Source organism: Trachinotus anak, unplaced genomic scaffold (assembly GCF_046630095.1).
Source record: "Trachinotus anak isolate AG129_WGS33_773 ecotype Australia unplaced genomic scaffold, CSIRO_AGI_Tana_v1 ptg000004l, whole genome shotgun sequence".
Lineage (NCBI taxonomy): Eukaryota > Metazoa > Chordata > Actinopteri > Carangiformes > Carangidae > Trachinotus > Trachinotus anak.
This window is the reverse complement of record NW_027273855.1, coordinates 17,398,953-17,532,567: the sequence shown is the minus strand read 5'-3', so window position 1 is coordinate 17,532,567 and position 133,615 is coordinate 17,398,953. Positions and strand designations below refer to the sequence as shown.

At 42.9% G+C, this 133,615-nt stretch overlaps 4 protein-coding genes and 1 long non-coding RNA gene across 11 annotated transcripts; 2 read left to right on the top strand and 3 right to left on the bottom strand.

Moving 5' to 3' along the window:
* Window positions 1-15,109: 15,109 nt before the first annotated feature.
* LOC139619936 (uncharacterized) lies at window positions 15,110-17,975 on the bottom strand. The gene is made up of 3 exons (XR_011690698.1): window positions 17,736-17,975; window positions 16,243-16,274; window positions 15,110-15,187 (listed from the first exon to the last, which is right to left on the bottom strand). It is a non-coding gene; the product is annotated as an uncharacterized lncRNA (long non-coding RNA).
* Window positions 17,976-26,270: 8,295 nt separating this feature from the next.
* Window positions 26,271-34,739, bottom strand: LOC139620697 (YTH domain-containing family protein 1-like). Of its 3 annotated transcripts, none has more exons than XM_071476492.1 (6): window positions 34,277-34,739; window positions 33,418-33,445; window positions 31,480-31,559; window positions 29,440-31,092; window positions 29,197-29,241; window positions 26,271-28,938 (listed from the first exon to the last, which is right to left on the bottom strand). In XM_071476492.1, exons 1-6 carry the CDS (start codon window positions 34,301-34,303, stop codon window positions 28,912-28,914), a joined length of 1,860 nt encoding a protein of 619 aa, XP_071332593.1. In that variant the 5' UTR covers window positions 34,304-34,739; the 3' UTR covers window positions 26,271-28,911. The 3 variants fall into 3 exon arrangements, with proteins under 3 accessions (XP_071332593.1, XP_071332594.1, XP_071332592.1); XM_071476493.1 differs by having other exon boundaries at window positions 33,418-33,442; window positions 34,277-34,738; XM_071476491.1 differs by lacking the exon at window positions 34,277-34,739 and adding an exon at window positions 33,980-34,270 and having other exon boundaries at window positions 33,418-33,442.
* On the top strand, window positions 33,814-40,162 carry birc7 (baculoviral IAP repeat containing 7). 2 transcript variants are annotated; one of them, XM_071476495.1, is made up of 9 exons: window positions 33,814-34,019; window positions 35,735-35,776; window positions 36,260-36,853; window positions 37,369-37,468; window positions 37,605-37,686; window positions 37,843-37,888; window positions 38,654-38,863; window positions 39,527-39,592; window positions 39,802-40,162. In XM_071476495.1, exons 3-9 carry the CDS (start codon window positions 36,313-36,315, stop codon window positions 39,999-40,001), a joined length of 1,245 nt encoding a protein of 414 aa, XP_071332596.1. In that variant the 5' UTR covers window positions 33,814-34,019; window positions 35,735-35,776; window positions 36,260-36,312; the 3' UTR covers window positions 40,002-40,162. The 2 variants fall into 2 exon arrangements, with proteins under 2 accessions (XP_071332596.1, XP_071332595.1); XM_071476494.1 differs by lacking the exons at window positions 33,814-34,019; window positions 35,735-35,776 and having other exon boundaries at window positions 35,788-36,853.
* A 65-nt stretch (window positions 40,163-40,227) lies between these two features.
* Window positions 40,228-89,251, bottom strand: nkain4 (sodium/potassium transporting ATPase interacting 4). 2 transcript variants are annotated; one of them, XM_071476496.1, is made up of 7 exons: window positions 88,255-89,248; window positions 69,164-69,301; window positions 67,828-67,908; window positions 61,052-61,252; window positions 51,669-51,729; window positions 43,689-43,773; window positions 40,228-42,810 (listed from the first exon to the last, which is right to left on the bottom strand). In XM_071476496.1, exons 1-7 carry the CDS (start codon window positions 88,306-88,308, stop codon window positions 42,801-42,803), a joined length of 630 nt encoding a protein of 209 aa, XP_071332597.1. In that variant the 5' UTR covers window positions 88,309-89,248; the 3' UTR covers window positions 40,228-42,800. The 2 variants fall into 2 exon arrangements, with proteins under 2 accessions (XP_071332597.1, XP_071332598.1); XM_071476497.1 differs by lacking the exon at window positions 43,689-43,773 and having other exon boundaries at window positions 88,255-89,251.
* A 3,945-nt stretch (window positions 89,252-93,196) lies between these two features.
* LOC139620695 (uncharacterized) lies at window positions 93,197-131,444 on the top strand. 3 transcript variants are annotated; one of them, XM_071476487.1, is made up of 9 exons: window positions 93,197-93,568; window positions 117,805-118,002; window positions 119,645-119,699; window positions 119,864-119,951; window positions 120,069-120,493; window positions 120,881-121,045; window positions 121,867-122,028; window positions 124,297-124,431; window positions 127,685-131,444. In XM_071476487.1, the coding sequence occupies exons 2-9, from the start codon at window positions 117,875-117,877 to the stop codon at window positions 128,231-128,233; spliced, it is 1,707 nt and encodes a 568-aa protein (XP_071332588.1). In that variant the 5' UTR covers window positions 93,197-93,568; window positions 117,805-117,874; the 3' UTR covers window positions 128,234-131,444. The 3 variants fall into 3 exon arrangements, with proteins under 3 accessions (XP_071332588.1, XP_071332586.1, XP_071332587.1); XM_071476485.1 differs by having other exon boundaries at window positions 93,198-93,568; window positions 119,861-119,951; XM_071476486.1 differs by lacking the exon at window positions 93,197-93,568 and adding an exon at window positions 109,746-110,374 and having other exon boundaries at window positions 119,861-119,951.
* Window positions 131,445-133,615: the final 2,171 nt, after the last annotated feature.

Genomic DNA, 133,615 nt, shown 5'->3' with positions numbered 1-133,615 from the left:
ATGTGAAGTAAATGTCTGGCCCCTGCACTGCCTGTGCGTCTGTAACAGATGGTGTGTGTGTGTGTGTGTCCTACAAAGTCTGGCAGAAACACCTTATCGCTCTGTGGTGCATCATGCCAACTGCTATCGGACAACGACACAGCACCTTCCAATCTACCGTGTTCCTCCTCTCATTTTCAGACTTCTAGTATCATTATCTTCCTGCTTGTCCACCAAGAGAGAGCTGCAACTAGATCAAACTAGATAAATAGATACAATATGGTGAATTTAATATTATGTGTGCAAATTAAGGGTTTGTACTTTCAGGGCATAATAATGAATTATGTTGAGCTTTTTCTCTTATTTCTCATACCTCTCTTTCTACACACGCCTGCCATCAAAACTCTCTCAAGTAACATTTATATTCTAGAATTCCACTTTAAGTGCTCCCGTCAGACGACAGATATACATCTGCACCGAACATATCTGAAAGATACCAACCTGTCAGTGTCATGGATGCTGCAGCTCAGTGTGTAATGACAGGGATAATGATATTGTCTGATCCTTTGCTGCACTTGTTCTGTGATATTTAATAACTGTCCCTACCAGGCTTTTAGATATGACTCCATAAGAGGTTTGACATTTTCAGATCATTTTTCACATGGAGCTGCGCAGAGAGATTATAGAAGGAATGACGACGAAGAAAGGATAGATAGATAGATAGATAGATAGATAGATAGATAGATTACATAAAACAAACAAATCAACAAAGGGAGGAAGAGACATAAATTCCCTGACGCTCACATTCCTCTGTTAATCCAGAGCACACTGGGCTTCAAAGTTATCTCAGCAAACTTCGTGGATTCATTGAAAATGTGATTGAAATGACAAAAAGGGAATGAAGGCGATGAGTAGGGAGCGTGCAAGAGAGACCCTCTGAAAATCTGTCAAAGTAGTTTGGAATTCATGAGCATTTCTTGGGAAAGACGCGCACGTAGATCCCATTTCATAAAAGCAGAAAATGCAATACCCAGCTGACGAGCCCCAGCGCTACAGAATTCTCTTTGGCAACGCTTTGGTACCATCAAGAGCTGACTACAAACAGCATAGCAACACTGATTTGACACATGTCATGGGTGTTTTGTAAATACTTTGGATATTTTCCTCCCCCAACATTAGACTATGGCTGCCTCCTGTCAAAGTGCTGCTCATATGACAAATACTCCAAAGGACCCTTCCTCAAAGGTCAAGCAGAAAACATTTTTTGGGTTTTATGTGGGTGGATGAATTTTACATTGTTTAATAAAGGCACGATGGGTGTGCAAATAATTATCTGCGGTGTGTATGAAGCAATAAAAGTATTCAGCATGGAGTTGGAGTCGGTGTGAAAACGAGCAGGCGTGTGAACTTGCGAACATCTTAGTGGATGTGAGTACAGCTCCCAGCCGCTCCCTCTCGTCTGTATGCAGACTCTGTCTCATGCCGTCCTGCTGCTGCTGCCTCTGCTGCTCAGGGAGGCAAAGGTAGGCTTAAGGTGGGAGCAGCGGGGTGGGTGACAGGGCAGCATCCATGCCCAGACAGACACAGCCTCTCCCTGAGCCGATGCTACCCAACACTCTTTGCTTCTGGAGACACGCACAGATGAGCCCTGTCTGGAACCGCTGCAGCAACCACAGTGTCAATGTCATTGTGTGTGTGTGTGTGTGTGTGTGTGTGTACTCTCTGGTGTGCTCCTGCAAGTGGCAGAAAGTAACCAAGTACATTCACTCATATACAGTACTTAAAGTGGCTATGATCCTACGTAAAGCTCTTTGTTTTATTATAAATAATTATTTAATTATTATCAATGTAGATACATAATCATATCAATCCATCAAATGATGGTGAGAACAAGGTTGCTCACAGAGACTGAACCTGTGGCATTATCAACCAAACCTGCAACTCCCTTTCAGAGTTTCACAGTGAGTTTCAGCTCATCGTTCATGTGTCCATCTCATCGTTGCTGCAGCAGGCAGCTGTTTAGACAGACAGACACAGTTAGCCACTAGCCGGCGAACACAGTAGAGACTTTGGCAGCTGCAGAGCCAGATATTTCCCTCAGGAGTTGTTGGAGACCAAAAGCAGAGCTAAAAGGGAGTGAATATAGGAGTCACTTTCACCAGGTTCCAAATGGGGGATAATGTTGCTTCTCAACTGCAGGATTTTTGCAAACATGATGGCCACATCTATATAATTTATGTGTTGGCCAAATATGTGTCCAAAGTTTGTTTTCTCTGCCCTTATGTGTGAAAAAAGAGAAGAAAAATTTTTTTTTAAAAAAGGAAAATAGAAAAAATCAGTTATAGCAAATTTAAGAATGTGGAACTGCATTCACATCAATTCATAAGAAAAAAAAAACATTATTGGACACCTTATCTCATAATTATGACTCCTGTATCTCATAATTACGAAAAAATAATTCAGCACTACCAGATCAGGATCTCATAATTACAGGATCCTGTTCTCGTAACTATGAGAAAAGGTTCAAGTTCCAACAAAATATTTTGAAAAGCGTTGCATTAAATGTTAAAGTCTCTTCATTTGTGTGAACAGATGTAAACCTTTACAAAAAACAGGAAGTGTTGCCATGGATTTATTTTTTACAGTTACATTACAGCATTTACAGTTTCCTTTTTCCTATATAACATTGGACTAGCAACGGTAAATTACTTTGATACTGAAGAAATCCTAAAAACCTAGAAAAAAACACAAAACCTATGAGATAGTTTCCTCATAATTAGAGATTAGGATCTGGTAAAAGATTTTGTCTCATAATTATGGGATCGGAGCTCGTAATTATTAGATCTTTTCTCTTAATCGTAGGATAGCAAGTCACAACTTTGGGATACATTATGTAAGTCATAATTACGAGGTCTCCAATTCTTTTTCTTTTGTGGATACAGTGCACTTCCATATAGAACCATTTTGAGGTACTGGTGTTTTACCTATTTCTATTTTGCTTCTATCACATTTCAGAGTAAAATACTGTACATGTTACTCCTCTGCATTTATTTAAGCACTATAATTGTAATCATTTCATTGATTGAGATTGCACGATCAGTGACTAAAATATGATGTACAGTGCCTATGAAGAAATCCTCACCCTGCTGGATGTTTTCAAGTTCTCATGTTTAATTTTACAAAATTGAATCAAAGTCGATTTAAATGGCTTTTTTACACTGATCAACAGAAAAAGATCATTTAATGTCAAAATGAAAACAGATGTGTACGAAGTAATCTAATACATTCCAAATAATAAAACAAAATAAAAAAATATGTGCTTGCATAAGTATTCACCTCCATTTATAGAACACACATAAAACATCACTGGTTTTAGAAGTCACATAATTTGTTAAAAGATCATCTGTGTGGGTTTCAGCCGACTGTGGCAGCCTATAAATTTATCAGTACAGTATCTGTAAGGCCCAACCTTTGCTACGTCGTTACTGTGACAGAACGTACACAACAAAATCCAAAGAAACACTCTTAGCAGTTCTTAACTCCTCATTCAACTCAAGTTGAATGAGATTCTTCTTTGTCAAGAAGAATGGGGAAAAGATGTCGTGTCCAGACTCAAGGCTATAATAGCTGTCAGAGGTGCATCTACTAAATGTATAAATCTACTAATTAAATAAATTGGAGGCAATCAGTTATTCAGACAAGTAGGCTATTTTATATTTCTTATTCATTTGGACCACTTTGTAGAGATCTGTTTTCACTTTGTGTCTGTTTGTGTTGATCATGCTGAGGCAAAGAAAAAAACACATAAGATTAACTTATAGGCACTGTGTTATTGTAACTATATCAAGTATACTTACAATATCTCGACCAGCTATAATATAATACATCAATAATAATAATAATAATAATAATCCAATGATATAACATATACAGTTTATGAAGACATCTGCATGATGAGTACTTTTGGTACTTAATATTCATTTTGCTAATAACACCGATACAGGACTTTTACTTTGTATTTCAACAACAGGGTTTTACTACTTTTACTTCAGTAAAACATCTGAGTATTACTTCCATCCCTTGCCCGTAGTTTCAGATTTTAAATTCAATTCAACAGCAACACAAACTACATCCTCCAAAATGATCATACAGTTGAATCAGCACCTCTCCAACAGAGTTTCAGCAAAAACTGAACATCATAACCTTCAGGACTGCTGCATTAGATGGGTGTACCTAATAAACTGCCAAGTGAGTGTGTATTCAGGTTAAGTAAAGGAACTGAATTCCCTCTCCAGTACGTGCTGCTGTAGCTTCCATGTCCACACAGCAGCAGCGCCCAAACTCCACAGAGCACTCAGTCCAAAACAGGCTGTTCATAAAGATAATCAACCTCCACTGTACATCTCCAGTGAGTGACTGGTGGAGCTGCACAGTATAGGTGAGGCGAGATGAGGTGTCAGGGGTGAGTGGCAAAGAGGGGAGGAGAGTGGGGGGGGTGGGGGTCTCTGAGAGTAAAGGAACGATGGATACAATGCCGCGGGGTCCTGGCATTGCCTCCTTATAACGACATTACAGTGAAAAGAACAAGCAGCAATGAGCGACGCCATCATTAACCTCTGGCTGGGCAATAAATCAACAGCAGTTCACACAAATTAGACCAATTCCCCTCGATCTGCCTCCGAAGGCCCTCACTAGGACTATGCTATTATAAATCACATACAGGAGGGGGAGGAAGGAGGACACACACAACCATGCACCCACACACACACACACACACACACACCTACAGATACAGGGAGAGAGCATGCAGACACTTTTATTGGTGGTGTTTTACAGGGAGTCATATAAACTAAAAGAATTAAATCTCTCAGGCTTGCCCTTTGTGATTCATACATATTTTCATCATGGCTGCTTATTAGAGATAGCTCTTGATTCTGTCTCGGGGCTCAAAGAAATTAACGTTACTTGTGCCCATGTTACAAGAGAGGAGAGGAGAGGAGAGGAGAAGTAAGCAGGGGAGAGGAGAGGAGATACTTTCAGAATAAAGATGACGTAGGTTATGCAATTTCAGATTATTATTCTGCGCAGTGCAGCCGTGGGGACTGATTTGATGTAACTATGAAAGCATACAGCACCACTTTTTTCCTGAAACAACAATCAGAAACCAAAAAATAAGATTGGCTACGAATACAATACACTAATTGAGCACAAATATGTTCAAATTCCCCATTTCACAAAAGTGAGAGAGCAAGAAATGATAGTAATATGTTTTGATTCATGACATTGTCTATTAGTATTGTAGCCTGATTATTCTCCATGGAAATGTTTAGCCACATTTGGTCTGGGCTGTTTGGTGAACTGTGCGCTTGTGTCCTTGCAGGGCGGTGTGGGGAGAGGCATGGACAGCTGCCGTCTCTCCACGGTCGTCTGTACGAAAGAGTACATATTGCACGTCACTCGGAAAGGTAACAGATATGGCAGTATGCCCCTGCCATCTGTCCCTGGAGCTTCACACGTCCACACAGACAAAGGAGAGCCAGGCCGCCGAGACGGCAACAAGGCCCCATCCTGCTATTGTCCTTTAGGCTTGTGGGTGGACGTAGGGCCCCTTATCATCCGGCACTGCTGGAGCGATGCAGTCTGGCTAACAGCAGCATTGTCCACCACACGCGAACTCAGACTAAGGACATGCAGATTTTATCTTACAGTTAATCTCAAATCGCAAAAATATTTCAATTAGTGCTCCAAATCCGAGATGTTATGATACATAATAGAAAGTTTTGTCCAGTTAGATTTCTTGTCCCTGATTTCAACACTTGTCTTTGCCCTTTTTATCTCTTGAATAACCCCTGAGACGCAGATGCACACACTCACACCATCCAGTGCAGACTCCCACAGATAAGGTCGCGGGCTTAGTGGACAGGGTCGATTTTCCATTATGGAATTTTATAATAAAGATAAACTGTCACAGCAATCAAAGTATCACTTAAGGCTATCTTAAAGCAAAGCCAGGACCTCTGTTTTCATCCACCAACTACCCCCCATCCCCAAAAATAATCATCCTCAATCCTCCCAAATACTGCAGACCCTCCAAGAGCCCCATCCTTTCCTTTATCTCTCCCTCAGAAGAGAGAGAAAAAAAAGGAAAGATGAGTAAGGTCAACGATCTGTCAACAGCAGATAAAGAAGGATGGACGAAAGAAAAGATCGATGGAGAAATCTCGAAAACTTCAGTTTTATGTATTTATGTTCTGAAAAGAAAACAGGAAGATAAAGTGCCACCAGACTCTCTACATTCTCAGGTTTCTGGTTGTCTCAGTTGGAGTTGGAGTGGTCTGTTTTCACTGTTGAAAATGCTCGTCTTTTCAAGGAAATTGTGTCAGCGGTACAATCGAGTATGCATACAATGCATGTGCTTCTCTGTGCAAAGTTCTCTCTTTGTGTCTGAGTGCAAAAACTGAAGAAAAACAAGCTTTGCTTACTCCTTTTTTGGACAGCATTGCAGAGCAACATGTGAGATTACACCACTTAATCCCTGTGTAATCTCTGTGTCCCTGCTGGGGAAGCTGCCTCAGCATGAAGGTCCAATGGCCTTGCAAATCAGTTCTTAATACAGTAATATAGACTGCGACAGAATCAGGACTAAGCCAAAATGGAGACAAATTGAGAGTTTTCAGGAGAAGTCTTTGTTGTTGCAAGAAACTTAAAGCCCCTTTTTTAATAACTTTAAATATTCTTGACTGAACAAGAAACAATCAAAGTCAGATATCTGCAAAAAAAAAACATCCTTATCAAGAGGTTAACACACAAAACCTCAGCTAATCTGCTTTATCGGGGCTGTGTGAATATGGTCTGATAAGATTTGATTGAGAGTGCTGGCAAAAAAAAGAAAATAGAAGAAAACAAAGCCACAACTGTCATCAGAGGCTGATTGAGGAAATATGTTTTCTTAATACTTAAAAAATATCACTGTGAATACACAGCGATCCCTGTGCCGCTGAAGGGAACCAGCACACTGTGGAGGTCAAGGTATGACCCCGTAGACCCCAGCTCCCTGTGTGCGAGGGCGGTTCCTCCTTGTTTTAATCTTGGGGTTTCCAATCAGACAGATTGGTGTAGGGGCCACATTTGACACAAGGGGGCCAGGGGTTGCTTCAAATCCTGGTGGGCCAACTGGCAGCCTCTCCAGAAATGTATTTTAATTACCATAAGAGCCTTGGCATGTTTCCCTCCATCCTATATTCTTTAATGGGCTGTGCATGTAGCATTTCATGCAAATGACCTATAGCAAGGTCCTTTCCTTTAGTGGTGTTGTTTGTCAGAGTGTATACTTGGTATGAGTTTGTGTCTCTGAATATGTTTCCTGTCTCTGTATATACCCTGTGGCTAAAATGTTTTGTTTTTTTTTTGATAAGTTGATGAAAACAAACAAAAACACATAATTGCAGAGGCAGTCTGTGTTGACGTTACATGAACAGGAGCAATATCTATGAAGCAACCAGAGCGTGCATCAGAAGCTGGAGATCAGACACAAGTCATATCTGCTTTTTCTTCTGAGGCAGGGAGGGAGAGACCCAGAGAGAATGACAGCAGCAAGACAGAGGAAGAGCTCGGAGGAGGGTGTGTGAGTAATACAAAGTCAGTCAGAGGAGCAGAGAGGGGAAAAAGTTGTACTTCAAAGAATAATTTGAGGAGTGCTTGCTGATATCAGTGTGTACGTGTTTGTCAGATAGTCTGACACCGGAATACAATGAGTCTGGCCGTTTTCAGACGTGTCTCCGCTTGTTTTATAATATTGCTCCTTGCGATGCTCTGTCTTTCTAAACCAGAGCCAGTATAAATAGGAATAGTAATAAAGTCTTTTACTTTTGTTTCGGGAGTAAAGTTGAAACATATTAATGCCTGATAGAGAATTAACTTTGATAGAACTGCTCAGCTCTATGATTGAGGGAGAGGAGGCAAAAAAATGAAAGAAAGCACTTTTTTCACATTAATAACATTAATGTTGGCTTTGATCTGTTCAAGTGTCTCGGTAAGACATGACAGTGTGACAGTGAGTCAGCAGGCACGTACCAGGACCCTGAAACCAAAACAAAGCCATGTTTGCAGCTCCATGAAGCTGTAGCCTACTTTAGCACTATGAGCTAAACGCTAACAACAGCATAACAACATGCTCACGCTGATAATGCTAACCTGTAGTAGTGTGTAGTGTTTATCGTGTTCACTGTTTTAGTAAGTGTCGGCATGCTAACATTTGCTAGTTAGCACTAAACATAGAGTGCAGTTGACCGATGGGAATGTTAGCTTTGCAGGTAGCCTACTGAAGATCTGACCTGCTGCAGGTGGTAGATGAAAAGTTAGAAGATCAGAGTAGCGCTCATTTATAATGAATTATTTAATTATTCAGCCACTGATCAGACACAGAATAAAATCTGCTTGTTTATCTATATCAATGAATTAGCAAAAATTATTACTGAATATGGAAAAATACGACATAATTTTCACACCCCTGAAATCAGCAACTGTTGCATTTCAGGTTTGTTCATCATAGTTCATCATAGTAATTAACCCCAAGGCAAAGATTCTTGATGAAGTCTCCTGCAAATGCTGGTAATTCCCTCTTGTTATATATTTATGGGAGCAGGTTATAAAATGATCACTAAAAGAGCTAGATCACTCTTACCCTGCTCCCCAAGTGCAATTTTCTCAAATGGTGACTTTGAACTTGAATTTAAACATGTCTCTGAGAAACTTATGGCAACCAGCATCCACTGCAGCAAAAAGGTGAGGAACTAGATGGAAACCTCCACATTCACTTCTGCTCTATCACTGGTGTGGTACATTTATAAATATATTTCAGTCTGGACAAAAGTGCTGCACTGACTGACCAACACAACTCAACTGACATTTCCATCCTGAGAGCATGGCTAAAACTAAATAGTAAATATACACAGTGGTGACAAATTAAAAGAAACAACTGAGTGGAGAAAGGGACACCAGTGAGTATTAAAATCATGTGAATCATATGCTATGGGCTTCAACATTGAAAATGAGGAAATAACATGGAAAAATGCTGTTTTATCCCTGCAGTGGAGCTCCAGAGGCTTGGAGATTCTGTGCTGTAGCTGCTGTAGAGGTTCATGGGGGCCAAACATCTTACCAAGACACTAGACGTTGGCTTTTCTTTAATTTGTGACAAATTTTTAAGTCTATAGTGGTAATTCTCCAGCATAAATGTAGAATTTATCGCTGCTCATTTATAACTATGATCTATGTTTGCTAATGTTTCAGCTGCTCACATTAATTAGTAAGTCAGGCTAAATCCTCCATGGAGGTAATGAAGGCAGCTGAATGTACATTTAAATAAACTCATAATTAATCACCTGTATGTCGTCACGAAAAATACATGATGGCATTGCCCTGAATACATACACTCCTTCCATGTGTTGTACAGAAACAGCACACCAGAGGCTTGGTATAGGTGTTTAATCTTTCTGAAGTGAGAGCAAACCCGACAACAACTTTGGACTTGTATGAGATCCAATTATGAGAGGTGGAGGGGAGCTTCCTGCTGCTCTCCCCAGGATAAGAGTTCATCTGCTGGGGATGAGCTGTGGGATTACCTGGACATGGGACTGGTTCCCAGGCTGCAAGGAAAGTCTATTAGCAACTTGGTAATCTTACCTGGTGGAAATAGGTGGATAAATGCATGCCAGAACAGAGTGCCTACTCAACCCATTTAGGTGTTTATACGTGTGCGTGTGTGTGTGTGTCCCCATCTATCCAGTGTTTCTGATTAGTATGCTTGGGCCATGAGGCTACACTGACAGTGGGGCCTCTGAGAGCAGCAGCGCCATGAATTCTTTAGCATGAGCCTGCATGTACCCTTGCTCTCATCACGCCTGAGAGGACAAGTCCAGTCAACAGGAGACAAGGAGACCAACACACACACACACACACACACACACACACACACACACACACACACACACACACACACAAACCATCATTTGGCGCATACATCTATGCCTGCCAACCTACTCTGAGTTAACTGAAGGTCCCTCTGGCCTACATGCAAACACACTCTGCATTTAACCATCTCATCAGCACACTCAACACATTTCCTTCTGACTCACAGAAGTGGAGCCAAACATACTCACGTCTGCGCGCGCACACACACACACACACACACACACACACACACACACACACACACACACACTCTCTCTCTCTGTCACACACACACACAAAAATCTGAGGGAATTTTCAATCTCTTCTTCTCCCTTTCTCTCTCTCTCTGCCTGTGGAGAACACTGGCAGGAATCAGGGAGAAGAGCAGGGTTGCTAGGCGACAGGTTGTGGTTGCCATGGTGAATTTAAGTGGAACAGCTGGTCCAATCAGCATAAAGTGCGGGCAGGCGGGGGCAGAGCCAGGGGGGCTCATGCCAACACAGACAGACAGGAAGGAGAGGCTGCTGAGGCATGCAGGATAGAGGAGAGGAGAGGAGAGGAGAGGAGAGGAGAGGAGAGGAGAGGAGAGGAGGATAAAGTAGGCTAATGAGTGAAAAAGACAGAATGATAAGAGGACACTAAAAAAAAAGGAGGGATGAGAAAGAAGAGGTAGGAGGTCAGACAGACAGGAATAAGCTCAATGAGAAAAATCCTGGCTTGTTAAATGAACAGATATGAACCACAACTAGGAGAAAAGATGACAATAATATTGTTCTGCAAACTATTGACTGATAGACTCAGTCAGGGATCACTCAGAGATTATTCTTCCCATCAGAACAACAACAAGCACTGCATCAAATCTATCTCATGAAATGTATGTAAGGACTGTGACACACAGCGGCACTGCACCTACAGCGGCAGCCGCTATGATCAAAACCTGATAGAAATATTTAAAGGCACAACACAGACTGGAATACAGGAAAACAACACTGGCACCATCACGTTTAAATGCAGCTAATGATAACATGGTGATAACATGGTGATAATGATAACGCAGTGGGAAAATGTGTGGGTGTGGGGATCGGGGGATTTCACAGTCCCATCAATGGCTGTGTGTGATGGGGCATTTAAAAAAAAAAAAAAAATCTCAAACGTGGCTTAGAGGGGAGTGAGTGAGAAGTCAGGGTCTGTTTGGTGTTAAAGTTTTCAGTCAAGTGCAATCAACAGCTATGAAAGACTGGAAGGGTATGTTGGGGTGACGGAGGGGAGATGGAGAAATACAGGTGAGATTATAATGATGCAATCAAAAGAGGCCTGCAGACTGATGTTCAAACAGATGTTCAAACAGAAATAATGAATATTGGATGTGCAGATATGATCTCGATTATCGCTTATTGGTTTATAAGGTCATTAAATGTGGAAATATGTCAGATGCCATTGTTGTTTATTTCATTTTTTGGTGTCACCTTGTGTCCATTGATGAATGCGGGGAGAAGCACTGCACTGTGAGCTTTGCATGAGCATATTTAAAGCTATAAATACAAAGCAACAGCTCCACACAAACTGAAACTACACCGGGAGTCAAACTATATATCAGTAAGAGCTGACAGGTGCTCCCAGGAGTCAGTTATTTCTGATTTTGCTTATCTGGTCAGTGTCCAGGAAAAGGTCTGTTTCCAGGTTCACCACTGGACAGCACTGCCTGCTGTCTGATACTTTATCAGTTATTGGTTTCACACTTTATCTGGCTTGTGAGATTGAACCCTGCACAGATACACAGACACATACTTATACACACACGCACACGCACACACACACTAGATTCAAAATTTAGGAGTTGATTGCATTGACATCAGCACAGACACATCAATCCAACTCTCATATACAAATGCATGCACTTATTGCACACTGCAAAGTACTGTGCACATTGTCTTTTAATAAACACACACACACAAAACATGCAATGCACAGACACACAGCATGATATAAAGCTACTTTCAAGTTCTGCACTTATTCGGTAGAGAGAGAGCAGACTTACATTCTGTGGACACATACACCGGGACATGCGTGTCTTCTCCAAGGAGGACACACTCTCGGAGCGTCTTGCATGAGCGAGCACAGAGGGGAACGAAATGAACACAGGCTGCCACTGCTGTAACCAATCATGGCAGCCACTTATCCTGCTCATTCCCCTCAACGGCAAAATTATTTTGCAGCTATAGTCACAGAAAATTTGCACTTCTTTTCCCTGAGAATAAGAATTGGAACATGAGAGGAACAAGATAATTACAGCATATCTTTAGGTCTTTCCATTCAGTTTGGACAGAGCCACTGTGCAGAACTGACAGCATAAACTATCTTAATAATGATAATATTGTTCTCAGAACGTGACAACACGTGAGGGAAACAGTAGTAGATTAAAACACTGTTGATGAATAGAAAAAGCTTTAGAGCTTGTCCAGCTCGCAAGATGTCCATTCACACAACGCTCTCACTCTGTCACACCTTCCTCCTGTCACTCACACAAAGCATGCTGGGAGGCATGGTTTCCAGGGCGACCGAGAGGCACCTTTCCTTGACGACGGTTCAGAATGCGGAGATGGAGGACATTAGCTTGCACCTCAGGTGTGGCAATATTGGTGCCTATAGCTCGACCACAAGCAGAACAAAGCAACCGTGACCACTTTGGTGGGGAAGAAACACACAGAGTTTGATGTGAAGCAGCAGAAAAATGCAGTTGAATAAAAACGACAGTGGAGCATACATATGGATGAAACAGCAGATGAAGTGGGAACTGACATTACCAACAAGCAATTGTTCCTCAATGAACTTTGTAGTTTTTTGTTTTGCAGCTAGTTAGGATCCTGCAGAGTTTGGTGTGACAGAGGACCTACTGGGAGTTGAAACAGCTCTCTGGGTACCTCTTCTCAGTGATAAATGAACTAAGCAGCTTCACACTTATAGTGTGAATTAAAATTTCACACACACATACTCTCTCAAAAGACCCTCACACACTGTCCTAAATATGCAATAACACACTCCTGAATCCCCCTCAAGGCTCCAAAATACATCTTCAAAGAAACCCTCAATCTACTTAACACATTTTACACACTGCCCACACACACACACACATGGCCATAGCTGCACACATGTGCACAGAAGAACACATTCAGACCCAGAGCACATAGATCAATGCAAGAAATGGGCAGACTGTGTGATATCGTGTTACTTTCAGTAAAGGCTAAACCCATGAAATTCATGAAGAGGAGACAGAGGCTGGGTGTGTCATGAGCACCAAAAACACTGGATACACAGGGAAGACAACGCACAGTCGCTCAAACATCTCAAGAGAAACACACGGCACCGGGAGAGCAAGAGGGAGAAGAATATGGGAGTGTGTGTGTTTGTAGGTGTGTGTGCCTGTGTGAGGGAGTGAGAAGGAGACTGAGTGCATAGAGAATTGAGTGCAGTTAGTAGTGTTTCCCCCTCGGCTGAGGCATTAACAAGCCTATAATGGACCCTCTTAAAAAGCCGACTAGGATCTCCTCCAAAACTAACTGATTTAGAGTGGCCAGGGCCCCCATGGGCAGTGGCCAAGTCCCCCTCTGTCCCTCCCCAGCACAGCCACAGCCAGCCCCGGTGGCAGGCGGCACAGAAACACATTGTGTTTGTCTACTGAACCACAAGCAATAGCAGTTTATAACACAATAAAACACCATGAGGAGGCATTAATTGGATATAATAGCCAGGGAATGATTTAGATGATTTAACACCTTTTTTCCAAGACGAGTACATAAAAGAGGGAGAAAAGGAAGAGAGGAACAAAAAGGAATTAGAAATTGACTTACACACCGTTTCCGACTTTGATTTCAAATGTTAGCCTGAGATAAGTCCACACACACACACACATTGAACACAGACAACGTAGATTTAAACACACTCACACATTAGTGCGCAGCAAGCAGCTGTTTATTTTATGATGTTGTGGAGCCTATGTGGTGCATGTAATATCAAATATATGCAGTTCACATTTATGATCAGACATATCTACAGTAAGTTCCTACAGTTCATATATTTTATCAAATGACGCTATTGTCATGGATGAATATTGGAGGCAGGGTACAGTGAATAATCAGTAAATCTAACAAGTAAAATAAAATCATCTGATCTGTGCAGCATTAAAATGAAAGCAGTGTGATATCCATGTTTTCTGTGATCTAGGAATCCTTGAATTGATGAAAATAATCAGCCCATCACAGATGCAGCTGATGCTGATAAGATATGACAGGCTAGCTGGTGGAAAAACACACCCACATAACCTCCTTATCACTCATCAGTGTCTCAGTGGTAGCATTTTATTGACAATATAAGGATCAGGAAAATAACAGTCTCCAGATTCTTGCAGCAAATTATCCTCTAGACCCGCTCGCTAACCCTTCAAGATATTTCCTCGCCTTATCTCTCCTCCCCTCTCTTCCTCACCTCCCTGTCTTTTCACTCCACATAGAGCTGAAAGGGAGCAGGGCCTTGCATGTATGTACATAATTGGCACTTTACTGTCATATCAAATTCATATCAGCGGCAGGGTCTCGGGCTGGGAAGAACAATGAGGGCCAGACAAAAGCGTGGCTCTGTGCTCTGAGAGCCGCCCTGATAACCGCAGCATAGGCCGGTCAATAAAACCAATCATCTCTAATCTCCTTATGGGGGACTAAACAGTTCCCCCATGCCCACTAGACACAATGTGTACCACACTGTACCACTATATGGACTCCCCCAACAGGAGGGAAAAACAATGGCTGCAACGTAACCTCAGCGTACGACCCCATCAACCTTATCTGCAGCTGTATTATCACCGAAACATACAAAGTTCTTTAGGGTATGAAACTAAGCAAGGTTTATGGGATTTATTGCAACATTTATAAAGAAAAAGGTTTGTTAAATGCAGGTTGTTTTATGCCTCTGTGAAGTGAAGATTTTATTTTTATAAATGCAATGACTCAAGTAAATTAAGTGAGCAATGCATTTAAACAATAAATATTGCTGTTATAGCTGGGATATTTTGGACCGAGTAAGTGTATGGTAGACTTGAAAAAACACTGATAATGCTTTAAATATATTTTCAGAATAGAGCAGAGGTGTCTTGGGATGAAATCCTTTACTGCATTTTGTATATATCCCCACATTCTTTGCCCTGAGTTACCATGAACACCTTCATCTCCTGGACTCCATTCTTCTGTTTGTCTGGAAGCAACTCCTGCAGCACACAACAGAGATGATTAAAGGTCAGCACCGTCTTCCTTTAGCATTTAGCTTCCACCATCTCACTCAGGAGCACCCCTCTCATTTTCAGTGTTACAGCAAAATCTAAACTGCCTGTTATTTCACCATAAAACCTAAATACATTTAAAAAAAAAAGTGCACTTAATAATAGAACATTTTGCCACATATTTCAGTATTTCCAAATCACTCCTCCATCAGCCTGTCAGGCGATTTGCCCCAGACTTGAATACAGCTGTATGCAAAACCTCTCTGACGCTCCAACGCCCAGACCTCTTGACTGGGGCCTACTCAATCTGCCAAAAAGTGTGGGGGATGGGAGAGGTCACAGGGGTGATGCTATATGGTTAGTGTAGCTTAATCATTCACAATCCAATTTTTTATAAAGATATATATGATGTCATATATCCAGCAAAAACACAGAATACATGTCAGGCAGAGAAAAACATTCACACACCAGTAGATTTACAACATAAAACAAGTGAGGAAAAAAAAAGATGTGCATGTGAACAATATGAATGAGGCAAAATTATAAATAGAATTATAAAACTTTCTTTGGTTATTTGCAGTTTTTCATGTTTAAATTTCCCATTTATGCGTGACAAGATCACCATTTCCCGCTCTCTCCATTTATCTGTCTCTCGCCTTTCTCAATCTTCCTCTCTCTCCTCCTCTCGCTCCCTAATGATGTTTGGCTGAGGTGCGGGTTAATTGCGGGGTTAACTGACAGCGCAGAGGAGCAGTGTGCTGTGAATATGAGACGAAAGCCAGGTTTAGTCACAGTGTGTGGATGTCGGACAAGCTGGGCATAAGTTTATTGAATTGTTGCAGGTTTGCATTCTGTGTTTGTGACGGAGGCAGGAGGAGAAAACGAAGGACTTGTGTGTCTTTGTGCCACTACACATGCACTTATAGAACAGCATCAGCTGGGCCTGAATGAGCATCAGTAAGAGCAATGCTTTGAAGGGAGGTTAAACGTGCGCCTTTGTTTTCGTGTGAACGGCTGACATGCAGGATTTGTGTAAAACTCACCTCAGCAGCAGTGTCACCTCTGCTCTCTGTCTCTGTGGAATAAAAAAAAAAAAAGAAAAAAGTGTCTTTGCTGCCACAGTATTACGCTCATTGGAATCTGACTTGTTTTACAACAGCTAGTAATGAATATCTATGCAGTTGATGCTCCAGGTTATTCAGTGTGTCCTGTTTCCTCTCCAGCCTCCTGACTGCAGAGCCTGGAGTACATGACTGAGGAGCAGCTTCAATAATGTACAAGCTAATGACAGCATGTATGCGCTGAGAGAATGCATGTATGAAAGACTAGATAGACATATGAAAATATACAAAATACACACTCAAGTGAATTTTGCACCACTTATATATCAATCTGTGCAGGGTGTTCACTGCCATCAGCACCACCAGTACAAATTCAAGCTTTTTATATAATCCTTCATTCTTGTATCTATCGATTCAAGGCGTCACTATCCCGTCAGTTAATACACACATACATATGTATTCAGATGCAGACTTAAGCGTGTACACATACACACACACTCGGGGAGAGTTCACAGAGGATGTGAGATGCAGCAGCCATTCAAATGTACAATAAACATAAAGAAATAGGCAGGATAATGACCATTTTCCTATGGCTGTGTCCCAAACAGATCAATGCAAACAGCTCACGACATTTATCAGATAAAGTCAAGGACCTCCACATTAGTAGTGATGCTCACCTCACTGGTCAAGTGGCTCACCATTATTGATATGGAGCGCACAAAAGCAAAAGGACAAATGTAATTCAGTCATTTATACAACATCCCAATTGAGGAAGTGCTAAAGGCAGAGTGTATCAAATAATTATTTCAGAAACTGCGCTCTGATGTTTACAACCTGCCAACGTGTGTGTGTATGTGTGGACACGTCATTGTTCTGAGACACACAAGTGACAGTCCATCTCTCAGCACTCAACAAACGTGCAGTCCAATTTTTCTCATTGTGAAATGATGAACAGTGACATCTGGGATTGTTGGTCTCTCTGCTCCTGAACACTCAAAAATAAGTTTGAGTACAACTTTGAACAGATAACACTCAAACATTTCTTTTTTTGAATTTTATCTAATTGGGTGTGGGTATGTCTTTGTTGACGTGTGTATAAAATGGCTGGGGTTTTATTGTTTGAATGCAGATTGTTACAATGAGTAAAAAATAAAAGAAAATAGATTAAAACTAAATAAAATGAAATGAAACCAGAATTTCTAACTGCACAAAAAATGTTCAAGGGTTAAAACTACTTTAAAATAATTAATATTCAAAAAAAGCCTGGCATAACAATGAACTTTCGGGTGAGGTACAGTGTAAGCTAAGCCTTAATCAGCTCTCATCAGATTTCATTATATGTCAAATGACCAGAAGGCTATAATTTATATAAATTTAGACTTTATTTTCTAGGAAAACAAATAAGATGTATGGCAGAATTAAAAAAAAACAAACAGACTTTAAGGTAGTATTTCTGCATTAATATGATAGCTTACCTGTGACCACGATGACCACATGCTTTACTCTGGCTCTGAAAAATAAAGTCTGGAGCAGGTGTAACACATTGTATCCAGAGTACAGTAAAGTTTTCCTCTAACTCCCAGCTTCCAACCTCTCCCTCTGCCTGTCCTCTGTGTGCATGTGTGTGTATGTGTGTGTGTGTGTGTGTGTGCGTACAGGACTTGGTAATAGACTACTTGCACGGTTTGATATAGGCTGGTGTTTGTTATATCTTGCCATATATTACCATTTCTCCTTGGAGGGGCCCCTTGCATTCAAATCAGCGGCCGGCTGCCTGATCGTAGAGGACAGCTTACTAGGCCCCTTGAATTGTTCACCAGGAACAATGGATTCCTTTGTCAACGTGTTTCTCTTTCTCTCCCTGGACAATACTAGAGGGTCCTTCTGGCTCTCTGCACTTAAGAAATGTTTGCAAAATTACACCTCTTTATATGCCTCTCAAAACAAGTAGCAGTGCCAGTATAAAAGTGTGGGAGGTTTAAGGGAAAAATGCACCGGAGATTCATTTCTTTTCTCTTTGATAAACTTCAGTCACTGTTTTAAAGGAAATTTCCTGCGTTTAAGAGCAGCTTACACCGTCAACTTTTTTTGTTTTTTTTTTTGTTTTTTTTCCTGGAGCCCCTCGCTGAGTTGAAATGTTCCAGCCTGCTAACCTGTAAGCACTGCTGAAAAAATAAGAAGGAAAGAAAAAAAAAATGCAAAGGCAACACAATTTTTTTTTTTTTTTTTTTTTTTTTTAAATGGATACAGGAAAATACAACTAGCCTAATAAAAACAACAGAACTTGAACCGCATGAAAATGAAAAAAAAAAACAAAAAAAACTAAGAAATGAACGCCACAGTTCTCGGAGATGTTCCTGCTCACCTGGCAGAGGTGAGTTGTTTTGACTCGGAGTGTCTCCCTGCTGCCTTGGAGCAGAGTCCGGTTCAAAAGTATAAACTGTGTATCTGCATAACGAGCTTATGGTGCGGAGCTGCCCACCGGGCCGCAGCGCTGACCTCTCCCTCCTCCCGATGAATAGGCCCATAAGCAGATGCCCAGCTGTGCCTATTCGGGCCTTCAACAGCATTTCGGAAATCGGTATGATTTCCCTGGGAAAGTTGGCTCTCCACACCGGGACAATTTCTCCAACAATGTCCACTTTCTCAATCTGGCATCGATATTGAACGCTTTACTTATTAATGTATTATTATTATCATCATTATTATTATTATTATTATTATTAGTGATCAATATTTGAAATAAATTCAGAAATTATTTCTCACAGGTGAATATATAAATATGAGACAAAGACAAAGCGATGAGTTGTTTGTTTGCTTGCATTGTGTTTACAGGCGAAAGGAGCAACACCAAGGTGACAGATGTAGGTTTTTTTTTGTTTTGTTTTGGGTTTTTTTAAATCACAATTTTTATGACACCTTTAAATCCCTCTTTCTTGAGCTATAGCTATTGCTTCAAGGTTTTATGTGTAAACTAATTTTTAAAAGCACATAATCCGCAGTGTTTACAAATGCATTGCTTTAAATTAAACTGTAGCCTACTCTGTATCTATGGTGTGACTTTTGCGCAGAGAGAATAAACTGCCTAACTTCCCTGGCATATGCGTGGTTGTGCATATTCTGGTTTGATGCCCTGCAGCCTCCCTCTGGACGTGTTTGCGCCAACTTGGCAGTTTCCAAGAGTGTGGGAGCGCATTTGTTTTTGCCTTTGCGCGCAGAGCGCAGTCAAATAAGTTTTGCTGGTTACACTGCACTTGATTTGAACCTTTATTTTGAATGGCTAACCAGGCTTCACCTGCTGCAGAGAGGGTCCGCAGCTCATAGACACAAGCAGGGAGGGATTAAAAGCAGCACACATATTTATTTTGAAATGCTTTTGGTGATAACTCAACATTAAACCCCGCCGCGGCACGTTCCTTAATGAATTCAGATGCACAGGAATATTTTCCCAGCGTACCTCAGAAGCAGCTCGCACAACTGGGGCCGACTCTCCTCTCTCTTTTGTTGGGGCTATTGTGGGGGGCTGCGTGTTGGGATTGGGGGTGTAATGAGGGGGCTGCGACCCCCCGATGGGGTTGCATTTGCTGTCCAAAGACCGTTAGACAGTGGCTGAATGAATGGGGCCTGAATGTCATTGTAATGCACAGGGACAACTCCCCCTTCATTCAGCTTAAGATGTGGAGGCCGCTCAGCTCGGCAGAGGGAGAGATGTGGGGAGAAAAAGCGACTGCAATTCAACTCACAGTCTCGCTCCCTCTTTGCTTCGTCGTGCATGTGGAGAAACACGGAGGCGGCTTTCACTAGAGTTAGGCGTCGTGCGGCTGCACTTGCGTGCGTTTCCTGCGCGGATGGAGGCCTGCGGCTGCACAAAATGGAGAGAGGATGTGATAGAGCCGCAGTAAGGAGCATAGCTGGAGGATACCCGCAACGACGAGAGTAAGACACCGAACAAAGGATTGTGAGTCCAGGTCGTCGTGGATTTATCAGTATAGGCTCTGTCTGGACAGAGGACGCTTCTCCTGTAGCAGGCCGCCGCTGTGCAGGCTGGGTTCTTATATTTTCTCATTTTCGGCAACGGGGAGCCAATAGAGCTGTAAGGCCTTACAAATGACCTGCATTAGTCAATTGACTTGCATTAATGTAAATGCAGGAAGCGCGTTTTGAGATGTAGATTGCGACGGAGGCTGAGATGAGACAATAGGCGTGCCTGCTGAAATAGTTAATAATTGCATTTGTTTGAAAAAAGGCCACATTTGCGATTCTATAGGCTCCGTTATGAGTGGAAAGGGCAGCGGTTTCATCCTATACACCGCTGACGGTTCCTCCTCACTGTCTCTTTGTTCAGCCAACAGTGGGAGGGAGACACAAGCTACAGAAGGAGGGAGAAACATTTGAAAATCCAGTGACATTTTCTTCCGGGACAGAAATCAATATATTCCTGTAGGATTTTATATTGGAACGGCGTTTAAATGCATTATATGAACACACGTAGAGCTGCGGCCGTGCTAACAACAGGACTCACTCCTTCGAGGGGGGAAAAAAGAATCATTTGAGAAATACAGTTTCTGAGCTGCAGACAAGGGGACCGCGCTTTTGGGTCAACTTGCAAAAAATAATGAAATAATTAAATAGCCTCTACCCTGGAAAAACAGACACCAGGCCTCTTAGTGGACACACCAGTCTGTTGAAGAATATTATGCTATTATAATATAATTCTTCTTGAAGCAACAAGCAAATGATCTCCTTTGCACATTTCTGAAAGAAAACCACAGGCATGCATTTAGGTGAGCTGACAAATATTTAGGCCTAACATAGCCTAGGCGATAACACCAAAATGGCAGACGAACCTATGAGGTCAACATCTCTATCAAAATCTTTTTTTTTTGTGCAAACTCAGAGGACTACTATATCATATAATGTATCACATGAATCAGTTATGTTATAGGAAATTTCCTTTGGCAGTGGCGCAGAGCATCCAATACACAACGTGTAGCCTGTGTCTTATAATATGCACCATAATGGCTACAAATAAGTATTTTTCTATCTTTACCTTTTATGCAAAATATAAAAGTGATGCACACTGCTGCATCTGGGATAAACAGGTCACAGGACTCTCTGTTGCAGAGTTGGAGAGGAGACAGTTCTGTATGGTTGTTGCATTAAACGTGTGCTCCCAAAAGGAAAGGATGGCATCCTGGCCTGTTTGCAAAGCAGAATTAATCCACCCTTTGCAAACAAATACATCTCGGTGTAATGGAGGCCAACAGGCCGTGCGTTTGGATTTTTGGGACGTGAGAAAAACTTCATTTTGGTGCGTTTTGCACATTAGGTTTGCCTCACAGTGATCACAAAGTGCAGATCACGGTGGAGCCTCACATCGTTTTTATGCACACAAGTCTGCAACAGTGGTGTGAAGCAGCTGGACATGCACCCGTCTGGGTAAAACCTGCAAGGTGTTGGTATTCAGGTGCACACTGGCGACAGGGGACCTGCCATGATATTTTGGGTTCTTCTGCGTGCCGTGTAAACAGCACGCCAACCGTGGGCTGCAGCTATTATCTGTAAGACTAAACAGTAGTCTGCCCCGACGTATGCATGCATGACGCGCTGCAGAAAGTCAGGCCGGTGGTTTCAAGGACATTTGGGGCTGATGAGGATTTGGTTTTAATGGGGGGAGGTGAGGGTGGTTGGAGGGGAAGGGGGGGGGGGTTTGACTTGGGCCCCGGGCCATGACGTCATTGTGCGCCCATGTAATCCTCTTGCGCTGAAGTCCAATCAGCAGAGACTCGCAATTGTCTAGGATGGGAAGAGAGGGGCGCTCTAATCCGGGAGACAGTGGATCACACAGCCCGAAAGAGAGAGAGAGAGAGAGAGAGAGAGAGAGAAGAGCGAGAGAGGGGGCATGCTTCCAGGGCTGGATTGTGCCTGAAATGGGTCAGATTAAAACGACACGAACCGAAAGGGACCGACTGACTCTTGGGTGGAGAGAGGACCTTTCTGAAGACGAAGAAGCCATTTTTTTTCTCCACCTCAAACACGTGAAATTCCGCCTGCCGACTACACCAGCTTTAGGGATATGCTAGAGTGCTGTGTGGCGCACAGCAGAACGACCTGCTGTTTTCCATACAGTAGACAAAAGTCCAGTGTAAAAGTAGCCTTCTGTAGTTTGTCAGCTGCATGAGAGGAGAGAGGAGGCATCGCGCGTTTTTTGTCCGAGGGCGTTGATCGTGGACAAGTCGGGGAGCTGCATTCAAGCCAAGTTAAATGGAACATACAGTACTCTTCGCAGTGGGATGTATGACTTCAAACAAATAGCCTTGTGATGTGCTGCCATCGTTGCCTTCTCCTGTTTTCCACTCTTGTCTTTGCGTTTCTGGGGTCAGGCTAATGTTGTAATTCGAGTGTTTTTGCGGAAGGACAAAGCGAGAGCCTGTGTAGCTTCAGCTGTCACTCTGCGTGAGGTAACCGGCCAAGAGATGCGTAAAGACGCACATCCACACAATCCGGGGGTAGAAGTGTTTGCAAATGCTGTGCTAATGACAGCGTTTTTGCAGGCGCAAGATCGGCTTCACATCCTTTGATTATGTGCTGTGTGCTGATGGGGGGTGGGGGGGGGGGGTGTTTAAAGCTGAGCTGTGGCGCAGTGATATCGATATTTCTTTGCGTGGAATCCAAAGAGGCGCAGAAGAGTGTGTGGCGGCGCGCATTATTGCTGGTGTGGGCTGGAAATCGGCTTTAAATCTGAGTGTCTACGTGCGCGCGTGTGTTGCAAAATCGGCTTTAGATTTGTGTGTGTGTGTGTGTGTGTGTGTGTGCGCGTGTGTGTGTGTGTGTGTGCGCGCGCGCGCGCGTGCGTGCGTGTGTGTGCATGCCCGAGAGCGCGCACGGAAACGGGAACTGCTAGGCTACTTAAATCGCAGTCTCGCAGCTCTGCGTCCTCCTTGGCGGCAGATGCTGGAGGTTTGAGCGAGTGGAAGTCAGACTGTTGGGGGAGTTAGAGGTGCCGGCTCGGCTTCATTCAGCCCCCCACACCAAACCACCCCCCCTCCCTCCTTCCCTCCCTCGCCTGTCAGCAGGGTGGGGAAGGCGACTTCTTGAAGGGTTGTCACTCTGCGTGTTCACAGCGGACCTTGATTTAATGTCCATACAATTAAGGCACGCGGTGAATGCCAAGAGAGGAATCTCCACAGCGTCACGCTTCACCTCTGCCCCTCCGCACCGGTCTCACCAGGCCGCAGGCTGCAGGTCGCCGCTCTGACCCCCAGCGTTACAGACACAGGGGCCTGGCCGCCGAGCGCAGCAGCAGCAGCAACAGCAGGATAAAAGCTGACTGCTGTACTGTCACTCAGCTGCCCCTGCGTGTGTTGCTTGTTCTATGTTGCCTGTGTGTGTGTGTGTGTGTGTGTGTGTGTTGCTTTAACTGGGTGGGCGCAATGCGTACTTTAATAGGCTGCTGTAGCATTCAATTAGGTTACCGCCGGTTAACTTTTATATCGCGTCTTTAGTTTAAAAAAAAAAAAAAAAAAAAAAAAAAATCGTCGGTTTGAAGCGTCTGTGTTGTCTGAGTTATTTGGAAAATGTCAAAGCCAACACACGCAGATAAGACGCAGGTTTACTGAAACGGTTGGACTTTCGCCAAGTGAGGTCAGTGGCCTACCTCTGGCTTTAACAAACAAAAAACATATTGGGGGAAACGCTGAATTTGTGGAAGACTATCCGTCATTGCATCTTAACTTTGTTTTTCATTTAGGACCTGGCAAAAAGGTTTAGCCATACTTCATTTTCAAGTGCGCCATTTTTATCTCCTCACAGTTAAAAAAAATAATTAAAAAAAAAAAAAAAACCAAAACAGTTCCTTGTCAGACATAAGGTCAGCAGCCTGCATTTAAAAGTAGGAGAGTTGACCTAAATATAAAATGTGAAAATAGTCCGTATTTCTATTGGAAATGTACTCTACATCTACAGGCGCGACTTAAAACATGAGCGAACGCTTCTGACGCACCGGCCGCAGCCTGCAGCCGAAACAAACCCTGTGCGTCTCATAATGGACACATCCACCGCTCTGACTGCACCCATGCCAAATCCTTATCTGTAGGAGGTGGTGCCGCAGACTCCACAGTCTATTATTCCTTTTTTTTTATGTTATGAAGGCCATCGCCAAGGCTCTGTAAGCTTCAGCTTCAATTGAAATTGGTCTATGATATATAATGTAATAAGCGAAACTAGGCCTGCGGGTCCAGTCCACCACACCTTCAGTGTGTGGCTCAAAAGCTCAGGCCCACGACAGAGGCTGAGGAGCTCTGCGGGAACACAGACTGACGATGGCTGTAGAGTTTATTCAGATGGAGTCAACATATAGAAATATGAGTTATTCAACGCCACCTACCGGCGACCTACTGACAATGCATCGTCGAAGCAGTGGCTGTAGGATTTCATACTAAAGACAAGACTAAGATAAACTCAAATAATAACAAACAGTTACTCTTTACACCAGCTACAAAAGATTTCACTCTACAATAGTTTTAAACATGCCATCACCAAAGCAGAATTTGGACCTGACAACTAGATGTTCTGTTTTACGCCCACTGGATATTTCCTTGCAGCTAATTTAAATTCATCTCAGAGGAATGTGGTTTTAACGACAAGATCTTCAACAATTTTTTTTTTTTTTTGTTGAATAAACCTCACATTTTACAATGAAACACATGACCAACTTAACCACAAACAGGAACATCTGGAAAAGTTTCTTTCTCTGGCATACTCTACAGCACAGGTTGATTATCAGTTCCCTTTCATGTAACCACAACATGCAGGCTCTTGGAAATGTTCCCATATTTGAATGATATGGTTCTTGATTGCAAGCAACCACTATGTGAATATAAATACCATAAATATATGAGCATGAGGCCAAATAAATAATGTCATTGTGGATCTGTGTGTCAGGAACATTCTGTAATAATGCTACACAGTGTTTGCTATGCCGAGTTCCACATCGATACTTTGAGCATACACAGCAGAGAGCCTGAGTGTGATATTGTCTGTTTTGTCTCAGTTGGATGCATACTTTGTAATGATATGAGAACAAATAAAGCCTGAGCTGCACTGAGTTTTCTGTTTGGTCTTATTATTATTACTACTTATTTTATGATGAATTGTACTCGGTAGACATGCCATTTTTTTCATCATGTAAGCAGCCTTTACAGAAGTATATCTGCTCTAAATTATTTTCTTTTAAATGGAGAATTCAAAAGCTTTTCTTTACATTTTCAGTGAAGTACATTTGTACCAGAGAGCTGCCCTGCTAATCTGAGGACACTTGTGCAGGATAAAATGTTATTATATTGAACAATCATAAATATCTAAAACACAATAATATCTCAATCTCCATTTTGTGTAAGATCACTTACTGTTTTCACTCAAGACAGTGTTCTTTACTTGATTATGTGACTCAAACATCCCACCAGCAGCTCCTCCAGATCAGGAAATCAGCACCACGGAGAGCTCCTGTCAAGCAAAGGCAAGAGGATATTTTGACAACTGTGGACAAATATATTTTATTGTAAACCTGTACAGGTGATCCCAGGCTGAAGAACTAGATTACCAAAAAAAATAAAAATTAAAGGTTTGGAAACATGTACATGGTTTTAAAACTAAAGCTTCTGTCTTTAAATTTTCACAGCTAAATTAGCCACTAAAATGTTTTTTTTTAATCTTCATAAATTTTAAATACCATATTCTTTTACCCCAGACTGCCGCACTCCCACTTGGGTGCTCAAATTCTGTTGTGGACCACTTGAGAGTGTGGAAACAGAGGCCTGCTTTGAAAACAGTATTTCCAGATACCGTAGCACCATGATGAAATAAGACAACAGACAGAAACAATTCCAGCCTGGAAAACCTTTCAGTGACATTTAAGCACAGGGGCTGCCCTACAGAGCTTCGTCTCTTTGGATAAGGTCACTACAAGGTGGCTGTTTATTTACTGGAGAATTCACGAGATCAAGACAAAGTAATTTCTGAATGGACAGTTTATTAAGGCTTGATTTCTTCTATAAAGAAAAACCAAGATAGCTCTTTTGAACAAGTTATTATACCCACTACAACTGTGGTCTATAAGATAATCAATGTTTATTTAATATTTCATGTCATTAATCCTTTTGTAGTGTTGATACATATACTTTGATGGCTAGCCTGACATCCGTCTATTGCAGCAAACATCTTCTGACAGTTGTCATTAACGTGCATGTAAGCCCTGTTCTATAATCACGACCAGCTCATGCTTCCTGAGGCAAAGACGGCTGTGGCTGCGACATCGGTGGCATCCTTTAGCTTCTCACCTCCCCCTGACTCTAACGCTGGATGGAGAGAGCGGTGTCGGTGAAGGCGAAGGCAAACATGTGAAGGGCGTTCACTGTATTGCTTGGATCAACCTAGCTATTGATTAGTGCAGGTAAAAAGGAGAAGGGATGGAGAAGAAAGGATCCTGTTAGAGGTCTGGTCTCTAGATTACAAGGGGATACACTGGCCAGGTTTAAAAAACAAAAACAAACCAAAAAAAAAAAAAACAAACATACAATGCAGCTTCACACATCTCGAAATACAGTTGTGAAGCACACGGTTCATACTCACACTCAAGTGACCCCAACAAAGTGCAGTACTTCTGCCATCTCAATGTTATAAAGGGGATAAAGTCCTGACAGAATCAAGATATATCATATAGCACATACACAATCTAACATACTCTGAAAAAGACCAAACAGCTTCATGAGTCCAGGCCACATCACCTAAACAGGTACAAGTGTCAATATTATCCGTTTCGACTGAAATATTCAAACACAAAATTGTGAATTGGGTTCTGAATATTTGATTTGGTTACCCTGAAGCTACATCAAATTTAAACTTGTACACAAATAAAGCAAAAATGTCAAAATGAGAGAAGACACCTTAATATGAAAGAGACACCCATGTCTATTAGCAGCATTCCTCTCTGCAACATGGTAACCCCACAATCCACAAAATACTGAAGTCACAATCTCAAACTAATCAAGAGACACCCTGCTGATCTCAAAACCTCATTAACAAATAAACTGCATTCTGGCTTTGAATGCCCTGAAACGACTGACACGACAACAGGGGGACACTGTCCTTTAACGGACTGAACAACATCACCACTCTCACCTCACAGAGAAGCTGCAGGATGGATATTAGTTTCAACATTTCCAGCAGACTTAACTATATTGCAGCTTGCCATGCATGGCACACACATCTATTAGTGACTTTGTTCTTTTAATAACCAATCTTTTTTTTCCATGAACATACCTGAAAGTACTTTTCTGTATCATAATCAATGGATTCAGTCTAGAGCAAACTATTTTTTTTTTTGCAACAACAACCAAAAAACACACAGAAACCACATTTCATTCTTATTTTTTTCTTACTCGATAGTAAATCAGTTACATTAATTTTTAGGTTATACATTTTTAGGCTTTCTCCATGAATATATAGGCTCCTACGTTAAAGCTTAGCATTACGACCAACATGATAGACTTAGCAAAACCAAATTCAAGGAAAAAAACGAAACAAAAACAGAGGATTAAGACAGAATGATGGTGAATGGACAAATATGTGAACCCTCCCCCCGTTTTGTGGAACAAAAATGCACAAGCAACATTTCATTCTGAACTGATTATAAAACAATTTAAAATGGTGGATGCGACAGTTCTCTCAGACTGGGTTGCGTACACAAGCAGAATCTCCTGATGAAACATACAAAAGACCCCTTCAGGACAAACATCAAAAGAAAGCAAAGCAGAGGGGTGTGAAGGATGTCAATAGTACAATTTTTGATTTAAATGGTGAGAGTTCTGGTTGTGGAGGACACATCCGTTATTTCTTTCCCAGAGGCCTTTGCAATTCCTCCTCTGAAATGTCTCAAGTCCCGTGTGACTTCACACTATCCCTGATTTCTCCAGCAGTGTCACTGTTTGAGCAGTTCTTTTGAGAAGTCACCAATAATTAGAAAAAAAAACGTTAAGGCTCCAGAAAACAGACTTCTGAAATGAAAATTGTCAGTAGTAAGCCAAAAAATAGAGATTTTGTCGATCTGAATGAAAAATAGATAAACCATTGAAGTTTTATTATCGCACAGTTCCAAGTCCAACATTGCCTTTGGGATCCTCCAACCCTGTTGGCACAGTTAAAACTCTGAAGCATGGCAATGTTGCCCCCAAATGGACAAATAGGGGCAGGACACATCTGTTCCTGATTGTACTGAAATATAAAGTGGCAGATTTTTTTCTCCATGATGCAGTCAAACCCTGATTCAATTGGAAAGAAGAGGTGGGGGCAGGAGAGAGAAACCAGTCTGGTGAGAGAAGAGTACAAGATGGAACGGGAAGAAAAATACTTAAAAAAAAAACCTGAACTAAAGATTGTGGTGGTGGCTAGGTAATACATTAAATCAGCTTGTTATCCCTGCACAAGAAGTGGGTGGTATATGGGGCAAAAAAAGCACAAGTCTCGACAATGGCAGAGATTCACCAGGATTAAATAGAAAAAAAAATGAAGGGCTTGGTTGCATTTTTATTTTCTTCTGTCTCTTAAATCAAAAGTCCTAGTGTAACTGTTGATCAAGCCAAGGATAAATGTCCTCTATTGTTTATTCCTGTTTTGGCGCTCCTGTTTGAAAAAATAGAACAAAAAAACATCATCAGACAAACAAACATTACATAACAGCACAGTAAACTGCAGGACATTTTGATGAACAGAGGTCTGCATTTATCTATTTAAAGCAGTGATCAAGTATCAAATTATGTAAAATGTCATCCTCACAGTGTGAACAACATAATCAAGAGCAATCATCAATGACCATCAGAAAAATCCTTAATACTATGTCTAAGTCTATGACACCAACAAGAAAGTATGACAGTTCTTTACCTGATCCAACCGAGAGCGGCTCTGTATCTGAGCAGGTTCAAAAGTCTGTCAAAAGGAGCAAGTGAGGGGAAACAGACAAAAACAAGAATTAGTCTTTCATAAATGAGGCACAAATCAACAGTGAAACAGTCGATCGAGAGAGAGAGAGAGAGACTAGAAGAAACAAGCTTGGATACACTTATTCTAGTCAAAGATGCCAAAAACATATTTTTGGTGTACTTAAAGGGGGATGACTGTACCCACCTTGCGCACCTCCTCCTCTTCTTCCTGCCTCTTCTCGTAATGGGAGAAGTCATCAAAGATGGAGGTGGTGTGTTTGTAGGTGGCGATGATCTTGAGCACCTGCTTGGCCTTCTCCAGAGGAACCTCCTGGGTGTCGCGGGAGTTGGTCACTGGCTTGTTGTCGTTGTTCTCCAGGCGGATGTGGCGCAGCTGGCTATTAGGCACATCCTTAACAAACAACCAGTCCACATCAAATTTGCCCTTCCACTTGTCCTGTGCCCAAACACCAGCACTGGTGCCATAGTCCACTGGTGAACGCATCTCTGCCACGCCACAGAAATGGCCACTGCCATTGACACTGAACAACAGGTACACAGGACCTTTACCATTCATGGCCCGGAAAGCTGAGTCCAGCCGCTTATTGCCATGCTCCGTGCTGCACCAGATCGAGTACTTGATGGAGCGATGGATATCGTCCTCAGAGTAGCTCTTAATGATGAAAACACGACCGTTCTTCAGGTTCCATTCAAAGTCCTTGGGATTGTAGCTGTGGGAGGCACGCAGCTTCTCCAGAACTGGGTGGGACTCTCCACCAGGTCCCTGGTTGGCAGACAGCTGGGGGCCCACGTTCCCACCACCAACCATACCCATCATACAACTACCATCTTGGCCGAGCCCACCCTGACCATAGCCTTGGTTGCGGTTGCGTGGGGCAACCCAACGGTTCTGGGGTTGTGGGGGCTGGGTGTGGTTTTGATAGGGCTGAGGTGGTGGCTGATGGTGCTGGTGATGGGGGGGTTGGGGCTGTAAGGCCATAGGTTGCATCTGGGGCTGCACCAAAGACTGGGGAGGAGGGGGCTGCATGGGTCCTTGCTGCATGGGGGCTTGAGGTGGCATGGCATGAGGCAGGCCAAGAGGCTGCTGCTGCTGCTGCAGTGGAGCTGTGGCTACTTTAGTCACTGGGCCCTTGTCCCAGGTCCCAATGTTCATGTTGTGTTTGATGGGTGGCGGTGGCAGAGCTCCCCCTGGATTTGGCATCCCTGGCTTTACCTTAGCTTTCAGCTGCTGCAGTTTGGCGGGCTTGCTGGCAATGGCTGCCCAGGAGGTCGGTTTGGGCGGGGGCATGCCAATAGGCGTGGCTCCATTTCCCGTGGCTGCCACCGCTGGGCCACCAATCACGGATCCCACAGCCTTGACCCCTGACCCCTGGCCAGTGACATCCCCTCCAATCTTCAAGCCAACCATACCCTGCTCCAGGCTGTTCATACCAGGGGCTTTGTTGAGGGTGTCACTGTGAAAGCCCGTCTGACCATCAGGCACCAGGGTGCCCCCTAGGGAGCTGGGAGGATAGCTGTAGCTGCCACCATAGGCTGAACTTTGAGTCTGCTGGCCCTGGGAGCCACTTGTGCCCCAAGCAGAGAAGGCAGGATTTTCAGGAAAAAAGTTAAACCTGTGTGGGTAGATGCTGCTTCCAAGGCCCCCCGGCTGGCCAAACACCGTGTCATGCATGAAGTGATGGTCTCCATTACTCAAGGGTCCGTAAGGGGTGAGGTATGGAATAGGGGGGTCCCCTCCTGTGGACCAGGGAGCCTCACTAAGGGGGTATGGAAAACCAATGGAGGGGGCGTAGTAGCTGGACAGGTAGGGGTCGGTGATGGACTGGTAGCTGTTGTTCTGCATGAATGAAAGTCAGCAGAGCCACAACATTAGCAAATGACTTACAGTTTGATTTAAACCCTCTCTATATGGAGCTAGCTAAAATATTTTTTTTTTTAATGGTTTCTAATGATGAAACCATGTCATACTTCTGCAAATTTCTGTTGCTCAATTTAAAAGTTTGTTTTGTTTTATACACAACATTTCAGGTATTTTGAACATCAGTGTAATTATTATGTGTGTGATTGTGCACACATTTGCCTTTTTGCAACATACATCAATCCTAGAAAATATCCTTAAAAATAATATGACATTGATGTTAACCATACTTCATATTCCTGGTCCATCGGCACTTATTTAGAAATTTTCCTAATAATTGTCAGAAGATGGAGATTTGAGTTTTACCTGAGTTGATTGACCAGTGAGGTATGGCTCAAAGTCATTGTCATGGACAGTCTCCTTCTGATGTAGTGAACCATTTTGCACTGTAACAAAACAAAATTACATTAATGAAAAATTAAACATACATGTAGGGGTGACAGAGTTTGTTTAAGGGACAGACTGCAACAGCAGTTTTAGTTATAAAGTTACACTGAGCTTCCAAAGCAGCACACCACAGACCTAAGGACAAAATTCTGATTACCTCATGACATTAAAATATTTTCATCACATTAGTTCATGCTGAGATTAATTTGTTTGGCTTCACCATCATATTAGTGGTATATAAAGAGATACTAATCAATCAAATCATAGAAATCAACTCACAATTTTAGTCCTTAAATCTGTCCCTATTGCCAAGTGCTCTTCTAAAAAACAATCAAAAATCTGTGAGCCATAAGACAGCCCCATGACCCATGAGACAGCCCTACCCTGGAGGTGAATCAGCCTGTGGCCTGCTGCCAGCCAGACCTGCAGGTACAGAGTGAGTCAAGACCTGCCTGTCACTCACCCTTCTTCAACAACTGCAGTAAATCAAGGATGACTTGAACATCATAAAAAAACACAATTACAAGGCCAAACCACCACCATCGCCAGAATTAATGGTAGTGAGTAAGTGACAACAATAAATTACCAGTAAATCATATTGTACAACTGGAGTTAGTGGTGAGAGAAGAGTGAGACTGGAACAGCCCCCTACAAATCCCAGCTGTTGATGATTTGAGTATGAACCACTCAGTACCTGTAGGAATTAATGGTTTGCAGCCTGCTTGCTTAATCATTATTAGCTGCAGCCCTATTGTCGTTCATTGTAGGGACCAAGGAATAAAAATATTAACTGATGTTTCTCAAACCACTCAAAACTGCCAAAATATGCATCTAAAAGCTGTGCCCTCAAGGCATATTTTGGCAAAACAATATGACTTGAGGACATTGCCTTTAGAGCATCCACCTGCCATTCTTCCATGGTCAGGAGAACTATTACTGATCACTTGACTAATGTAGAAACAGGAGGTGAACGATTAATCCTTTACTTATCCAAATTTCAGAATACGATTGGAACATTGAATGCGGATAGAAAGCAGCAAGGTGGATTGTGCTGCTAGTGTGATTTGATGAATTTCTACTTGAATTCAAGCTAACCACAACTTCCATTCTCTGTGAAATTGTACTTACACGTATTTTAAAGACACCTTTCATGGATAGATGTGTCCTTATGTGTTATACTCAAAAGACAGATTTGGATGGAATATAACCAGAAACCAAAAATGCAAAGGCCAGTCCATTGGAGACTGCACCACCACTGGGCAGGGAAAACCTTGCATAAGCATCATGTACATCTTCTCATCATGGATACTATCAATCATTGTAAATACTCTTTATCAATTAACAAAGCAATAGAAAAATACACATCCCCCCCAAGCCACAGTGTTGGAAATATTATTCAATGTTCCCCACAGTGACTAGAGTTCTGAAATTAATCTACCCTTTTAATAACATGGTCAATGTTCTACTTCAATATGTCTCTGCAAACTTTTTCACATGTTTACCTCTGGTGGCCCAGCTCAGTATTGTTTGAGCTAAGTATTCCTACTCCACACCCTCAGTATGTATTTATGACACAGTCAGCCAAATTATTAAATGAAAAGATACTCCCTTCATGGCTTGTTATCTGCGATAAAATAAAGTTAACTCAACCATATTACAACATTTTGAAGCCTTTGATCACCCAACATATTATATTACACAAGAATATACAGAATATTGTGTAGTCTGACAGCAGTGTCTGCCAGGGCCAGAATATCAGTCTATGAAAGGCTGGTATATCTAGTCAGAGGCAGTAGGCCCAGACTAGATATACAAACAAATTATCTTGAGTCAGTCTTCTGTGATGCCGCAACTCACCTTTAGATGCTTGTCCCTTTGATCTCTGCTTCCAGGTTGGACCATGAAAAGAAAAAAAAGGACGAAATGGTTATTTTAACTCGGTCTGAGATTTCACACATAGGTTGGGACTGAGTACAGTCTCAAGTGTTGTCTGTTTATTGGTCAGAAGCTCAACGTAAGACTACTTCCTGAAGAGAGACAATGCAAAACATTTAGCAAATGTTACTCTACAGTGAAAGCTATATATACGAACACTTGGTTACATATGTTACTGTCATTTATTTTGTGTATTACACCATATAGTGTAGAACTTATTGTTAGTTAATCAACCAGCTAACGGTAGCGTTAATTCACGGACAACTTTGCTAACACACGTAGCCCCCTTTAAAATAGCTGTGTAAATGCTAATGGCGTCAATGTAGCTTGTAATGTAGTTTACCACAACAGGCTGCAAACATTTGGAGCGGTCTAAACATCCTACAGATATTTATGATACCTTTCCTTTAAAAGTTGTGATTCGCAGAGTAAGTTAGCTCCAGCCTCTGTAATTCTTGTACAGTTAGCTTTAGATTTCACGTACTGAGCCACAGGAGCGGAGTTTTTTTCCTGCTACGTCGGAGGTAGTAACATATAGTTTCACACAAAAATGCATTTGACGACGGGTTGCAGTCTAACTTGTTGGTGTGATTTTTCTGAATTATCCATGAACACACATTTAACCGTTTCGCGGTATCTTTCTAACTTGCTAGCTGCATGCACCGGCCAACGCTAGTGGCTAGCTAGCACTTCCGAGGAATAGCCATAGCCCAGTAAATCGTTAGTTAGCAGGTAGCTAGCTCCCAAGCTCTCTACAGGCGAGATACATCGTCCTTCCTACCTGAGGGTCAATGCTTGTGGCAGACATAATTCATTAAGCAAGTCCCTGGATTCTCACAGAGCCTGAGCTTGTGACTGGATTTCAAGCCCCGTGATTTGAAAGCAAGTTCACAGCTCAGTTACAGCTAGCTATGTGGCTAATTGTGCCGCTTAGCGTGTGGCTAGCTCAGCTGTATATTTTCCGCTGTGGGCACGTATCCCAACTTCCACAGTTCAAGTCTGTCGCCTCGGATACTGTGTCCGAGAGCAGCCGGGTCCTGGTACAGGTTTTCAAGTTAATGTTACGTCTCGCCGACTGGACCTTTCGTATCTTGATTATATTTCTATCCTCGCTCGCCTTTCACTTTGTATTTTTTTTTTATTCCACAGAGAGAGAAAGAGAGCCCTCCTCAGTTACGTTAAAGCTCTGTACACTTCCCCAATGGCTGCTCCATCCGGGCTTTGAGCTGCCGCTGCAGTTCACGTCGTTCCCTGCGGGGGGTGGGGGTGGGGGCTAAAGTTTGAAGCATCCTTTCCAGTAAAAAGACACTGATATTAGCTGCTATTAGATATTAGCCTCTATAGCTAACATCCGCGATTCAGACAAGACAATAAAAATAACAAATACACTCGACTCAAGCGCTGATAGGAAGAGAAGTTAGGATGTTGACTCGTATGTTTACTGGCATTTGGTGCTATTTTCTGCAACCTCTGTGGGTATAAACAGCGCCAGGGGGCTATCAGCAGACTGAGTGTGGTTTTCTGTTGGGGCGATTTGATCTGATACAGTTTAGTTCAGTACAGTGCTCATGTGAGACCTACTGGATTGCAAAAAAAAAAAAAAAAAAAAAAAAAAAAAAATACATCTAGCACAATAAGTCAACAGTAAACTTGGGTTAAGGCATCAGTCCAATATCTCATGTAGTTGCAGTGAACCCTGCATCTTGTGTCTTTGGCAGGCGAGCCCCACTAACAAACACAGAAAATATAGATAGAAATGTAAGCGATTTCTTATAGGATTTGGAAATCTGACTGTAATGACAACCGTGCATAGTCAGGGTGTGAATTTGTCTACAGCTGAATAACTCTGATGAAGTGGTAATAATTTGGGTATATCTTAGGCTCTGGACTTCAAATAAATTACAGTAGTTATTACTCCCTCTTGCCACCAGGAGGTAGCAACAATATATCCACAATCCCCTAAACTCTGCCAAAGGTCAAATTTATAACTTAACTGTATAGCTGCTGTATGCATGGATGTTTGTAATACATCCACGGCTGTATGTATGAGAATTTTAATTTCCTTATCTTCTTTTGTTTTGCCCTGTTACTGCTTGCATCCTTATTACCTGTCACCGACCCGCACATTGAACCTCTAAGTACTGCATTATATTTCCCAGGGAAGGGTAAAATTACGCAGCTTAATATTTTGTGTGTTTATTGAGTCACTCATCTTCACTCTTAATCTTATTACTTCAAGCACAGAGGGAAGATAAATACTGGACACCCAACAGAGAAAAAGGTCAGTGTCAACACAAGTAGGGATAAGCAGGAGAAAAAGCCACATCTGAGCTTCTAATACACTGAAAGGTCAAGTTTCCTTTTCTCTATGAGATGAAGTCTGTGAGCATTTGTTGAAACCCAGCAAACCTCTCACAGAAAAGCACCACAGTTCTCGGCCCATTAATGTAAGGAATCATAGGTTAGGTTAGTTGGTTTTCTGTTATTCAGTTGTGGGCTTATTCTGTTCTTACTGATTTTTTTTTTTTTTTATATTAGTGTAATACCCCTTTAATAGTCCTTACAGTTGTTAGGCCGCAGTTTGCGTATAAAATTATTTACATGGTGGGGCTTTTTCCCTAAGAGGCAGAGTAACATGGCATGTTCAGGCTGTCATTCATTCAAGCATCAATGAGCATACATTCTGGCATTTGGTGGCTTTTCTGGAAAGCTGTCTCCTGTAGGCCAATGTGCAGGCCCCCCACAGCTGATCATATTATTTCAGTCGGTGTGCTGCACTCACCTTCAGTGTGTGCTCCACTATGGACCGCAAAAGGGATGACTGGCACGAGACAGACAGAGAAAGGAAAACCTACATGCCACAGAATGACGGATGACAGGAGCACTATGCTGCACATTCTTGAGGAGCCTCAGATGCGAAGAGAAGGGGAGAGACTTCGAACTTTTCTGAGCTGGCCAGCAGATGCACCTGTCACATCTGGAGAGCTGGCCAAAGCAGGCTTCTTCTTTCTTGGCCCCGGGGATAAAGTCCAGTGTTTTTGCTGTGGAGGGATTTTAAGATGTTGGGTGCACGGGGACAGCCCAGCCGCAGAGCACAAGAGGCATTTCCCCACTTGCCGTTTCATACAGGGTCGAGCTGTGGGAAATATCCCTCTCCAAGTTGGATCCTCAGACTCCGTTGATGGCCAGTTATTGAGTCAACTCCAGAGGATGACTATGGATGATCAGGGGACAGCAGGACAAGCAGTCTACCCGGAGATGGAGGAGGAGGATTCCCGGCTCACCACTTTCCACAACTGGCCCACTGAGGCCTCAGTCCAGCCAGATGTTCTCGCCAGAGCAGGATTTTTCTACACAGGTGCTCACTGTCTCACTAAAAATATATATATATCCTAAATATGTACTTCCTTTAATATCTTATGAGCAATATTTCAGTATCCATGAGTATATTTCAGTGAAATATTCAGCACTGACCCAGTCACTGCTAGAGCGACCTCTCTTTGTGAGAGAGTTAATGGTACAATGGTCCTGCTGAGTCATGATGTTGTTGACAGAACAACCTGGACAAAGCTGGGGCTGCTAAAGAAGTAGGATTCCACAGCTTCAGGCAATACACAGCGTGTGGACACAATATCATGAAAACCTGTACAAAGTCATGCAATCAGATCAAGTAACCCTACAGTAACCAAAGCAAAATTCACCTTTGTTGTATAGTTTGCATATGTGATAGATTCCCAGTAAAATCACACATATATAGACAAGTTGTGTTCATGTTTTTTTTGTTAATTTAGGACAGAAATGGAGCGTAAGGATCTTTTCTGTGTCCAGCCTGTCATTAGCCTCTCCTCTCAGTGATCTCGTTCATTCTGACAGGTCACGGTGACAATGTCAAATGCTTCTACTGTGATGGAGGGCTGAGAAACTGGGAACCAGGAGACGACCCGTGGCAGGAACATGCCAAGTGGTTTCCAAGGTAACAGCAGGACCTGTCACTGGCACATACAAGGACAACTGTTGAACGAATAATTTGCCCTTTTTTCATGCACTGGCAAATGAAACTGTTCTGCATTCATGCTTTGTCAGATTCTAAAATAGCATATATTTCTCAGGTGTGAGTTTTTAATCCAGTCGAGAGGGCAGGAGTACATCAGCAATATACAGGATACTCATTTCCACCTGGGTGACACTGTGGTGAGAACCTCTATCCCTCTTCTTATCTAGATAAAACACATTTGTCATACTGCAGACATGAGAATAATTCCACATCAATAAATGACAGTTTGCCATTCCTGCATTTAAATCATTCATCACTTTCATTGTGAATTTCAAATATGATTACTTTTCAAGGGTGGATCACAGACCTCCACAGGCAGAGATATCAGTTCCAGAAATGGTAAGTCATATAAAATAAAATAAAAAAAGAAAGAAAAAAGGCAGAGAATGAAGGATATGTACTAAAAACATAAAAAACCCTTCATTTCTACTGTGTAGACTGGGATAACAAGATAGGAGCCTCCTCCTTTGATGCAAATCATCAAAGTGTCAACATCCACTCCTGCTTGCTCACACAAAAGGGGAAAGGTAGAGCAAACATTTTTGAGTTGCACTGCAGGTGGTGGAAATGGAGAAAAGAGAGGCTGCAGCTGGTTGATTGAATTATTCTTAGATCATCCTGTGAGTACCACCTTGGTTGAAGCGCGGCTTTGGAGGATAAAAGAAGGCCTTGCACTAGCACTACTTAAAACCCCAAATGAGACTCTGAACGCACTCACTAGGTTCATTACTTTTTTTGCGAGGCTGCTGAAAATGAAATAACTGGATGTTCAATTACCTGAGCTAATGTTTGCTCTGGGGTTGCAGTAATTAGGGAGCGCTATGGAAACCATTTGACTGTTGCTCATGGTTGCAGGGCAGTCATGAGAAGGCAATTATTCCATACAATGACGGAATCACAATTAGAATCCATTTCAGCAGATATACAGAAGAGGTTTGTGATTTGAAATATTAATACATTCGCAGACCAAGGTAAGCTGCACAGTCTGTCATTTATTTTCTCACTTATCTAGTGGATTGTATTGTATATGGTGCTAAACTGCACCTAACGTCCTGGTGGCTGGTCACTGGTCTTCCTCACCTCAACCTTCCTCTCATCTCCCAGATATGGTCGGAGGTCTAAGCGCTTCGTCAGCGATGCTTTCTCCTGTGGTGCAGACCGTGCTTCAGATGGGCTTCGAGGCCAGCCTGGTGGAGAGTCTGGTCCAGACCAAGTATCTTCTGACCGGCCAGCACTACACTTCTGTGTCTGACCTGGTCACTGATGTACTGCAGGCAGAGCAGGAGGACAGACAGAGGGGGTCACAGAACAGAGGTAACAGCCAGCGGTGGACAGTAACTAAGTACCTTTCTTTTTTTTGGTATAGTTTTGAGGTACTTGTACTTTATTTAAGTTTTTCCATTTTCTGCCTCAACTCCACTACAATTCAGTAGGAAATATTATACTTTCCACTCCACCACATTTACAGCTACAGTTACTTTTCAGATTAATATTTTACATCAAAGCTCACATACAGTAAACTTATAAAATACAATACATAGTCTGGTTGGAGGCCCGTGTCACATTTCAGATTCTCAGACTATTGTTCTCTGAACTTCTTAAATTTCATTTAAATGACAGTTTGAGGCCCAGAGAGGAAATTATCCCCATTAATCATCTCATGGCCACTCAGACTTATGTTGTGACCCATCAGAGGAGGCCTTACCTCATAACTGGGAACCACTGGACATGACCATCAAGTAGTGAAAACTATCTCCACCTATTATGTAATGAATCATAACATGCCAGGGCCATTTTTTCTGTAGGACCAGTACTTTTACTTTTGATACTTTTGAAGTATCATCAATCATGTTTTGACTATTTAAAATACAGTTTTAGTTAAGCAGTGTAACTTCCATTTGTTAGTATGTTCGATTGTTATGGATATGTGAGTTCATTTTGTTTTTGACTGGCTTTTTTCATCTTTGTGCGCCTCAGAGCCAGAGATGAGGCAGGGCTCCAGTGCTGGAAACGTGAGGACACAAACACCCGTCAGAGAGAAAGGTCAGAGGTCAACGTCTCCACAACTAGCACAAAAAACAACCACTTTTGTACTTGCAATGCTTTTCATAATGAATTAGACCATTGAACCGCTGACATATAATTGCTCTAGCCTGCAGCAATCAGGCTTTAGACACAGCAGTCAGCTTGTATATACGCTCTGCGTATGTGTGTTCATCTGTTTGTTTTTCTGTATGTGGTTTGTCAAACAGTGAAGGACCCCAGTCCAGAGGAGCTGCTGAGGCAACTGCAGGAGGAGAGGACCTGCAAGGTGTGCATGGACAAGCTGGTGTCCATCGTCTTCATCCCCTGCGGTCATCTGGTGGTGTGTGGTGATTGTGCTGCCAGCCTGCGTCACTGCCCCATCTGCAGAGCTGTCATCAGAGGCAGTGTTCGTGCTTTCATGTCCTAAAGCTGTAGTGAAAAGCTGCTGCTATCCAGGTGTTAACATGAGTGGCCTTGAGTTTTCCTCTGTACTCATTTTCTCCTTGTACTCATAAAAATTTAGAGTGCTGGTTGCTTGTTTTGTCAGAGTTCACAGATTATTTTCTATAATAAACATTTTAAGCTGTTTTTTCTTTTTTTTCCCATTTGCACACAAACAAAATGTTTGCTAAATAAATGACACGCAAGATCAGTAAAAGAGCACATTCTTTTATTAACAAACACCTATTTACATGAACACAAAGCACAGTTCTGGATAAATAGGATTACACAGTCAAGGTCACATGGATAGGGGGAAACACAGGACACAAAATAGAAGAGAAAAACACAAAAAAATGTTTCCACTTTCTATGCAAAGAAAAAGAATGATCTACAAAGAGGTGGAATCTTTTTTCAGTGGAGACTAACACACATAAACAACCATAACAGGTTTCAACTAATTCCAGTCACTGGGTTTCAGGAAGAGGCTGTATTGCACTGAGAGGAAGACTCATTTTTACATAACGATTTTAGTAGCATTTTACTACTAATACTGATTATGTTACAATATGAGGTGCTTTGTGTTTTCACTAACCCACACACCAGTTAGCATAACGGGGGTGTGTAAACTTTAAATTATAAAGACAATAATGACTTATAAATTATTATTGCATCTTTCCAATAGAGAGGAGACCAAAACAGATCACTCACATTTTTCTGAAATGAGTCAGGAGGAAGTGGCCAGATCATTTTCAGAGTCATAACAGTTTGTAGACTGTCTATCTGGCAGTGAAAGTACATCTAATATCACAGAGGAATCTGATGCCCAGTGGGATATTTTCAGGCGCTAACAACAGATGAAATGGAGTAAAAAACAAAATGAACAAAAATCAGCTTGTTCGTTTACAACTTTTTTTGATTCAAGAAAAAAATTTGCTTTGCTGTCAATTTCAAGAATTTGCATCAAGAATTATGGGCAATCACACAAATGATGTACTGAAAGTATTCTGTATCCAGATTCAGTGGCTAAGAAAACATCTTAACTGAAATGATCAAGAGAAGAACTGAATGTAACAATGAAACAACCAGGGCAACTTGCTGACTCCTCTTAGGTGACGAATACTCAGTATCATCATGCTACTTTAAGATCTACTGTTATCTGCAAACAAAAAATGAGTCTGAGCTAAAACATTGAAATTTGTGCAGGAGCAGGCAAGTGGCAGAAACTCAGCCGCCTTGCAACTTGTACTTGAACACCGTGAACACCAGAGGGCAGTAGTGATTCAGACAATCAGCAAGGCAACAGGGGCTCTCACTATGGCTGACTTTTGTCCTGATGGATCACACATTAGGTGAAGAAAAGTGCTACCACTCAGTTTGGGGTAGATGACACTAGTGTGTGTACTTTTGCCTAAATCAAGTTCTAATGTTACCGGGTCAGAATTAAAGAAATCTGTGGAATTAACTACTCCAGTTTATCCAGCTTATATAGTGTGAAGACATCAGTTTTGCTATTTTGTCTTTACTTAATATGCTATACACATAATTACAATACAAACCCTGTAAAAAACATGCTATAAAACAATCACAACTGAGACTATCACCAATGAGAATCTAAACTGTTAAAGTGACAGGAGACAAAGCTCTGATCCACATAGCCATGCTACTTCTACACTGAAGACCAAACCCATAAGACTCAACACTGTTGTGTGGAATATGAACAGTAAAACAATTTCAATCGTTTTCTCGAAGTTAAATATATGCTGTGTAACCTTTGTGGGAGTGCGTGTAATGATCCCCCCCCTGCCAGCAGCCTGATGTGTCAGTAGTTAGGAGGAGAAGAACTGAGGTGAGAACAAAGCTTTCAACACGTCGTCTGACACAAACACCTGACACTTCAGAATTACTGACGAGGCTGTCGGTGAAAATAGTCACAATAATAAGACTCCGGAAATAAAAGTAAGACTCGCATGCCATTCCCTGTGTTTGAACACCTCTTACACGCTAACGCTCTTTTGCATTCTTGATAGTTCACATGTCAAACTCTCAACCATAACTCTCAACCACATGTCAGCCCCCCCACCCCGCTTGTTTCATTATTTACATTTTCTATTTTTGACGGATGCCCCCGTAGGTTTGGTGCTTTTGTTCCCTCCCCTCCCTGTACCTCTCCACTCCCCTGCCTCTTCCTGCTTTACTTTGTGTATTTATGCACACAGATCCTGGCCTAAAGTAAACAGGCGGCACACAATAGCTCATTCCACAGGCTCCACTGTAATTCAGCCCTCCAGCCAAGATCTGAGCCAAACCGGCAATAACATGCTAAATCACTGAGTCCTCTAAGACACAGTACCACAGACTGGGAATGCTGGACAGTCCTTGATTACATACACAATGTATTTATATGCTGTACATGGTCTATACAATCATGTTCTTGGGGAGTATTACACCATTATGGGCAGGTCACATGAATGGGACCTCAGCAGAGAACTCAACACAAAGAAAATGATTGATACTTCCCAAAATACACAATATGAGGCTTTGTTGCACTGTAATCCCCCCCCGTTCCCAGAACCCGTCATCCCTCCCCGGAAAACAATGGACCCCAACTGAGAAGTGTTGGCTTTTCTGGGCAGCATACCAGTAAATGACATGTTTAAAGCACTGAAATGAAGAAGGGGGAGGAATGTCTGGCGTGTCCCCAGTGCACTGGGATGTTTGTGTCAAAAAAGCCAGTTTGTCTCCGTGGGAATTTGCTGTGTCACCTCCCTGCTGGACGCTCTCCTATTTACGTAGACCTGGAGAGGACAGAAACGTGGGAAGGAAGAACAGAGGGTTAGTGGTTGTTGGGCAACTCACACACATTTATACAAAAACACACACACACACACACACACAGACACATTTCCCTGGATGAATTTATCCAGGATATAACTCCCAGTAGATTGGGGAGACGAAAACTTCCTCCCTCCCATTAGAGACGGAGCTGATTAAGCTGTCAAGAAGCTAATAAAATATTCATTTCATGTTGGCAGAGACTTATTACATGACTTCCCAGGCTTATTGTTATTAAATTCTCTGCACAACTTAATTGATTTATCCAATTTTGGACAGATTTTTGTATGTTCTTCTTCATATGCTTCTATCAGTAACTGCCTGTGGCATGAGGACACACATGCACACTACACACAAAAACACAACAGGACCATGAAAGGCCTTCATACTCCCCAAAGCCCCCTAACAGGACATACATTTCACAGAACGTGTTTCCCCCACAGACATGACTCAAATCTCTAGATACTGAGCGAGCAACCGTCTGCACAACCTCTTCTAGTCAGTGTTGTGTTCTAACCTACTGGGTCCTGATCAAGTAATAAAAAGCTCTGTGACAAACATGTCAGTGAACCTTGAGTTGAGGTCATTTTGTAAACTCAAAAAAAAAAAATTCTTGTTTTGATTTATGAATAGTTTCAGGGAAAATATGGGAATGTAACCTTGGAAAAGAAACAACTTCATGCAGGCAATAAATAAGTAAAGAAGCAAGTCCATCCACAAAAAGGAACAAAAACCAATGGTTATGTGCATATTCACATGCACCTGTTCACATTTATAACACACAGGGATATATATATATATACACACACACATAATGGGATGACAGCACAGTCATACTTACAGATACATGGGCTTTAAAAGGAGATGAGATGGTTTCTCATTGACATGGTAGAGAGGGAATGGGTCAAATCCACCAATAAAATCAACTGAAAATAAAGGATTAAACACATAAATCATGGAGTAAATCAAAAGACAGACAGTAACAGAATATGAAGCTTAACTAAAAAAGACATGCATGATCAAAAAACAATAACAACACGAGATGAATGAGGAATGAAATGGAAACAAAAGACAGTTGGAACAGCAGTCATACAGTGATGTTGAAAGGTACTCAGCTTGCCACGAACAGTACACGCTTAAAGTTTTTTTTTGTTTTAACTTTGACAAATAAAAGTCTGAAAAAAAATCTGCTTAAACTTTTTTTTTTTTTTTTTCATCTGTGCATCTGCCTGGAGCCAGAGGGAAAGCTTGGGAACAGGTGAAAGCTGGCCAGCTGTCAAAATAGCCTAAGCCTTTTTATCGCTCAGAAACAGAGGTGACCTTCAGCCACCAACCAAATGCTCAACCTTTTCTGTTTATTTTCTCACTTAAGAGTTCAGACTTCAGGCGAGGGGCAGATGAGTGAACGAGTGTTACGCCATGCAAGGAAGAGAGAGAGACACGCCGGAACCAAAGTGCTGTGCATTTTTCACAGATGCAGAGAGATATTTTTGAGATGAAGGAAAATGCTCGCGGCTCTTGAGGGGACACAAAGGTTGAGTGGGAGAGAGTGGGAGGGGGGGAGAAGGGGAAGACGGTGCGCGTCACGCTTGTCGGTCTGACTGACAAGGGGCCAAAGAGATTAGGTTGACGGAGTGCATGTGAAAGAGGCCGTCATGTCCACAGGCTCTGAAACTACTGTAAACACCACGAGGCGAGGAAAAGGAGAAACTGAGATTGAGCCTGATTCAGTGGAAAAAGACACCAAGCAAACAGTGGGTCCTAGTTACAGAGGTTAACAAAAAAAAAAAAAAAAAAAAAGGGCAGATCTGTTACTTTCTGGGAACCAACAACTGAGGGGAGAAAAACAAACACAAGCCAGCCATGGAAACTACTGTAAGGCCAAATCAGTTCCATCCTGATAAGAGGAGGCAGGGGTGGTCTGCTGAATACTGATAGCTAGGCAGGATGAGCGCAGAGAGCCACAGGGTGCTGCAGTGGGGGAACTGTCCCTTTACTCTGACCCTGCCCTGGTTTCCGAGGTTTCTCCATTTCATCTGTACACCAGTCACACACACACACACACACACACAAAGACCTCTTCCTTGCTCTTTTATGTACCAGTGATTTTCTCATTATAAGCAGGTGGGGATCCAACCCCTGCCATGATAAACTGTGCTGAGGAATACAGTTAGATGATAACGATGGTTGCCATTTTTAGACACACTGGCAGCTCTGGGGAGGGGAATGTCGGTCGGTCCATCTGTCAGTCTGTCAGTTTGGAGTGAAATATTACGGCTACTGTTGGATGGGTTGTTGTGAAATTTGGCAAAGACATTCAGGGTCTCCAGAGGGTGAATCCTAATGACTTTGGTGATTGCCTGACTTTTCATTTACCATCAAATGTTCCATTTTCCATCTTTGCAAGGGTTTGATTCATGACAGGACACCTCCAAAACAAATAGAAAATTCTTGTGCTGCATTCACAGGACAGCAATGTAATAATGTCACAATTGGCAAAGGAAAGCCTCTGCATATACAATATCTCAAAGCTCAGAATCAGTGTCTCAACAGGTGCCTCAAATTGCTGCTACCCATTCTTACTCTAATGAAAACATCCTGTGTGTCAAAACATTAGTTAGCACCTTATTAAATGCTTCATTTATAACTCTGATCTCCTTCCCTTGTACATACTGTATAGTGTATGCTAGCCAGTTAATTGCTTTTTTTTTCATTAATTATTACACATATTGATCTGATCCCATGCTTGAGCTGAATCTTCGGTATAGCTCACTAAATATTGATGGTTAAGAAATCAATGTTTACAGCAGTAAAAACAGAGCTTTTTGAAAACACTAATACTGTATATAGGGTGATATCTTTTTTATGTGTTTGTTGTTTTGTGGGAATATTTGAGATTGCTGAAGTACACTGTTCTTGTTTTTCTTCTATTTCTATCACTACTTTTCTTCTACTGAAGTTAGCATGCTAACCAGCTAGTTCTGGCCCAGTCAACCCCCCCTCATCACTTTCCGATACCGAGTCACTGTAGTGTCTAGTCTGGTAGTGTTTCTCAGAGAGTGTATTATAACCTGCGGTCTTGTAAATGCAATGATGGCTGACGCGCTTGGCAAGACTAGTAAGTAAATAGTTGTTAATGCTAACGTTGGGTAAAACTTAAAAATAACTCCATTAGACATATTTCTAATGTTTTAACATGTTAATGTTTTTTTTTGATGGCAGATTATTAAGAAGTGATCTGCAAACACCAGGGCAGATAGCATACTTTCAACATGAAACCAAGTATTTAATTTGTCCTCTCCAGTGTGGATTGTGACCTTGGACACAGATATTGGCAGTTGATCAGTGTATTTGATTCTCCAATAATGAAAGAGCCTGGTTACTCCCAGGCAGAGGGAGATGATTTTCAGTTCTGTGGACACACGCAAGAAATGAAAGGTATGTAGGTCAACAGTTTTAGACATCTTCGTGGTGCCCCTCAACAAGCAGGGGATAATATAAGACGATTATGTTTCAGTTTAAGTGGAAATTGGTTGAAATCAGAGGACTTGTACTAAACAGGGGAGACACTGGCAGTCAGTCTACAGTACACTGTCGCATCTCACACCACGTGTGTGTTTGTGTGTGTGTGTGTGTGTGTGTGTGTGTGTGTGTGTGTGAGGAGTTGGCGAGCTGACAGTGAAATGAAACACAGGCACAGAGATAGAGAGAAAAAGACCAGGAGGGAAAAACAAGGTTGGTGAGAATAAAAGAGTGGAGTGTGAGGAAGATTAAGAAATTCAAGGAGAGACAGGGCAGAGACAAAGACAGAGATGGAGAGATAAAGAGCAGACAGACTCAAGACTTCAGAACCTATCTGTAACAATCTCTAAAGATGAGATATAAGACTCAGTTGTGGTCTGTGTCTCACGCTCTCTCTGCCTCACACACACATTGTGTGCAAGCAGCCTCCATTCTTCAATCCTGAGCCTCTGTCCTCACACACCATTACACAGCTATTATTGCTATACAGGCTACTCATTTACTTTAAAGACTGGTTTAGTGGTTTTATGCTTAGTTATTTTGCATATGAAAATTCCAGGTATGTTTGATTGAGAGTGTATTTAAAGTTAATCATCCAGGCAAAGAGAAGAAAGGCTCTAGACAAAGACAGACCAGGAGAGGCTCTTCAGAGTTTGCCTGTTTGATGATGCTCAAATGAAAATAAAAAAGTGATGATCTTAATGTGACAAATACAGAAAATATAGCTTCTGTGCTTATTTCTTTGCGTGTGACTCGATGTCTGTGTTTATCCATCAATATTAGTTTCTTGATCACTGCAAATACCAATGACCTAATTTGTCACCCAATCTCCTGCACTGCCTTTATTCTAACTTCAGTCATATACTCATGCATAACCTGACCCAGTTACAATGTCCATTACCCATACAACTGAATTTATACAACAGTGAAACAATGCTTGAAATGTGTTTACTCTCTGTGTCTGTTTATAATTATCAAACACAGCTACAGCAACGTTAATGGGAGGAACAAAACGGAGAAAACTGTGAAATTATTTGGACAAGATAATGAAAACAAGACAAAAAACAAAAAATAGGTCAAATATAGTATAGGCCAATGTGCACATGCTGACGCAACAATGCCAGTGCTGCTGATTCTGTGACCTAGTCGCAATGTCCATATTTTCTAGTATCAACGATAAAGGCGTAAATTGTCCTGCCCTTACAGATGCAACAAGGTCAATCAGGCTCAGTCTGTACACACCCACACAGTCCCGAGAAGAGCTTGAATCAGGCAGCGTAAGGGAAAATAGCTGTGTGAACTACATGAGCTGGAAAGATTGTGACATTTTTACATGGCAAAAAAGGTCATATTCCACATGTACAGTACTGTGCGAAAGATTCAGATATTTTAGATGTTTAGATTCTTATCCATCACGCAATACAATAAGGGAGGCGTCTTATCGGTCCCAGATTCATTCTGCAGTATGACAACCTCAAACATCCAGCTGCACAACCTTGAAAAACTGCACAAGTGTATTTAGGAGAACTCGTGCTGTCTGAAAGGCAAAGGTGGTCAAATCTAATATTGATTTGATTAAGTTTTCTTCTGTTAACTCCACTCTGTATGAAGTTAACTGATCAATAAAAACTATTCATGGCATTAATTTTGAAAGCATCCTCACTTCAACTGAAGTGCCTAGATGTTTTGCACAGTATTAGAATAATTTCAGGAATTTTTTTTTTTTTTTTTTTTTTTAAATTCTAGTAAAATTTGCCTCATTCTATCTTATTTCTGGGAACTTGTTAATTTACATTAGAAACATTCATTGGAAACAAATCAAAGTGTGCATGTTTTTGCATGGAAGAACATATTATTTTTAAGACTAAATAATATGCAAAACAGCTACTTTCATGTGCACATTTTTTGTAGTATTATCACAAGAATTATTTGAATACCGGCCTTTTGCACAGCCTTCATTAGTTTTGTTTTTTTTACACCTGTGCTTTTCCTGCTGTCACACATTATAAAGTCCTCAGCTGAAAAAAGGTCCGTTCACAATCTTTGTTTTTCTAGTTTGACGTCATTTTCATTTTTTGAGGTGTTAACAACAGAATGATGATTTTTTTGATGTTTTGACCTTTTCGCTCATACACTGCACTTGCACATTCATCCATCCCTCCAGCTGCTCTGTCTGCCGTGGAGGATTTTCTGGGGATGTGACTCAGCACACAGGGCGGCAGCATAATTAGCAGACATGCTAAAGTGAGCTTATCCCAGCGCTAGGCGGCTAACTCCATGACCTACTTTACAAAGAGGATTTTCCCCACCACTCACTCTGCCGGTGTGTCTGCTCACCACCGATAACTCTGTGGAACAAATTCACACACACAAACACCTACACTCAAACAGTCACACATAGTCAGCTAAACACACACACACACACACACAGCATATAGATACGCAAGTGCACATACACAGGCAAATGCACTTATGAAGAAAGGAAATCACATCAAACAGGAAGATCTCTCTCTCTCTCACACTCACACTCACGCTCACACACACACACACACACACACACACACACACACACACACACACAGTGTATCAGTAATAAAGCCTGAAAGCCGTGTCAAACCCTGAGCTGATGGTGTATGATGCTTGTTATTCTGCCCATTGTGTCTTCTTGGCTTCTTGCGAGTGCGCGTGGATGCGCGTGCGTGTTTCATTCCGCTATTCTTTACGCAAGCCTGAGCACTCAAATTTAACTCACCCCTTTCCGTGGAGAGTGAGGGAGTGCTCATCGTGAGAGGAATTCCTGTCTCATCTCCTTATTCGTGAGGAACTCATCTTGTCTTGTGTTGTTTGTTCCTGCATATTGCCCTGTCTCCTTTTCCCCCTGGCTGGCTTGCTCCTGACAAACACCTCCCTCAGCTGCCCTCACGCACTCCTCGTCCTGTCCTTCCCTTTCTTTTTCCTCTTTTTCTGTCTCTGAGGATTCTTCCTATCTTTCTTGTCTTGGTGAGGCGCAATCAACTGTGAAGTTATTGACCAGCAAGGCGCTTAATGAGGCTGATACAACGGGTGACCAGAGACCTCTAACTTTTTACAAGCACACCTCATTAAAGCTCTGGAACCAGAGACAGCAGAGGGGACAGAGAGAGGGGGGACAGCCAAGACTTCTTAAACACACTACAACTGGATTCTGATACATGACTCTTCTGTCTATCTGTGAAGACACCATGAAGCGTACAACGGAGAAGTGAAGAGAAGGAAAAGTTCTGAGTAGGAGGAGATATGCTGATGCAGCCAGGGAGCGTGATGCTTTAATCTACACATCAAATAAGAGGAGAAAATGAGAGCAGCAGAGCGGCTTGGCTGGGTTTAGTGTTGGTGTGGGAGTGTGCGTGTCTGTGCACCTGTGTCTGCATGAACAAATATGTGTGTGTGTGTTTGTGTGTACGTGCAGGCTAAGGGCTGATTACAATAACAAAGAGCTAGCAGTTGGAAGTGATGTAGCATTATTTTACTCCAGCACAGTCAGGATTAGAGAAGAACTACAAGATAATTAAAACCAATAAAAATCACACCATGTTCTGTTTTCACCCTGAGCAACCTTTTCCTATTGCTCTCTTGCTATTTTTATCTCCGTGTTTGAGTGTGGATGACTCTCTGCTATGATTCTAAACAAACACAGCAACTGTCCAAATTGGGCATGAAAGGAGCTCAAAGGTCACCAAACACAAACTGAGAAGTCGTTGAGTGGAAAAGTCTTTTTTTCTTTTCTTTTTTTTTTTTTTTAAGTTCACTTCACCCCTGATGAAGTGGTATTACCCTCCAGGGATTACTTTAGGGTGACTGCTGATTAAGTGGTGCTGCTCAGAGCTGGGAGGGGAAATCGGTTGGGTGGTGATGTTAACCACTTACAGCCAGTTAATCTCTGGTATGTGACCACCAAGGAACAGCTTGGACTTCTGTGCCACTGGTCCACAGGAACACACACAAAAACCACTGCAGAATTCCCCCAAATCCCCCAAAAGAGTCTGCTGTTTAAGATGCTTTTAGTTTGTTCATTATGCTGTTTTCACATCAAATTACAGTTCCGGTGTCTACAACAGGGAGAGACATGATTACAGCCAAGCTCCAGATTCTTCATAATTAGCATTTTAACAAGCACACATGTATGAATATGCACCTGAGAAACTCCTTGGCTAATCCTCACAGACAGCTTGTTTATTCAGCCATTACAGATCCAGCTATCTGACACCTACATACCGCATTTGGTTTCAAAGCATTTGCTAAATATATTTGTAAAAGCAGACTCTCATGCATGTGGACATAGCTATGTATCCTAGCACTGCACGGGAGTCCTGCGGTGCTTATCAGATATTTATGACTCCCACTGACCCTCAGCTCAAATGTCTTTGATTGGCCAACCTCCTGCAGGACCTCTGACCTGCTGCCTATGAGGTCACAGCAGCTGGGTCATTTATCAAAAGTGTCCTGTGTTTCTGGTTTCTCCTTCTTCTCTTATGGCTCATTTTAATGGTCCCCCGCCATCTCTTCCCACACCCTTTTCTCACTCTCTGCCCTTTTTTATGCACGTCAAGGTGAACTCTTGAGCTCATCTGACCCCATAGTGAGGGTTTAACTCAGAACAACACACATCCTACAACAAGCTGAGATTACACAATAAGGACACACTTCAAAAGAAGGATGTACATGTTTGAGTAGTTGTGGGAGAGACAGACGTGAAGAGGTAAGGTGTGTGTGTGCGAACAAGAGAATGGGGGAGGTGCACAAATGCAGCATAAAAACACCCACCCTACTCAGGCAGCAGACAGCTGGAGCGACAAACAAGGGGCACATGGAGTGAAGAAAATGAGAAAAGTGAAAGCCAGAGTACATTAAAGGAGGCGAGTTACAGGATTTTCAACAACAGCGAGGACCACACAGAACGTTGAAGAGGAGAGCTGAGGCGACGAGTGTACACGTGAAAGAGAAAGGAAAGAATGGGCTGAAGGAGGTGCGGAGAGGGAACACATGGCTCCTTTGGTTCTGGAGGGAGAGAGGGCCCAGCTGGCGTGGGGGAGGAGGGGACGAGGGAGAAAGGGGAGAGCTGGAGCGACGGTGGTGTGGGGTGGGGTGGGAAGAGAGGGAGATGAAGAAAGATGTAGCCCTGTTCTCCTCAACTTGGGTGTTTTCTATGTCATATGTGTGAGTGGGTCCGGGTGTGTGTGCGTGTGAGTTTGTGTGTGTGTGTGTGTGTGTGTGTGTGTGTGTGTGTGTGTGTGTGAAAGGGTGAGGTTGAGCGACTCACAGCTGTCCTCCTCCTCGGTGATAGCGCTGACAACATAACAGGCGTACACGAAGCCCAGGAGCTGTGAACACACAAGCAAACAAGAGGGGTTAGACTCCACAGAGCTGGCCGTTTTGCAGCTGATAAACAACAGTGTGTTCGCTTTTATGGACAACCAGATAATACACAACGAACATCTGGAAGGGAGCAAGCCCGGTGGGGCTACAGCCTTGATTTGAGAGATGGCGGCTGTGTGTTCTCAGGGGTGCCCCAGAGAGCGACTGATGCAACACAGTGCAAAGAACAGCACTACAGCTGAAATGATTTTGTTGATTAATTGAAGTTATCATGTTACCTTTATAATCAAGTAATGGTCATTTATCAGGTAAAAAAAACACTTTTTCACTACTTTCAGATATTTTATACTCAACAATTACTCATCAAAAAAGAGGTTAACTGAAAAAGAAAATAAAAAGTTGTAGCCTTAAAGTCGCTATAATTAATATTCATGGATCCAATAAGTATGTGTAATGTGAAAAGGGTTATTTCATGACATGGTGATGAAACCAAACAGATTTATCACCCAAATCTGAAATTATTCTCAGCTCTACTGAACTTTGTAGCATCTTTCAGTTCATTGCTTTGGTTTTCTTGTCTGCAACTTTGATGTTTTACTTAGTTTCATTGCTCTTATCAGGGTCATTTTTGGCTGCAGCAGGCAGCTGTTTTGAGCAAACAACCTCTAAACACCCACTGTGCACTCCCCGCCCAGCACCAAAGAGCAGACAGACAAAGTTAGCAACTAGCGGGTGAACAGAGTGGAGCACTTAGCAACTAAAGAGACAGATATTTCCCTCAAAAGTTGGTGGAGACCAAAAACAGAAACCAGAAACATAACTCCAAATTCATAGTAATGTTGCTCAATAAGTGTTGAATGAGTAAACAGATAACTGTTCACTAACAAGTTCAACACAACAGCTTAAAAGGTGGTAATATGTCAGCGCTGTGTTCACAGCTTTACAGAGTTCTACTGTAATGTCTGTGTTGGCAAATGCCTTTCGAAGTTGACAGGGTTTCTACAGTGTGTATACAGTAGTTGCTTGTATGCACAAACACACCAGAAAGCAACAGAGCGAGCACACCAGCCTCTACACGGCAACACAAGCGCAGGCAAACACCCAGCGCTGAGAATAGCCTGTGGAACTGGCAGATGGCTGTCATCGACTCAGAAACAGACACAGTGAGAGACAGACACTGAGAGACGGTCTCTCTCCACCCAGCCATCCATCCATCATTTGGCACTCTGCCATGCCAATTAAAACGGCGTCGGGCACGCTGCCCTCCTCACACACTGGGTACACAAACACAGAACCCAAGGGGGCAATGACTGCGCGTGATGGCGGCTATTTATAAAGCATTCACTCAACCTAAAACTTAACTTGGCCTGTGTAGTTATAAGAGGAGCAGTTTGCAGGTCTTTCATCTCTATCGTTTGGGTTTTATTAAATTTTTCATGCAGACAGTGTGTGGGGTCCAGAAGTGTGAGACCACTTTCCTTTTCAAGTGAAAGGGAAAGAGGTCCCTGACTTTTGGACCCCACTATATCTGTCCTCCACTGACGTTCATCCAGATGTAGATGAAATGTTTTATTTATGAATGAAACGCAGGTGTGGTGTCTGGTCGAAAAGGGAATGGGTCTGTCTCTGTGTGGGCTAGATAAGATAAGCCACTCTTCTCCTCGCTTCTCTCTCACCTGTTCTTTTCTCTCTTGTCTCTAATTGCTGGTCTCACCCCATCCATTACAGTGGCGGGGAAATGGAGGTGAATTAGCATATGTATAAAGCCAGTGTCAAACACAAGATGGTGTTAACAGCAGGGGGCACACCCTGTTTTTCAGTTGTATTGTGTCTGTGTGTGAGTCCATGTGTGCTTTTCCCACAAAAGTGTGCACCAAGTGTGTGCTCGTACAGGATAATATCTATGCATGAGTGCACGTTAGTTTAATTCTCATAAAGGGCTGTGATTGCTGCTGTGGTCTGGGACTGATTCAAACAAGGCACAGCCGACATGTCACAGCAGAGGAGGCACGAGGCTGAGCAAAGAACACAGTGTTTGTGTGGCGTATACACAGACGGGTGACAAATTAAAGGAAAACCCAGAATTAAGTGTATGAGTAAGGTGTTCGAGCACCACAAGCTGCCAGAACAGCTTCCCTCATTCAGTGTTTTGATGACGGTGGTGGAGATGCTGTAGTTCAGACAACAATGCGTGGAAACACACGTTTGCGTGGTGGCTGTGGCACATCTTGCTTTTCATTTTGGCGCCCATGTTAACGGATTACAGCGAGCACACTGCCACTACACTCGTGTAATCTCGAGGTTTGGTGTCTCGCCTATTTGTCAAGCGTGACGTATGTGTATTGTAGCGAAAGTAGACAGAGAAAAGATATGTTGATGTCGTTGACATCAGCAATACTACACAAAACTGACACCTTCCACTTTAGTTTTCCATGTCTCAGCTGAATCTGAACATGTCATGGACAAAAATATAAATTTAAGACAGTTTAGTGACATTTTCTATCAAAAATAAATCAGAAATTACTTTAAAAAATGAAGAGAAATTCAACATTCAAGTATCCCGCAAACTATGTAGACAGGTGGAGCTGGCAGTAGCAGCGACATGAAGCCATTGTGAACACACGCGCATCAACTTGCAACCGACTGCGCTTGCCAATCAAATACATGCAGGAGCATATTCTTGTTAGCTCTAATTCGACTGTTTACCAGGAGATCTTCGAGACAGAGGATAAAATAATTGCTGCCGTGATAACTTCCCAGAGTTGTAAAATCCTGTCTCATAGTATAAAGTGCTGCGCAGTGTTCTGGTGTCTGATTAAGGCTTTAAGCTCAGGGATGTATCAGTTGATCCACCTTCACAGACACAATTTGCAGCTACTGACAGATTTGCAAATGGTGGCAACGTCATGTGTCACAAATGACTTCACAAAACAGAAGAAAAAAGAAATTGTGGACTCCATTGTGCTCATGCATGGCTCACAAGAATGTGTTGGTTTGAATAAGAGACATTAACCTATTGTTGCGAATCCGAGTCCCTTGCTCACCTCAAATTGCACACCCACACCATCACAGCCCCTCATGTGTTTTTTGTGTGCCGTTCCTGGTCTGAACACTCAGTAGCACAAAAGTCACCAATAGGTGTTCATATGATAACACAGCATGTGATTCACATCATCGTCCTCCTCATCAGACCAGTCAGTGACCCTCCACGATGTGTGGAGACATCTGCTTTCTTTGTGTTGCATTTAATTTGGATTTTCCTTTGATTTGTCATCTGTCTGTATCGATGAACGCATGTGTGAGAAAACAACAGTAAAAACAGGGGAGGAGAGAGCGTGTGAGAGAAATGTAGTTTCAAAGAAACACACTGTGGGAAACCATAAAGAGGTTGAGATAATGATGACAGAAACAATATCAGGCCAGTTTTAAATCTAAAGCTGTGCCATCGCCCTAAGGATAAAAACACACACACAGACACACACAATGTGACTGTCATACTGTGCCTACTTTTAGCTTCCGTACACACTTAAAAATAGCAGTTGTGAATAGACAAATCCAACACAGCACCAATTTCCTGAGACAGAATGAATAACTTTAATCAGTAAAAGGCAAACCTTGTGAGAGTGGCTGTCACTGCTCACTTAATGGGAAATCACTGCCATCTCTCACACCTCCACTGATAACCGCTGTAAAGCCTGGACGCTGAATCAAGATGGACTATAAAGAAGGACTGCAAGTAATATCTCCAACCATGTCTGCCTTTCTCATTTCCAGAAAGTCCCTCCACAGGCTGCTCTTAAACCTCTTTGTCTTCCAGTTTCCCTTACTGAGGCTGCAGTAGATAAAGAGTAATGTAAAGGAAGCTGAGATCAGAGACGTGACCACTGGCTGGGTTTTTGCTGGAGGCACTGCTGACCTTAGCTAATATAGGTCAGTGTCCTCAATAACAAGTGACACATCCACTTATATCTGCTTGCATATTAAATGGCCTTAAATCACACACATAAATTCTGCCCCACACACACACACACAGCCCTCAGTTGTCTTCTCTCACTCACCCTGTCAGTTCAGGGATCATTTTAGAAATTAATGTCATATTAATTAAGCTCATAAAGCCCCCGCACGTCCTCTGAGACGCGATCTCAGTCTGCCTGGGAGGACGTGCCACACTAAAGCCAACTCTTTGAGGCTGCCAATCATTTGGGTTTTTTTTTTTTCTGTACAGCCCCTTTCCAAACTCCACATCTCCACATCACCATCACTCCACAATCTGTACACCTCCTCTGCCATCCATTCTCTCCACCTCTCATGTGTCCTTGTTTTATTCTCTTTCTAACAGAAAGTGCCGCCCTCCTCTCTCTCCTCTGCAGATTGCTGGACAGTGAACAGTTACCTGGACAACCTGGACACGAGGAAGAATGAAAGCAGAAAACAGGGCACAAAAAGTTCAAACCTGAATGTGGGAAAACATCAAAAGCAAAGCTATGCTCCTGTGGGCCTCAATATACTATTTACTATACAGCGGAGGAAACTAAAGAAAGTGTTTGTGATAGTTCAGCATTATCTGTGTTTCTTCTCGCAGAAAATGAGGGCGAAAAGAAGTCAAGGCTCAGGCATTCATTTGCGTGTGTGTGTGCGCGTGTGTGCACGTGTGTGTGCGTGAGAAGAAGGCAAGCTGCTTAGCTTGAGAAGAAGGTTACTTTTATTTGCATAGGCTAATGAAGGTCAGGTTTATAGTGAATGTGCCAGTCTAGAAAGAAACATAAGCACCTTTGACAACACACTCTCACTCATAAACATCAGTCCACCATGCATGACTCTACTTCAGGATTAGAAGCTGCAATCCTTCTCAGTTATTCTAGACAACTACCGTAAATCAGGGGAACTGTCAATCATTTGGATCTGCCTGTGAAAAAGTTTCTAAAAGTTTTAATATCAGTGTGGCCCACTAAACAGCTTTTCAGTTCAAGATTGTATCTGTCAATTAATTATTTAACTTATTCCCACCAGTTTCAGCTTCTGAAATGTTTTGTTCCTTCTGTTTCTCAGTTTGGAAAACTGAACATCTTTAGTTTTTGGACAAAATAAGCAGTTTGAAGAAACCACCTTGGGGAATTCTGATATTCATTTACCAATGTTTCGTAAAATTTTGCAGGGGATTAACCAGTTAGCTGAAAAAATATCTGACTGATCTGATTCCTCAATTATGACAATAATTGCTAGTTTCAGCCCTGTATTTGTCTGTTTTCCATACACATTTGGAAATGCCTCTTGTCCACAGCTGACTGGCCTGTGCACGTGTGTGTGCAGTGATGGATATCTGAGTCGATCTACAAGGTAATTAACACACTATTGATTGTGGCTCAGCGTCAGGAGAAGTGGAGTGGAGAAGGAGTGAACTATAATGAAAGGAATTCGTAGCTCAAATATATCACGTGGGAGAGAGGAAGAAGAGAAAGGGAGATGGAGAAAGCCGGTGCAGACGTCTTGGAGGTTAATTACACAGGACTTTCTGCCTGGCAATAAGGCGCAGGCTGCTCTGCAGAAAATTAAATGTGTGTGTTTGTGTGTGGGCAGCTGCATGTTTAATGGCAAAACATGATGAGATAGGGACTGTAGAGACCAGATCCACCTGTTCTCCTCTACCAACCCCCTCTCGAAATGTGAGCACGCACACACACACACACGCGCGCAGATCTATACAGCTTACATAGGACCACATGGGGTTTTTAAGAGTCTGTGGTGCTGATTCGCATCTTCCACATCAAGTAACTGCAAACAGAAGCATGTTAATGTCCAAAAACAGAACACACAGACACAACAAGGCTGCTCATGCAGAAATAAAAGCTGTGTGAAGAATTAAAATGCATCTTGTTCTTCACATGCAGCCCCATACAGAAGATTTTAGATGAAGAAAACAAGAAACAAACAGATGAAGGCCAAATAGGCAGTTAAATAAAACAACCAGTACACACTCAAAAAGCGAAAAGAAAAGCAAGCACGCCGCGAGAGGTTTACTCCTTTAATGCTGCTTGGGTTTCAGTCCTCTGTTCTCTTCTTTCTGCCTCCTTTCAGAAGTTTTAAAAAGACCAAATATTAGAGCAAAATTAAAATCCATTTCCCTGCAAAACATATTAACAATTAAAGCTCTTGGCAGAGATAGCCTTTGAAGAATAATGGCGGGCAGTCATGTTTTTATGGTGTTCTGCGAGTAGCCTGACCCAGTGTTCAGTGGCCAGCTGGAGACTAATTCTCTCCTCTGGTCTTGTGGTCTTTCTCTTTTCCTCCCGGTTTTTGGCAGCAGCCAGCAGACCTAATAACTGCTCACTACTGCATCATAAGTCTTTTAATCCTGGGATCTTCATAATCCTTTGAAGCAGATGCTGTAAAATTTACGGCAGCGCTACAATGCAGTGTCAGCCCTGACATACATGATGTACTTTCTGCTATTATTAAACTAGACAACCCATGGCCATTTACTGATTGTGGACAAATTACTGGACTTCAAATACAGGCACATCAAAGATCTCTCCAGCCGGATCCCCATGCAGCATACACACAAACAGGACAAAAAAACCATATTCACCCCAGTGGTGATGGCAGCTCAGGATGAGAGTTTGAAAACACCACATGGACTAATGGACTTATCAAAGCGAGCACCGTGACCTTTAGGATGAGTGAGGGGGTGGCCATGCCGTTTTCATGCTGCTGAACTGAGTGAACCTGAACAACCACAAAAAACACAAGCACAGCCCCGAGTGGTAATCACAGGGGTCTGGCCCACGCCAGACCTGCTGAGGGGACCCCTCTAATCAACCAGGGGCCATTATTCGCCCCCCACCCGAAACTGGCCCCTGGCGTAAAACAAGCTGCACTTTAACAAACACGCCGCAGACTGACATGACAGAGCCCTAGAGAAAGGGAAAGGAGGAACAAAAGCGACAGTGAGTGAGAAATGCAGGCGGGGAGACATGTGAATTGTCATTTTTGTCATTTAAGTTGGTGGGAATTTGATGGACGTGAAGGTCAAACAGTGTGAGATCTGTGCAGGGAGAGGAGACAGGAAAACAGACAGAGCTGAGAGATTGTGATGGCGGGGGAAAAAACAGATGAAAAAAGAGGAAGTGAGCAATGGAAGGAGAGGATGACGCAGGCTGCCGTACCTCCCATTATCAACTTCCACACAATCCTCCCAATGCAGGGAATAGATGAAGAAAGAATTGCCTGTGGCAGCAATAACCTACACTAAATGATATCTGTGTGTGTGTGTATGTGTGTGGGGAGGGTGTGTGTGTGTGTGTGTGTGTGTGTGTGTGCGCGCACTGTCTTTGCTTGTTCTAAGAGAAGCTCAGAAGCTCTGACAACACTTTGACATCTCTCACTAGTCCCTTTAGTGTGTAAGAGTTATGTCTACAGATGTAAACTGAATCTCACATCTCGCACCATTTTTCTTCTTCTCTCTCCTGCCTTTCTTTCCTAACTACCCTCCATCTCACTGGAGATGTTTTCTCAGACTCAGACTGTTTTATTTAACAGTGACGGCGGTGCACAGGAGCAAAAGAAGACAGAACGGAGGAAGGATAGAGAGAGGGAGAAAAAAAATGTGGATTTTTTTTTTTGCTGACTATATTGGCAGGGAAAAACCTTTTAATAGCAATATGTATTGTAGGAGGAAAGTTGGGTTTCAGTGAAGGCAACAAAGAAAATAACCACAGATATGGAGCAAAATATCCCCCCTCAGTGATAAATGAATAATGCATTCTCCCAGTTAGAAAAGGTTGCCTCCACTTCAAGCTTATCCTTTAAACCTTGAAGTTGCTTTTGGCAGAATTTTGCCTGAAGCATCAATAAGCAACAACACGAGGCTGACTTTCCCAAATCTGAAGCTTCACTTCTTCACTGAATGGTGTCCCTCTCGCTCGTGACGAATCTGAGCAGATAGATGACAGTGATGCCTCCATTACTGGCCAATGGATCCACATTTTTCATCTTAATGAAACATGCTCCTTGGAGCCCAAACTAAATATTTAATGGCCTCTCACTGCAACCTTGAAACCCCTCTAACAAAGACAAAGGGACACCCCCACTTTCTTCCTTTTCTTTTCATTCATCCCTTCAACTCTCTGGTTCTGTCAGGGCCCTCTCTTGAGCCAGAGAGGGAAAAGGACAAACCAAAACAAGATTGGACATCTCAAAGGAGTCTATTATCTTAAGCAGTGCTCTGCTTTTAGCCTGAGAGGAAGTGAGGATACGAGGGAAATGATGCCATTTGTGACACTGGGATTTCAGTACCAATTTCCCTGCTCCTCTAGGGAGCTGTTCCCACAAAGATGCCGCTGAATGCTTGGTTGGACAATACCATATAAAAATGCAGGCATAAGGGTGTTACCATTTCATATGGAGAAGTAAAAGCCCAAGTGAGGCGAGGAATAAACCAATTCACTGCCTATAGTGCAGGGGCTAAGGTTGAGTGAGAGAGTTGGGGCTGTAAAGTGAGTTCAGCCATTTTATTACCTTTCTCCATGGGGGTGATGGGATGAATGGTACAATCCAGTGCTTCTCAACACTGGCTCCCTCTGCCAGTTTTCTAATCTGCAATGTAGTCAACTGTGTTCACAGTGCTTTCCCAGGTGCAAATTAGTCCAAGATTAAATGTTAAGAATGAAAATTTGGTCACCCACTGCCACCATTAAATCCACTCCACATGTATTGAAGCGACAATGACTGTGGGTGTGGGTGTGTATATGCATCACAATGGAGACAAAGTGTGTGTAAGTGAATGTTACTGTGAGTTTAAGTGTGCAATGTGTATGTCTGAAGCCAAGTGCCTGCTGTGCTGGCAACTACAAGTGTCCTGGCCCCCGTCCAGTGAGGTTAGTCAGTCATACATGAGTGTGTGCAAATGTGAATGCTGGCAGGATGTGACTCTCTGGTGTATTCATACGGGGATGTATAAAGAGGACAATAACAGTCCCTTCCAGTGTTTGAGTAACCTGTTAGGAGCTGGCAGGTCTGAGCCTCAGCCAGACAAAACAACAGATCAATTTTTCATTCAGCGACTGGGGCAGAGGAAGGGAGGCTGCCACAGACAAAATAAGAGACTGCTGTGGAAGTATATTGAGAAAAAGTGCTTGAAGGGAAACAAAAACATCACCTTCCTTTCTATCATGGTCACCTTTCATGTACATGAATCCCACGGTGAGTGAGGTTGCTGCTGGTCTTAAGCGTGTAATACGATGAGTTCCTGCCACATGTTCACACATGCATGTATCAGCATGCGAAAATGTCAGTGCCAGAGTCACATGTGCATTGTTAACTTGTACTCACAGCAACAAGAATCTGTGTGCCGCTATGCACCACCTCGATGTACTGGTAGTCCACGAGGCAGCCCATGACAGTGATGTAGGAGTGGCTCTCTGTGGTGCGGACCCCTGGAGCCTGCGGCATCTCTCTCCTCACACAGCCCGGCCCGTGTTCACTCCACCAGGAATGATGGGCTGAGATGTTAAATGTCAGCAGGTCACTGTCCTGGAAGGAGAAATAAAACATTACCTTCAGTCTCTGAACTCTTCATTACTTATGATGCACATTCATTTATTTTTTATGAGGAAACCAAGGCTGGACCACAAGTCAGGTTGTTCAAGAAGCAGGGAGCTTATCTCTAGAAAATTATGGTAGATGGTATTCACGTCCTAGTAGTAGTCTTTCCAAGACTAAAGCCTACTTCAGACTTGGCCCTAACATGCGTCTCAGGTGATTTGATCGAAAGTGGTCAGGTCTAAGCACATCACTTCACACCTGGCATTAGAATGCATCTCCACATGTTTCTCCAGTGACCACTTCTATATGCAAATAAACAGGTATGCGTTGTTGTATTTAGTCAGTCCGACTATGACAGACGGGTCCATTGTCAATGTGTTTGTGTGTGTGACAGGGAGAGAGAGCGGGGCAAGGAGGCATCTGTGGTCTGAATGATTGGATCTCAAATGCGTCCTCAATGCATCGTGGGTGTGTTTTCACCTGTACTTAAGAGTTTCCCACCTGTGATTGGATCACTCGAGACAGATGTTAAGGGCCAAAGACTCTACAGTTGTGACTCAGTGACGTGTGATGAGCTAAATAGTAATGTCAGCCTAGTCACAATGATAGTGGTAAGTCAGAAATGTTTACCGTGTTCATCATCTTAGTTTAGTGTGCTAGAAGCCTGAATACTGGTTAAGAAGCAATAAAACAAAGTGCAGCTGAGACTGACGGGAGGGCCATTAGTTTTACAGATATCTGGTCATAAACTAGAGTTTTGAACAAACTGATATTTTGACCTGATGGAAGCATTACAGGGATCATCAAAGTGATTACAATTTAAATGAGTTGGATATGAATGTCGGGGATAAATTCAATGGTAGCCTACCCAATATCTGTCAAGACATTTAACTAAAAACCACTAAAAGTCATTAGGATTCAAGATCTGGAGACCATGAATGCCTGAACGAAATTTAACGGCAATTTATCCAATAGCTGGTGAGATATTTCAGTTTGGATCAAAGTGGTGGGTCAAACCTCGCCTAAAGCCATACCACTAGCAGGGCTATAACATGTTTTTTTTTTTAACCTACCATAAGGTCTATATTTAACTTACCACAAGGTCTGTCTATCCATGTGATAGGCCTTTATTTGATGTTTTTAGATACCTTTGTTTAAGATTTCTGCTGTCACCACAATTCAACTGAGGTGAATGGAGTTTGTGCTGCTTAAAGGATTAAAAAATTACATATAATTCAAAACAGCAATGAGTTTTTCCAGAAACAATGTGTCTGTTTCTCAGGATAATCCACAGACCTCACAGTCAACAGTTTTCTTTGGAACTACTTTCTGGTGCATAAATAATCCCTTGGAAAACTGTTGACAGTGTGTTTTATGGTTTAACCAGAGCAGCAGGGACGTTGTTTCAGGGAAGAAATGTTACTGCTAAAACGTGTTTTTTAAAAAGGTACCACAACTTTTACAGCCAATATTTTATACATAACTCTTATGTTACACCCTGGTGATGTTCAATTTGCACACAGCCATATGAGCCCACACATAAAGATATACAGACGCTCACACCAATCAATACCCCAATACAGCAGTCTAACCCCGCATCTGCCCCTCAGTGACAAGACATGCATTATTAACAGATCCAAGTGCTGTCAGGAAACATCTCTGATTCCTATCAACCCCTACTCACACATACATGGACACATCAACAGCACAGAGATGATAACACTAGTAGCAAGAACTTCAACAACAGGTCTATGCAGTCAGGGGAAAAATGCAACGAGCCTTGAAAAGCATTAAAATAATGGTACTGAATATAATGCATCTCTCTCCTTCTCTGTCACTCTGTGGTTGTCTCACACAGAGTCACAAAAACAAGGGCGGCTGAAGGTCAATATGTAGGATTGTGAAGACTAATGACTTGACAGATGCCATTGATTGAGCCTGCAAGCTAGGGAAACCCTCTCTAGCCAAGCTGTAGCTACACTCATGACTGTAGCACATCAGCAGTCGATACTGAAGAGGCTTTTGGCAACTTACTGTCAGGAGTGTTGTTGTTATGCTCCCATGCACCCCAAAGCGCAAATCGATCCCTTTATATCATAGATTCAAGGTTAGTCCACTGATAGTGCTCAAACTATTTTCTTTAACAAAAGTCAATACATATTTGGAAACAATCCTGTTACTGGAATCACTCGAGAGGCATTCGATAAAGCTAAACATCAAATGATGAGGATCTTACTTCTATGCTTTATTGTTTCTGAAATATAGAGAAACGAGTTTGTTTGTGTGATCACATTGGGGAGCAAACCTGAGTGGCTAACTGGATGTTGTAAACTCTTCTGACCCTGCTGAGTCGCATATTTACTTAGATTTCACGAAGTTGCACATGCACAGTGGTTGACTATTGATTCAGGAGGTGGACAGGCTGTGCTCATGGTGGTGTGCTATCATCTCTGAAACAACGTTTGTAGTCCATGTGTGTGAGGGGAGAGAGACAGAGAGAAAAAGACAGAGAGACAGAAAGAGAGGTGGATGAATCTGAAAACGTCATTTCTTCATGTGAAAATGACATTTGTTCATATGACTGCTTTCAGGTTGTTTTTGAAAACAAAACAATGTATAGAGGGCTAAGTTTCCTTTTGTCCTTCTGCTCAAAGTCTGCAACAGTAGCATCATCTTCTCATAGACATATATATCCGTCTCTGTTGTCAGACAACCTATCAAGTATAAAACCGTGATTTTATTGTGGCTCATAAAGTAACCCAACAAAACACGTTCGCTTTTCAAGGCCAAAAATCAAAAAGACTGAAATTGAAAGAGTTTAAAGGGGCAAACAGTACGTTTTCTCTGCCACTGAATGTGGTTTCTTGCTGGTAGTCGGTGGTGGAGATGGTCGTCTGACAAGAGCTTTGGCCATTGTTGCATTTACAATACAAGAGGTTTTAATACATTGTCAGAGCAACGTTACGTCTTCGGGGCAGATTGGAGGCTACAGTGAGTCGCTATTTGAAAGATGACGAGACAGGGCGGGGCTAGCTGGTTAGCGTGCTAAATTTAGTAGAAGACAAGACGTCATAGAGACAAGAGTTAACATTGGAGTTTCTTTCCACCACTGGAGACAGCTCTTGGCGAGTAAAGGAATGAAGTTTGAAGCTGTACTCACAACATTTCCTCTAGTCTGATAAGTAAAAAGCTGTTAATGCTGGTTGCACTGACTATGTAGCAATAGCAAAAATAAGCTCCTTTAAACTCCTGCCAGATAAATGACATGTTTGCTATTTGGGTAAGCTTTGTACAATGTTTTGCACACTGTTCTTTACCAATACCAAACAGAGAGGAGTGAAAACAGATTTTGAATGAGATGTGTTGGAATCAGAGCTTCATGAATTTGGGAAAATGGCAAAGGAAAGAAGTCATTTCAAATTCAGACGGCTTGGTGAGGACAAAGTCTCAGTGTCTGCAGTCACTGTGTGCAGAGTGTGAGAGTGAATGAATAAAAGGAGAAGCAGTGAATGACTTGGCACCGTTTAAAGCAGAGGTGCGTGTAGAGTAGCAGGGGTCTGTCTGTCTGTCTGTCTTTCACTGTGGGGGAGGGGATAAGGGATCAATAGGAGGTGACAGAGCATGCAGCATATGACTCTGACAACCTGCCCCCTCATTTCTAGGGCCTTGTCACCCATACACACACACACACACACACATATACAAAACACATCCTCTAGTACTGCCCTGTCAATATCGGTCCAAGAATGGCCGACAGAATTAGCGGGCTCTGGTTTATGATAAAATGTGTTGGGGTCCTCTCAGAAAGCTGTGTGTCAAGTTTGGTCATGCATGTGTGCATGGGGTGTGTGTGTGTGCACTCCATTAGCCAGCTCTCCTCCTGGCCACCATATGCAGAGCTGGGAGCCCAGGCTGGCTCCATCTGTCGGGTTAATGCCCAGGCTCAGCCCCAAGCAGCTGGCCCCTACAAGCCTCATTATTCTAGGAGGAACCATGCAGGAACACACGATTACATACACACACAGTGGACACACACAGACATATGCAGTGAGAGACAGACACACTTGATGGACCCAAGGTCTATCACACAATGACAAAGTCACCAGAGCTTGGGAAGGTGTTTCTGAATTTCATTTTGGCTGAGGTGGTGTCAGATGACCGTTGCCTACATGAATTCATTATTCTCAATGGTCAGGCAGGCGGAGGAGAGGAGAGGGGAGGAGAGGAGTACACTTGAATGAAAAAGGGCAAGATGTGGAACTTGCAAAATCTGTGGAATAAATTAAAAAACATCAAAGGAGAAGTGAGCAGTGGGGAAAAAAAGCTGTGGGAAGACAAGTTGACAGGATGGGGGGGGCTGGATGAATTTACAGGTTGAGAGGTGACAACCCAAACACTCGTCTTTGTCTGGATAAATACACATCTAATCTGCACTTAGGAACCACAGGGGGGCCAAAAGATTTAGAAGAGTATATGTGTGAGCGTGGTGGTTTGGGAGGGGGATTTTTTTCCTGATTATTTACCTATTAAGTTCTAATCTTCCACTTGAAACTCGACAGGGAGGTAAATGGCCTCCCACAGGTCAGCAGAAATATACCGCACAGACAATCTAAGGGGACATAAACATTCTTCAAGGCAAAATTATATATCTCTGCTGAGGTGTTGCAGTTGCTGGTGTGTGGCACAGATTGCTACAACTCAGAGTGCAATTTATAGCTTGGTGTAGGATTCATACGAGAAAGCTGTGTCCTACGTTCATTATATACCACAAGTAATCATGTTTACTTAGGCTGTGCTTCACACCGGTGCTTTCAGGCTTGTCATAGGCTGAAAGCACTTGTTGGCAGTGCATCAATTATAGCTAAAATATATGTTCAGCATTAGCAAAGCTCAAGAATACTCAATTATGCTTTTACATTTTACATCAACAGTTCTTACTGGAGCAGCTCTGTCTGGTCTAATAAAAAAAAAAAACGGCACAAGGTCAGAATTAAGGATTAATCATTTTCAGGTGAAAAAACAAAGCAAAGACAAGAGTGATATGTGTGTGTGTGTGTGTGTGTGTGTGTGTGTGTATGTGTGTGTGTGTGTGTGTGTGTGTGTGTGTGTGTGTGTGTGTGTGTGTGTCTTTTTCCACCTGTCCTTGTTCTATTCATGTTGTGCACAGTAACTATAGAGGAGATGGTTTATACCAGATATTTGTTAATGTGTTAACATTAACACTCACTTTGCAAAGCAATTGGCCTTGTGTGCAGAGGTAAGAAAATAAATATAAATAAATTAAATCGTCACACAATTATTTCTCGGATTTTTGTGTGAACAAATGGGTGCAATATTGTGAATGTATTCCAAGAGAACGCTCTGAAAACAAGCTCTGTTATCCACATATTCAAATGATTATCGCCCCCCTCCACTGGTCAAAAAAACCTGCTAAACCGCTAACATTAGGCTTTTGTCGGCAATGAAAAAGGGTACAATCAGCATTCAAACCTGTGTCACATTACTCTGTAGTAGACGCGGGTATTTAACAGCTCCGGCTTCGATTAGCATTTATGTAAACACACCTGTTACTTTCCTAGCACGCTGCTGTTAAACCAGACACTGCTCGGGGATAAAAGAGTGAGCTGCATCCCTTAAATAAGTTTAAAAAAAAACACACACTCACTGATTAAAGCATCTCAGACAAAGGCTCTGACTTATAGGAGCACCAGCCCAAGGATGAGACACAACAGATCCGTTTTATGAGTCTGCGTGGCAGCTAACAGCTAACTCTCTCTCCCCTGCATCTGCGTCTGTGTGTGTGTGTGCGTGCTCTGTAACTGCATGTGATAACAAAGCGCCCTGCTGTTGCGTGTGTCTCAGAAAGACAAACTTGGCTGGCAGTCTAAAAGGTGTCAGTTGCCTTCTTCAGCTGTTTTACCCTTGTTTAAAAAAACCTGCTTATACCCACTAATTTTGGTGTAAGGTGCAGTCTGATGTTTTCTATATCAGGACATCTCTGTGTTTATTATTGCATTTATACCATGGTCCATTACCAAGGGCGAAAAATAAACTGTGTTCAAATTATCAACCATTTTTTAAAAGTTGGTTTGTGGTCAGTTTTACACCTGGTTAGCAGTTCCACTACTAAAAGTTTGCCTGACTGTCAAAAGTACTGTAGAAAATAATGTTTGTAGACCTGCTGTTTAACATATCTTGTGCATACATTTAGGACAGTAATTGAACCGTAGACAGGAACTATGTTTGAACTGTGTTATATGACTTCAGTGGACACATGGCAACTGATCAGTATTTTCTGTGGCCATGATGGAAGTGCACATCATTTATGACAGGGTTCTGGACACACCACAAAAGAAACCTACAGTGTAGGTGGCGCAGTGCTTGGACACAGGAATATATATCAGGCTTTATTCCTCCACCTGCCTGCAACTATGACCTTCAACTGTGACCTTAGGAAGAAAAGAACATTCATCACAGTTCAGACAAAACCACCCGCGCTGTCTGACAGATGGACGATGAAAGATCCTGAGAAAAAAAGCAGACTGACACTTTGAAAGTCTCACCTTGGACAGCCCTCCTACGTCCAGGTAGAAACAGATGATGAAGACGTTCCAGGCGACCCACAGAGCGGCCCATACTGTATACTGGAGGGCAAAGACACAGACAGATTAGCCCCAAGGAAACAAGATGAACCGAAGAACGGGATATGACAACTCTCGAGAATATGGTAGGTTGATCGAATGAGCTCCTAAACCAAGTAAAGCCAGTGGCCAGTGTCCTCCCACACACAAATTCTTTATTAACACACACACACACACACACCCACATGCTCTCTACACATACAGACACCACACACACATATGTCTGTGTCTACGTCCTCAATGTTTTTAAAGGTGGCAGTAAGTTCAGCAAGTCTATTTGTGCCCTGAGGGAGCGGCGGGTTTGTAAATGACTGAGGCTGAAAGAAGTTCACGACTCAACCATTTACAAAATTGTACAGTCAGACAGCCAACTGTTGACAGACAGAGTGGTATTCACTGAAAGATAGAGAAAGAGTCATCAGTGTGAAGGTTGTGAAATCCTCTGACTCCCAATGAATTATGTGTAAAATGTCAGAGGTGTGTCAGAGGAAGAACGGAGGCCACCTTCGTAAAAACATACATGTTGAATCATGAAACCCCTGAGCTTGCTCTCTCCCATTTTCCACTTGATATGACACAATAGCTCTACTTTCCCTCTTTCCTCTCCCCCCCAGAAATTCCTGCTTCCTCTGTTTCTCCATCTTATCCTGTGTGGCTCCCATTTATTCTTCTCCATCTCCCCTGTCTCTCTTTATTCACTCTCTTTTCCTGTCTATCCCTTTCTCGCTCCCCCAATCTTTTCCTGTCATTAACATCGCCATCTGCGCTTCCACTAATGCTGCTCAAAATAGGCTTTTAATGCCTCAGATGCACGTTATGGTGTCAAATAAAAACTGAAGTGTGTTGAAGCGCATTCATGAAGTTTCATGGTGGTGTTTTCTAACAAAAGCAGTGAAGCAGAGGGCAGCACATGCTTTGCACCGTGTTTCAAAGAATGACCTTCTCTGTCCAGAAACTCAAAGCTGAGTATAAATCTGATGAGCTCCTTAGCCCCCTTCCCCCAAACACCCCACCCCCCCATTTTAATTAGTCCTAATTACCATGGGATTACAGTGATTTAAGGGTGTCGCAAAATGCACGAGAGATTGCGGCGCACTTTGCAATTAGAGAGGAAAGGCAACAACATGCACAAACTGCAGTCCATGCACAGGCAGTGGACTAATGCAAAGTGATGTGACGCTGCTTAACAACAACCGTGAGGAACAGGATTATGTGACAGACTGTACCTGCCTACTCGTATTCAGGTACATGTACTCACCACCACAATGTAGCGTGGCCGGTACTGGATGGTGCCAAAGAGGCCGAGGATGACGATGATGATGTGGAAGAAGTTGGCAAGGATGGGGGCCCACTGGTAACCCAGGAAGTCAAAGACTTGTCTTTCTAAAGCCAACACCTAAAGGGTGAGAGAGAAAAAAAAAAGAAAGACAAATGTTATTGGGTTCATATGTTCCGGATGAAAAACCGCTTCTCCTGCTGTGGCATTGAACTGGGAGGAACATTGTGAGGAAGCTACACAGACCACGAAACAGTCTTGAAAAAAAAAGAAATGGCAGCATACATACACACACACTGCCAACATGGCTATGTGCTGTTAATGGTTTATTGAAAACAATATCCGTTCACCTCACAGCAACTGCCCAACAGTCCTAAACTGAGCGAGTCAACTTGAACAGCTTGAGAGTTTAGCCTCTGACGATGAGAGAGCCCAGAGGTGAAGATTAAAAGTTTTATAAAATAAACAGTGACAGATTTATCGATTCATCCCCTGCTGAGCTAAAGAGGAGCTCACTATTTCCAGCCTTACTGCCAATGGCCTCCAGGAATGAGAATACTCTGGGAACTTTACAGGAGGTGAGAGCCTTCCTCAATAATACCACTGCAGTGAGCTTAGTCGCTTATTAAAATACGTGCTTGCAAAATTGCATACGTGCACAAGCACAAGCACAAGCAAAGTTAAACCCTGTACAATGAAAAGAGAAATTCCACTGTTGTCCCAATTCGGGCTCACCCCCCCCAACTCCAACATCAATAGTGGTTCCAGGCCAGTTCTTTAAGATAAAGAAGACTGAATCATTTATGATTCAATAACTGTCACCCACAAATTCATTCTCTGTCCCCTTTCACTCCAACTCAGATCTTTGCAAGCAAAATTTTGTGCAACAACAAAAACAACAGAGAAAGAAATAAAAAAAGAAACAAAAAAACCCACAATTTGAAGACTGTGGGTCCCTATTTGCATCAACTCAATTAGCGTGCCATTTGGGGGAAAATACAGGGAGAGGGTGTGAACCATTTAATTAAAATTCCATTCCCTGTGTGTGTGTGTGTGTTTGTGTGTGTGCTTGTTTTACTAGGTTCATAGGGTCTAATACTCCAAAATGCTGGACCCCACAAGTTCAAATGGATGTTTGAGGGTCAAGACTTGGTTTTAGGGTTGCGGTTAGCCATTCAGTTGTGATGGTAAATGTTGGGGTATGGGGCTAGGGAATGCGTTATACCAATAATGGGTCCCCACAAAGATAGGTGCACAAGTATGCGTCAGTGTGTGTCGGTGTCTGAGTGTGTGTATCTCAAGCAACGATGTGTTTTGTTGTGTCGACATGTCATTTTCAGCCAAGCGCTTGAAGATGGATGAGGGAGGGAGGAATCTCGTCTCTGCTGCAATGATAGGAACGCACCAAGGAGCACATTCACGTACCACACACACACACACACACACACACACACACACACACACACACACACACACACACACACACACCACATGCTCGACACACAGCTGCAGCCTCTCTTCCAAATGTAATGGAAATGTTACCAGCAACCCGATGAGACACTGTGACAGGCAGGGGAGGGAGATGATCAAATGCTGAGTGATAATTAAAAATGAACACTCCTTCGCATAGAGGGCAATAGCTCCACAGACAGGGTGTGAAGCGACACGGGGCGAGGCGAGTGAAGTGCGACCTGCACCGAGCATTACCTTACCAAAGTCAAGGAATCACTAAGCCATCTGAAAAGAAAGTGTTTCATTCTAGTAGAAAAAGGTGGTCCAAGAGATGGATGGGGAGAATATTATGGAAAAAAAGATGGCAAAACAAATCAGATAAATGGAGAGATGAGAGAAAATGCAGAGAAAAATCACAAACGACATATGCTAACGTAGAATGACTGAGCTCCCTCTCTCTTAATAACCTCTGTCTATCCCCTGGATAGAGCAGGGGCTGACGGAAATGAATAAAGTCAAAAGAGTCATACATCTTCTGGTCGGCTCGGGCTCATGGTTAGAGAGGCTCAATAAAACTCACGCAGGAGGATGTCAGCAAAGATGACACACAGCTAGGCTGCAGTTAAATTGGTGGTGTGGGGGAGGGGAGGGGGGTGGTCGACCCTGACAACATTTGTGGATAAAATACGACTTTTTAGATGCATGCCTGAACAAACATCCAAACAAATATCCTGAATCCCTGAATCACTTGTCCAATTAGTCACAAAATGCCTGCAAAAGGTAATTTCACACCCGATCAATGGTATTAATGAGTATTTCTTCAGCTGATTAGAGGTGGGCATTAAATTAGCTGACAGGCAAAGCAAGAAACAAACCAACACCTTAACCTTCCCAATGTAAAGAAACTGATTAATACATTGTTGTTTTCACATGTGGACTATTACACTGCTCTTTTAACTAGATTACCCCCCCTCAAAAAAAAAGAAAAACCAAAAAAAAGTGAATAAACTTTTTTTTGTTGCAAATTAAAAGAGAAGACAACCCTATGTTAATACCTTCTCACTGGCTCCCTGTCTCTTATAGGATTGATTTTAAAATTACATTACTGGTGTATAATGTATAAGGCTCAGAATGGCTTAGCACTTCCATACTTGGCTGACTGTCTCTGTCTATACTGTCCACCAGCCACTGCCTTAGGCCATCAAACACTACGGCATTAACAAAACCAAAAATCAAGACTAATAGCCCCTCCATAAATATCAGCTGTGCAATTTCTTTCACATCTTAGGACTAACCTTTTTAATCTAGTCAGTATCCTGTCTGTATGCAAAGTATGCAAATCCTTTTCATCTTACTCTCAATGGTTTGTGTATAATTATATCCTCTTTGTATTTCAGTGCTGTGGTTGTGAGGGTTTTATTTATTTTAAATGTGTTTTATGTACCATAAACTCACTCAAGTACATTATTGCTTATTCATGCAATTATCCAATTGGCCAATTATGTAGCAGCAGTTCAATGCATTAAATCACGCAGGTAAAGCTTCTATTCATGTTCACATCAGCCATCAGAATGGAGAATCAATGTGATCTCAGTGACTTTGACTGTGGCATGATTGTTGGTGCTAGACAGGCTGGTTTATGTGTTTCTGAAACTGCTGATGTCCTGGGATTTTCACACACAACCATCTCTAGAGTTTTTACTCAGAATGATGCCAAAAACAAAAAAAAAAAACATCCAGTGAGCAGCAGTTCTGCAGATGGAGACATCTTGTTGATGAGAGATCAGAGGAGAATGGCCAGACTGGTTGGAGCTGAAAGAAAGGCTACAGTAACTCAGTAACACTCTTTACAACTCAAAAAGCAACTCAGAATGAACAACATGGTGAACCCTGAGGCAGATGAGCTACAGCAGCAGAAGACCACATCGTGTTTCATTCCTGTCGGCCAAGAACAAACATCTGAGGCTGCAGCGGGCACAGGCTCAGCTTCACTGGACAGTTCGAGACTGGAAAAAACGTTGCCTGGTCTGATGAATCTGGATTTCTGCTGGGGCATGTAGAGGGTGGGGTCAGTGTTTAGCACACACCGCATGAATCCATGGAGCCAGCCTGCCTTCTATCAAAGGTCCTGCTGCTGGTGGTGGTGATGATGATGTGGGGAATGGTTTCTTTGCACACTTTAGGCCCCTAAATACCAATCAATCATGGTTTCGATGCCACAGCTAGTCTGAGTATTGTTGCTGAATTACGGACACAATTTACCATCATCGTCACAAAACAAAACTCATCGCAAACTGGTTTCATGAATATGACAGAATTCAGTGGTCTCCCCAGTCACCAGAACTGAATCCAAAAAAAAAAAAACACCTTAGGGATGTGGTAGAACAGGACACTGGCAGCATGAACGTGCAGCTGACAAATCTGCAGAAATGATCATGTCAACATGAAGCAGAATCTCAGAGGGATGTTTCCAATATCTTGTGGAATCCATGCCATGAAGAACTGAGGCTGTTCTGAAAGCAAAGACAGGGACCCCCTAGTATTAGTTTGGTGCTGCGTTTACTAAGCACATCATTTTTTATTCTTTTAGATGTGAAAGACATGCAAATCTAAGTGACAAGACTGTTACAACAATCTCTAATTATAAAGATAAACTGAGACAGAGAAAGGCAGGACTAGGGAGGCTGATACCTCATGTGTTTACCCACAGTCTGCCCACTTGTGACCATTAAAAAACAGCAAAACTTGCAAACAGTGCACAACCCCTACACAGTTGGCTAAAAATAACACACATTATGCTGTATATTTGGTCTCTTTTGTCCATTCGTCAAGTGAAGGTCTGTTAAATACAGTACAGAGAGCACAGAGAGCAGATAGGATGGTGTTTATCTTCTGGTGTTGATTGAGATAGATAGTGGAGTTGGTGCTCAGAATGTCCTCTGGTTGCACAGCTTTTATTCTTTGTAGCTAGATAAGTGCAAATAGCCTCAGGGTTTTATCTGGGTGTACTTGGTACAATTTTTACATTGGAATAATGAAAAGACATTTTGTGAGATATCTAATCAGCAAAATAACTGTATTTAGATGTTTCGGTTAACTGCAAATATCTTAAACATGACTGCAATTTCGATTTGTGACCATTTCTATTTAGTAAGTGACCAGTTTGAAGTTTATTGTGACACGTTTAAAATCTTTGCCCTGCTCACTATCGTTCAGACATTCACAGAAACATACACTGTGTCTGCTGCCCTAGTACAGGCCAATACAACCCTCATCCATCCAACACACATACTTTAGATCCCTTAATGTATTCATTACACATGACCATGGTCCCTTTCCTTCAAATATTTCCACCAGCAGTTGCAGTAAAGAAATGTATAGGCATGAGGGACGTGTGTGTGTGTGTGTGCGTGTACTCTTTCCTTTGAGATGCTGTAGTAAGCCTATCACGTTCGCTGCTAACTCAATAATCCACCGAGATGACAACAATCAATCAAGGATAGAAAGGTCTCTGCCCACCCAGACAAACATGCAAGCACACACACACTCACGCAGACACGCACGCAATCACATAAACCCACACGGCACAATTAGCCCACAATTCATAGGAAGCACGTTACTGGAGAGTGGGGTAGAATTTGATCAAAAGATACCAATGCTCTTCCAGTAATAGTGAGCCGCCTACATAACGGCCCGTAAAAGCCTCCCACCGACCTCCTGCAAGCACAAATGACTCCCACTGGGGTGACGGAATCTCTTAGTGTGTATTTTGGTTTTGGGTGTGTATATGTGGAGAAGTATGTTGCCCACACATACCACTCCTCCCACCATAAATACTAAGCAATTAGGGGGTGTGTATGACAGCAGGACACAACAGGCCCCTATTGCACCTCCACTACTGTCCGTCCTTTGTCTGCTCCATTGCTCTCTCCTTCTCGCTCTTTTAATACTTGTTTTTTTAATCTTTACTCCAAACTCTCAGAAACCACCAATTACTCTCTCCACCTGTGATCCCAGGTTATTACCAAGGATCATAGACCTCAGTTGTGCTGCTTCTGTTGATGTTACAGCAGCAAAGAGGTGGAAATTAGCGGTTCCACCCAGGTGTTGTGTTTACATCAATTCTGATCAGAGGTGATAAATACCCACGTCTACTGCAGAGTCATTTGACCCAGGTGTGAATGCCAGTTGTACCCTTTCCATTGCCGACAAAAGCCCGATGTTAGTGGGTGTTCGTAGGTTTTTTGCCCAGTGGAAAAGAGGCTTTAGGTGATTTTAGCTGGTGTATATTCACTCAATTCCTCGAGGTGTGTATAAACCAGAAAAACACAAACAGAGCGGTGACGAACACACAAGTGGACACAGCCTTTCACCATAATCCCTCCTCTCCTTAATGCCAAAAATGAGAATATCAAAGCCCCAAAACATTTCAATCATTGCCACCTTCTTCAGCATGCCACGAAGAGGAGAGGGAAGTAAGCTACAGATAAAAGAGTGATGAGGGAGAGGATCAGAGTGAACGTGTCTGCGAGAGGAAAAACGTTTGATCCGCATGGTTTGAGAGCTAATTAAGATGAGCGTGTGTGCTCAAGATAAGTGGCTGAAATGCATGAAAAACAGTTTGCTTTGCCTCAGCATCCAACTGGGATTTCAAACAGAGACCCAACCATGTGGCAGGCTGGCTTGACAGTTGTATATGATAAATAACCCGCCTGTGTTGACACAAGTTGGCTATATGGAGTAGTGGCAGGACACACTTCTGATGAGGTGTTAGGAGTGAAAGTGAGAGGGGAGCTGACGACACTCCCCCGGGGCGAGAGGACGGGGGTGACTGGTGACCCTCTCATTTCCACAGCTCTCCACCTTAGCCTGCAGATACTATAAATCACATCAGTGTTTCTCTTTCTGTGTGTGTGTCCTCTGTGAAATGACCTCTAATAACATGTTACTGAATGTGTCATCAGGATCTGTGGCTTTGAAAAGCAGGTCTATATCTGTGTGTGTGCCTGTGCCCATTCTGTATGACTTTAGGCAGCATGAGTCAGTCTCCTCTGTGTTCAAGCATATAAGTCCGGCTCAGACAGTCGAGCATAAGGACGACATTGAGGATTTGCCAGGAGATGCGAGGGGTGAATTACAGTGAATTCCAACTACCGTGTTATCTCTTGTTCAGTTGCTTCGCTAATGTGTTTTTTTTATTTAGACATGCAAAAACATCAGCCAATGAGATCAAGCCTGACAAAACAATATGATTCAGGGGGGTAATTTGTATGCAAGGTCTAACTCACTACTTCTGATTCATACAGGTTTCACCCTTTAACTGAGAAAGAGACTCTCCTGCCTGTCGGAAATCACTGGGAGTAACGACAAGCCAGGGCAAAGCATGGCACATTATAAAAAGCCAGCCAGCCTCTGATTCATGGGTCGTCTTTACCGTCTTTCTCCTCATGCAGACATAGAACAGTTGTTTTGCTCTCCTTCACTAAAATAGACATTACCCAAAAGTAAGTACCCTCCAGTAATGCTTGTACAGCCCTGTAAATCAGTGGTTCCCAAACTGGGTGTTGAAATCCCCCCAAGGGGAACGCAGCACAAGTCTACGGGGTCGGGAGATGGTTAACAGGATAGAAAATCAGGAAAACATCTCTCCTTGTTTTTGTTTTTTTGTTTTTTGACTTTGTATTTTTCTTGTGAATCATTTGATCATTTTACCTCTTTAGGGCTGTAAAAACAATTACAATAAAACAACTATAGAAGGAACAGAGGAGAGAAAAGAAATGAAAATACAGAAATATTATAGATGATAGAGAATATTGTAATATTATAAAATAGAAACATTATGGAGGTTTTCCCAGGTTCACTCAGCTCTGAGGAACAAGTCAGTCAGGTTCTAAATGCATCAGGCAGGGTCTCACTGTCATGGGTCTTGTGTCTGTACATAAATACATCTTAAAACCAAGTGTATACAAATATTTTTTTTTTTTTGGCATTTGATTTGCAGATTCTAAATTGATTATAAATGTATTAACTTCTTTTTATCTTTTGACCAGTTGTCAACTGAATGTTTTATTGTTGGTGCAGGAGGTGGAAAATGGGCTTCTATACTTCTATAAGTTGCAGGTACACATAACTTTGTTTTAAGGCGTCGCCAGCCATAAAGTTTGGCTAACTAACACTAACTAACTAACTTTTAAACACTAACTCACTGGCATTTTATGGAGCATTACACCACCACACTGATGAGACCGTGTGATATTGGATAAAACAACAGAAAAAGCTGTTTGAGGGATACAAAAACACTCAGAACTGGCATTTCACCAAAACTTGTTCTATTCCAAACCTAAATAAAGAGAGAGATGGTAACAGAGACAAGCTATGAACCAGCGGCTGGCTGGCTTTTTAAAATGTGCCATGCTTTGCCCTGGCTTGTCTCTACTCGGGGACTCCCAGCAGGCAGTAAAGTAGTTCTCAAAAACTTTCTCCAATCCAATTTTTCACCTCTCGCCTGGGTAAAGTCATTATACTGTGGTGCCTGGCTGGTCCTTATGTAACTAATGGTGCCAATCTCAGTATGTGTGTGATGGTGTGTGTGTGTGTGTGTGTGTGTGTGTGTGGCTTTCATTGGGCACGTGGAGAGTTGGATAGATGGATAGCCCTTGGTGGTGCCTGGTCTACCAGAGCTGAGACAGGGATTAAGAGGTAGGGTGCCTTCATAAGCCACTTTCTTCTTCACTGTTTGAAATATGGCCGGCACAGTGAAACACACAGCAGCTAGTCCCTTTGCGCCTCCCTAAGTACCAGTTGTTTTAGGTAGTGGTGCTAAACAGGCACTGGGTGAAGTGATCACCGTAGCTCAAAGGGACCGCCTCTATGAATCGAAGAGCTCTCTATTTAAGATGCAATATGTTGAACTTCCAGTGCTCTTAGCACTAATAACATGCTAATCTCTCTGTGCTATTGGGACCACACAACACAATACACACAAATCCGTCCCACTGAAAGAAACATGATAAAAGCTGGCGCTTTGAACCGAGTCTCCCTCTGGACACTGGCAAACTACAGTACTTAATACTTTTCACTTCTATGCTCTGTCCTGTGTTGTTGTGTTCACTCTGTTACTGTTGCTCACTCAATGATTAAGATATAAACATCTTCTGGAGTCCATACTCATTTTCAGTGGAGTTCAATGCAGTTGAGTCAAGTTAGGATGAATGAAGTCCTCCATTCTCAGTACACCGACCATGTTCAGACCAATTCAGGCTACATCCACACTACGACAGTTTCATTTGAAAACTGCATTTTAAAATGAAAACGCTCTGCGTCCTGACTAGCGTTTTAACTCCGTATCAGAAACGATCTACGTCCATACTACCACACCTGAAAATGCATACAGGTGTGACCATTCATGGACACTGGGCATGCGTGTGCCGATGTAAACAGGAAGCTGACTGTCTACTCTCAGGTGTACTCAACTGATTAGTTGCAGAAAATACTAACAACGGGGGCGACCCGATAGCCGAGTGGTTAGGGCGCGTACCACATGAGCGCAGGCACTCTTAGCAAGTCATGAGCCCGGAGTTTTCAAACTAAAACGGGGCCATCAGCGTTTCCAAAACACTCAATTTTTGAGGCTCGAAAACTCCGGAGTAGTATGGACGGGGGGCAAAAACGTAGCAGAAGTGATGCGTTTTAAAATGAAAACGTAGTAGTGTGGATGTAGCCTCAGAGTCCTGACCCTGCCTGATCTGTCAACCAGCCTTGTTAGTGGGTAAAGTTGCCTCTCTCTAATACACTCTGATGTTCTTTCTGTCTCTCCATCTGCTACTCGTTTCCCTCATCTCACATCTCATCTCCTTTGTTTTTCGCTTTACTTTCAAATATTTCCCACCACTCAGGGAAATCTTTCAGGTGGGCATTACATGTGATTTCCCTCAGATAACAGTAAAGCCAGAGTACAAACAAAAATCAATACTTAAAATACAAATTCACTATCCCAATATCATATCCTCTGATCTCTAATTAATAAATCAAAGTGAAGAATTACATCACTGAGGAGCTAGGCCTGGATGCTTTTGCCACGGAGTGCTCCGCAAACTGGGTTTTGCAATTAGCCCCTCAACTAGAACTAACGCACATGGATGCTTGTCTGTCTGCATTACACTTTTACACTGCAGTGTGTAAAGATCACACACTTTTAATCTCTGAGATAAAGAACAATTCATTTTACTTAGCACTAAAAAAGCCACAGGCCTTTTTCACATTTTGACATGTCACACTCAGGGTCAGGGTCTCACTGTCAAGGCTTACTGGGACACAGTGTTATTAGGAACATCTGTTCCGTCCCTCTATGATGAGTTCAGAGGTCTCCTGTGAAAAAAGTCTTTTGAGTAACAAAATACTGACTGAGAGGCAAACAGAAAGTACCTCTCTATCTTTAGTTAGCAAACTGCTTCATCCACCATAGCACACTGAGTCTTACATTTCATTTGAACATAAAATAAAAGGTTAGATTCAATTTAACTAATCCCCTTGGTGAAATGACGCGTCTCCATGTGTTCAGCCAAATTCATTAGGATGTATATAAAGTAAACACGATCAATAAGTGTGCCACAGTTGGGCTATGATTAGGCTTGCCCGTGTAAAACTTTTTAACAAGTGTTAATCGGAGGATAAAGATCAGAGAGAATAAAGACTAACTACATGTGTAGAAGAGCATTCCACGAATTCCCTTCAAGTCTGTGTTCTCACTCAGCTTCTTATTGTGAGTGATTAGCTACTACATAAAACTGTTCCAACCTCAGCAGAAAACAGCGCGTCTATTTTCTGCCCAAGTTCGAACTGTTTTGGTTCCTGCACATGAGAGATTTCTGTATTTCTTTTTTTTTTTCCTATGAGCTCTTCTCACTGGTTTGAAGTCGACAGGACACCAATCAGGATTTAGGAACATTTGAATAAGACTCTGTTGACAGTTTGGTGTTTTTTTTTTTTTTTTTTGGTCACTGTCAATCAAATCAGATCAAACTAACCCTAACCCACATGGGTTTTTGAGTGTAAAACCTTTAATGGATAAAACATTAAGATTTTTTTTTTTTTTTACTTTAATTGTTGTATTTTTCATCATGATTATTTAATGTCATAGAGACATACTTAACATTTCAAGCCACATTTTCAGTGGCTTTAAATCTTATTTATATGTGATATTTGTAGCAATTTTTAGCTACAAATTAAATGACATTTTAAGGGTTAACCTGTCCCACTTCTGCCAGTGTCCGGCTGCTTTCATTCCCACTGTTGTCTGAGATACAACAGCCTACATAAAACTGACCAGGCAGCATTTAGAGGATTTCAACAAACCGACTTGATGATGAAGCAAGGTTCACTGAGTGACCCAAATTCATACACTGTGACGGCAAACATCCTTCCTCACATGTCCGGTATCTCTTGTAAAACGCTTATTTTTGCTTCGTCTCTCTTCCTCCCTTTATCTCTCTTCCTCCACTTTGCCGTCAGCCAAACATTTCTTTTAAGTTTATCTGCAAAGGTGGCAGCAATGTTTGGATTATTAGAGGCTAATTTAGACTTTGCTGCAACTACTTGAAGAGGAATGCAGCACGTTATGATTTCAGCCTCAAACCAGGGGATTAATGTCACTTGTGAGGTTTTGTCTGCTTTTCTTGTGGCTCAAAACTCGCCGTTTGTTGTGTGGGTGTCACATGGGAAATGAGAGATGAGACAGCAGACTGCATCACACACAGACACTGGTAAACAAAGTATATCAGGTGACGTTATCGAATGTTCATCTACAAATACGGAGACGCAAAAGACCACACGCGTACTTAGACTTCTCAGGGGAGCCACCAGAAGAAAAGCAGGACAAGAACACAGCAATGGATGAAACTCAAATGCACCGACAATGGAAGAAAAGTGACGAAATGAGAGCAGCTTAAACCGGCCAATCCTCTCCCCCTGTCTGTCTCTCCATGTCCCAGATCTAACAAAAAGCTGTTTAGGTTTCGCCCCAATTAACAAGTAGGCAATTTCACCGCGACAGAGGAAATTCTCATCAAGAATACGCAGTCGAGAACGGCAAACAGCTGTCAGCAGTTTGTACCCTCCAGCTCTGCTTCCCATAATTGAGTCAGTAATGTTGCTCTTTTCATCATAATACCATCACTCTTAATCTTTCATCCACCAGTAGAGTAAGTTGTGCTGTGTGCATCCCTGCTGTCCGACCGTTTGATCACACACACTACAATTAGAGCAAAAACATCCGTGAAGTCATCAGCCTGCTTGTAAAACAAGGACTGAATGCCAAAGCACAGTAGGGGGATTTGAGTGAGATGAATATGCTTTGCAGCCATTCAACTGAGTGTGATCTGTCAAGATAGTCATCCCAGCTGTGGTGCTCCCAAAGCAATTTATTCGATGCCACACTATAACAAATGACAACGCTGGAACCGCTGGAATGGAAAGAAAGAAATGGGCTTGCAAATAGTTCTAGTTTTATCTCCATTATAGCTTATTGCAGTGTCACTGATGTGGAACACACGGGGACACATTCACACAAGCCTGCGCATGGATGGATACATGCGCGCGCACACACTCAAATTTGCCAGCCCAAGGTTTTTCCTACAACCACATAATTAATGGTCTGTTAAATTGAAGACATTAAAATAGTGAACAGTTGTAAAAAGGGCCACCAGGGGCAAAGAGGAGATGGTTTTTCCAAGAACATACATATTATTATAAAACCAACATGCACACAGCGAGTGGAGTGAGTCCAAAATCCAGGGAAGGTCGAGAAACAACAGCAGGTCACCACCTCTTCTCCATTAGCATAACACCTTGCTGCTTTCATCTCTGTTTAGGACAGAGCCTCAGAGAAAAGTGTAGGTAAAGCTGGTCTCAAGTAATTTGCTCAGCTGCATCTGACTGGTTGTTATGTTGCATTTTTGGGCGGGTCGTTTCTGTGGTGAGGTTAAAGGCTATATACGTAAGTAGAGCTATCTTTAGAGTGACAGTTGTCCTGGGAGCAGGATGTGAACTGAGCCCCCGTGTTCCATGCAGCCCAACCCCCCGAGGTCGTCCACCAGCGCTCGCAACTCTCTCCTCAGCATGCTAACTCAGATTTGTATCATACATTCCCACTTTTCCTTCTGACAGGTGGGTTTTTATTTCCTGCAGGCTCTTCAGCATCTTATTGTGTACGTAAAGGTTTCCGTGGTAACTGTGCACCAGAAAGAGGGAACGAGATGGAGAGAGCGAGGGAAAAGAAAGGCTAAACATAGAGATGTCAGGTCCCTGGGGTCACACTCATAATTGGCCCAGAGTGAGAGGTCGAAACCACCACCCATCCCCCCTTTCTCTGTCTGTTTCTCTCCACCTTTCTATCTGCATCTCCCCCAAATCTCCAGTGGCCCTGGCCTCGCTGATGAATCAGACGGTGATCAATAATTCAAACAACCTGGGATCCCAGCAGGGGGAGAAAATGGGGAAAGAGAATTTGGGAGGGGGGGTTGTATATAAAGAAATTGGACAAGAGAGATAACACAAAGCCTTGTTGTGTTTTAACGAAGGCTACACGTTGAGGGCGGAGCATGAACATTCATTACACATTCAAGCAGTGCTTCTCATCATGCATTAGGCTCTCAGGTGAGATGACGACACACTGGGGGGGTGATCCAAAACTCGGAGCTTTGAGTGTGCATTTATTATGCAGTCACCTTGACTCGTGACCTGCAACACACACACACACACACACACACACACACACACACACACACTCTTTCTCAAACACTGTAGGCTGTTGTTTAATCATCTTTTTTTTTTCTTTTCTTTTTTTATTTATTTTTTTTGATGAGGCTGGTATTTCCAGCGAAGGCCAGACAGGACCTGTCAGGGTCCACTCTTCCGTGGAGGAGGGCTGTTCAGGTATGGCAATCAACACAGTCTAGTTCAAGACCACAATCAGCATTGAACAGTCGGGGTCCATTTGACAGCACAAGCACAGCACTCCCACACACACACACATACTATAGCTAATTATGGTGACCCGCATGACCTTCACAAAGAAAAGAATAAGGTGCCAGAGACAATGTGAGATGGGGTTAAGGCCTTCATTTCTGAAATCACACAAACTACTGGACCATCTGTGGCCCATGATCACATACTGCCAGAACCTTCTGCCCTCCATCTCCTTCCCTCACAACCTCTCTGGAAAGAAAACAAATAACACACCACATGAACCCTCCTTTAAAAAGGCATGGCAAACTAAAATATACACGTCTTTCCACAAAGAACAAAGGAGAGTTTATAGTGGTTGATTGGTGGTGGAAGCTGATTTCATACGTTGAGTCTTGCAGACAACATTTTGGCAGTGGTTGACTGCTTTTCGCTGTTAAACTGAACAGCTTTTCATCATCAATCATGTTGTTTTAATTGCCTGAACAGCAACTTGCCATGAATACATCTAACTAGGTCCTTACGACTAACATCATTTCTGCCAATGATCGTGCCCGTCCATGTTCTAAGCTGCTGAACCATTTCAGCCAGCAGGCTTTAGCGGGCTTACCAACATGGTTGTGCAGACTGGCGAGACAGTACCTCGGGGACCTGGACTAATACATGTGGCTTCCAATCTAGGACGTAAGAGTGCGAGTATCGATTCAACGTTATTTTCCACTAAATCCTTACTAAGACTAGAGTGTGGATTTAATTGCCGACTGCAGTAAATGTAGGCAGGGGGTACTAGGCTAGTTTAGGTTGGTAATGTTAGTAATGTTGGGGGATGTTGGTATCCCATATGTGTAATCAGTAAATTGTACAAAATAAGAACATGCTTGGTAAAAAGTCATTGACTTTGTTGCTTCGACAGCCTTGATAAAAGCAGAAACCCCAACCCCAGTCCACACCTGGTGAATGTGGTCATCAGTGTATATTAATATTAATATTAATAGTGTATATTAATAGTGCTAATTGTCTTCAAAGCTGTGAACACACACTGGTACAGCTCCATTTAAATTTGTGTTCCCAAATAAGAAATTGACAAAGAAGCCAAAAAGAAAAAAGAAAAAATGCATTGCTGTTGGCATCTGTTGGCATTTTGTGAATACACCTAGTTTACGGGGAGCGCTTCCCTGCACAGCAAGCTGTGTCTAACACACACAGACACCACATTTTGTTTCTGCATGGATAATTCAGATGGGGATGCTATCTTATTCTGCCGCCATCTGTGCAAGCCAAAGCAAATAGTGAAAAAAAAAAAAAATGTGTTTCTGCTCAAAACGATATGAATCACAGTCCTTTATGAAAACTTAATGGCAGGCCCAGAGAGGCGGAGACGTAGGGAAAGAAACAGAGAGATAAAAGAGCTGTGACCATCCACTTTATTCCCACTGGCCTATCTCCTCCATCAACCTGGCAGTGCCAAAGAATACAGTTCATTATCACTGATCACACGAAAGTCCACGCTCACGCAGACACTGAAGAATTTACACACATACACTCAAACAAGTTACCCTAAACAGATGTCTGCAGCATCTGTAAGTAGCAAAATTGAAATCTTCAGGCTCCTGCCAGGAACAGCCTCCGTATTTCATTTCATTTCATATTTCGTTACCAGGTTTTGATACGTCAGTTCTGAAACTGGCACGACAGGACAGGATTATACAACAGCAGTAACTCTCACACCCATGTCTGCTGGCCTGATAGCGTACAATGTTTTATTGCCATGCAATTTGCCCCAGTTGGAGTAATTATTCTTAATTACAGCTGCGTGATGCATTAATATCAAAGCTGTGGGCCAAGACCTTGTGTGTGTGCATGAATGTGTGTGTGTGTGACTGTAAGTACACATGTATACTGGTGAGGTGGGAGAAGCAGGATGTTGATCGACATCCAGTATCTCTAAGCTCATGAATATTCAACAGGAAATTTGAATGTAAGCGCTTCCATAAGGCAAAAGAGTTAGCAGTGGAAGCAGTGAAAAAACAGCCTAAATCCTTTGTAATGTGTGGGAGATGATGTGATGCCTGCCAAGGGATAATGTCGCGCCTTCAGAGATAACGCTCTTCAGGATGAAGCGCTCTGCCTATCTACTAAAACTTTCTTGGAAGCACTTTGCTTGAACCCAGTCTTCCTCTCTGAAACCTTAACTACAAAGTTACTATATTCTCTAGCTATGTCATCAAAAGAGTAGAGGAAAAGTAGACAGTGTGATGCAAGATATTACACACACACACACACATGCACGCACACTCACACTGTGCTTGTGGCCGGCCTGACTGTTAGTTTTGAGGTTGAAGATGAGGTAAAACTTGCAGATCTCTGTGCCAGGGGTCACCGTGTTGACAGCCCTTTGTCCCATGACAGTACAAACCAAGCCTTTCACTCTGACAACGTGGACTTTTTCTTCTCTTTGCCTGCGATCAAAAAACTCCTTCCAGCTCCTTTCATTTCTCACATCTTGTCAGAGGCCCACGGAGCTGAACTTCTTCCAAAAGGCTATAATCTTTACCCAGCGCTATACCTACTAATCTATAACTCACAGAATGCTCAGCTGTGTCTGTGGGTGTGTCTTTGTGTGTGAGGAGAGACGCACGAAATGGTTTCTGTGTCTCTGTGAGGTCGCATCCGTCAGTGGTGCTGGTGCAGTTAGGGCGAGGCATTTTCAGGGTCAATGTTCAGTTCTGAGCTCATTACCCTTGGTCAATGTGATTACGTGTGTGTGTCTGCTCGTCTGCCCTTTCCTGAAAACCCACCATGACCAACGAAGAGGCCTCCCGCATCAATCACCAACTGTCCACGGAGCCGCATTAACCATCCGCTCCATTCAGGACCACGTCCCTCCTCATGGCCGGTTCCTCGCCTTCACAATAAGTCTGGACTGGGTCCCGTATCTGAGCGATTGAAACGCTTCCACGCAGGGTCAGCTTCGGGTCAACGCTTCAAACGGCCGACCGCCGAAGACAAAAAATGAACTTGCTTGTGTCTTGAAGTAGTAACAAATCATTAGACAGACGGGGCTTCCTGCCAACGCTCGCCATTCTCTGGGGCTGATCGGGGTTCTGACAACCATCCAGCCCTACTGTCTGGAATAGTTAGGCAGCAGAGGGAAGAGGGAACAGAAGCGTTTCGATCAATACAGGCTCATTATCTGTTGCCTTCTGTCCCAGAGAGATGAGTCCCACCGCTCGGCCTGTTGATGAGGAAAGCGCACCACAATTCAATTAGGGGATGGCCGAGATGCCAAAAGAGGTTTGATCAAAGCACTCTGCCTGGCTAATTAGCTCACACAGCGGTTCACGAGGGCTATTTTTACATCTGAGGAGCAGGGCATGTTGTTTTGTTAATGGTAGTTTTACCCTGTAATGGACTGGGAATAACCTGGCTCATTGTCAATGCATAGGATTCAGCCAGGGGAGAGCGGGGGGGCCCCTTGTGCTGCTCCACACACATGCACACATGTATATTCATGGGGAACACGCACGCATACATACACATGCACAGAAACGCGCACACACCAACGCACACGCCTACAACCCGGTGACCTTTCAAAAGGTCTTGCAGGGTTTAATGCAACCCCTCTATGCAGGTTAAACTCATCAGGAGTGTGCAGGTGTGTGTGTGCGTGTGTGTGTTTCGGCAGACAGGAAGTGTCAGGTCATCCAGAAATAGTGCCAGGGGAAAATAAAGCTGTTTCCAGGAGTCTTCAGGGACTTTTTAGGCAGCCCGCTGACAGCTTTATAAACCTCTTAACAAATGGTCGACCTCCTTCTCTCTAATGAGGCAAAAAGGTCCAAAGTCTGGGAAGGAAAAACAGGTGTGTCCCTCAAGGTGGTTTCATAGCCTTCTGTGTTTGTGTTTGTGTGTGAGTGTTTGAGTCTGTCATCAAAGAGCAAGTCACAATTTTAATAAGACAGCAATACTAAGACCATTGTGACCTAAACAATATAGATGTCTCAGTTTTCTATTCCTCCCCATCTAATACATTTACAGAGCTGAAGCCTGAAAGATACACACAAAGTGTTACACATAAGTACACACCAGCTCTCTATTAATTTTGAAGATGAAGTGGGAAAAGAGCAGCGGGAAACTCAGGCCGGAGGCGGTAAGAATTCATTCAAACGACAGGAAGAGAGAGCTGCAACAAACACTGGTCTTAATCTTCTTCCTCTGAGAAAGTATTTCAACTCGGGCAGTCGTTCATTTCAATCCTAGATGAACAGCTTCTTATATTTCTAAGCGTATAAACTTGAGACAGCGTGCGTCGACCCAAACAGCAGCAGGAAACCTGTAGAGCGATACAGAAACGTTGGCTTGACGGGGAATACAACACTCTGAAAGAAGAGATCCGGGTGTTTTTACTTAGTGGCAGCCAGTGAAACTTGGGCTTCTTTGTCAAGAGAGTCATGGCTGACACCAACTGCCACTTCGCATGCTTTTCCTTTTGTTTTCTGTTGAATTTTTCTTTGTTGTTGCCTCATGCATGTTACAGTACATCAGAACTTTCCCATTTGACCCTTTACCACGAGAAGATTTTATTGCTCCCCTAGCCGTTAAAAGTGGCATTTACTCAGGGTGCTTCCAGTGTGAGCAAGCTCAGTTTTTAATACCACCATAAATAACATTGTCACACCCCGTCAAATAAACTCCACACTCAGGGATCACGGCGAAGGCAAGCTGGCCTGTGACTCAATGGGAAGCATCATCTGAGACTGCACAGTTACCATCAGTAAAATGTCACAGCCCCACACTTCACTGATCAGAAACTGAAATGCTCCGACAAGCTGTAAGCCTCTGCATCCACTGTTTTTTTTTTGTTTTTTTTTATGTGGATCAACAGTTCCCAAGACACAGCTGGTTTGAGTCGTTGATCAACAAATTCCTCAAATGTTAAGATCAGAGAGGAAACGCATGGATCAGCAGACGTCTTAGATGTTTCCCATCACGAAGCGACTCGGAATATTCATCTGAAATACAAACACGGGCTTTGAAGGAATAGCTGATGCCTCATATATTATGGTAACTTCAGGTGATACTTGAGTAGCCCAGATAATAGGTCGCCATTACAATATTCATAAGAGCAAAATCCATTAATTTTGCTGAGGCACTTTCATCACACATCACACAGCATAGTTACCCCAATACTGTCCGTCCCTGTGCCAACTACTCGAGTCTGTTAGTGCTGAGAGGAGCTGACTTCCAAATACCATATGTTTTCTGTCACAGCAGTGAATTTCCTCATGAATAACGCAAAGAAAAACACAACATCCCTTGAATGAGACAGCACTGATAATGATTTCTAGTCAAACACAATTTCAGCAGAGGTCCACACAAGCGAGGGAGGCTAGATAATACGGAAACATGGAGATTTGTTTGCAGTGAGCGTCTGGTACTTCAGTTGTAGAACTTTTAAGAAGTAGGCATTGATATTTCTAAATCGTGTCCCACCAGTTTACAACATGTGACACTCAGTCCTCGGCAGTAAACATGGCATAGACTACTGCCCGATTAATTTCATCGTGAAGTATCGCTCTGAGAATATCCTGGTGACATTAAGGCTGTTTTACCGCATTGTCACAACTTCAAAACAACAAGTAGATGAGCGTGGGTCAACTCACCAACTGTAAAGTGCAAATAAAGATGAGAGTGCATCGTCCGCTGCAGCAGCCCATTGTGTCAGCGGCGAAAACGTGACTCTGACTCGGGAGAAAAGGACTTGGAAAAACGGGTCGGAGGAGCTCTGAATGTGCCGACCAGACTCAGTCCTGATCCAGGCACCGGCGTCCCATTCTCCTCCTCTGCTCCGGCGTCTCTCTCCAAAACCCGCGGCAGGCAGGCTCACTCCGGCTGCTCTGGGTCCGCTCGCTCGCCTGCGCTCCGGCCGACCGGTCGCACTTGAGGTGACTGGCTGGGAGGATGGTGTGTAAAAGGAGGAGGGGGGGGGGGGGCTGGTGGTGGGGTAGTAAACCGGGGGGGGCTGGGATGGGTCTTGACTGAGGGCGTCAACTGTTCCTGGAAGATGGCTGGGGGGTGGCTGGCGAGAACCTGCGCGCTTGTTCATTCAAAACCTTCTAACTCAGGCGATCAATTTATTGTCATGGTGACCAAATACATTGTGAAGCCAATTAAAATGCGTGTGCCAATTAGATTCGCATAATGAGCGAAGAAGCCAACTTTGAACAGATGTTAGTTGAGGGGGTGTTAAATGGTCAAAACGCCGGTGTCTCTGAACAATCAATGTCCGCGTCTCATTTGGAGATAAAGCCGAGGAGGGGCAGCGGGTTAAGTTAGCAGCTACCAGCTACTAGCTGCTGAGGCTGGAGAACAGGCGCCATCTTGTGACAATATGATGAGATACACTCGGGCAAGTTTAAAAAATAAATAAATAAATAAAAAACACGCACATGATAATAGGCTGCAGGGTCACTATTCAAAATGGAAGCAAGAGCTTTAGTTGTGTTATTTGGTGTCAATTTTGGGTCAAGGCAAACGTGTCCCCCTCATATATATATCACAAGACTCCGCCTGAGCGCGAGCTTTCTGGTGGATATATTAGTCTTATTACTATTTCACGCCAAGTTTCTGTCCACACAACTTCTTACACCCCCTCCGCCTGAAACCTCCCCTCTTCTCCCCAAACCCTCCGCGCCCTGCCTCCTTTTCTGGTCAGCCACTGCTCGGTATGATTTATAATGGAGAAGATCATAAAAGCAACTCTCTCAGTCACCCTCCTCCTCCTCCTCCTCCTCCTCCGCTCTCGGAGAGTATGGAGGCAGGTCCCTCCTCTCTCCTCAACACCAGCTTGATAAATGTTTTACGCGTCTCCGGGCTGACTGAGGGAACACTTCACATCTCATTTCATCACACACTCCTCCGCTCTGCCCCTTTAAAGTTACCCTGTGCCGCTTCTCTCCTCTCTTCCCCGCCGTCCCACGCCGCCCTGCCCACCTGCGTCCTGCCGGCCCAGGAGGAGCTCCTCCCCCCATCGCCAAAAATAACCTCGGGGTATTTATGGAAGCCGGCGAGCAGCCACGAATTGGGCACTTTTTTTTTTTTTTTTTTTGAAAAAGAAAAGAGTGTTTCCTCCATCATGAGGGCTCATAAACTGAAAAAATAAGTGTCGTGATCAGGTTGAAGCCTGGGAATCACAGTAGCCCATGCAAACACACTGCACCTGTATCTGTCAAGGTTGAACGCTTAATGGTTTGTCATACTTCCGCCATTTTATTCTTTATCATTGTTTTTCTCAGATAGACATTCTTAGGCACATACTTTATTGTGATATGGAGGTAAATCTGTGCACAGTCAGGTGGTCGACCTGACCCGCACATATACTGTGGATCTGTGACAGTACACTGTACAAACGTTTACCTTAAAAGAAGTTGCAGGTATTTTGCTCACTGAAAGCAGACTACAGTTTATTTTTGTCGATTAACTATTTGGTCAGGAAACAATTTTCATGCTCAACCACTGATTCTGTTTTTTCTATTGGTCTATACACATTTCACAACAAATACAAGACAATATATTTATAATTGCTGTCTTTGTAAACATTTGAATCATAACTACATCTTCTACAATTAAGTTCTGTGGGTGTTGGCTACAATGTGAATTAATTTTGTGTGTGTGTGTGTGTGTGTGTGTGTGTGTGTGTGTGTGTGCGTGTAATCAGTGGTATTAACCTTTTTTTTTTTGTAATAGCTGTCATGTTTTACTATTACACATGGAGTGCAAGAGCTACTAGTAGAATACATTAGTGACTGTCCTGCATTCCTTGCATGCATCAAGCTCACTCATTCAAAACTGCATTTCTTATGAGACCATGTTTTTTGAATGTGTGCCATAAAAATGTCTGTGTGTGTGTGTGTGTGTGTGTGGGTGTGTATTTGGGTTGGTGGGTGAGCGAGAGTAGAGCTAAAGCTGAAATAAGGTCACTGTTATAGTTCTATTAGAAGCTTTGATGGAGGTTCTCCTTGTGTTCCCATTTTGCCCATTTTGCCCAACACCTCCTTATTGACCCACTCTGTGTGTATGTGAGTGTGCATGTGTGTCCAGAACACTTCTTTCATGACAAGTGTGTCCAGGCCCTCAGGGGCTGCTGTTCTCCACAAAGACACTAACGTGAAGTGACAGGACAGCCAGTGGTGCGCTGCTCTGAGGGGACCTGCATTGTGGAGGGGACCCAAGAGTCTGGCTCACAGTGGACAACAATAGAAAAAAAGACCTCAAAAGGACAAGGCTTTTCTCTCTTTGAAAGCGTCTTAGGCTGTCACTTCTAGTTCCCCACTCTTTCTTTCTTTCTTTCTATCTTTCTCTTCTCACACATTTGGCGCTCAAACACACCACTGAAAATTCCTCATGCACACATACGCTCGAGAAAAGTCTGTTTAAATATTATTTCACAGCTAGTTCATCATGTCTGATGCTGATGGAGACCTGAGAGCACAACAGATCTTTTCTGAAAACGGCCTAAATGAGCCCCGAAATCATTCTGGTTCAACAGCAGCTTGCTTATACCACAGGCTTACAGATGATAGCATAACTCGGGCTGTAGTACTGTGCGTCACCTGGGCAGCTGCTGTGGGTAACAGAAACAATACAGGGTATTTTGCACTGGTGCAACTAACACCTGCTGTGGCAAATAATACATCACAACCTAACCTTAAATCATCAGCAAAAATGAGCTGCTCCCTTCAGCTTTACAGTACATTTATCAACACAAACTAGCTCACACAGCCGCAAATTGCAGCTACCACTGGCTGTCCGACAGGCATATGAATGCTTTCTTTATTTAGGCCCATGCTCATAAAAGTTTAAGATTATGCATGTGCCCTTGGAGGCAGAGTCTCATCTGATTTTGCTCCTTCTTTGACTTTTAAGAAAGTTCCAGACTCGATGAGGAATAAATACAGAGGCTATTATGAGGAGCATGTCAATAATTTATAATGGGATTATGCTTTGGTGGAGAAATACTGGTCCACATAACCATTTTTGAGCAGTTGGTGTTATTTTAACGATGGCCGCTTGAAGGCGCTCGTTTGTGAGGTCGGTTTTAATTGAATGGGTGCATTCGCAGGTGCATCAAGCCAGACACAAGCCGGGAAAGTGCAGGAAATTAGGTATGTTTCCTTCAAAATAAAAGCATCTCATTAGTCGATACTTCACTACAAATACAGCCTGTGGTACAAATATGAAACTGCATGTTGTGATTTCGTACGGTTAATATTGTCTATGGCCTAGATGCAAAAGATGGACAAGAAAAAAAAGAGCAGTGCAAGCACAGCGAGAAATTATAGCCTATATCTAAACCAGATGAGGTGTGAGGTTAGAGGAGTTATGAGTTTCATGTGTCAGTCACTTGCCAAGTGGCCTAAGTGACTCTCCAAACATGTCTTTAATATAGCAATCATCTGTATCTTTTTTTTTTTTTTTTTAGATACAGCTTGGGCTGTTGGCCTGGTATCTGCCACAAGATAAAGACATAACCAAGTATAGATATTGTGTGCAGTCTGATAACATGTGAGCTAAATGTAAGGCCAGAAAATATCATCACATGGTCAACATCTCTCAAAGAGTCTAATATGTGAAAGAGGATGTTTTAGGCCATATGCGTTTTTTTTAAAGTGCACACATTAAGATATTTTCTTTTCTCAACCCGGAAGTTACCTGGTTACCTCGACAAAAGACCAATGAGGTGTTTCCATTGGCTTCTGGATTACTGCACAAAAGAAGATCTGCGACCAACAGAAGTGTATGATACTTACATGTTTTGTTCAGCACGATAATCTTTACAAATTAATATCACTTTTATGATTTCTGAAGCCTAAATACAACCACCAGAAGTGGAAAGCTAACGTTAGGCTATAAAAGAACTACACCAGGGTCGCATGACTTTAACGTCACCGCTTCCATCTCATAGTCCATGAAACTACAACAACAACCAGAACAACAACAACAACAACAACAACAACAATAATAATAATAATGATAATAATAATAATACAAGTTTGGATCGGACGTTTGGCTCTGCTTATCGATCTGTAAGTCACCGCACACCACTTCTGTATTGCGAAATGCAATCGAATGACTTAGACTGAAAATCTTTATATGTGATATTATGTGATTATATGCATATAAACATTGTGCAATACATACAAATTCGTATTTATTTTGAATTTGAATTTCATCAGTTATAGCCTCTACCATATAGACTGAACGCTGTAAGAGTGATGTTCGCTGAATTAGTTTAATACAAATAATACTGTTTAAATTTTAAGGTCCATTGCAATGGGCGATGCAGTGGCACTAATAGGAATAATAATGAAGCTCCAGTAGTCAGTTTTTTTTTCACTGTGTTTCCTCATTTGCTATTTTGGGTTATGTCTAATTTTAGCTTGCTGTAATTGAGGTCTAATTCTTTATTTAATTTTATTCCCAGCGTTTTTTTTTTTTTTGTTTTTTTTTGACCAAACGTGAATAACGTGCCTTTCATTCGCTACTAGCCGTTTTTTATTTTGAAAGCCTTTACCGGAAACCAGATTGGTTATTGCTTCTGTCTTGACAGTGGTTTCAGTCACATGGTGCTGCCTAACCGAGGGCTGATGGAGCCAGATGAGAAAGGCAGGAGGCGAGCCCCTCCGGTTGCGCGTCAGCATCCCCTCAAATAGGAATCCGCCGCTGTCACTTCTGCTCTACATACTGAGAGACGGACGACTGTAACCCCGAAACAACAATTAAAGGCGAGATTCGTTTGGCATGCAGCTGTTTATTTCATGTGATGTCAAAGAAGAAGAGTGAGGGGAGGCTGTGAGGAGGCTGGAGCTCTGCAAAGAATGATAGTGAGGATCAAGGCGCGCTGTCCCAGGAGAACTCATCTGAAGAGCTGGCCGTGAGAGACCGGGATGCTCCTCTAACGCACCTGGGGGGGGGCGAGTGAGTACAATACACCCAAACACTTTGGCGACACGGTGACAGTTTCGGACAGTTGTTCGTGCCCGTCCCTCTTTATCGCCTCCGAACCATGCCCTACTCGATCCCACCTGTCTGATCAATCATTCATGGGCTTTTTAGTAAAGTGCATCCGAACGGGTTGGTCAGCGAAGTGTGAAAGTTGCCATGTTAATTTGGAAATGGTGCACTTCCTCCCCCCTGCGCACACCCGTAACTTAATGCATATGCGCGCATCAAGGGTTCATGTCATGCAGGGCATCGCAGCGGGCGATCGGGAGGTCCATCATGTTTCCTTTAAAGTTTTGATTAGGGGCGAACATGTGCTGCACACTGCGGCCACAGTGTCAGTGTTAGGCTAATTAATGAGGCCTTTGTTGGGGGCTTTCCTATCATGGGCACTCATCACTAATCCGCTGATGGCCCAGAGGGCGTGGGTTGCTGTACGTGATGATAGGAGAAAGGCACCAGTTCTACTTACACAGCAGGGTTGATTAATTATGGACACACAACTCAGAGACTGTCGGGTGTAAAAGAGGGGGGCACAGACAGAAACACTGGCTTTTAATGTTAATCCAGTGTTTAATTTTTCACAATTGAAGTGACATGACTTTTACCAGATACATTTTCACTTAAATTAAAGCTGCCTACCTTGAAATTGATGTGATTGCTAAGTGAAAAACAAAGCAGTATTAATCCTCGCCGCAGCTTTATGTCTGATGGGGTCTGCAATGATTTTCTCACCTGTAATAAGCTCTGGAGTGAAACGTTCCCCGTGCTGCTAAATGTGTGGGTGTGGGTGTGAGCAGAACTTCCACATCAGGCTCAGTGCATGTAGATGAATGAAAATCCACTTACTATGCAGCAAGAGCTCCCATCTCCAGTGTGCGTGTGTGCATGTGTGCCTATGCGTGTGTGTATTTCACCTCATTACACTCATTGTGTTGACTTAAGCAGGAGGGTCACCCCTGAGGCCCGTTCTCCTGCCTTCTTGAAGAGTGATGCCCCGAATTACACCGCGCTCGCACTGATTGCAGAAGCACAGGAGCACACCGGGAGAGGCGCTTCGGCTTACGACTGTTGGTTCATCTGAAGCATCATGTATGGTCGTGACGTATATTTCCCACCACAGATGTGTCACTGCATTATGTAATCACCAGTACGAGGCCGTCCCCCACTCACCACAAGTGTGTTCCGTTGAGAGGTGCTTAACTCTTGGATCTAGTATATTTCAAATTTGCGATAGAGCTCCATCTCTGGTTCGAATCCCGGGCAATTATGTTCGCAGTCTGCCCACGCACACTTTGTACAGGAGCTCCGCTATTCGTGGTTGTTCTACAAACTGACAAAAAAAAAAAAAAAAAAAAACTCTCTCCCTTTCAGCCTTTGCGCCGCATTTCTCCTGAGGCGTTCTCAATATTCTCCCTGTGTATGTATTAAACATCAAGCATGTCGAACTGCAGGCGCAGGGCCGAGCACTTTAAGGCAGAGTCAGCCTTCTGTGGAGGGTGACAGAACAGTCAGATGGCCCCCACAGGGCAGAGAACAATTCCTGCTGCTGATGCACCCAAGGCGACAGGACTGGAGCGCTGCTTCCCCCCCACCCTCCCCCTTCCCTCTCTCCCGTCTCATCCACCCTCCATCCCATCATCCCTTCCTACCTTCATCTCTTAGAAAAAAAAACACACTCTCTCAGGCTCACACATGCACACGTGAGACATGTATGCTGCCATTCACAAATGCACATTCACACATTTACCTAAGGAGTAATATTTATGAGTGGTCATCAATCATAACCGCTGTCGAACACAGCATCACGGTACTTTTCCATACATAATAGAATACCTTTTATCCACAACCATGATTTCCTGTGCTCACATACAACGCACATACACTCAGTGGCCACTTTATTAGGTGCACATGTACAATCTAATGCAATCTGATACGGCTATTCTGTCATAGAGTCGGCTCCGATGATGTAATGTTCAGTTTTTGTTGACTCTGTCATAGATCTGTTAATTAAATGATGTGTTCTAGCATTGAGGTCCTAGTTAGGGATGGACAGAGAGGTGTTTCCCATATTGTGTGTCTGTGTGTGTGTGTTGTGTCAATGGCAACAAAAACTCAACGTTGCAATCTTCGTGAAGGCAGAATTTATTGCAGAGATGTTGCACGGAGGATTGTAAACATGCTATATATTCTCTTATACACTCCATCAAGTCGTCCTTTACACACAGAGCTATTCTCTCTTAGACACACAACTATTCTCTCAATGTCATACTCCACTCTAAACATGTTCAGCCTGAAAGTGAAGCGAGATCCAGAGGCGGTGTGACTGGATACAGAATCAGTGGAAAATGTAGAAGTAGAAGTGAACAGATGCAAATCATGACTCTAGCTCATAAGTGGAGGAATACAATAGAAAGCACTCAAGCCTCTGGTATGTGTTGAGGTCAGTCCGAGTCTGCAGGGTCACTCCGTGCACACATTGTCGATGCGTACGTTGCTAGCTACCAAATGTACGGATCCTGGATGGGGACTGCACAATATAGTATTTGCCTAAATAAAGCAGATTGAAATGCAAGGGGAAATTATAGCTTGCTGTGTGTGTGTGTGTGTGTGTGTGTGTGTGTGTGTGTGTGTGTGTGTGTGTGTGTGTGCGTGTGTGTGTGCGTGTGCGTGAGTGAGTATAGTAGTGTGTGTAAAACAGAATGATAGTAGACTGCATCTAAGAGAAAATTACAGTATGCGTTACTTAGAATGGCTGTCTGTGATAGTTTGATTGAAGTGTAAATAGTAGTGAACTTTTAATTCATGGTTGCCTTCCAGCTTTGAAAAACCATGGAGAGGAGAAGGTAAATAATCAGACAAATCACAGTGATGGTGAGGTTGTTGTGATGGAACTTGATGAGTTTGAAGTTGTCCTTAAATGCTCTATAACGTCATTTAAATTCCAATCGAAGCCAAAACATCTCTAGTAATTCCACTGTGTATGTGCAGCCTTTGTTTTTGAGAAGGCTGTAAGCCAATCAGAAACTGAAAATTTGAACTGCCTTCCTGTTCAATGAAACTACCTTCCTTTTCAAATAAACCCTCCCTTCAGCAATATTTCCCTTCACATGCACAGTCATTCTTTTTCACCCACAGTCGTTCACTCCCCTCGTGGGCTATCATAGTCACACGCACCGTTCTAATCTATCGCACACATTACCGTTGTCTCTATACACTTTAACGTCTATCAGACACATTTTCTATCTCACACACACACACACACACACACACACTATTATCCTTTCTTATAAATAGACCAACTACCATTTATTCTATCTTATATACATTATATAGAGAGAGTGTCTGGTGGTGTCTGTGTGAGAATTACAGTGTTTATAAGAGAGGACAGAGAGCACAGTGGTTCATGGTTATTGAGGGGGTTTTGAAAATGTCAGTCAATGTCTGTGGCCTTTGCTTGTCTGTATTAGGTGTGTAAGTCTGCTGTGAGCTTCACACATCACGCACTAAATGGTCCGTGAATCTTGGAAACGTGTATGCGCACATGCGCGTGTCAGCTGTGTGCAGAGCAGCTCAGGGATCGGGGGGCCGTAGATTGGCCAGTCAGCCAGACAGATGTGCCCTAGCCTGGACTTGGAGTGTGGGGCCTCAAACTGGCCTGCCACCCAGCATTAGTGCCATGGATCCATGACCAAAGGGCTCAGGGCACCAAAACTCACTGTCTGCATAAAATGCTCTCAATTATTAATGCTGTGTACAGGGCAATAAGAAGCATTGCTGAGACTAAAAAGAAAGAAAGAAAGAAAGAAAGAAAGAAAGAGGGTGAGAATGAGTCAATAAGGTGTGACAAGCGGAGAGAAGTGGAATAAATGAATGGAAGGAGTTGTTTAAAAATTGTTGTCTTTCATACTCCTGTGTAATTCAGTGAGTACATATAATTCCACATTTAAACAAAACAGATCACCATAGCAACTAGAGATCAAGAAAGTGATGGTGTATCAAATTGGTGACACCCTCAGTTACTTTTACAAATATAAAAAGAAGAAGGACTTCTCAATCCGTGCATTTAAAATACAGTTACACAGAATCCTCCTCATTAATGGTAGTTTAGTGTCCATCATCTCAGTATGCACTAAATACATTTCAGGCTAGGCGCAGCATTGCAGTAGCTTGCCATTAGAGTAGGAGCACTGTAATTCATAAGTATTGATTCATGTCTCAGCAGCATTACAGCATAATGCCCCTGAACACGACTACATACACAAGTAAACACAATAGATAAAGCAGTGAAGAAAAATCTGTGATTTACATAGATATGCTGTTAACTCCCCATTATATCTAATGCGATATGATCATACTACAAGAATGTGAAATAATATGTTTGTTCTGAACATTGCAGCTCCATTATTGCATGGAGACAATGTGCTCCATCCTTCTCTCCCATTTAGCAGCCGGCCATGTGAATGGAGAGAAAGCGTTCTCCTCTACTGAAGCTCGTGCCAGATTTTGGTGCTTTGTTAACTTGGAACTTTGTTTCAGCAACTGTTTTCAATAAGTGAAAACCACAGTTTTAGATGTCACCAGAAATTTTTTCTTTAAACTTCAGCTGAAGAAGAGTTGATTTTGTGGTAAATATTGTAACGTTAGCTGTTAGCAAAATGTTGGCAATTTGGCAATATTTTACATTGGAGTCGCACCAGTGAAACGGCGACGTGTACAGTAAACAAGGCTTTAATTTCGACGTGTGGCACCAGCGTGAGCACAACTGGGGTAGGAACTGTTATTTATTCCTAGATTAATTTTCTTTTTGACTGACAGTCAAATTAGAGAATAAAAGAGAGATTCTATGCCATTCATGGATCTGTTTATGTTTTTCAAAGTGTTTAACCTGAGCCACGCCATGCAACAATGGTAGCAATCCTATTGCATCCTTACAGGGGTAGCAGTATATATACATTATCTCGGGTGTATCTTTAAAATATGCAATCGTGCATGGCTTCTCTTTTATAATTTGTCATGGTCGCCGCCACCTGTGCCTCTTTCCTTTTAGCTTCAATGCAAATCTAGGTGCCACTCAGGTTTAAAAGCACAAAGGGGAGCTGCAGCGAATCTGGTGAAGCTGAGGCAACCAAAATACCCAGCATGGATCCCATGTCCAAAAAAAAAAAAAAGTCTAATAACACATGGAGATATTTGTGAGTGTACAACACCGCAGTTTAAAGTAATGTTAAATCAATCAAATTTGTTAAACCTACCATGACCATTTCCAGCACTGTGAGTCCACCGTACTGTGACCTCTGTGACACAGGCATACAGCTGCAGTTACAGCTGGGTGCTCTGTACCCATGCTGAAAGGAGCGAAGGCAGTTTTGTTTTGTCTGAGCCTGAGTTTGTCACTTCTAATGGGTGGAGAAGTGTTTATACCAACAGTTTAATCTGCACAAACAGAGCGAATCATCTGGGTCTCATTAGCGGGGACGGGATGCTCTTCTTTATCACACTTCTGCTTTGTGTTTTGTGCTTTTAGAGCGACATTCTCAAAATCCTGCCCGCTGTTGCTTTAAGGGAGGGGTTACATAACGACGTCTCGTGCTCTGGTTTGGGCTCAGCTCGGTGGCAACAGGTGTGTTTCTTCAAAACACTACCCAGGATATATCAGATTCCATCAAGATACAACAGAACAAACCAGCAGCTAATACTCAAAGTGCAAGTAAAACTGCCGCAGTCGACTAGCAAACGCAGCTGCAGTCAGTGATGCCTGTTGCATCATCAGATGGAGATAATCATCATGTGCCGCAGTTAAATTATAATAGGAAAACCTGTGAATGAATATCTCAGCAAGAAATAATACAAAAAGAAACAAAAAAAAAGCTTACTTACTTACTGCCGAAATGCTGAAACTGTGATAAAACTGTGATAAAAGTTCAAACACAGCTCATTCCCAATCAGTGTATTTTGTGTTTTTGTATGGTGATGACTTGCTTATCAAATCAGTCTTATGTGAGCACTCAGCAGAGTAGTTGAGGTACATGATACATCACAGGATTTAGTGTATGAGTGTGTTTGACTATGTTTGTGCAAGTATATATGTTTGTTCACCTTCCTAAACCATCTGTTTGTATTTGCATATGTATGCAGACAGTGTGCATTTGTGTGTATGTTTAGCTCTAACTGGCAGCACAGTTATGGTATCAACAGAAATATGAGCTGTGTCACTCCATCGTAAATGTCTCTTCCTGTTCGAGGCGCAGGCAGCCAGTGTAACCACGGCGTGCTGCTGCTGGGCGAGTTCACCTTTGCAACAGTGGCTGTTTATCGATTCCCCTGACAGTCACACAGGTGTCGGCGATGGACGATCAGCCTCTGCACTCAAAGGGAGGCGAGGACAGTGGGGCATTCATGCTGACTGCCATGTTTATTTATTCATTAACAGGCGGCCTGCTCCGCAGCTCTGCCTCAGAGGACCGTTTTCACCTGTTTCGCCTCCCGAGGGTTGAGATAGCTGCATTCGCTATCAGATCTTTCTTCGGGCGTGCAGGATCACACAAATGCGCACACGCACAAGTACTCAGGGGCATCCACCTCACCCCGGCCCCTACCATGAATGAGTGAGACTGTAGGGACAGTGGAAGCTAAAGGAAGAATGAAGGGTGGAGTCGAAGGCTCTTGGGACCGTGGCAAAGCAGATCCCATATTGATTGGTTCAGTAAGAGAATCCTCAGGCTTTTAGTGGTGCTGCTTTAATAAAGGTGGCTTGAGGAAAGAGAGATCACATCAGCTGAACTTTACTCCAGAGGCTTCCTTTGGCTTTAAAGAATGGTTCTTATAAGCAAGAGAGGCCTAATCCATTTAGATTATCTTTTTTATTTTATTTTTTTGGAATTCAGCAACTTTCAAATTAGGTGCCTTCAGAAGAGGACTGGCATCAGACACACTGTCTTGACATTCCCTCTGTGAGGTCAGTTATACTGCTCAGGTTCTCCAAAGTGAAATAAAGGGTGTAAACTTTTGTCACCTGTTGAGCACAGATGTTGAGCACACTGTCGCAGGTGTGTGATCCCCCATGTCGAAACCTAAGCAGCCAAATCTACGTGTGTATCTATCACACAGTACGTAGCAGGATCACACAAAGTGAATCTCCAGATCTCGCACTGGGTGGGTGTGTGTGTGTGTGTGTGTGTGTGTGTGTGTGTGTGTGTGTGTGTGTGTGTGTGTGTGCGCGCGCTTGTCGCAGCGTGGATGTTGTGGTTTCTGCATTGACAGTCAATTTTTTTTTTTTTTTTTGCTGCACGCACCCCTATCTGTCTATCTTGGTGTTATGTCAAGAGCCTGGCTTCAGAGAAACACTGAGCTATTTTAGGAGGCAGCAGATTGTGTTAAGCGAGGAAGTGAACTGCCACAACTAGGGTTGAGATTTCTTGGTGCCTGAAAACCTTGAAAATATCTTTATTTAGTACTTTGCTCCCCCCCCGACACCTTGCAGATTGCACCTAGCTCCCATCAGATAATGGATAGCTTTGGAGGCAGGCAGCGCATCAAAGCCTGAAGATACACAACCATATTGCTGACAGTTATTCTTTTACTTTTTATTGTAAAATGACATTTTTAATCAGAAGGACTGTTATCTCTGTACCCAGCACATTTGGATTCTTGCGTTAAAAAAAAGAGATATTTTTGTCATCATTTGACATTTTAATACATAGATTATTAAATTTGAAGAGTTACCAACTAATATAACTTTGAAGAATGTGGAACGTATGATACTTTGTGTGTGAGTGTCTTATTGAGAGAAGGGCTGGGGCTATTTTGGGCTGTTTTTGATGATTTAATTTTATTATTTATGTATTCACCTCCACATGAAAGAGAGCTGAGGTCCCAAGCGGTCTCTGTCTTTTTCTCTCTCACACACTTTCTCTCTCTTTCATGCAAACACACACACACACAAATCCATATTTATACAGCCATTTGCTACCATTTTTGCAAATACCCACCATTACTTTCAGCACTTTTGTATAATATTTTATTATGTTCTATTATATTTTGTATTATATCTGATGGGATCTATGCACCTCTACCCTCCCGCTGTCAGAATTGATGTGAAGTCCCAAGTGTAATATGATACGTGTGTGTGTGTGTGTTGTTCGTTGTGTTTGCGTGTGCTTGCACTTGTTTAATGAAAGCACCTGCTGTGTTTGCCCCTTTCATTCACCCATCTGATCGATAGCAAGCTGGGTCTGTCAGCATGGTCGCTGTCATGGAATCTCTGCTAACCCCATTAACCAAACTGTGCACTAACCCAATTAGCAGAACCCCTGCACTATATTAACCTGATTCACGCTGTCACACTCATACATCTCACTGGCATCAAATGTGCAAGGGCAGCAGGTCAAACACCAAGTGAAATCACTACTGATATCGTTTGCTTCTTCCATACTGAGCAACAAAGCCTATGAAATATTAATGTGATGTAATTCTTGCACCTTCTCTGTTTTCCTTATTCGTATCAAAGCACTGCTGAGAAAATTCACATTACCATTGTAATCACATGCTTAGCACAACTAACCATATCCAAGCACTATGTACTTATTATGACTTTAATGAAGGACTGAAACTCCTATTAAGTGATCTCATGCAACTTTATTTGTTATCAGATAATGCCCAATAGCTAATAATGTAAGGACTGTAATTATCAGTCAATTAATCAATTAGTTAGATAATCATCTTAGTAATTTAAAAAACTGTGATAAAAGTTCTAACGCAGTTCATTCCCATCACATCAATTCTGACAACGGGAGATGTCAGTTTGGGCTGTGGCAAATTATATTATATAACTTTTTTTTTTTTTTTTTTTTTTTTTTTTTACACAAAATGATTAATCAAGAAAATAAAAGGAAGATAAATTGATAGTAAAAATAATTGGTAGTCGCACCCCTACATGAGTTTAATGCAAGTCCATTCACTTGAACAGCTAGATGTTGGTATTAGCCTGAGGCAGAATTATTTAGAATCTTATTTAGTTCCACTGTGGATTCTTGATTTCTTTGTTGTTTTTTTTAATCTCTGGTGCAGAGGATTGTATTGAAGCCTGTTATTTAGTTCAATAAACCATTGACAGCACTTAAAGCTTCACCAGTTATTCAGGCTTCGCTGTCGAATGAATTAACTTACAAAAAAAATCTTTCCCTCCTTGGTGGCTCTGAAAAATGAAGCCAACACAGAAGTGCCAGGACCTGCAGTTCCTCGAATGGCCACTTGAGGCAGGCTCCAAAAGCGAGTCGATCCCCATAGATGCCCATGTTAAACATGTTTACAGCCTGGTACAAAGAAACAGTGTTGTTCTGTAGAGCTAATTCCCCCTTCCTGGCAACTTTGGAAGGGGGGGGGGGCATGCACCGAAGTCTCAGCTCCACACAGGCCCCACCTCTTTGCCCATTTTTGGATTAGCCGCAGGTTTGGTGGAGTCAGGCACTGCCAAGATGGCGACGGTGGAGCAGCTCGCTCTGCGCTTCAAAACTGTTCTTCAGAAACCTGTGGGTGGCGCCACAGAGGCTACGTCTATCTTGATATACAGTAGTGAGCTATAGCGAGGAGAGCAGTGAGACTGAATAGTATCACACACTTTAGGCGGCAAATCCAACCGCGGAAATTGCTGTTCCTCACATTGAACATGCCAGGTTAATGATATAAACTAAGGATACTCAAGGATCAAGGATATTCATGAAAGTGATGGGTTTCAGCTCGTAACATCACATATCATTTTCTGTGTAGCAGCAGGCATTTCAGCTGGATCTTATTAGTCATCTGTGACTTTTCTACAGTGTCAGAGGCTGTGAGTAGTGTAATGGATGAGCAGGAGTAGTAACTTGGCAGCAGCTTTGCTCGAGTGGAGGTGTAAGGTAGGTGGCCTTGGACAAGAAGTGAAAAGAAAGGCAGCATGACTCACCTAGAGAGGAGCCTGTATACTCCATTGAGAAGCAACCCACAGAGCTCTCTCTCCTGTCTCCTCTCCATCTGTGGTGCTGTGTAGAATAGTCAAAGAGAGGGAGAGGGAGAGTGATGGCAAACATGCATGTAGGTTAACATTTCAGAATCCACCTGGGGTAATGGTTTTTCCATAAGCCGACATTGTTGAAGCTGACCTGGCTTTTAAGACTGAATCAAATCGATGGCTTTTCCGTCTGAGGCTGGGAGGAGCAGGGCAGCCTCTCTCTGTCTGCGCGGCCACGATAACACTTCTCAATGGGTACCAAGAACCTTTCAAATGGAAATGGAATATCCAGTGAACATTAGACACAGTCATCTGGATGGTGCTTTAGTGCTGGGCAGTGAATGGGAGATGGTAGCATGATGGTCGAGGGGTGTGCCGCGCTTTGGCTTTGTTGTGTCGGAGCTTAGCACTTACAGAGCGTTTGAGGTTCATGTTGTGCTTTCTTCAGGGTTGCATATTGAGGCATGTAAGATTTGATGCAAGCTTGCAAGTGCAGAGAGTGACTCACCCAAAACCATGGGGGCGTCTGCTACAGACAGTATGCTAACTTACAGTATACACAGTCCCTGTTCGCTCTTCCTGTGCCCCCCCCCCCCCCCCCCCCCCCCCCCACACACACACACACACACACTCCCTTCTCCACATCTCCTCTTCCTACCTCTCTGTCTATCCCTCATTAGCTTGCTTGAAAACACACATGCACACCCAGGGAAACTCAGGCTAAGGGGGTGGATTCATAAATTGCTGACATAGAAAGCGAATGCTATGATCAGATTGAGTACTGGCTCAATCCCGTGAAAACCCCCCCGGGAATGGTTTAAAATAAATCACTCATAGAGTCTGCCTGCCCTAAAGATTAAAGTGAAGGGAAGTGTGTGTGTGTGTGTGTGTGTGTGTGTGTGTGTGATCTGTCAAAATGAGACAGCTAAGTTTGTCTGTGCGCACTCAGCTTTGTGTTTCTGTGAATTTACTGCATGTGCATACTGCCTGTGTATGTGTGTGTGTGTGTGTGTGTGTGGGAGAGTTGCCGACTGTAAAGCTGATGAAAAGAGCCACTGGGCGGGTGTGGTGTGGTAAATGGTTGCATGGAAGTGTCGACATGTGTAACTGCTCCAATTGGCTCTCTGGAGTCGTCCTCGGGGAAATAAGGGCAGCAGCGGCACACACAGAGACAGGCAGGCTGCCACTGACAAAGAGTTATGCGCATGTTTGCACTTCTTTTAAGTCAAAGATTGACGCCAGGAAACGCGACAAATGTGCAAAATGTGCAGATGTAAGAAAATGTTTGAATGTGTTTGATCTCTGTGTTGTGCAATTGTGTGTTTTTATGTGTGCGTTAGGTTTCATTTTCCATTATAGCTAATCATTTGTGTTGAGGATTAGTATTTGTTTACATGTACGTGTGCACATGTGTACATAATGTCTGTGTCTGCAGGCTATGTGTGTGCAGTGTGTTTGTTCAGGACTTCCTAGGACTCCATATGGTGTCAGGGGTGATAAATATGCTCTAGGGGCAGCACTCAGCAGCTGTTTGTGGACTCACGGCAGCGCACACTGAGTCATGGCCTGTATAATCTACTGTGTAAAGGTCTGTGGTTAAGTGGGCTTCTACCCATATCCTTAACATGAACCGTCCAATACACCCACGACGGTGCTGGTTTGAATCCATCCAAGTCACCACCTTATTCATATATAACGCCTCTTATGTCTGCTGTCCTTTATGTCTTGTCTTCTGCACTTTTTGTTCAAACAAAGACCGGAAGAAAAGTAATGAAAAAGGGAAATAACAAGTACATTGTGATGAACAACAGACTCACAATAATGTGTTTTAGTTTCAGACCACATGAGCATGACTGCTTAAAATACCCTCCCATGCAGAGAGGTTGAACGCGAGGGTAGCTGAGTTTCAGTTTTGCTGGTAATTCAAAAAGTTTTTTTTTCTCTGTAACCGTTTATTGGGGGAGAGAGGATCGGAAGGTGCACAGTTGGCTTAGAGAGAAGATAAGGGAACTAATTCCTTCCCTCTTCTCCTTCTGCTCTTTGATCCCCACCTCCCGCTTCCTATCTCTTTGATTGCCATGTTTATGACAGCTCCTTTTCCTTTTCTTCTCTTGCCTCTTTCCTCTCCTGCTGTGTGGTGTGGCATGTCAGCAGTTCATCTTCTGTTGGAGGTCTTCCCGCACACGCACGTGAGCGCGCTCAGACGCACACATAGAAGACACATGCGCACGTGGAAGACGCACTCTGAGCAAGACACACCCTCCCCCTTCCTTACCGAGGTAAAGTGAGTGCACCAGCATCCGTGATGAATAATTGAGTTATCTGGCTCCGCGCAGAAATAGCAATCTCCCCACACAAGTGTGAAAACATCACTCGCCACCCGAGACCTGGGAGCTGCCGCTGCCATGTGGGTCTACACGTGTATGTGTGTGTTTCTGTTTGCATTCATACTTGTCTGAGTTTTGTGTTTCTTGAACATTTTATATGGGAAGTCATCAGACGTCGCACTGAGTTTGTTACATTTACGAATCTAACCTGAAAACTTAACAAAGCCATGATTCAAAAGTACCACAAGTAACAGAAAAATCCAAGAATTAAAAATAAGGGGTCACAAACTGAGTCCCCCTGTTTACCTGTCACATCTTTTTTTTTTTTTCATTGAGTTGAGTTGAGTTGTGATTGTGAGCCCTGTAGGCTGCCCTAAATGATTTGAGGGAGCGTGTGACTCTGGGCTGCTTTTGAGTCTGTCATGAGCAAAAGAAATATATTGGTTTTTGATTACAAAACACGCAGCCTGGAGCTCAGAGGGTGCGTCTCATATATATATTGAGTTAGTTTATGAGGTACAGCTGTACAATCCAACGCAACAGGCCTGCAATAAATCCTACCTTGGTGAAGCTCCTAATGTGTTTTTCGACACTGTGTTAAAGTAGTGTTGATTCAACGCTGTTATAATTTCTGTGGCCATAGTTAGTGAGGATGTTGTATTACTGAAGCTGTTTGAAGGTGTTTCTAATATCCTGCTCGTCTTCATTTGCATAAAATGTGATTGCACGGGGTATCGGTGCAGGCACTCTGTTTGTGTAATGGTTCAGTGTATTAAGCTGTAAAATGAAACATTTTCTGACAATTTCACTGCAAAAGTGTATCACATCTTTAATATTAAATACATTAAAGCAAATTGCCAGAGTGAGACCTACTTTTACAGCCCTGTCTGACTGTGATGACGGCACCTTTGGAGATTATCATAGCTGTTTAAATCCTCATAATTAGTGGTATTGGTAGAGCTTTAACATTCTCAGTAAAGACTGACCTGATGTAAATCAGCTAGGAGGTCTGGTGCATACACTCTCCGTGTGGGTGACTCCCAGGAGCCCTCCGAAGCCGTCTGAATGGTGACACAACAAAGCTGAGGGAGCAGAATCACAGCAAACTGACAAATAAGGCCAAATCTGACAGGCGAATCCTCAGAGCAGCTCCACAGTTTGACAGATCCTTCAGCAGAGGAGCGCGAGCCAACGCCCTTCACAGCAGCATCAGTCATTAATGCTATTTCATAACACTACAGTAGAAATGATCGCACAGGAGCAAGCCTGCGTGAAATAATGAACCCGGCATCACATGTCAGAGATGATACAGACAGATATGGTTGTACAGTATTAGTGTTAAGTGAGGTTAGTGGGTGTCCAAGGCTAAAGGTGCCCTGTTAGTCCTCTATGTACAGTGCAGTAACTTGGGCTTGTGGGTAGACGCAACCAGCTGTTAGGTCTAAAAGCTCCGAGCTCCGTTATGGGGAGACAGCGGCAGATTAAACAGCAATCCTACTGATCCAGCCCACACACTTACCACTCCCCCTCCCCCTTCCCCTCACACACACACACACACACACACACACACAAACACACACACATCCATCATAGTGAAGAGGTGCTGCTTTGAGTGACCACTTTATCTCCTGCTAGGCTGTGATGTTAAAGAGATCTGGTCTGGACGTGTGACAGCCTGCCGCCATAATAGGAAACAAACCTGGGCAGAGGGCGAGGGTGAGACAGAGGCTGAATGTGTGGGGTTAAATCTGGGGCAGGCTGTCCCAGGATGGGCAGCTTCAACAGCTGCCAGTGTGGACGTGCTTGACGGGGAGGGATGCTGGGATGAGCCTGACATTATCAAGACACCTGAGATAGTAAGCGATGATGGTAGAGCGCGCTGTGATCAAAATCGGCAGTTCCCGGAGATCATTGGGGACTTATGAGAATGTTCGCTTCTGTTTGACAGTGAGCTTGCACTGGCATTTATACTGCAGCGCGTGTGACTGAGATTTAGCAACAGTGTGCAGTTCGGTTTCAGGCTAAACGAAGTGAGCCTCAGGCCCGAGGTCTTTGCTCCCTCTGTGTTTTCAACAGGGTTAAGAGTCTTTAGCGTGGAAATCGTCATTAATCTGCTCTGCGCAGACAAGTCAGGCAGTGCAGAGAATATCAAAACATGTAGGGAGAAGTGTCCCTGGCTCATTTGAAATCCTGTTTGGATGTTTCACTACATTGCAGCGGAGAGATTGAGCCGCTCCCGCTTTTCTGCGTCTGTCTCACTCACTCTTTTGTTCTGGTGTTTTCCTCTCTCTTCTCTCTTTTTCTGTCTTTCTCTTTTTCTGACGTTCTTGCTGTGACTTCTTTTTCTCTAGTCTGCCTGTCTCTCTCTCTCTCTCTCTCTCTCTCTCGCTCGCTTCTCCTGTTTTCGGTGCTAGCAGGGGGATTGGGAGGGTTCCTCCAAATTGGCACACAGATGAATAATGCATCTAAAGCAAAAGCAGAGAGCTGGGGTTGGATATATCTGTCTGTCAGACTCTTTCTCTGTATTACAGTTATGTAGAGAGTTAGGCTGATACTTCAGAGGAGAAAAAAAAAAATGTGTTTGTCGCTTTTTACCCGGATTCCCATTTACTTCTCCTTCTGTCATTAACTCTTTTATTGTCAGTAAACGTGTGGGTATCATGCAACTTTCACACTGATACATGCTGTGAAAAATTCTGGGATCTCTGAAGTTTTTTTTCGACAAGGCTGCTAGTTGTTTGTGCTACAACACACATACATAATGCATCTGTGGGATTTTGATTTCATTTGATTCTCTGTCGCCGTATGCACGAGTTTGTGTGTGTGCGCGCGTTTCTTGCTATTCCCAAACTACAGTGTTAAAAAGCAAACTGCACTCGTGAGCATAAGCTCACAGTAGCACCATCATTAAAGTAATGAGTAGGAAGTTAGCACCGAAGTCAGCCATAAACATCGAGATAGAGAGAGAGAGAGCAGGAAAGAGGGAGAGAGAGAGAGAGAGATCCTCAATCCCATAAGGATAAATCTTAAATCCTGAATGTTGCTTCTGACTCATTCTGGTTAATTAAGTCGAGTCAAGTGAGAGGAAAATGGGGTCTTGCCTTGCCTGAGTCTGTGGGATCAGCACTATACTGAATTTGCGGCTTATGAAGTCTCTCACTGGAACTGTCCTTTGTGCACTCAGAAAGCAGAGATAGAACAAACTGTATTCAGTCTATTTCTCCTATTTTTATTAGCTTGACCCATGCAGCCTCTTCACACACATTTCCCCTCAGGTTGGAAATTTACATACACACCAAGCATAAATGCTCCCATTCAGCATCGGGTTTCAGGATACAGATGCTAACAGAGTTTTATTTATGACACTTTATCATTTAGCTCCCATTTGTGGTAGATGTTATTTGCACATCCTGCACTCAGCAGTTACAACACACGCGCACATCCACCCCGAAACTGTGAGAAACAAAGAAGTCTGTTGAGCAACCTTTGGGATTTTCTTTGTTGTTTTATGGTGGAAAGATTTCGCCATGCGACACAGGATGAGGCAAACGAGTGAAATGTCAAAATCCTGTGTAACTCTAAAAATAAAACAGCACAAGGGTTGCCTTTTGAGGACATCATAGGCACACGATCGGGTGTGGAACAGATAAAACAAACAGTTCTTTATACCCAACAGCAACCAGAGTGCAGCTGCCAACTGTCCTCTGCTGAGAGTAGAGGAGGGGGGATTTTTACAAATATTTATGTATTTAACATTTTTAACCAAGTCCTCTCAAGATTTGTTTTTCTCCCACCCATGACAGATGGGTGGCAGTGGCAGTGGCAGCGGAACAACGAGGGTCTTTACATCAACAAAAATAGCATCACAATCACATAGCAGGTCCAAGTGCAGTCATGTTTAATATACGGCACATCATTTATTTATATATAAATTATTACATAATACTTTTTAATGAGGTTGCACAGATCAAAAGTAAAAAAAAAAAAAAAAAAGCCTTAATTGAGCCCTTCTTTGATACATTATGATAAGAGAAATATTATTTATTTCGTGCCATGACAACCAGCACAGCAACTCTTGCAGGATATGGATGACATCATTCTGTACTTTTCTTAAAGGGGCTATTTGTAAGTTTTGCTATCACTACATCGCCAAAATTAGCCTTAACATCTGTTTACTTACTAGCCTTGCCAAGCGCTTCAGCCATCATTGCGTTTACAATACAAGAGGTTACAATACATCGTCTGAACAGCACTACTTCTTCAGGGCAGCCTGGAGGCTCAGTGACTTGTTATCAGAAAGTGATGAGGAGGGCAGGCTGCACTGGGGCTAGCTGATTAGCATGCTAACCACGGTAAAAGAAAATAACTGATAGAAACAGAAGCAAAACAGAATGGTTACTTTCCTACACTTGAGACTGGGTCTTGGTGAGTAGAAGAAGAAAGTTGCTGAACTTTTCTTCTAGACTGGTAAGTAAACAACTGTTAATGCTAACGGCTATGTACCAATAGCAAAACTTCCAAATAGCTCCTTAATGTCTACAAATCTCATGAAAAGACTGAAACTAACTAAATGTTACCGTGTCCCTGTGCTGTCAGTGGCACCCATGCCCTTTTGTCCAAAGTGAAAAACCTGGGGAAAAAAAGGCATTGGAATTTTTTAGCAAATGCTACTCAAACAGGAGTAAACAGCTCAGGAGTAAATAGTTCTGTGGACTATTTTCAACCAAAGATTAATACACATTTTGTGCGTTAGTGTGTATTTACTGCAGCAGGACGGTGTATGCGGGATCAGCTCAAAATAAACTGCAGTAAGGACCATGTCATTCAGTGCAGCAGTTGGTCAGATTCTGAATAATAATAGGTCTATGGCAAAGAGGAAGATACTTTATCTGACTTTAATCTTTTCATGGGATTTGTTGACAATAAAAAAAAAAAAAAAAGAAGAATATCAGCTTATCTTTTAAAAGGGTAAATGTATGATATAGCAACAAAAGCCATGATCACATTTAAAAATCTTATTTAGAGATAACCCTACACTTTACACCTAATACCCTCACTCATTAAGCGAAGGAATGTTGCCAAAAGCTTTGACCACACTCCAAATCATATTTGGTCTTTCTTATGAGATTAGAATGTTAGTCTGGGACAAATATCTGAGCAGGTTATGTTCACTTGATCTGTTATGTGACCGCTTGTAACAGGTCACTTCGGGATAGGCACTAAATTGCAAACTGAATTTCCAAGTGCCGGTGCAAGGTCTTAGTCCTCAGTGGGGGTGTGTGTGTGTGTGTGTGTGTGTGTGTGTGTGTGTGTGAGGCTTAGAGATAGGCATTGCAGCTGACGGCAAAAAAGTCAGAGGGTTAAGCTGTAACCTCCCCACCCACCGCTGCTTCCCACTGTCTCTCTGCCTCTCTCGCTCACCCTTTTTTCTTCCGTCGCCCCATCACTCCATGTTGTTATGCACAGCGCAGCGGTGTCCCGCGGGGCTGGAGATTGCTATGGACATGATGTGATTTCTCGTCTGCTCTCAGCTGTAATGCGCTGTAGCCCAGGCCTCTGATGAACTTGCCTTACAATGTTTGGATGACATGTTGTCCTCTGCACTCCCCTCTTTCTTTCTATTGTTGCCATTTATTTCTGTCCATCGCAGATTGTCTGTGTGCATCGATGAGCGATCATCAAATAGCGTGATTGATTGATTTGGAGGTGGAGCGTGTAAAGGTCAGGCTGCTTTACAGGTTGACACCATTTACAGGTTGGTGCTGAAAAGGTGATGTGGTTAGCCTGTAACTGATGTCTTGGTTGTTGAAAGCTTGTAAAGTGGGATGTGTTTAGTTGATTTGATTCATTTATTGAGCATGAGTAGTGCCATACACTCCCTCATACACATGCAGGCACAAATGCAGCGATTTCGTCACATCTTGGGGTTTACTTCATCGTTGCCCTTGATAATAATCACTTAGTTGGATTTGTCCTAATGTGATGACAGAGACTGAAAGCTGCACTCAGGAACATGATGGGGACATATCGGCCCTGTGAATCTCTGGCTACAATTAGGAAAATTGCATGGATGCTGGCTTTGTTAATCCAATGTGGAGAGGAAAAAGAGGCTTTTTGGGGAGTCTTTATGTGATAACGACAGGCAGCTTTGGGTGGGAAATACAAGGGACAGAAACTAGCTAAGCGTGACTCTTGTAAGTCATGTGATGTAAACACTGCAGAAGCACGAAAATGGTAAACTTAAGTCGCTGGAAATTCTAGAAAACATTTGAACTTTAGTAAAATACCATCAAAATAGGTCCAAAGAACAGGTTTACATATAGGTGGATCTCTAATGCGTTGTCCCACTGTGGAGTCACAACACTTAACGGAGAGTGTCACTTCACCCAAAGCATGCATCCAGTATTTCCCCACCTAGCCATAGTGCTAATTAGCCATAATGATAGTTTCGAATTTCTGTGCTGTGGTTTTGAGATAATCATCTCTGAAAATCCTTCCACTACACTAATACAAAGGAGATGAATGGAAGTCAAGTCAACATATTTTTCCAGAAACAGTCTCCTCACTGTCAGCCAGGGTTGGGTTATACAAGCAAATAACTGCAGCGTTGTTTTTGAAAAGAGAATCTCCTTTTAAGATTTTCAAAAATGTAAAAATATTTTGAGCTCAAAAAATTAATTAAGTAACCTCAAAAAGCTAATTTTGGCTAATAGAATTTTTTTAGCTCCTATTATTATCCTTTGTTTTGATATTGGGGTTAATCATGTTCAAAGTTCAACTATATGGAGTTAAAGGAATGCTGAATTAGCTATTAGCAGTTCCTGTTTGCAACGTGGCCATGGATGTACAGCCTGATGTACAGCTGATTTGATGCTGAAGAAAACTTAAAGACATGCTGGATCAAGTTCAAGTTCTGGAGGTGAGAGGAGTTCTACTTTTGTGTAAAAGGGAGTAAACATAATATATGCACATACTGCATTATGTAGATCTCTGCATCCAAATACTCCTCATTCATTCAACATTTTGCTGTTCTATGGTATTTTAAGGGCAAATTGTAACAGCGCTGAAGCACTCCCCTTTACACTGAGTAATTTAAGGTTAATTAAATGTTTAAATGAGGGCAAGGACTACATTTCTGAAATGAAAATGTACTGCATATGTGGCAGGTATATACAGAATGTGTATATGTTGCCAGGGTACTTAAAATGTTATCTCTGTCAGGCACTGGTGACAGATAACTTGATGTTGAATAATTCAAATAGATGTTCCTGATTGTGAATTGTTATTAGAGAACCTCCCACTACACTTTACAATATACAGTTGTATATTTTGTAAATAATTGTGTTGTGTTGGTGTTGAAGTCAACTCTGTTCAGTTGTTCTGCTCTTTCAGCAGGAGCTATCCTACACTGAAAAGCTGAACCAGCTGAATGTGTTAACAATTCATAACAAGCCATGATGTAATCCAAAATGAAATGGTAAATGTTAATGTCATCCCTGAGACATAACTGAAATCAGGTTACACTTATTTTTAAACTTAAAAAAAATGCCCTACTTTTCAAGCAGTGCTGCAAAGAGACCCCAGTACGATATTTTCATAGTCAAAAGAATTGTTTATAAAACAGCCTCATGGTAATTCATGGCTCATATAAAAATCTAATCAAACATATGGCACATTAAAGACGATTTTGTCCTTTTCTTTTGATTTAATCCACATGTGACGAGGTCAGAGAATCGCGAATGATAGATATACTGCTTAAAGACACCGTTATGGGCACAAAAAATGAAAATGAATTGGGGTCTGTTTAAGCTGGGAGCTGAAAACTAAAGCTATAAACCTAATTATCCAAAGAGCAGTTTTTTAGTCCACATGAAAAATTAGTTGATTTTCTTTTCAAACAATCCATTTCATGACTGGGAGTAGAGACTATAATTAGCCGTTGTTTGAGCAGACATTGCATAATAAAGAGGCTGCAGAGTCTGTTAGACCCCCAGTTGTGCGTCTGAGGGCTAAGCAGTACGTTAGTTTGACTTTTGATTGTGTAATCCAAAGATTGTTGCTAGGTTCGGACCGTTTTATGCTGGTGTTTGTGTGTTTTGGTCTGTGCTGTGTGCTCTGCGTGTGTGTGTGATCTCAAGAGACACACAGAGGAAACCTTCCACCCTGTGGTTGCGCTGCACCGCTGCATCCTGCTTGCTGCTTTCCAGTTCTGCTGTCTGCATCCGCCCCTCAGCGCGTCTTCGCAGCTCTCAGTTTGACCTCATTATCACCATCATTACCATCAGTATTAGTAGCTGCACCCTTCATCATCATCATCATCATCATTGCTGATGTCCTTTTTTTTTTGTTTGTTTTTTTTTTTTGTTTTTTTTTTTACAATCACCATCGCCAGCAGCAGGCATCAATAGGGCTATCACCACCATCGTCATCACTCTCAATATGCCGTTATTATCACTGTCATCACTCAACCCGTAATGGTCTGAAATGAAGACAGATGCTGGAATAAACATTCTTGCACCCTAACTGTGTGTGTCATTGTTGAGCATGCTGCAGGGGTTGTTGTGCGTCGTGCACAAAGTGCCTCTCCTCCTCCAGAGTCTTGTCTTCTCACCACTTGTGAGCTTCACATACTGTTAAGTGTGCCGCTAGACGTGTGCTCCCATCTTGCATTGTGTTGTGCTGGCGGTTCAGAAACGTACCCCTCGAAGGTGTTTCTACTCTGAATATTTCAGGAAGCGGGGGGTGGGGGCTGACAAAATACAGGCACAAACAGACCGCTGATGACCTCCTTCTCATCACCTCCTCCTCCTTTCTTCTCCCTCTGTGCCCCCCCTACCCCTGCCACATACACACACACACCCTCCCCTCCTTCCCTGCGCTCATCGCACATTCTCACAGGCTTCCCCGCTATTTCTCTCACTGTCTTCATCTTCCTAGTCTCATCACTCTCTTTTCTCTCTGCCCTCCCCCACTGTTCACACCCTCCCCTCCTCGTTCCTCCTTCGTGTTTCAAGTGCGCACCCCCTCTTTCTCCGTCTCTCTCTCTCTCTCTCTCCCGTTTTCTTGCATCTTCTCCCACCTGTCTGTCCTTTCATCCCACTCGTTTGCTCCTGTGTCTCATCACCTCCGTCTTACCCTTCCATTTCATTCACCCTCTCCATCTCAGTTTTTTTTTTTTTTTTTTTTAACCTCTCTCCACGGCGTTGTACACTGCCTGCCTGCCTGCCTGTCTGTCTACTCCATGAAGGGCTGTCTGAGGCCTCTGCTCTGCTAATTCATTCGCTGTGCATCGCCTCACATATCTGCAGGGTCAGGCAGACAGACAGAGGGAGAGGAGGAGAGGAGGAGAGGAGGAGACGAGATCTGGAGGAGGAGAGAAGGAGAGGGAGAGGGACCAAGAAAAGAGGACATGGGGGGGGGGGGGGGGGGGGGGGGGGGAGATGCAGTTTTATCTCCAAGAAACAGAAAGCCAAAGCCAGATCCAGTGGTGGTATATTCCAGAATCTCCTCTCTCGCTCTCTCTCTTGCTCTCTCTCTCTCTCACACACACACACACACACACACGATATATACAGTAGCTTGCCATGACCTCCTTCTGCTCACTGCTTGCTTTGTCAGTTGGATTCCTGATGTTCAGCTTTTTCTCTAATCTAATATTTTAAGCACATTGTTGCCATTGTCTCTTTAACTAAAGGAATGCACAGAACATGTAGCATCTGCACCTGCGTGTTGTTGTGCCTCTGGGGAACGTGCCGAGTACCAAACGTCTTGTGCTGATATGTTAGTGATTGTGAACGTACCTGAAACCTGTTTTGAAACCGAACATATTCTCTGGTCATGTGACATTTTGGAGGCTACGCTACAGGAGCCAGTTGGCACCAAACTTAGCCTGATGTTTACTTAGTGGAGACCAAATCACCAAATTAAAACCGGTTGCACCACACCTACTAGCTCTTAGCACAGATGAGTCGGTGTTAAATATTTACACCCAGGCCAGTACCTGCCAAGATTAAATCTCACAAAATCAACACAGTACACCTCAATTTACAACAGTAATTCTAAACTAGCCATACTACTAACTCTGAAACGCATGTCTCTCCATGTGATACCTACATTTACAATGGATTTGTGATTAAGTTTAATATCTTGTTTGACCCCTGAAGCTGTTATTTTGATAGCTATTTTACAGCTTGTGACACTACAGTGACTAAAGATGTAGTGCAACCGAATGTAGTAAATTGCTTGTTTAAAACTAGTTACTAAGAATTACCTTTACTTAAAATTAGGGCTGTATGAAATGAAAAAATATATATATAATACAGGTATTGCATTTGTAATGAGTCACGATTTCAGTGGGAATGGTAATTTTTGCATTTCATTTTACTGAAAAACTATAAAAACGATTCATCTATAATGGTATGTTGTGATACATTTTACCTTCATCAGAAAATTACACCTCACATGATTTGGATATTGATTTTAATAATATATTGATTAATTGTTCAGCCCTACTTAAAACATACCATTGCTACAGTGTACGGATATTTTGCTAGAATTATAAGTTCTGCAATCAAATATTCACTTTAGTAAATGTATGGAGGCATTTGCAGTAAAATGCACAAGTAAAATAATAAAAGTATAAAATATATGCTGCTGGCTAGTTTGAAGCAGTAACTCTGAGAGTGAGATGAGAAGATTGTAACTTTTAAGAAACTGAAAAAAAAACCATAAGTAAGACACAGTGTGTTGGAAAGAATATTTTTTGGACAGAGCCGGTCTAGCTGATTCTCTCTGCTTCCTTGATACACAGACATTAAGTTGGTATTCAACTTCTATTCAACTTCTCATCCCACTGGTTATTTGGCCAAAACTCTTCCTTTAAATTTTAGCAGCACCTTATATTTTTAAGCGCGTTTTAGGTTTTGCTCACAAAACCTTATCCTGTAAAATATACGGAATGTTAACTGCAACTGTTGTTTAGATCTAGTGCAGTAAAAAGTACAATATTTACATATACAGATACTTAATCTTACCTGATACCTCTGCCACTAACTCATCTTAACCACCTACACACTTTATGTAGAACACTATGAAGTTTTTACCCTGGTGATACTTTGAAAGCGTTTTTAGAAGGTGCCTCTGAAGCAGTATACAAATCTGTCTGAACTCATCCAGCACTGCAAATCTCCAAAGAGATAATTTTGTCTGACATGAATTGAGTGTGTATGTGTGTGTGTGTGTATGTGTGTGTGTGTGTGGAGTGGGTTGTTTCAGAGGGCTTGTTTGCCCTGGTGTGTCAGAGAGGTAGAAAGGCTTGAGGTATAAGACAGGTGAAAGCACTGCCTTGTTTGTACTACAACAATTACTACAGTGTGTGCCACTGTTTAACAAATTGAAAATCCCGTTGTGAGACTTTGAACCAGAGTTGATTGGGGAAAAAAATAAAGTGTTCTGCCAGGAAATGAAGTGAAACAGCAGTGGACCTGGTCCTTCCGTCAGTGAGAGACTACTCTTGGGAGTTCAGTTGATTTTTTTTTTTTTTCCTCTGTTAAACTAAACAGAAAAATCTCTCTGGCTAGTCAAACGCATGTTATGGTATCATTTGATCTTTTTTTAACGGAAAAGAAAGAGTGTGATGAAACCTTGTTTGGCATGCTCATACTGGCTGCCTTGTAAGGTGTTCTATTTTCTGTGCATTATTCTCCTAGTGAGTCAAAAATAGAAACTGATATGTCAGAAGGAGACAGTGACAAAAAGCCAGAGGCAAACCAAGAACACACACACACACACACACCGTTTCACACTCGCTCTCTGAGGCATTCCTTCAGTTTGCTCTTATCTCACATGTCACTCATATGTTGTACCTTTTCTTTCTTCCTCTTCCCTTATCTCTGCAGGTTTTCCTGAGCAGACGGTCTGTGTGGCAGAGTTTTAGCTCAAGTGGAAGTGAGTGAGTGAGTGGGTGTCATGGATGAGAATGGAAGAAGTGCCGAGGACCCTCCCTACCAGAACTTGCTGCTCCTGGGAGCCATTGCAGCAGCATCTGCCTTTGTGGTCACCATCCTTATTGTCCTTGTCTGCGTTGGCTGCCAAAGGTAAGAGGATGGAAAAAAGTAGGGGGGGAGAAAAAAAAAGAGAACAGCCAGAGTTTTATCATCTCTGTTGCCAGCTTTCTGTGCCCTCCCAGATCACTCTCATCATCCACTCCTTCTTTTATGTGTCTCTACTTCTTCTGAACTCTTCTCCTCCCTTCTTTCTCTTCCCTCCGTCCGCCCTCTCGTCTCTTTTATCCCCTGCTCAGAGCAGAGTGGCAGTAATGAATGTTAATGGCTGCGAGTGTCAGATCAGATGAAATGATGTTTACAGGACGCTGAGGAGACAGGCCAGAGTCAGAGCAGCCTCACATCACCCTTCTTAAGCAGACTCCTCAGCAGGCAAAAGCAGTGGAGCACCCTGCAGTTTAAAGAGGATCAGACTCTGAGCCAGGCAAAAGCAATGGAACAGGCTGTTTTGTTTTTTTTTTTTTTTTTTTTTTTTTTTTCACAACCCTCAGGGACCAATCAGAGGCTACACTGTGGCTTTGTTGCCATGGGATACACAGAAAAGGATGTAGAGAAATGTCAAACCAGCTCATGTCATGGTAATAAAACCACACCATTGTTAAGATCTAAAGAATGAAATATTTGCTCCCAACTGGATGTCGGTAATATTGAGGAGCTGAGTGTTCAGTAGTTCACCACTTCAAATTCACTTTGTCATCTACAAATACCGTAGATCCTGGAAGGGGAGACCTGCTACTATTGATTTCCTGCTATTGATTTAAAATAAACCCCATCACTTCTTCTTTTTGAAGCCAAGGTTTACGGTGGATTTTGTTCTAAAAATTACAAAATAATTGTTGCCCTTTGTTATACGTCTAAATGCCTACATGTCATTTTTAGCTGAAACCCTATCCTGTGCTGGGCTATTATGAACATCTCCAAGGCGAGCTCTCTTAAACGCCTCATGGAGTTTAAGAGAGCTCACGAGACGAGACAATAGCTAGCTCTATTACCATGGCTGCTGTGCTTTTTTTAAATTCTCAAACGACGTCTATGATCAGATGATAAACTTTTTCTATGATTCTTGCACCTGCTAGCAAACCAGAAATGCTATTTATTGCTGCATTGTGTTTTGCAGTGCAGCAGTAAAATCTCACACGCTATGTGATGCAGACCTCACCCTCCAAAGTGAGAGAGAGAGAGAGAGAGAGAGAGAGAGAGAGAGGTAGAGCAGGTCTCACATTCACACCTGCACCCAGGAGCTTTAGTCTTCTTACTTCACCTCATCACTCTCTCACCATATCAACAGTTTCCTATGGCTACAGTCACAGTCACCTCCCGGGATCCACAATGATGTGCAACAGTACCTGTAGATACATTTGTTGCACACAACTAATACCAGAGAATTGTAAAGTAAAACAAGGGGATTAGCATGAAGGAAAATAATAATTGAATAATAGAAAATAGCTAGAGAAAAGAAGAAAAGAAAAGTTTCTCAGTGAAGGACATCCTCTGCTTTGGCAAAAACCCGAGTCACGCTCCACTCACTGTTTGACTGGGCTCTTGTTATCAACCAAGGACTTTTATGCCCTAACCAGAGTTGGATGCTGATAGTATCTATGTGCTCTGAGTGTGTGTATGTTCTCTCTCTGTCCACCGGCTCCTGTTGACCTTCCTCCCTTCGATGTTGTGTCAGAAAAAGCAAGAGCAAGCACCCCCCAGCCGGAGAGAAAGGGACATCTGTAAATATGGTGAGACATGCTTTGGTTTTACTGCCTCCCTCCCCTCACCCTCTCCATCTCCTTCTCCTCTTTTCCCTGTAAGCTTCCTCCCTCAGCAGCTGGCTGCGTATACAGATGCACATGTATGTGTTATCCCTGTATGAACATGTCCGTGTGTGTGTGTGTGACAGCAGGGTACTCTTCGACATCCGAAACTGAACTCCATGAGCAAATCTGACACCAGACTGCATGAGATCAATCGCTTTCCTTGCAACGGAAACTGTAAGTGATGACTGACAGTTTGTATGTGAGGGTGTATGATATAAAATCCTGAGCTGTTACAAACACTGAAGTCCCGCCCCCTCAGACGCTTTCCTTCTCTCTCTCCTCTGTGTGCAGCTGTTAGTAAGAGCCGTCCAGCCAGCATGGACCTCCTGCTCCTCCACAGTCGGTGCTCCCAGACGGACCTGAGGCCCTCCCATGGGCGCCAGCTTCCCCAGATCCCCACCAGTCCCCAGGGATCCGGCCAGGGGGAGGCAGGGGAAACGGGAGGAGATGGGGGAGGAGGAGGAGGAGGAGGGGGAGGAGGAGGGGAGGCCAGAGACCACACGTACACCGAGGTGGGCCTGCGCAACAACCCCACCCCTACCTACTGCCTAGACGATGGCCTGTACGAAAGTGTAGGTGTCCGGGAAGGTGACGTGGGCCCCAAGGTGCCCTCTGCCCCGCCGCCCACTTCAGCCAACACTCCAGCTATAGTCAGAGCTGCCCAAAGCCCCCCAGCTCATGCCAACGGAGCCCGCAATGGAAACGGGCACGGGAACGTACGTATTGTATATGCACACAGATCCAAAACTGAAATGATGCTTTTAAATGCAGTGCACCCCATGGAACAGGGCCTGAACTGCCTACAGAAAGGTGTTAGCAGCAGCATGTTAGACCTGCAGATGTAGACATGAGGTCACAAAAAAGTCATTTGTGCTGCAATTTTAACACTTGCATTACCTGCTTGAAATGAATGTAAGAGCTATAACAGGTATTTTTTTTGTTTGCTTGTGGATGGCATGCATAAGCTGTGCGGCGACGGCAGCTGGGGGTCGTTCAGCGAGCTCTGCACTGGTGGTTTTGTGTTAACAGTGTAACAGTCATTTGTAACTGACATCTTCAGTAATACAGAGACTTGTGTGCTTCTTTGTGTTTTTTCCTCACAGGGCGGCAGGGGGAATGGCCGAGGGAATGGAACCATTAACAGTCCGATGACAGGAAGAGGTAATGGGGCGAGCGGGGTCAACAGGTCCCCTCTGTCTTCTGCTAACTCCCTGGCCATTCAAGATCCAACTGCAGCTGACTACGCTTCCATACGGAAGTTCAGAAAGGTAATTAAATGAAACAAACATTTTTATCAGTTGTGCAGGTGGTAATTTGAAATGACAGAGGTGATGCTGATTCAGTTAAATTAATAGTTTGGTTTTTATGGACATGTCATGACCTTTCACACTAAGCCCGAGTTGGATAAATCCTGGATAAAAATCCTCTTGATGCCTCTGCGTTGAGTTTGATGTTACGTCGCAGGGCTGCAATAGTATTGTAGCATTTTCAGTAGACACACGGATGCAGCTGTACTCTACAGGTACACTGTCACATGACATTGTCAACAAAAAATGATAACATCAGCTTACTGTGTGTGCAGTGGTGACAGGAGTTGTTTATTTCTCACACCGTGTGACCGTATTGCATCTATGGCTACTAAAGTATTTCTGTGATTGTAATCAGTCTCAAGAAAAGCAGTGAGTGATATGATCATCTGTGGTGAAAAAGTCAGGTATTGCGACATAGTTCCTGCAACGATACAGGGTGGTAAGCAAGAGGCACCACGCTAAACTGAAGGCTGGTGTAATCGGGCTATTGGATGCTGTCTAAACTGTGCACAGAAACATAGAAAGGCATTCATCAGCCTGTCTGGCTCTGAATAATCACGTAAAATATAAAAATTAACCAAACGGAAACTATACTTTGAAATCCAATGTATAATATTGGAAAAAAAAACAGACAGTGTCAACTTATAGTTTCCTGCTTAGATTGGAAATTCTCCTCTGACATGCACAAGAAATCGAAAAAAATACTTGATTTTGCTTTAGTTCTTTGATGGAAAGACCTTGATGTATAATGTTTTCACTGGTGACTCAATACTTAAAAGGTTGACAAGACAAACAGGAAGGAAAATAACGGGGCCGACAGCCAGTCAGACAGCCAGTCGAGCGTGAGTGATTCACCCTCTACTGCTCCTCCTCCACTACATCGCAGTCAGGAATTTCCACGCAAGCCGCTGGAGCCGTTTCACCTGCACTCCTTCCCAAAGGTACAGCAATCATTGGTTCAATATGCTCCCCATCCACCTTAGGCACTGTACGGTGTTACCAAACCAGCCACCTGTCCAAACTGTAAGTCTGGCTGTTCTCCACCAGAGGGCACTGTCCACAAACAAACAGCTCTCTATGTTCAGAGGATTTCTATTATTCATATCTTAGTTGCTTGATGTCTTCTTCTCAGATTTTTACCATACGTTTATACTTTATTATTATCATTCAGTGTACATATGTGCGGACGCATTCTTCGTCTGAAAAAAATGTTTGGAACAAAATCACCGATGACAAAATTCACAAACTTAGAAACTTACCAGCCTGAATAACTCCTGTTTTCTGATTTTGTCTTTTAATTTGAACATTTTAATCATCAGCCAGCTGGGATGTGTTTATAAACAGCCAAGGCCACAGATTAGGGCAGTTTTGAGAGGGAAACAGAGGCACAATGGTCGGATGGTGATCAGCCTCTCCTGTGGGTTTGCTGGCACAAGTATCTATTTTTCATGCGTGCATGTGCTTGGCAGAGCATAAAACAGGTGACTTCGTCTTTTGTGTTAATGATTTAGGGAGATTGATGTGGTTGTTTAAGCAATTGTTGTGCTTTAGCTGTGGATGGCAGCCCCATAGTTGATCTGCACTTTTAATCTGCGTGTGTGTATGTGCATGTTTGTGTGCATGTGTGTTTCTTTCGCCTCTTTGCACTGTGCTGCGCAGCTCGCTGTTAGAGTGGCCGGAGTACAGCGTGGAAGGATGGATTATGTAAGAGCTTGGCAGGCTGCCAGGCTGTCTCTCTGTATGTGTGTGTGTGTGTGTGTGTGTGTGTCTGTTGAATCTATCAGCGAGTCTATCTAGAAACAGCTAACAGGTAGCCAGCAGCCAGTGTCGGGATAAATAATGTTAACATGCTGGAGCCATTTACTCTGCCCCAGCCTCTATTACTCACTCACACTGCACAGGAGGTGCGTATAAAAGTTTAATCGTCCTCGGTCGCATGTGCACACACCACTACATGTTTTCTAATTGGTTTCTAATTGGTTTTGATCACCAGCGGTGATAAAAGATTTAACAGGAGCAGTTTGGTTTGGTTATTGTTTTATTACGTTGGTTTTTGATTTAGGCAGCCAGGTTTCTTTTGTTTCTCAAATTCAACTACTGTTAAGCAGATAGAAAATGCAGGTAAAAATTGAATAAACTGTTACCTCTTCATTTTTTAAATAAAACACAGATTTTTATTATCTTGCTAAAAATGACCTTGACCAGTGGCTTTAAATGGGGATTATGTTTTTGCAGTATTGTCTGTATGTCGGTGGGTCTTCCTGTCTGTCAGCAGGATGCCTTTGACTGAATGGGTTTATGTAAAAACCTTGAGGAAAGGTTGGTCACAGAGTAAGGAGGAACTAATAAACTCTTAATGAAAATTCAACAGCTGAGCAGGATGATGCCTACATAGCACAAGCCCTCTGGTAATTTGTTGCGGTGGTTTTTGAAAAGATACAGAGTTCATTAACACCCAACTTAATAGTAACAGAAACATACAGCTGTGGCAACAAAGGATAAGTAATGTCAGTAGCATCTGATTCCAGTTAGGAACTGGTTTGAGAGCAGCTGCCAGCTGAGGAGACCGTTCCCAACGCCCACTCTCTCTTCCTGACAGTGCCACTCGCTGATTCGTCTGTTTGGATCTTGACACTAACACTACCCTTGGAGAGTCAAAAAGAAGAAAAAGCCAGGTCATTTAACATAGGTGGATATAGAAATAGAGACATCTATCATCAAAACGCTTTAAAAGTGACACTTTTATGGCCATAACCTAATTTTGATTGCAGCAGTACTGGCCAAACTTGATAAAAACTGTCCACATTATTCCCACAGTGCAAGTGTGTTATGGTTTATTCAGTCCTGACCTCTGACCTTCAAAATAAATGTTCTCTCCCTCTCTCTCTCTCTCTCTCTCTCTCTCTCTCTCTCTCTCTCTCTCTCTCACACACACATACACACATGCACAGTTCGTCCTCCGCCCACGCTGTGCACCATGGTCACTGTTTACCTATTGAGCAAACATGGCAAATGAAAACTTCCACAACTCACAGGTCTTAGAACAAACACACTGAAAACAAGAAAAAGAAAAGACGCACAGTCAAACACAGCACATTGTGTTATTACATGTAATTACATGTTTTAAACATTTCTACACTATTACACCAAGTCTTCCAGATTGTGATTGCCGTACTTGCCTGAGCTCCGCTTTTGATTTCGTTTACCAGGAGGCGGTGTTCATAGGCAATGGGGAGCAGTACATCTGGAAGCCTCCAGAAGAAGATGACATCATCACCTTGCACCCACCTCCACACCGTGGAGAGAACGGACAGGGGCACCCATCTCCCCCGACTGCGAAGGAGGTAGTATACGTATATGTGTGTGGTGGTTGCAGTTGCGGGGACTCCACGGGGGACAGGAAGGACTACAGGCAGACAGACGGGTGGACACATCTGTGATTTGTGACTGCCATGTTTACCGAGTGGGGTGCCCGTTTGATTTGGCACGCCGCCATAACAGCTCTGCCCTGTGACCTGCCTGTCATATGAGGTTTCTGCTTACAGCTAGAGGTTACATTACATGGATCCAGCCCTCCCAACCCCCTGCCTGAACCCTGACCCCAATCTCCCAGCCCCCTGCTCATTTGTCTGTCTCTAACACGTGACTCACCAGACGGGTCAGAAATCAGGATCTCCTGCTGCCGAATTTTTAATCACCACTTTGCATTTAAAGAGATGTTTGTTAAAGGTTAGCTGTTTTGTCTTCATCAGCCTGAGCAGACAGAATGTGCTGACCTAAATGTATATATATGCTTGAGTATGTCTGGTGGTGATAAGGTGGGGGGGGGGGGGGCTGCACTCACCAATCATGTCACATACCCCACCACATGTGCCTCCACACACAGCAACACTCAATATCTCTCTCTCAGTTCCTCTTCCTCCCTCTCCGCTGAACACAGTTTAACACAGTGAGAGAGTTACAAGCAGTTTGGGAGCCTTTGTCCTGCCTGGGGTGCCGACCAGATGGAGGGGTGTCCCTAAATAGACCATTGTCTTTTATTAGTTTGTGTTTGACCGAGCTTCTCTTGTCCATTATCATCTTCATCAGCTCAGGGAAGTTTTTTTTATTTTTTATTTTCACATCAGTAACTTTTTGGTATATTTAAGACTGAAGGGTAAGTCTGAACTTTGACACAGAAAAACAACAAGCAGTTTGTGATTAATAAGTCACATAAAAGATCTAGATGAGCAGAAAATGAATAGATTATTTTTATCTATCCAGCTGAGGCATGTAAGAGTTAAGTAGAAGGCAGTTTTACTGACTGATTTCAAGCTGCTGGTAAGTTTCTTGTTTAAGCCAGTGCTGAGCCAAAAAGTTTGGAAGCCGCTGTATGTGGAGATTAAGGGGTTAAGTCTCTGCTCTTTGGCTCAAGAGTTTAACTCCTCCTCTGCAAATCAGACTGGTACACAGCTCAGCTGGCCTTGACTGCATTCTCCAGTCTCTCGCTCTCAATTTATTTTTCTTTCTCTCTAACTTTCTGCCCTGTTCTTTTTTCTTTTTTTTCTTTTTCAAACTTTTTCTCTCCCTTAGTTGCCGTGTTTTTCCATTGGATAGTTTGTTGTTGCCCTAACTTGCCCATATACTTTGTATCCTCTGGAGGTTGTCAGTTGCAGCCGTCAAAAGGTGTTGAATTTCCACTCCCACCTAAACCTCCTCCTCTGCTCTGGCGCTCTTTCCTTCTGCTCCACTCCCTTTGTGGCTATTAGGAGGCGCTGCCTTCCCCGACCAATCACGTTGCGCAAAGCATGTGAATTTCAGCTGCTAGCAGACTGTTTGGAAATTTGTGCCATATTTGCTATTCATAAAGTTGATCACACACAGATGCATCAGTCATTGCACACTGTTGTGTTTCCATGGATAATCAGCGTATGCAGAAATTAAATATGACTTCTCAGCGCCTCGGTCTGAGCAGAGAGCTACAGCCGTATCAGCAGAGACACAAGAGAAAGAAGCACAGGCTGAGGGGAGGAGAAAAGAAAACATACAGTGCACAGGCTTCCTCAACAGCTGCAGCCCAGTTTTGAAATCCCCATCATCTTGTGACTTCCTTCCTCTGCTGCACAGAGCTGCAAATTCTGTGTGCACAAATGCACACATACACACACACACACACACACATTGCACATTGTGTGCACACACTTGTAGCATACGCCAGGGTCTTTGTTTATCCAAAAAGGTCACACAAGAGATTTGTGGGGGCAGGGTATCTGTGTTGTTTGAGATTTGTCAGAGGCAGAAAGAGGGAGAGATCTTCACTATTTGAGTCACAGTGGTTTGCACTTTTCTCAGCTTAACAAAAGTTATATTTGTCTTATGTAAGCTGCATAATATATAGACACCATGAAAGCAAAGGCAAGGTGAGCACACAAACACAGAAAGAGTCTTGCTCGTTGTCTGTGGGCTCTCAGGTTTCAGTTTTTTGGGAGCAGAACAAAAACAAGCTTAATCTGTTTGTGTGTGTGTGTGTGTGTGTGTGTGTGTGTGCGTGCGTGCGTGTGTGTGTTTGGGGGGGGGGGGGGGGGCAGCGTGTGGGTGTGTGTGTGGGAGAGAGTAGTTTGCATAGCCAGTGTTTCTCAGGGCCACTAGAGCAGAGCTGCTGGTCAGGGTGTGAACATGGAAGGTAAACATGACCATGTCCCATAATCCTCTGCTCTTGCGCTCCCCTCATGGAATTTTGACACAGAAATGCCAGAGTTCACAGCACTGGTTTATCTGAATTCCCCATAAGACCTCACACATGCCTTTCAGCTGTGAGTCCTAGTTATCAAATCTAACATGTTTCACTGTAAGCACACAGGCATGCATACACCTGCAGTAAACAGTCTCAGAAACATGTACATAAGCCTCATTCAGAGCAAGTGAATTGTGACCAAAGTTCATTGATGAACACTGAGCAGGTTTTGTTTTTTTTTTTTTTTGCGAGTTGGCAATTGTCCAGATCTTTCACACCATACCCTGCTGTTCTCTTGCCAAAGCAGTTGTGGTGAAATTTTAACAGGTCCATCCACTGCAAAGCTAACTTCGTCTCCCTGCCTAGACCTCAACAGACTGATAACACAGTTTACTCTGTCTTATCCTGCCCTGTCAAAATAGGTCAGGTTACAGCACAGAGCGAGTTCTGTCAACACATGCGCAATCTACTGTGCACACCCACACAGCCCATGCTCACACATCAAATTAGCAGCGTCATATGTTTATTCTCATGTTAACATATTGTCCCTTCATGTCTGGCATACATACAGACGGAAATGCATCGATACATGAATATGGAAACTGTGCACATACTCACAGCTAACTCAGGAATTGGGCCTTAAAGGTGGGAAACATTGATACAGTGACTGTTCATTTAAATCTCAGTATAGTGTAGCATGTGTAGACTGTGTCAGCTGTGGTTATAGACATTCACTTATAGAAACAAGGCTGTGAATGAAGCAGAGCAACAGTCACCTTCTATTGTCAGGAGCTGTCTCACATAGACTGTAGGATCCAGTTGTACTGTAGTTCAGTGCCATTAACTGACGCTGTACCCTGTTCTCCCCCTGTGTGTGTGCTCAGATTGCAGACACTTACTCCATTGTGTGTAAAACCCAGAAGAAGAAACCTCCTATGGAAAACAACGGAGCAAAGACCCTCCCTCGCTCTTTCGGTGGGGAGAGAGGAAACGCAGGTTCCCGGGGCCGAGGCAGAGGAGTCCAGGGCCAGGCACGTTCCCAGGAGGAGCCCTGCTATGAGCCAGTAGGAGAGAAGTCCTGGCCCACATGCGTTATGGCCGAGTCTGACCCTGCATACGCCACTATCGACACCCACCGGAAACGTGAGCAGGGGGGAACCAATAACAGCACAGCTGGGGGGAATGCCACTCTGAAGAGAAAGAAGCAGACGCCGCAGCAGCCGCAGCCGCAGCCGCAGCAGCAGCAGCAGCAGCAGCAGCAGCAGCAGGCACCGCCAGCGGCACCTCAGGGCTCAGGACCTGTTAGAGGCCTGCCTGGTGGGGAAAACTTCTATGAGACCATCAGCGATGTGAAACAAGGGGGCAACAGCTCCAGCACCACCACCATCTTCACCTTCAATGATGGGATGGAGATGTACGTTACCGGCCTGTAGCTGGCTGACAGACAGAAAGGGCCCAGAACCCTCTGGCACAGAGTCACGAGAGGGATCTTTCTGTTCACCGGTCAGCAGGTTGATGTACATAGGTACAAGGCCCTCTACAGACAAACAACATGAGGATCCATTTTGTGTTGACATCAGGTGCAAACAGGGTCTTAATCCAGGTTCAAATTTCCCTTGATTGGTCTGTACTTCAGAACCAGCCTAAGCCTAGTCCAGCCCAAATATGGACCAAATACATTTTAACAAAGGAGAAAAAAAAAGAAAAGAAAACTGGAATACACATCTTCAACTTACTGTGTCACTGACCACACTCACCTGTTTGTGCATCATTTTCCATAATATCTTTATTTTTATATGAACACTGTACTCTTTAAAGAGTATGTGGTGTAACTCACAACCTGAGGAAAAACACACTTTAATATATGTAACAGAAGAAAAGTGCATGCATTGTGGAAACTCAAACACAACAAACACACACCTGAAAATAGGCAGTAGTAGCAAGGAAACCGGCTATATTAGGAGTATGAGGCACACTGTTAGCTATTGTCACCCATATACGCACACACACACGTACACACACATATATGCCTCATCTAGGAAGGACTTATGTAATATAAGCAGACGGATGTCACAGAGATTTGCGGTGCTTAGCTCTCGCTAAGCAAACATCTGAAACAGGTTCTCTGTGCTCACTGGCCTATTGCCTTGTGGACAGCATTGCGGTGCTTTGTTCAAACATAGGCCTGTAATTTGTAGGCCTCCTTAAGCATGGAGGCAAATGAAGGCTATTGTTCCTGTGTCACAAAGGACCATCAATGTGCCCGTATTAGCTTTTACCAGTAACAGCCCTCATGATGACTATTTAAAAAACGTGACTTTTGCGCAATAATGTAAGCTTCACATAAATTATGAGGTGAGTGAACAAGCGACACTCAGATTTGACAAACATCTGTAGCCAGAGGCATGACGACACAGCCCAACACGGCCCCACACAGATACACACAAACTTGGCAGAGTCATGCAGGGTAAAGTGATCAGGTCAGGGGCATTGAGTGGGTTGTGCAAGTATTTCCCCAGAGTGATATGGGTGACGGATTTCACAATGTTAGACCTTTACTGTATTATTAGGATAAATGAGAGAAGAATATTTTCAAAAAATAAGGAAGCGAAAGAGTGCCCAAAATAACACAGGATGCCTCATCCTGGACAGTTAATATGTCAAGTCTTTTGGGCTCTGTAAACATCTGACTTTATGACCATTGTAATTTTGCACTAGACGGCTGCAGGACTGGTTGGCTTAATTGCGCATTAAAGTGCTGTAAAAGGCGTTTCCAAACACAGTTCTGATTCGCTCTCTGGTCTCAAGTCAAAGCCAGAGCTCCCCATACTTCACCAGACTTAAGTCTGGTAGTTGAAATAGCAACATAGGGCTTGGACTCCAAGAAAAATAAAGAGCTGGGCATAAAAATTACCAGCAAGTGTCCTTTGGAAGGTTGCCCCTCGCCCTCTCCCCACCCTCGTCTCCAGCCTCTGTTCTCTTCCATTAAAAACAATGTCTTTCCCACGTAGCTTTGGGTAACATTAAAACTGGAAAAAAAGGAAGAAAACTAAACATTAGAGCCTTAATAAATGGGCATAAAGACCAGAGATGAGGAGGGGTACAAACTGCTCACAGGCTGAGCGATGAGGCATCAGAATGAGCTCACTATGACACAACCATGCAAAGAGAAAACGGGTTTAGAAAGGTTAGTAACATTAATTCATTAATGCTACTGTGTCAGAAGTATGTAAAGATAAATGCACTCTGTATTTTAATGCACTGTTTATTTTTTCTTACCTACTGACAATACCATTGGTTAAATAGCTCATGCCACTGCCATGAAAACAATACGTTTATGTTGTCGGTGCAATTTTTCCTGCTTGATCAAAAAAGTGCATGCTTTGATGTGAAAACAAATATTGTGGTACTTAATTGATCTCTTGTCTGTTGATCTCTTCTGTTGTACTTTTTTTTTTTTCTTTTTTTTTTTTGCCATGTGATGCAAAGCAGCATTCAGTTTTTCCAAAGCAACAACTTGGAGGAGGAGGGGAGAAAAATAGGGCCGAGCGTTGTTTATCCTCTCCTCTCGGGGAGCGAGAGCGAGTGATAGAGGTGGGGGAGGGAGATGAAGAACAGCTAGTATAAAGCTAGATGAGGACCACCGCAAATGGACATGGATCCAAAGGAGCCTCCTCCTGCCAATATTGTGTTTGCGTGCGTGCACACTCACACACACACACACACTGCAACATTGAGCCATGTGCGTTTCCAGTTTAGGGGAGGAAGCACATTTTGCCTCCACTTGGTCAGCTCTTGCGTACACTCCCTCCCCCAGCTGTGTTCATCCTCCAGTAACCGACACAGAGCTCTCTTTTCTCTGCTTCACCTCGCTCCCTCGCTGTGCAGGGGAGGGGCCTTTGATGTCCAGTTCTGAGGGACTCAGGGAGTGATATGGGGGTTGGGGGGGGGGGGGGGGGGGGGGGGGGGGGGGGGCTGCAGGTCAGGCCAACCCCAGCCTGATATCAACGATGAACCAACGGCTCAACTACTGTCTGATATGAGAAATGGCTAACAGCTGAGACGCTGAACAAGCTCTGTTGAGGCAACCTTTAGACAATGCTGGCTGGAAACCGCTATCACACTTAATCCTTTTTCTCTGGCTGTCACTTTACGTGTCACATATTCTTTATCCTGAGAGAAAGCACTGATCTGATATATTTTGTTGAACACTGATCAAGACAGATGTTCATTGCACAAATACAGTATGATGATGTAAATGTGTAAAATACTCTGTTGCTGTTCTGATGTTGTTCCAATGTAACATACAGTATACAGTATATTTGTTAAAAAAAAAAAAAAAAAAAAGATGGTTATCACGGACACATTGTACTTTGTGGATGCAAAATGTTTCATGCTTTCCATGCAGATACAGATGCTGTTTGTTAATTGTCTTCAGATATAATTATGGGCCAATACTGCTGTGACAGCTGTAGCCAATGTTGTATGTTCTTAAAGCACAGGGTTTAGTTTGAAAATATAAGTAAATATAATAAAACATAGTGACAGTGCAGATATGCAAAAGATTGTAATGTTTTATATTATCCTTCATAAAATATTAAAGTGAGTTTTTACTTTTCTAATAAAGTGGCACATTATAAAGTGTGTATGTCTTTTGCCTGTAGTCTTATTGCCTTGTACAGGGTATCCAGCTAGGCAGTACGGTGCTTTCAGTTGTTACAGCTCTGTAGCAGCCTCACAGTAATAATTGTAGCTTGCAATAAATGCAGTTTGCAGTAAAATGCGTTTGTTTAAAATTAAGCAATAAACCAGAGTGGCTGGGCTCTGCAGACAGTTTGGAAATAGGTGAGACATTGAGATGCCTCCAACAACTGAAATAAAAGAAAACAGTTGTTTTATCATGTTTATGAATGTCATGTTTCTGCCAATCACTGATTCTAGGGGAAGAAAGTTGCTGAAAAAAAGATAATACTAAATATAGAGAGGCAGGAACAGTTTAGTCAGCCAGATATTTTGCAATGCAACTGCACTCTTCAGTGTATCTACAGGAAGTGGACATGTGAAAAAAAAAAAAAACTAGAGAAATATGAAAAATATTGCCTTTGTCAAGCTTGCAGTACCGTTTTCCTAACAATGCAATGCAATCCGAAAGCAAGGTGTCTCTGTTATTTTGTTCACCTTACAATGTAATCAAGTCACAAACTGGATCTCAAAATTGTATTAAATGTAAATCAAGCACACCCATGTGACAGTCATAAAACTGCAGTGCTTTGTGTTGGATTGCATTATTTTGCACAGGGATTTGCATTTATTGTCACCGGTTGAGTCTTATTTAGTACATTTACTCAAATACTGTGCTCAAGTAAAAATTTGAGGTGCTTGTACTTTGCTGAATATTTCCATTTTCTGCTTTGTCATACTTTTCCATTACATTAAAATGCTGCTTACATGTAAGTGCACACTAACAATAGCCTATTCCAATGATAATATCATGTTCCAAAAAAATTCAAGACCAGAAAGCACAACAGAGTCAATGATAGCAGACAAAGGGTCTTTACTGGAATGTTCAAAACAGGCAAGCAAACCAGGCACGCAACAGTACAAACAGGTGTCAGGCACAGTGGCAGTCAAGCAGGCAGGCAGACAGAAAAGAAAATGGGCAAGTATGCAAACTAAGGTCTTGAGAGCCTGGCAGCGAGTATGAAGACAATCTGACAACTGTTGCATGGACAGAGAGATGTGTATACACACAGGGATTGATTAGGTAAATGGGAACAGGTGTGTGCAGGGGCACGGTGGTCAGCCGGCAGAAAGCGGCTGGGTCTCAGGTTTTAAGTTCAATGTGACATGTATTCTCTCTCTCTATTTATACACATGCCCCTGAGTGGGCCATTTTGCATGAGGGGTACTTTTATTTATGATACTAAATAAATGGAAATGGAAATATTGTGGGGAGTAATAGGATTACACAATCAAACTACAAAATAAATTGTAATTGCAATCTGTTACAGTTACTAAGAAAGCATTTGTAATTATATTACAGTTACTAATCAAAATGTTGGTGATTACAGATGGGTTACATCCATACATCTTTTCAAAAGCTCATATGTAGATAACCCCATAACATTCATTCTGTTGCTTTGCATCTTTTGGCCTTCTTTTGGCATCTGCAGACAGCGTGGGTCAGATATGTAATAGGCATGATATCTAATAATACCAACTTAATTTTGCATTATTTTCATTAAATATTAACTTGGAAAGGTCATTAAATTTCTACAGGGCACCAACAGACCAAACTAATGGTACTGAAAAGTAATCAAAATGTAATCAAATAGAAGTTACATCACTGAAAAGTAATTAAAACAGTTACGTTACTTATTGCATTTTTAACATGATAATTAGTCACCTGTAACCTATTACATTTCGAGACTAACCTTCCCAACACTAATACTTGAGTAATGCAGCAGTGTTACCTGTAATGGAGCATTTTTAATACCGTGATTTTAAAAGGTCTCAGTGCTTTTTTCCACCACTGGTTATTGTTTCCTGGTAGTTTTACATATAACAAATATGGCTATAATATGAATAGCTCACACTTCTGTAACTTGTGGTGGAGTAAAAAAGGCTCCCTTCATCGATTACAACACGGTTACAAAGTGTAGTTCATGCCGATGAAACATAGTCCTCCAAATCATCATTTGATTTGCAGAAACGTAAATGCGCAATTTGCCACTGAGGCCTGCAGGCTGTTTTCCCTCTGCCCCCCCACCCCTCGCTTGCCTCGCAGACCGGCTCGTCGTCGACAGACACCGGCC

What these genes read in the sequence shown, in the direction of transcription:
- LOC139620697 (XM_071476491.1), bottom strand. Translation starts at nt 34,051, where the DNA reads ATGCATTTTTGTGTGAAACTATATGTTACTACCTCCGACGTAGCAGGA. An exon ending in AACTCCGCTCCTGTGGCTCA is followed by an intron (nt 33,443 to 33,979) that starts GTACGTGAAATC and finishes ACCTGGAAGCAG; the next exon opens with AGATCAAAGGGACAAGCATC. An exon ending in AAGAGGAGGAGGTGCGCAAG is followed by an intron (nt 29,242 to 29,439) that starts GTGGGTACAGTC and finishes TCCTTTTGACAG; the next exon opens with ACTTTTGAACCTGCTCAGAT.
- birc7 (XM_071476494.1), top strand. Translation starts at nt 36,136, where the DNA reads ATGTTCAGGCTGTCATTCATTCAAGCATCAATGAGCATACATTCTGGC. An exon ending in TCCACCTGGGTGACACTGTG is followed by an intron (nt 37,687 to 37,842) that starts GTGAGAACCTCT and finishes TTACTTTTCAAG; the next exon opens with GGTGGATCACAGACCTCCAC. An exon ending in AGATATCAGTTCCAGAAATG is followed by an intron (nt 37,889 to 38,653) that starts GTAAGTCATATA and finishes CTCATCTCCCAG; the next exon opens with ATATGGTCGGAGGTCTAAGC.
- nkain4 (XM_071476496.1), bottom strand. Translation starts at nt 88,308, where the DNA reads ATGGGCTGCTGCAGCGGACGATGCACTCTCATCTTTATTTGCACTTTA. An exon ending in TTATTTGCACTTTACAGTTG is followed by an intron (nt 69,302 to 88,254) that starts GTGAGTTGACCC and finishes CTCACCCTTTAG; the next exon opens with GTGTTGGCTTTAGAAAGACA. An exon ending in GCACACAGATTCTTGTTGCT is followed by an intron (nt 51,730 to 61,051) that starts GTGAGTACAAGT and finishes GTGTGTTCACAG; the next exon opens with CTCCTGGGCTTCGTGTACGC.
- LOC139620695 (XM_071476485.1), top strand. Translation starts at nt 117,875, where the DNA reads ATGGATGAGAATGGAAGAAGTGCCGAGGACCCTCCCTACCAGAACTTG. An exon ending in CTTTCCTTGCAACGGAAACT is followed by an intron (nt 119,952 to 120,068) that starts GTAAGTGATGAC and finishes CTCTGTGTGCAG; the next exon opens with CTGTTAGTAAGAGCCGTCCA. An exon ending in CCATACGGAAGTTCAGAAAG is followed by an intron (nt 121,046 to 121,866) that starts GTAATTAAATGA and finishes AATACTTAAAAG; the next exon opens with GTTGACAAGACAAACAGGAA.